Source organism: Chenopodium quinoa, unplaced genomic scaffold (assembly GCF_001683475.1).
Source record: "Chenopodium quinoa cultivar QQ74 unplaced genomic scaffold, ASM168347v1, whole genome shotgun sequence".
NCBI lineage: Eukaryota > Viridiplantae > Streptophyta > Magnoliopsida > Caryophyllales > Amaranthaceae > Chenopodium > Chenopodium quinoa.
In genome coordinates this window covers 1,397,811-1,541,498 of record NW_018745003.1, presented here as the reverse complement: position 1 = coordinate 1,541,498, position 143,688 = coordinate 1,397,811, and the positions used below count along the sequence as shown (strand labels likewise).

The following is a 143,688-nucleotide window of genomic DNA, read 5'->3' as shown; positions in this document are numbered from 1 at the left end:
ATTAGACTATTTTCGACCCTTTTTCTTTAATTCAATTTAGTTTTTTGCTTTATTTTACAATTTGGTTTGTTTTGCTCTCTCCATCTGTGAGAGTCTGTCCCAATTTTCTGGGTTTTCCAATTCTCTGGGATTTTGATTCTCATCCATGGATGAGAATTTTATTTTTAGGGTTCTTGTAATAATTGAGAAGGTGATTTGGATTCCTATGGGTTTGGGGTTTGTCATCAACTTTTCGTTCAAAACATCACCGCAGATCGCGAAGGTCTCTTCTTGGAAAGATGCAAAGACATCGAAAATCATTGCTCGCGTCAAGATTAAAGCGGTGGGGTATGAGATATGCCAAATATGCAAATTAATTATGATTTTGATTGTAAAGTAATGATATTTTCTCTAAATCAGTGATTTACAGATCTTTATTATTATAAATGCGGTATGACTATTATTTAATAATATTATTAATTCCTGTTAAAAAAAAAAAAAGACATAAAACCATATCCAAGCAAACCAACAATGCAACATTCATTCTTTAAATATTGTTATACTGATGAACTGTTCCTCCACTTGTAACCATCTCAAATTAAATATGAGAATGACACCTAAGAAAAATTAGCACAAAAAATTGTCAAATGAAAAAGTGTAATTCAAATCCCTTTAATCTAAAAAGGATCAAATGAGATCATACATTTATTAATTTTAATTCAAACCCTTTTTGCTCTATATGGATTGTAGGGAAAGTAATCTCTGAAAGTCAATTGTGTTATTGTCAAAAGAGAAGTTGATTCCCAACTTTTCATGCTTAAAACAAGTTTCCTTTTCAATGAAAACTATCACACTTTTTAAGTTCAAAAGATGTCCCATAATCTAAAAATATGGATAGTAATTGCAAATATGTCAAAAGTTAAGGAAACATCCAAAGTCATGTTCGTTTAATCTTTTCCAAATCAATTCTTCACCCCTACATTTCCCTCCTTCCTTTTGAACACTATTTTTTTTTTATCTCTCACAACCAAACAAACCATCAAACAGCAACAAGACAGAAAATCCAAAGAGATAAAAATTAAATTAAATAGAAAGACAAAAAAAATATTGTAAGAATATGCAAATAAGATCACACAAATGAACCAAAAAAAAAAGCTCATTGATTACAGTCAATAATCATCATCATAATAATAATAGTTAGTACAAGTACAATACAACACTAATCACTACTAAATCTCACCCTTTTAACATCCTAACAATAAAATTAAAACTTCTTTTGATTTTTTTTTTTTTAAATGGGAATAAATAGTTAAGAGCAATAAGAAAAAAGAGCTTCCCAAATTTCAGTAAAAACTTCAACAATAACCCTATGATGATGAGGAGAATTAAGAGATAAAAAGCAATGCAAAAGTTGCTCCAATTCTTTAGCTCCAAATATTTGCTTCTCAATTATCATTTCCACCATTGATGTTCTAAAATCATTGTAAGGATCACTTGAACTCTTCACCACCGCAAATGTATCCTTCACTTTCCCTTCCAATGGGACCACTCCAACCTCCTCTCCTTCCTCCTCCTTCACCATTGCTCCACTTTCTTTCCTCAGCCTCGAACCCGGCTTTCGCCTTCGTGTTCGAGGCCGAGCCCTAATTCGACTTCGACTAGACTTGTTCATTGGATTATCAGAATCAGAAGATAGAGAAATTGATTTAGATGAAAAAGATACAGACTTTAAAGAAAATAAAGTCTCTGTTTCATCTTCTTCTCTTTCATCATCACTGCTGAACCAATCACCAATGTCTGTCTCATTTGAAGAAGAGTAATATATTTTATCTGGGTTTTCTTTTTTCTTCAAAAGGGTATTTTCATTTTTATAAAATCCCTTGTTTTTCTTCTTGTTTTTCTTTCTTTTCCCCTGTTTTTGTGAAAACAGGGGAGAAGCAGGGGATGCTGGAGGACAACGCCGGCCACCGGAATATTCCACAGCCGGCGATAAAAGTGAGTATTTTCCGGCTATTTTCCGGCGAGGTAAAGGGTTTCCGGCAATGATACAATTCTCTCGAACCATCTGATCAAAAGTTTCAGGGCATCTAGGCTTACAATACATCATTGAGGAAGATGATGAATGTGTTTGTTTGGATTTAATTACAGGGGAATGGAAAGGATAATCATCATCTTCATCTTCTTGAGGAACCTCCATTAATGGAGTTTGAAGAAAAATGGTGTTTTCAGGGGTAAAGATAGGAACTTTATGATCAATTACTTCAGAAAGATCTTGGGTTTTGCATGAAGAAGTAAAGATTCTAGGGATTTTTAGCTTGAATTTGTTCTCTTTCTCCATTTTTGGAAGATGAGAGAGAAAGTTGATGTTTTTTTGGGAAGGAGAGGGGTAGTGGATGGAGGATCTTTGTGGATTAAATAGGAGGAATTATAATTTAAGAATTCAAAATTATTTATTTTAAATTTTTATTTTTTTAGGGGTTTTGCCCCCATTTTAATAAAATAAAAATAAAAAATTTGGGGGTATGTGGAAATGTGGAATATGGTAATTGGAGGTGTGATTTGTTTGCTACTAATTGCCATTGGTTCATTCCCTCGAAAAATAATGAGTAAAGAATAAAATAATTAGAGAGAAAAAATAAAATTAGAATTGGTTCATTTTCATTTTTAAGTCGGCGCGGCTTCCATCACCATCCCAAATAAAATATTTCACAATTTTTTGTTTTATTTTTTGGAATTTATTAATAGGGTTGATGGAGACCTAGTAATAGTATTGTTGTACTTTACTCTAAATATGTATAGACAATTCTACTTATTTGAAATTATATCCAAAATGACAATGCATGTATTGGATTAATTGTTCCTTCAACTTATAATATAGGTACTCGACTAATTGTTGTTTTCAGGATATATATGAAATACGGAGTAAGTTATATGTAGTAGCATAGTATGTAGGAATTGATAAACATATATATCTTGTGATATGATATTTTACATAAAGGAAGTAGTATGAAATATGAATCGTTCTTACAAATTTTCCATAGCATCTGATCCATGACTATACTAGACGAGCAATGTCAGTCCAATTGTATACGGGCTACTATTTCGTTCATTATTGTTAATGTCTTGTATGTGTATTGTTGGTTTATTTCATCAATAAGAAACTAAGAATTGAACATATAGTCGTTTAATATTTTTACTATCATAGTTAAACTTTGTATTTACATTCAAAATAATGAATATATTTTAGAAAAATAAAAGCATTTATTTGGTAATGGGGAGTTTAGAATCAAACCTCTAACTTTTTAATTAGGAGGTAGAAGTTTTATCATTGAGATCATATCTCACATGATTATCTTTAAGACTTTTAAAAGCTAAAAGTAAGGTGCAATAAACAGAAGTCTTATGTAGATTAATTTGGTATAATTCACTGTTATTTGTCCAATAATTATAGCATACCATTTTTCTAAAAGTTTATTTTGGTCAATAATTTAAGAGAAAACTCACTAAATTTGTTTAACCGAAATTCTAAATATCCAAATTTGTTAATTTAAAAAAAAAAATACGGAGTATGAAATTAAATGCATATTGAAATTGTTTCTTCATCGCTTTTTTTTTTTTTTTTGGGATAGAATCCTTCACTGCATTTCATAGGCGCTTGAACTTTAGTTAGGTTTATTACCTCTAATTCGAACATTTAATTTGAATTAGCTTTGTTCTAACCTACTCAAGAATGTATGTCTTTAACCCTAGAATATAGCGGGTACCAACTTTGTTTCCACTACTTTACACAAGTATCATCGTATTTAATTTGTCTTATATTGCCTCACAACCTATTATTAAAATCTATTTTGTACCAAAAAAAAACTAATAAATCCAATATTCAATATGAATAGAATTAAGATGATGTGGAGCTATCACCAAGCACAATGTAGTAATTTCTCGTTTTTTTTTACTTGACCCGCTTTGACTTTTAAACTATTTATCACCTCTTATTTGACCGTCTTTTGTGAATTATATACTTCCTCTGTTTTCTTTTAAATGAAACAAACCTTTTTGACACACTTTTTTAGGAGTTGATTAGAGTAGGCAAATGAACGAATTTAACAAAATAATTTTAACACTATAATTAGAAAAGGGTTAGTTACTACGTGTATAAATTATATTGATTAATTTTTTCGTTTACATTGCTTAATCACTTCCTCAAAGTGCGTGTTTAAGAGGTGTGTTGCATTTAAAAGAAAACAGAGGAAGTATATGTAAAAATATATTCATGTGTGATCTTATTAGATTCGTCTCAATAAGTACTATCATAATATATATTTTCTATAATTTTTACTAAAGGGAATTAAAGTTATCGATTGTTAAAGAACATGAAACATGCCAAGTAAAAAAGAATTAAAGAAGTATATAGGTTTGCCATAAACAACCAACAATTTTAAAAAGGTGCTACATGCAAGCTACGTACTAAAGTAAGCTAAGTATTGGGGACCAGGTATTACGTTTAAGTGACATTCAAAATTTAAACTGTTGTAAACTCTATTTAACTACTACATGAAGACCTATAACAACGATAATACGTATTATATTACCTACAATTATAGGTTATATTATTAATTACTCTAATTTACTACTAATTTGAGATTAAAGCGTGTAGTATATGATGCACAGAGCATGTCTAGTTGGCTTCTAAAGGTCCGTGACATATTATTAATTTAATTCGTAGCTGTAAATCTGCAATAATACCTTTAATTTGTATTGACATACATAAACCTACTTCTAATTGCTATAAACTTTTCATAATGCAAGATTGGGATGGACAACTGACATATAATTTAAGTCGAGACTAATGTCACACATTTATGAAGGAGGACTAGCAAATACGAAGCAGTATGAATGTATGATGCTTTATCTATTAACAATTGGTTTTAAGATGAAATTTTAGCTTGATATTTGCATGGGGTCATCAACCAAACTTTCTTTAGGCTTTTACTTGTGAATATATAACCTATTGAAAATTTATTATGATAAGAAAATTGTTTTATAATTTTATATAATCATACTTCATACATTTATATATGCTACCAGTAATATTATTAGTGATTAAAGCTTGATCTGACAAAGTGTATAAATATACTTGCATTGTATTTTTTGCTTTAAAAAATAAAGTTAATTTGCCCCCACATCATACAAGCACTACGAACTTTACGGAACTATGATTTTACTTGAGCCCGTGACTTATTTGACTAATTAAAAACTTTACACGGTCTTTATTGACTTAATATATGATCATGATTATATAATATCATATAATTAGATAATCTTAATTCTTGAAATGTCGTAATATTAAAACAAAAAATACTGTATGTTCGAATATTTTAATAAATATACTCGATTTAATCATTTTCTAAGTACGTATTAGCGTGTGCAATATGTCATAGTTGTATGGATTTTATCCAAACTTCTACGTTGATGCTTTCACATACACAATGACAACTTAGAAGATGCTAAAATAAACAAAATACTCCTTAATCTTTGTGACTGAAATATTAAATTAATTACATCTTATTATGAATTGTATCTTAGCATGGTAAATATTTTTACAAAAATAATAAATTTTATATATGTGGTCAAATCCATATATATCACCTGTGACTTGTGACGTACTCCTTATCGAAAGGGCAAACTCGTGTGATTAGAAACATGAAAATTACAAAATTTTGATGCATAGCAGTTGTATCTCTTGTATACTTGTGGATAACAATCCAGGAGGTTGATTGGTTTCACCCCTGCAACTTATTTCTTAGACTGTAATTTTACCTCATTTCTGATTAGGGAATTTTGCTCCTACCAATCGGAATGCGCCACGTGGGCCAATCAGGTCCTGCCAAGTGTCCCCCAGATGGAACTATCAGGGCATGCCACGTGGCACACGCTTATTCGTCCACCTTGGACCTGTTATGTCATGACACGTGGCATACTCCATGCCTAATGGAGAAACCGGCCACCCAGGCCCAACTTCCGAGGGAAGCCCAATCAGCCCTAGGTTAACCTAAACCTAGGATTGGCACGTTTCCCAAGGTTATAAATACCTCCCTTAATCCTCATTAAGAGGGATTACAGAAAAAAACACATTGATTACACACAGAGATAATAGGCTGATCACGCTAACGAAGCAGATTACGCTAAAAACTCACATTAAACACTCTCACCTAGAGAGACTCAATCACTTTAATTTCCGCATTAATTACTCCTTAATCAAGTACTAACTTGACCGTTGGAGGCGGAGCTCCCACCACCAGGAGTCTCCGTTGTTTTGCAGGTACAGGCACCCGGTTCCAGTCTCGGAATTGTAACTCTCCCGCAGGACATCAGAAAACCCCGAAACATTTGGCGCCGTCTGTGGGGAGAGTACTTCTGAGATGGCATCCAAGTCTGTACCGACTCCTGAAGAGAGGCGTCCCCTAGACGACCCTCAAGTTCAGTCGGATCACGATACTGAGAGTGAATTTGAAGTTGAAGCTCACACAGCTTCAGACGGGACCCTAAGGGCCCGACGTACCCGTCATACCGAAAGGAGGGAACGGGAACATCTTCAAACTGGAAGTGAGCCAGCAGGCGCACCGCCTGTTCGGCAACAGCCGACTGATGGTTCTGCTCCCATCACAAGGAACGAACTCATGACCTTCATGAGGGACTTCAAGGGAGAGATTCAAGAGTTGATCAACAAGAAGCCGCCTGCTCCAGTCAAGGAGCAGTCGGCTAAGAAACCCTCCACTTCACTGAAGAGGAAGCCAGTTCAAGGGCGAGAGGCGACTCCTCATCCTAAATCTAGGAAGCGGGAGCCACCTGCCCTTGATTTCACAAAATTCCGTTTTCCTACAGGAAATAGGAAACATGTTCGTCATATTCAGGCGGACGGGTCGAAGCAAACATTCACAGACGCTCGGCTACTGCTAGAGCAGAAGAAGAGTGACCGATTGTCAGAGTCGACCTCTACTTCAAACTTCCAAGACAGTCTGCGAAATGCCTCGATGAGGCATACTCAGTCGTATCATGAGAGTCAGTCAGGCGGCACCTCCCGTCAGTCCGGCTTTCATAGCGACCAGGCGGTACCAAACTTACCATTTGTGCCGCAACAACAGTATTTTTTGCAGCCACCTCCGTTTGGTGGACCTACAGCAAAAAACGTCCAACCTATGGACTGGCAGCTACGGTTTCTTAGACTTGGTGAACAGCCGTCGGCCTTCTCCAAGGAAATTACTGAAGCCGCTCAGCCGGCCAAAGTGAAAAATGTATTAGTAGGCGCCTATGACGGCACTACTAACCCAGAAGACCATCTTATGGCCTTCACCAACCTGATGTACCTTCAAAGGTTGGATGATCCCACCTGGTGCAAGTGTTTCCCAGCGACTCTCAAAGGAATCGCACAACAATGGTTCGGCAACCTGCCGACTGGTTGTGTAAATAGCTTCAGGACGCTTGCTTACTTATTCACCTCCAACTTCGCCATGAACATCCCTGCAAAGAAGACGACCCTTGATTTAGGAAAAATTCAGCAGGGCGAGAAGGAGGGGCTTCGTTCTTACATCAGGCGTTTTAACCTGATGAGAATACAGATTCAAGGGTTACCGGATGAGGTAGCCTATACTGACTTTTTCAGAGGTCTCAAGGACGGGTCGACCTTCAAATTTGACTTGGTCCGAAAGAGGGTGGCGACTCTTCAAGAGGCCTTGATTGAAGCGGAAGCCTATATACAGGCGACTGATCTTTGTAGTACGGGAAGACAGTCGGACGGTAAAAGGTCCGACAAAAAAGAAGGACGACAGAAGCAGTCGTCCAACAAAGACGAGAAAAGAAAAGAGGTCTGGGCAGCTGATTCCTCTAAACAGCCGGCCCAGACAAAGAAAAAAGAATTCAAACCATACTCCCCAAAGTATGTGTTTAACAAGGATAACCAGTTTATCCTAAAAGAAATCAAGGGACAGATCTCAATTGAGAAGCCGGTCCCCATGAAGGGTTCTGCAAACAACCGGAACCAAGATAAATTATGTGCTTATCATGAAGATGTTGGTCATCACACCAATGACTGCATCAGTCTCATGCGGTATCTGGACCGTCTGGCTGAGCAAGGTGATCTTGACACTTATATCAAGAAATCTACGGGGAACACTTCCTCAAAAAAGCACTCGGCAAAAAAGAAACAACAGGCCGACAGCTCCGATACAGATGATGCAGTCGTCTACACCATTGCAGGCGGCTTCTCAAGAGGCGGCCCCACTATTCGGGGCAACAAAGACAGCATCAGACGGTTAGATGTAAATTCCGTTCACCAAGAACGACCCTCCAAATATTCATTTCCTGAGATTGTCATCACTGAAGAAGATTTAGGAGGGGTAAGAGGGCCGCATGACGACCCTATCGTCATTGAATGTAAAGTGGCCAACCAGAGAGTTGGCCGAATCCTCATAGATACCGGAAGCTCCTCAGATCTCATCAGTAGCAAATGTCTGTCGAAACTAAAATATCAGACTGATTGCATACATCCGGCCTCCCACCCTTTAGTAGGGTTTGGAGGAGGAGTCGTCCACCCACTGGGACGAGTGGATTTATCCATCCGCCTGGGCGAAAAAGGGGAAGGACGACACATGGTAGTTCGGTTCCTGGTAGTAGAAGAACTCTCGGCCTACAACATGATTCTGGGACGACCAACCCTGAATAATTCCAAGGCTGTTATAATCCCATCTCTTATGTTGCTCAAGTTTGAGAGGGATAATGGAACAGTCGGCTCCCTAAGGGGAGATCAGAGGATGGCCCGAGAGTGCTATCTCTCGGATGTCAAGCCCACTGTTATGGCCACTGGGTCAAGTGGTGAAAAAACAGACCTTGACAATGTCAAGAAGAGTGCGCTTGTTCAAGAAGCAGGCGGCAAGAAGAGAAAGGCATCCCAGACAGGGGCCGCAAGAAAAGAAAGAAAATAGCAATCATTGGCAGAGGAGCGGTCGGATGAGTTCCGCCCTCAGCCGGCTGGTGAGCATACGGACCTGATCTTAGACGACTCACGTCCTGATCGAACAGTCAAAGTTGGGACGACTGCTCTGAGAGACCTTGGTGACGACTTTCACAAACTATTGAAAGAATACAAGGACATCTTTGCATTCGAAGTCCATGAAATGCCAGGCATTAGTCCTGATCTGGCGGTACATAAACTGGCTGTGGATCCAAAAAAGAAGCCGGTACGGCAGAAGAAACGGAACCATGGCGAAGAAAGAAGTCAGGCGGCAGCCGCCGAAGTGAGAAAATTACTTGATGCAGGGTTCATTCGGCAATGTTACTTCCCAGACTGGGTTGCAAATGTGGTGCTTGTTAAAAAGCCGAATGGCACCTGGCGAATGTGTGTAGACTACACAGACTTAAACAAGGCGTGCCCCAAAGACAGTTACCCTCTGCCTAAAATTGATAATCTGGTCGACTCAACAGCCGGCCATGCTTTGATGAGCTTTATGGACGCCTACTCTGGTTTCCATCAAATTCCTTTATGGAAGAAAGATCAAGAGAAGACGGCCTTCGTCACTGATCAGGGGTTATACTGTTATACGGTCATGCCGTTTGGTCTTAAGAATGCTCCGGCTACCTTCCAGCGAATGATAAACACCGTGTTCTTTGATCAGATTGGGAGAAATGTCGAGGCATACATTGATGATATGATTGTCAAGACTAAACTTCAGAAAGATCATTTGTCGGACCTCCGAGAAACTTTCGCCACACTCAGGCGGCACCATGTCATGCTCAATCCCAAGAAATATGTATTTGGGGTTGAGTCTGGGAAATTTCTCGGATTCCTTATCAATCAGAGAGGAATAGAGGCGAACCCTGAGAAGGTGCAGGCAGTCATTGACATGCAGTCGCCTCGTACCATCCGAGAGGTTCAGAAGTTAACAGGTTGTCTGGCGGCCTTGGGAAGATTTCTAAGCCGATCAGGCGACAAATGCCTATACTTTTTCCAGGCAATTAAGAAGAAGGCAAGGTTTGAATGGGGGCTGGATGCTAAGGCCGCCTTCCAGAAATTGAAAGTTCACTTGCATTCCTTGCCGAGGCTGGTCAGCCCTTTGCCCAAAGAAGTACTCTACATGTACCTGGCCGTCTCTGATCATGCGTTAAGCGCTGTTCTTCTTGCTGAAAGAGACGGCTGTCAGCTCCCGGTCTACTTTGTCAGTCATGTACTGAAAAATGCCGAGTTGAGGTATCCCCTAGTGGAGAAATTTGGTCTTGCACTCTTCATGGCTGTTAAAAAATTGAAGCCCTACTTTTTGGCACATGCAGTTGTCGTGTATACAGACCAACCTATCAAGCGGCCACTGACCATCATGGAGTCGTCAGGCCGAATGATCAAATGGGCCATAGAAATACAGAGCCTCGAAGTTACTTTCGAGCCTAGAAAAGAAGTGAAGGGGTAAGCCTTTGCTGACTTTATTGTTGAGATGACTCGTCCTCCTGACTCTCAAGTTCCAGACCAAGTCTGGAAGGTATATGTGAACGGAAGCTCTACTTCAAGTGGTTGTGGAGCAGGCGTCATATGTCAGTCGCCAGAGGGCGACAGGTACGAGTATGCTTTACGCTTCAGTTTTCAGGCCTCAAACAATGAGGCAGAATATGACGCTTTACTAGCCGGGATCCGCATGTGCAAGGCGGCAGGGGCAAGAAAAATAGACGCCTGTTCCGATTCACAATTGATAGTGAGTCAGTACAATGGCGAATACGAAGCAACCCATCCGGCCATGATCAAGTATTTACAGGCGGTCCGACAAGCAGTCGGCTCCCTTGAGGATTTCCATCTGATCCAAGTGCCGAGATCAGAAAACAACCAGGCGGATGCACTGTCAAAATTAGCATCGTCCGCCTCCTCTGATACTCCTCGAACTGTTTTTTGGGAAGTAATGGAGAGGAGAAGCATTGAGGAAGAACCTATTGCAATCCTAGTTAGAAGCTCAACCTGGATGGATCCAATCAGGGCATATCTGGCAAACGGTACCCTGCCGGATGATCATCAACAGGCGGCAGCACTGAAAAAACGAGCAACCTGTTTTGAAATAATAAAGGGAGAACTTCACAAAAGGGGGTACCTTCAACCCTTCTTAAAGTGTGTTACTCCAGAAAAGGGACGAGAGATACTAGACGATCTTCACTCTGGTTACTGTGCTTCCCATATAGGCGGTAGGACGCTTGCTTAACGGGCAAGGCGGCAGGGCTAATTTTGGCCTACCTTAGAAGCAGATGCAATGGAGATGGTGAAAAAATGTGACAAGTGCCAAAGGTTTGGCAAACTAATTCACCGTCCGGCTACTGACCTCACTACCATTCATAGCCCACTACCGTTTGCTAAGTGGGGCATGGACATTCTGGGTCCATATACGCCTGCTACAGGCGGAAGGAGGTACATACTTGTTGCCGTCGGCTACTTCACTAAATGGGTAGAGGCGGAGGCTGTAAAGGGAATCAAGACGAAGGATGTAATTTCATTCATTTGGAAAAATGTCATCACTCGATTCGGGGTTCCCATGTCTATGGTTTTTGATAATGGTCCCCAATTTGAGACGCCTGTTCTCAAAAGCTGGTTGGGTGAACAAGGAATTGCACACTACTTTGCATCTGTCGGCCGTCCACAAGCAAACGGCCAGGTAGAAGCCTTTAATAAAATCATCTCAGACGGTCTCAAGAAAAAGATTGAACGAGCAGGCGGCCTATGGGCGGATGAATTACCACATGTTCTCTGGGCCATTAGGACGACTGAAAAAGGGGCGACTGGAGAAACTCCATTCCTCCTAACTTATGGTGCGGAAGCTGTTCTTCCAATAGAACACTACGAGCCGACTCTTCGAGTAATGCTATATGACGAAGAGGCAAACTGGGAAGCCATGCGCCTGGCATTAGACTCACTTCCTGAAAGGAGGGGCAATGCTGTCTTGCGCCATGAAATCTACCGCCTGAGAATGACTAGATCATACAACAAAAAAGTACACAGGCGTCCACTCAAAGTGGGGGACTTTGTACTTAGAAAAATGGAAGCAGTTGGTAGGGCTAATGAGTTTGGAAAACTAACTCCCAACTGGGAAGGACCCTACCGAATCTGTGAAGAAGTCAGGGACGGTACCTACCGTCTGGAAACACCAGACGGTCGATCGTTGCCTCGAACTTGGAATGTAGACAATCTTAAGAAATATTTCTTTTGAATGATGTAAATAGTCAAGAGATACTTAATAAAAGTTTGCATACTTACTATTCAATTTTGTACTAAGAGGGGCACGCCTACTAACAAATAGTCGGCTATTCTCCATGTTTAATTTTTATTTTTACTTAAGAGGGACATGCCGTCTGTACCTTTACAGTCGGCTACTCTCCATTGAGTATTTTACTCTATCTTCAGAGGGGCATGCCGTCTGTACCTTTACAGTTGGCTACTCTCCATTGAGTATTTTACTCTATCTTCAGAGGGGCATGCCGTCTGTACCTTTACAGCCGGCTACTCTCCATTGAGTATTTTTACTCTCTTCAGAGGGGCATGCCGTCTATACCTTTACAGTCGGCTACTCTCCATTGAGTATTTTACTCTACCTTCAGAGGGGCATGCCGTCTGTACCTTTACAGTCGGCTACTCTCCATTGAGTTTTTCACTCTATCTTCAGAGGGGCATGCAGTCTGTACCTTTACAGACGGCTACTCTCCATTTTCTCACCATATGGGCATGTCGTCTGGACATATAGTCGGCTACTCTCCATAGAAGAGGGCCGACTGGTTCCAAACACACAACCACCCCCTTATACTTAGCTAAAAAGATTAGGGCCTGGCCGACACCGTGCCTAACAGGCGGCTACCCTCCTTTTACTTAGCACCTACGTTCACCAAGAACTTACCAAGGCCACAGGCCGAATGATCAGACCAGGCGCCAAGCCAACTGATCCAATCTTCAAAACTAATACGACCTGTCCCAACATCATAGCAGGCGTCCGGCGGCATCCCTCCGGATGAAATTCGTCGCAGAGAGCAGCTCCCTTTTGGGTGGAACATTGCTCTATAAACTAATTACACGGCACCTATACGACTGTCCCCAAGGGCAACCACGTAGCCGTTTTTGAGACAAGGATAACTCTATCACTAACCAAACCAGTGGTAGCAGTTGACATCTGAGTCAGATGACCGCCTGTATTACTTGGGATAAATGCAGGGGGTACCTCTTGAGTTAATAGCCAACAAACATTGGCGAATCAAGGGGTCTAGCCGGCCTCCGCCGCCTGGTACCTCTACTACTCAAGCAAGAGTGACGGCGACTGAGTAACACCAACGTTAACTCATAGTCACTCCCTCAAACTTGGTATGGAACTTAAAAGGTTTGAGTAGACCGCCTGTTTTTTGGCAAATAGCGGCACTCAAACCCCTATTCCTACTAGGTAACCTCTTGAGTTAATAGCCAACAAACATTGGCGAATCAAGGGGTCTAGCCGGCCTCCGCCGCCTGGTACCTCTACTACTCAAGCAAGAGTGACGGCGACTGAGTAACACCAAAGTTAACTCATAGTCACTCCCTCAAACTTAGTATGGAGCCTAAAAGGTATGAGTCGTCCGCCTGTTTTTTTTTTTTTTGCAAACAGGGGCTCTCAACCACTACTCCTGCTAGGTTAACAACTTATGAGTTAAAAGCCAACAAACATTGGCGAATAAAGGGGAACAACCGGTACCCACCGCTTGATACCTCTACTAAGGTCCTTGGCAACTAACAATCATGTTCACTTGGTCAGACCACTTTCCTACTTGGTTAAATTTACAAATGACAGGACCGCCTGCCTAAAAAGGATCCAGTCTTTAAAATAGTTCGAATACCGATTGGATAAATGGCCGACTGATCGTCTATCCTGGAAACAGACAACCAGTCGTCCAGGGGCATAGGCGGCGTGACTAACTATCCGTACCTGTTTGCAACTATCGGCCATGTAAAACAGTCGGTCTAGTGAACAATTGGATATTAGAATATTCAATACTTAGACAAATTTGAAGCAAAACAAAAATTCATTAAAAAGAAGCCGGTCATTAAAGACCGGCAAAATATTCAAAGCCTCGGCCCCCTGGCCGGGTAAATACAAAACAAACGGCACGCAGGCCGTGGAAAGAATACATAAAGCTTAAGAAGGGGGCAGATCTTCAATATTAGCAGCTGCCGCCTGGTCAGCACTCTTCTTGCTGGACTCGGCTTCAGCTGCATCATTTTTTGATGCATTACCCCCAAGCGGCACAAGCGCCACTACCGGCTCCTCCTCCTCCAACGCCTCTTCCTCAGCAGCCGCCAGGATCTCTTGATTATATGTATCAGAACACTGGCGGTACGTTTTTTCCCATGAGGCAAAGTCGGCATTGGGGAAGAGGCGGCCCCAAGTCATGCGCTGGATTTGAGCGGAGTCTTCCATCATCTCCCGGACCAGCTCTTTCTTCTCTTGCTCGGCCTTTTCCGAGAGCTCCTGAGTAAGACTCTTCTCCTGGGTCACCAGGCGTTCCTTTACGTTGGCCAAGGATTTCTCCAAGGCTTCGTATGAGTACATCTTTAGGCGAAGAGGTTTCAGCTCGGCCTTGAGATTGGTGATGGTCGCCTCCAGCTCGCCATTCCTCTTCTGGGCCGCCTCTAACTGAGCCCGAACAGCGGCGGTAGCCTGCGCCTGATAATAAAGAATATCAATGGTCAGAACTTCATTTTGGGCAATTTGAAACATTGCCTTATCACAGTCAGAGGCGGCCATAGCTTTTGCAGCCTTTACCTCTTTGTTCTTCCGGTCAAGCGGCTTGCGAAGGCCGTTCACTCGGAGCAGGGCCTAAGTACAAAGGAACAGGCGTCAGTTTCCAAACAAAAAGAAAACAGGCGTCCTGGAATTCAAATACTCAAAAATATGCTAAGTATACCTCAGCAAGGACCCCTGCAATCCCGTCTAGGTCAAGGGTGCCGACACCCCTGACCGCCTCCCTTTCAGCTGGAGGAACTGCCCTGATCATAGACTTGGCCACCTCTACCAAGTCAGGCTCCTGAGGGCCGGCTGCATCAAGCATAAACAAACGGATTAGACCTAGTAAAAAAGGGAGCAAGTCTAAAATTTAAAAGGACAACTTCATACTTCTAGGCGGCCCAGTTGGAGTTTTAGAAGAAGTGGCCGGCTGTTTCTCAACCGCCACATGTATCCTGGCAGAACCAGGAGAGCTCGCAACAGTCGTCCTCCGGGCCTTGGGGTCCGGCTGTTGGGAAGATGAAGCTCTTGGAGCACCCGTCTAAAAAAGAAGAAAAAAGTCAGTATATGCATAAACACAACTCCAAAAAGAGGGTGAAAGGTTCGGAGCTCACCAAGGGTGCCCCCTTCTTGGGGGAGTCGGTTGAAGCTTGTTGCATGATGGAGGCCCGCAACATGGCCACTGAAGTCTTGGAGGCGGTGATTTTGCTCATGGCGTCAGCTGCAAAAACAAACAACAAAGTTAATAAAAGTCATAACAAGAAATGTATGGAACAACAGAGTATTCGACAGGCCGACTACCTCTTGAGCACCGACTGCTGAGGCCACAGGCGGCCAAAAAGTACTCGTCGTAGAGCCATTTGAAGCTCGGGACGCAGTGCAGGGGTACTTGCTCTCGTACCCCTGAAGTAGAGTCGACCCTCGACTCTACTTTAAAGAGTCCTTTATCAAGGATCTCTTTCTTAGCCTTGGGGGGAACAGGCGGCATGCTACGGCCGCCTGCAAGAAGGGGCGGATTCCTGTTCCACCTATTGAAGCGCTTGTTCAGCTCAGTGTCTGAACTCTCAATGATGAGGAAGGTGCTCCGCCAGTCCTTCCACTTGTTTGCTTTACCTCTCGTCATGAGGTAGCCCCTGTTGCTTGTCAATTGATACCAGCCGGTACCGCCTGCCTTAGGGGTCCGGCTGAGATAGTTCATATGGGAGAAAGCCTCGAAGCTCGGCTCCACCCCGTGCAGTTCGCACCCGGCCACATAGCCGAGTACTTTGGGGCTAACTGCCATAACCCCAACTCATACCCATCCAAGATCCGCTGAACAGCCGGATGTAATGGGAAGCGCAGCCCAACCTTGATGGCCGCCTCGTAGCAGCCAAAGCAGGCGCTATCATAACTGGTACCAGCCGGCCAGACGACTGTGTCTTCTGGATCCAGCACAAACACTAAAAAGTCGGGGCCCATTGTGTGGTTTGCGATAAAGCTCTCCACTTTCTCTTGCATGACTGTGATCCGGCCCCGAGGTACCGTGCAGTAGTAGGGGGTATTTTGCTCTCGGTAAGAGGCGGATGGCTCCGCCCAATTGTCCCCCTTCTCAACTGCGTGAGAAAGCCTCGCCTCTTGCAGGCGGCTGTTTTTCTCTTCTGTGTCCAGAGAATCATGGCCAGAAGAGCTAGACTCGGAATCGCCCTCTGACGAGTCCGAAGAGGACGACTCCTCCCCTCTCCCGGAGGGGCCCGCCTCCTCTCTTTGAAAAGGAGCAGAATTGTTAACTGTTAAATGGGAAGGGGTCACTATGACTCCTCCCTCAGAATTGCCGGTTTTCAGGCCGCCTTATTTCACTTCCACATCTGGCGCCTGGTCAGATGTTTCACTAATCGGCACCCTGTGGGAGGAGCCGTCTGAATTTGAGATCCTAGCAGTCTTTTTCGTTCTGGCCATCCTGCTCTGCATAGACACAGATACAGTCGGACTTTGTATAAAGGGCAAAGATGGGTCCGGAAAAGGGCAGGCGGCACTCCTAGTCCTAGATTCAGCCGTCCCCGGTGACCGGCTGATCACTAACCTAGGTCGTGTCGTGTGCTTCCGTGGTGCAATTTCAAAAAATAAAAAGAAAATTAAGAGTAAGAGAACCGACAGTTACCTGAACGAGTGACGATTGATGAAGTGCTGAAAATCCTGTGCAGTCGGCTTGTCAGAACAGGCGGTAGGCAGAAAAGGTCCAAAATGTCAGAGCAAGTTCAGGGGTCCGAATGTTCTCTCACAAAGTTCTCAAGTGAAAATGACTCAAGACAACTCTCCCTTATATAGGCGAAGTGAGAAGGCGAAGGGTCACTTTCAGAATTCAAAATTTGGGCGGGGAAATCTCTCGGCCTTTCGCCGACTGACACCTGTAGCAGGCCGTCGCGTGTTACAGTGCGGCACCTGTCACAGGTAACACGTGACCAGTCACGTGCCACCTGTGAGGGGCAAATGATTAGGGGATTTTGCTCCTACCAATCGGAATGCGCCACGTGGGCCAATCAGGTCCTGCCAAGTGTCCCCCAGATGGAACTGTCAGGGCATGCCACGTGGCACACGCTTATTCGTCCACCTTGGACCTGTTATGTCATGACACGTGGCATACTCCATGCCTAATGGAGAAACCGGCCACCCAGGCCCAACTTCCGAGGGAAGCCCAATCAGCCCTAGGTTAACCTAAACCTAGGATGGGCACGTTTCCCAAGGTTATAAATACCTCCCTTAATCCTCATTAAGAGGGATTACAGAAAAAAACACATTGATTACACACAGAGATAATAGGCTGATCACGCTAACGAAGCAGATTACGCTAAAAACTCACATTAAACACTCTCACCTAGAGAGACTCAATCACTTTAATTTCCGCATTAATTACTCCTTAATCAAGTACTAACTTGACCGTTGGAGGCGGAGCTCCCACCACCAGGAGTCTCCGTTGTTTTGCAGGTACAGGCGCCCGGTTCCAGTCTCGGAATTGTAACTCTCCCGCAGGACATCAGAAAACCCCGAAACAATTTCCAAAGTGTAATATCATTCAATCATGTAATTTTACGTACGTTGATTCAAAATTGTTATACTGGAACAGACATCTATCCTTATAAAGCTATTGAGCTGATGAAATGATTGCATGCATGCTTGTGATGAACTGATGATGTAAAAGTTGACAAAAGCAATTGAGCAAGGTATATACTTCCTCTGTTCTTTTAATATCGCATCACTTGCCTTTTAAGGAAGTTTCACAAATATTGTATCACTTCCATTTTATTGACAAAGTATACATCATACTAAGGAAATGATTTTGACACACCCATTGTGAAAGTAATTCATCATATACTGGCATACTGCTATTGTTATAAGTAGGTGTGGGCGAGCACAGAAAGCAATATAATACGGAGTAAACAAAAAGAAATGATTGCATGCATGCTTGTGATGAACTGATGATGTAAAAGTTGACAAAAGCAATTGAGCAAGGTATATACTTCCTCTGTTCTTTTAATATCGCATCACTTTCCTTTTAAGGAAGTTTCACAAATATTGTATCACTTCCATTTTAGGACAAAAAAATCTATGTTCACACTGCAAATACCCAACATACCCTTATTCTCACACTTACTTTTTATTTTATCTTTACATTACATGGACAATTTTGTATTTTTACGTTTCTCTCTCTTACTTATTCCCACTACCAAATTTTGCCTCTAAAACCCGTATGATGCAATAAAAAAAGAACGGAGGAGTATTTTCTTTTTATAAAAAGATGTATATACAGAGTATGAAATAATAAGAAACTAAGGAAGATAAGGTTAATGGGTAGCTTAGTTATTGGCAACTATTTCCTCTTCATAATAACATTGATAATACTACCTCCATTTCATATTAATTGCAACAAAGGGGTATTATTTGTGAGACATAAAAAATTCCTTTGTTACAATTAATATGAAACGGAGGTAGTAAGATAGATAAACTTATTCAAAATGGGGTGTTGGGAGGTTTTATTTGGTGGGTCACTTGTACTAGCACATGTATGATCGTGAGAGGTTATTTTTGAAATATCCTTCGTCAAAATTTTTAAAAAGAAGTGTGTAAATCTCGGAATTATATGAGATTTCTAGAGAGAGAAAATAAAAGAAGAGAATTTTTGTTGAGAGAGAAAGCTGAAAATTGTGGAAATGTTAAGTTGTCCTATTATGAGGTCTAATCAGCCTTTAAATACAACATTATTACAACAATTAACTTCTAACAAACTTCCTAGAAAAACGGGGAGCTCTAACAAACCCTGCCTAGTCAGCAATTATAAACATCTGTACAACAAATATTTTACAGTAATATTTACAACATCTTAACACCCCCCTCTCAAGATGGAGCAGCCATGATCCAATCTTGGATTGGTGGCTATGAAACAATACTAATCTTCAAGATGAGAAATCTACGCTGATCGAAACCTAAAGCTTTAGTCATCAGATCAGCAAGTTGCAAGGCTAATTGAACATGAACAGTTTTAATAAAACCAGATTGAACATTTTCTCTGATGAAATGCACATCCAGCTCTTGTGACTTAGACCTCAAATGCTTTGTTTTCTCATGAAAACAAGGATTTTCTGCAATGTGTTGTGCAGAAACATTGTCACAATATAAAGGAATAGGTGTATAAATACCATATCCCAAATCATGAAGTAGTCTCTCCAACCAAATAACTTCATTTGTTGTATAGCTCATACTTCTATACTCTGCTTCTGTGGAGCTTTTGGATACAACTTTCTGTTTCTTGGTCTTACAAGATACCAAAGCATTACCAAGAAAAATGCAGTAACTAGATAGATCTGCCTGAATCCACACATGTACCCCAATCTGCATCACTATAAGCTGTGATCTTCAAGTCATTATGTCCTGGATAAAACAAACCATAATGGAGAGTACCTGTAGACACCTGTTCTCTCCCAAAAAAAACCAAACCCAGTGATGAGTACCTTTCACGTCTTTGATTATCAAGTTAGGTGAAGAGTTGAAGAGTCTTGTGAAGTTTCCTTTAACCTTAACCATTTCTAACCTCTCCTAAAGTACCCTTAAACCCAAAAATCATTCATTTTGTGTCCTCTTAATAAAATATCCAAACCATATTATTTTGGTCCATAATCCTACTCCAATTATTGATTAGTTGGATGGGGTTTGAAAAGATCTTTCCAACAATATATTATAAGCCCAAATCCGACTTAAAACGAATAAGTTATGGCCAAAATATAAAACCAAGCCCAAACGTGACCTAGGTCCACTACCTACGACCCAATGATCATGTGAGGGTCCAAATGCCTTAATCCAAATCCTAAAACAATTAGGATTCATTAGGAACTTCTAGAAGTCTCTAGAAGGTTCTAATCTATCCTTTCCAAAAGATAAATATCAAAGAGTTTGAAATTGAATAAAACTCCTCTTTTTGAAAATCCTAATCTCGTTCGAATTCAAAGATGTTCAGATATGATTTTCTTGCCTCATAATTTTTATCCAAAATTACATGATTGAATAGCCCTTGAAATTATCTTTCCAATTATATATCATAATCCCAATTCCGAGATATAACGTAAAAGATATGTACGAAATACCAAACTTTATCCAAAACTGAAACTGTTCCACTATTTCGATCATATATTTTATTCTACAAAATATATGACTCTGATTCTAATTGGGTTGGAAAGTAGACTTCATTATCTTTATAACTATATATTATTTATTTTATTTCAATTTTTGGATCAAAAGTTATGATAAAAACAAAAACCGCAAAAACTGCTGTCTGTCGTGTCGCGACAAGACCGGTTTTATTCCGATTCGGATTCCGACTCTTTTCTGATCTTTTGACCCTATTTTTTCTTATAAATAGAGGTCGTTTTCCTCCGTTTTCATTCATCAACAAGCTTGGTCACCAACAATCATCATCAAATCCCCTCTCTAATATTCTTTCTCTATCTTCTTTCTTGATTTCTTAGCCTAGCCTAAACACATCCTAACACACATCCTTAGTACTTTTCCCAAATAAACACCATACCTCCTTCACGAGCCTCGAATACTCCTATCCAATCTCATAGATGCCTTCGACCTCGACTTGAAAAGTTGATAGTTCTGAGGATTTGGTCCCAAATCTATATTTCAATTCATATTTGATTTATTTGTTTGATTTAATCTTTCTTGAAGTTTACTAACGTGTGTATTGTTTTGATAGAAAGAAATACGAGGCATCAAACGCACATGAATATCATAAGAATTAAGTAAAGGCCGATTTAAGGCGGGTTCAATCTCTTTTAGGTTGGATTCGTACCATCATCGCCAAATATCCAGTCATGGTTCCGGACCACTATGGAGTTAGCCATCTCCGTGATCGTGAATGGGGTGTAACCTTCACACCCGTGAATGGTTTACAAGTTCCTAAAACTTGTTGGCGACTCTTTTATCTCTAGCTTCTTTCCCTTTGGACGGCACCATGCTTAAATGCATGATCACAGTGGGGCTTAAAGTTGAGTTTGAAAAATTCCCTACAGTACCCTTAAGATATCTCAACACATGTACTGCAGCAGTGAGATGAGGATCCCTGGCATGAAGGAATCGGCTTAGTTGCTAAACAATATAACTAATGTCTGGCTGAGTGAGATTCAAATAGAGAAGTTTCCCTATTATCTTTCTGTATTTCTCAGGATCATCAAGTAATGTACCTTCATCCTTGCTGAGCTTTAAACCTTTTGGCAGGAAAATTTGTTGTGTGACAGCCTTCCATATGAGCATCTCTCAACATCTCACCAACATATATTTCCTTTGGTTCAAAAGTATCCCTGACTGAGATCTAGAAACCTCTATTCCTAAGAAATATTTGAGACTTCCTAGATCTTTAATAGTAAAACTCTTGTGCATAGCAATCTTCAGACTCTAAATAACAACAACATCAGTACCAGTAATCAATATATCATTCACATAAGCAACTACCACTGTATAAGAAGTGTTATTCTTCATAATGAATAAAGAATAGTCTTGCTGAGACTGTGTAAAACCAAAATCAAGCAAAAACTTTCTTAATTCCTTGTTCCAGCACCTTGAAGCTTGTTTAAGCCCATAAATGGACCTTTTCAACTTACAAACTTGTCCTGGAGCAGCCTTTGAATAACCTTAAGGTAGTTTCATGTAAACCTCTTCATCAAGAAATCCATGTAGGAAAGCATTGCTCACATCAATTTGCTGTATATCCCAACCAAAAGCAGCTGCCAAGGCAATAACAGCTCTCACAGTTGTAAATTTAGCAACTAGGTTGAATGTGTGTTTGTAATATTTTCCCTCAACCTGTTTATCACCTCTTGCAACAATTCTGGCTTCGCACCTTTCCACACTTCCATCAGAATTGAACTTGGTCTTATAGACCCATTTAGAGCCAATAGCTTTCTTTCCAGGAGGTAATTCTGTAATTTCCCAAGTTATAGTTTTCTCCATTGCACCAATCTCTTTCTGCATAGCATCCTCCCATTTTGGATGATCCTTAGCTTGATTATATGTGCTAGGTTCATAAGCAGTGAGAACATTCTCAAGGCTTTGTAAAGATTTTTGTGCCATAAATGCAAGTGCAAGTTTAGAAAATACAGTAAAAAAGGAACCAGTCTGTAAAGAGGGTGGAATATTGAGCTGAAAATCATTAAACCTCTAAGGAATTTGTCTATGCCTTGAATAATGCCTAACAGGATGGGAAGTAGAACCAAAATTTGAAGAGGAATTTGGGGTATCAGAAATGTTCTGATCACCAGAATCAGAACTAGAATCAGTAAAAAAAAGGAGAAGAAGAAGAAGAATCATTATTAAGAATGGGAGGAATAGATGAGGAATCATCAAGAGCAAGATTCACAAGAGGTAAACTTGGAGTAACAGTGATGGGTTTTGGTGACTGAGAAGGAAAGACAGTCTCACAAAATACAACATCCCTGCTTAAAATGATTTTATCAGTGTCTAGATCATAAAGCTTGTATCCTTTTTGTCCATAAGGATAACCAATGAACACACATTTCCTTGCTCTAGGCTCAAATTTGTCACCATTCTTCTGAGCAGCATAACATAAACAACCAAATACTCTGAGATGACTATAATCAGGAAGTTTCCCAAACAACAATTAATAAGGAGTCTTCCATTTGAGCACTGAACTAGGAAGAAGATTAATGAGATATGTTGCAGCCAATAAACATTATCCCCAAAATTTCAAAGGCAAAGAAGCATGAATTATCAAAGTCCTAGCTGTCTCTAACAAATGCCTATGTTTACGTTCAACTCTACCATTTTGCTGAGGATTTCCAGGAACACTTCTCTGATGAACAACACCCTTAGCAGAAAACTAACAACTGAGTACAAGCCTCTTGAATAATCTCTGTCCCATTATCACTTCTAAGAGTTTTAATCCTAACCCCAAACTGATCCTTAACATACTCAAAATAACTTGATAAAACTTCACAAACTTGAGTTTTATCATGTAATAGAAAAGTCCAAGTCAATTTGGTATTATCATCCAAGATTGTAAGAAAATATGTAGCTCCTAACAGAGATGGTCTTCTATATTTTCCCCATAAATCCACATGAAAAAACTCAAATGGAACAGAGGCAATAGAATTAGAAAAATAAGGCAACTTATGATGTTTTCCCAACACACATACTTCACAAGAAAAATCACAGTTATTATTACCAAGAATGGAAACTATTACATACTTTAGTTTCACTACAAGAAAACAGTCAATCAGCGACGGAAGAAATCCGTCTGAAAACCCTGAAATTCCGTCGGAAGGCATTGTCGGAAGACCTTTTGTAGGAAATTTGCGATATTCCGTCGGAAAAGACCTTTCCGACGGAATTTGTTCTGTCGGCACTTTTGTTGACTTTCAGTGTAAATCCGTCGCAAGGTTCCGACGGAAATGTCCGTCGGAGTGGGATATTTTTTCCGACGGAAATTTCCGTCGGTGGGGGAGATGTTCCGACGGAATTTTTCGTCGGAGGCGGGATATTCCGTCGGAAAATAAATATAAAAAAGCCCCACCCCACCCCCACCACCAGCCCACCCCCTGCCCCCCTACCCTCAACCTCAGACCACCACCCACAATACCCCCACAACCCAGATCCCAACCCACGAAACCAAACCCCACCCCCCTACCCTCAACCTCAGACCACCACCCACAAAACCCCCACAACCCAAATCCCGACCCACGAAACCAAAGCCCACCCCCCTACCCTCAACCTCAAACCACCACCCACCAAAACACCCACAACCCAAATCCCCACCCACGAAACCCCCCTAACCCACAACCTACCACCACTACAACCAAATTCAGACAACCACCACCTCCACCCAGAATAAAAAAAAACGAAAATTCAAAAACAAAAAAAAAACGAAAAAAACAAATCTAGTACGCAAATTCAATAATACAAAATTGAATATGCAAAATTAAAATCCAAAAAAAAAAACAAAAAAACAGATCTAATATGAGAACAGAAAAAATGAATATACAAATTAAAAAAACAGATCTAATAAGCAAGTTCAAAATCCAAAAAAAATAAAAAAACACGAAAAAAAAACAAATTATACAAATCTAAATCAAAATCAGAAAAAAAAAACAAAAAAGGCAAAAAAAAAAATTTCAAATGCCGGTTACTCGGTTGTGGGTCTCGATTTTGACGAATCCCGTGAAGCTCTGCCCGCATGTCAGTGGAGAACACTTTTTGGTGGTTGTGTTGATGTCGGTGGAGATAGTTTCGCCGGTGATGATTGATAATTATTCGAATTTTGACGAAAATCCGAACACCCATAGCAAGTTTTTGCGAAAATTGAGGAAAAAAAAAACCAAGATTAATTTGAGATTGAAAATGAAGAGGAAATAGAAGAAGGAGAAAGGTCATTGAGAAAGGAAAGACAAACAAAAAAAAGAAGGAGAAGAGAGGAGAGGGAAGGAGATGAGAGGCGGAGAGGATGAGAGGAGAGAAGAGAGAAATGAGAAATATATTAGGGGAATCCGGGATATCTAGGGTTTTGTTTTTTTTTTGTTTTTAAATCAAAAATCCGTCGGAAGAGCTTTAAATTCTGTCGGAAATTTCCGACGGAATATAAAATCCCTCGAAATTAATAATTTCCGACGGATTTTTTTTTCCCTTGCAATGTACAGCTTTCGACGGAAAATTCAGTCGGAAAAAATTTTTCGAGGGAATATTCCGTCGGAATCTGTAAATTCCGAGGGGAAAAAATTTCGTCGGAATATTTCCGAGGGATTTTCCGTCGTAACGTACCTTTTCCGACGGAATTTTCTGACAGACCCTAATTCCGTTGGAAAGTTCGAAAATTCTGACGGAATTTAGGTCTGTCGGAACAGTTCCGTCGAAAATGACCTATTTCTAGTAGTGTTTGCTGGCAGAAATATGTCCTAACCTAGCATGAACAAGCTCAACACTAGGTTTTACATTTGTGGTAATAGTGTTATTTATAAAAGAAGAAACACTATCATTATTCTCAGAAGAAAACAAAGAAGAAACAAAACTAAATCTATATAAACTAGGCTCTCTTGTCCCAACAGCCTTGATCTGGAGCCATATCAGAAATTCAAGCTTAAGATCAAGAAAATCAGAAGATTGAAGAAAAATTTTGTAATTAAAATTGATTGAAAACACGCAGAAATTAGAACAAAATCAATCGAAAAACGTTCGATCAAATCAAACAGAAGAAGAATATCAGAATCAAGAAGAAAGAAGAAGAAATTGAACAATTCAATCGAGGAATTGCTCTGATACCATGTGAAAATCTCGGAATTATCTGAGATTTCTAGAGAGAGAAAATAGAAGAAGAGAATTTCTGTTGAGAAAGAAAGCTGAAAATTGTGAAAATGTTAAGTTGTCCTATTATGAGGTCTAGTCAGCCTTTAAATACAACATTATTACAACAATTAACTTCTAACAAACTTCCTAGAAAAGCGGGAAGCTCTAACAAACCCTGCCTAGTCAGCAATTATAAAGATCTGTACAACAGATATTTACAGTAATATTTACAACATCTTAACAAGAAGTAAACATGGAAAGATGCTAATCATGAATATTAGTAGAGCTTGCATTTTTTTTTTGATGAATATTACTAGAATAAAATTAATACTTCATATTATTATAGAGATATATTAAGTCCATTAAACACATAATTTTGATTTTGCCATAGTCAAGATCATCTAATTCTTTCCACACCTATCGTATTTTAAAAGGGTTCTCTATTTCTTCAAGCCCATGTTCATGCCACTTAACATAAAGTTGCATCTCAAAATTCCACTTAATTAACCAACTCAATTAGAAAAAAGAAACAGTGTAGATTAATTTAGTCTACTATTCTACAGAACATAGAATAAGACAAATGCAAACGGTTTCTTCCACCTTTTTCCCCACCTATATATAATTTCTAGTAAAAGTTCAAAGTTTCAGGTTTCAAGTTTGAAATCAATCTTTTCAATATTGCCATGTCTTTCGATATATAGTACTTCCTCCGTTTTTTTTATAGTTACAACCCTTTTCTATTTAGGAAATTGTTAATTACTTGCAACACTTTTCATATTTAACATTTCTTTCTCTCTATCTCTTTCCTATCCATATGGGTTCCTTTTATTTTTCTCTCTATCTCTCTCATCTTCAAAAATTGCCTAGGAGACCGTGAAAATAAAAATATTGTAACTAAAAAAAACAGAGGAAGTATGTATTTCTTATATATATAGAGAGAGAAGAAATATAAAAATGTTTGTCTCATTAAGAGGGGAGAAGTTAATTAATTAACATAATTAAACATATTCATGATATATACAAGTGATTTCATTATGGCTTTGTTATCATTTTATCAAAATATAAGGTACTTAGTATTTTTGGTCTCTAGGTGCTTCTCCTCTAAGCTACTTCATATATGCATGCATGCATGCTCCATCTTCAGTCAACATGGCTACACATATTACCTCCTAAAACTTAATTCGATTATCATTGATACAATGGAAGCACGTACGTACTACAGAGTTTATGATATGATAGATAAAGAATGAACATACACAAATTGATAAGATAAAGGATGAACATACACAAATTGATAACACAAGCCATTAACGAGGAAAAACCCATTATCCGAATAAAGGTCCAATTAGTACTTACTAAAAAGGACTTTAAAGATCATATAACAAATTAGCTCTTCTATTTTTTGAGGGTAAGATTAAAAAATTAATTAATAAAAGTTTATTAGGTGTACTAATTATAATCAGTATCTCAAGAATAATTGAAAAGGTATTTAATAGACTAGCTCGATTATAAAATACTGAAAGATAAGTCCTTGAGAGAATAAGACAAATACAAAGTGTTTAATCTCTACCTTTTCCCAACTACTTAAGTATATATTTTTAAATAAATTTTCAAAATTTCAAGTTTCAAGTTTCAAATCAATCTTTATAGTTTTTAAGTAATTAAACAAATAAATTGACTCAATTTTGTCAATTAGCTAATGTCTAAACGAAATATCACAAATATTAGAAGACAAAAAAGTTGAGGCCCAAAAACCAGAACCACCTGCCCACTTTCACATTCCCAACAAAATGGGCCGCGCACAACCCGCCCAAATAACGCTCAAGTGAGGGTGGGCCCAAACTTCAAGGGAAGAGGCCCTAATATTTCGAAGCATCCCAAAGTCATAGAACTTTCCAAAAGCTAACCAACAAAATACTACTAAGTCAGTTAGTTTTCAGTAGCTTTAAAGTCTAAAGTACCAACAAATAGCTAAAATACATTTCTTAATTTTGGCAAAATTCTATAATTTCAAACTTTTTTTGTACATAAAATTGACAAGATGAAGCCCATGACTTATAAGAGTTACAACCTCCCATTTAGATTTCTTTGCCTTTTAATGATTTGACTCTTTGCTTTGGTATGTGTTGTATGCATTATATCTTAGGTTGGGACCAATTTTATTGGCCATGATAAGAAAAATAAGCTTTTGGAATTAGGTTCCTTTCGTATTCGAATATATAAGATCGTGAATAAATAATTCGTATGAGTAACTTGATATTGTTTACTCATAATAACTACTGTATTATTGATTTATCAAAGTCACTTATTAATCTATTATCCGAGAAAAGTAACATAGCAGAATAAAGTATAGTACGTTAATGGTGTTTCAATCTTCCATATGATGAGTAAAAACATTTTTTTTATACAACTTTTATAAAGATACTAACCTCAAATTTTGTATATAATATCATATAAAGTATGAATTGTATAAAGATACTTATCAAATTAAAGATATCATATAATGTATGAATTGTATTTTATGTTGTGTCGTAGTTCCATTTATATTGAAGTACTCAACAAGACTATTAGGGAAAGCAAATGAAGGTATGGAAGTAATCGGAGTACTAAACTTTGTGTATGTCCTTTTGGCGGTAGGAGTCTTTTTTTCAAAGTTTTCATGTGAGGTTGTCTTGAGTTATGGCTTTTGCATGCTACAACCATATTATAAGATTGGGTGAGTACTACATGAAAGTTATTTAATTGATCTTGCTGCTTACGCCTAAGAAACTTGCACATGAATCTAATAGCTTAACTCAAAGATACATAGTCTAGAAGCTAGTGGCGAATCTTGGTCGAAAATATTGAAGGGGCTAATATTTGAACTTTAGTTCTAATTCCTCTTCCTCTCTATTCCTCTAACCACTATTCCACAACATTTTATAAGTAAAATAGCCAAATAGGGTCATTTGATTTTAGTTATTATATCTGCCTAAAATGTTAGTTGATGCTGGATATGACACAAAACAAGTGAAAAGCTCACAAATAATATCTTGATATTTCGATGTAAAGTAAGTTATTAGAGTTGACAATATTTGACACGACAATACGACACGACATGACACAATAAATAACTCGCGTCAATGTTATTGAGAGAAATCCAAAACCAACACCAGACGAGCACAAATCAACCAATTACTATTACCAATCACGAGCAATTATCGTACTATTTACATTATTTGGTGATCAACTCAAAATTGACTTGAAACCAAACACGAGCATGACCCATTTGCCTATTTTACCCATCTCTACATATACTGTACTGTACGATTATCAATGTTATTTGATGAATATACTTTTGGGCTGTTATTTGAAAATGGAATCTTTGGATTAAGCTAGCCATTTAATAACTTGCCTTAAATATGTACAATACGCAAGTAAAAGTATTAAGAGTACATTTCCATAACACCCAATCCATCTCTTAAAAAGTGTGTGCTCGAAATTTCAAGGGATGGGTTCTACTCTACCCTTTTATCGACAATACTGATGAAGCAAAAGCAATGATTAAAATTTGCTTGTGTTTCTGCGGGTAAATGCCATGCTTCGTACGTACTTGGAATTTGGCAACTTGAGCCTTGCATTCTGCCTTTGTTTTGTACTTGTGCATCATTACTTCTACGTGAATCACATCATTGTGAATTTGAAACAGGAAGCATCCAATTTACATAATTCCGAAAGAGTTATATTGCACCATCTTAGGTCGATCTCTTATCCTTCGCATATTGTCAAATAAACACGTCATTTTCAAAACCTAATGATGCAACTACAATGTATATACATTAATACATACATCGTATAACTACTATACCTCTTATAAATCGATTTATATCATGCATCTAGAATAACGGTTTCATATTCTCAATTATGTTTTCTAACGCGCAATATGTGCACATGTGATGCATGCAAAAGTTTTAATGCATGCTCACATAGACTTGAATGACTAATACGAAGTATAATTGTTGAAGTTATGTATTATAATTTTTTTTATTGCTTACCTGATGTGGAGACTTGGAGTAGACAATAATTTAAGTGTGCAAAAGGCCAACGGAGGACACTAATGGAGTGTGCAACACGCGCACCCATCTGATGGCTTAGAACCCAGGAGCATCATGGTTATAGGTACAAAGGCAGAAAACCTATCAAAAGCGAAGATTTACAACCAAGACATAATCACCCTCTAGTTTTTTAGCACTAACTGCTGAAGTAAAAATAGGATTAATTGATGGAAGAGCTTCAGAAAGCATGTTAAGCTTGCCTACATCTTGTGGAGACCATAACTAGTAAGATTGATGACAAAAGACCTTTTCCTTTACGACGGTGCTCTCATGGGGTATAGTCGTATAGGGGAAGATGGTAGGGGTTGTCACGTTAGCCATGGAAGAGAGCACAGTTGTAAATTACCCATAACAGCAGCAGAATAAGTAATAAACACGACGGACAGAAGAATTATTTTAAAAATTCTAGAGACTAAACAAAGCGCCATCAAGTAATAGAAAGAATGTATATATACAATTGGCGACATCACACCAATAACACAAACATAAAGATCCATAAAGGGAGTTTCCCAGGGAAACTACCACCCAAGAAAGATATAACCTGCACAATAACAAACACAACATACTTCACAACAGCAACTTCTTATGTTCATGTGAGAAAGGAAAAGTGAGAGATTGTGAACCTAAAAAGTACAGCCATACTTGTTCATCAACATCAAAAATATAACCGTCTACAAAGTGTAGCCTCAATCTCAGCTGGGCAGTAAGGGCACTTGAAGGTCTTAGTACTGCTCTTTGAGAGTTTTGTGATTGATTGCTTGCAAAGAACATGCCCACAAGACATCAGCATTGGTGGGTTCTCCTCGGTTGCTTGATCCCGAGTTACAGGGCACACAAATATAGTGTGGAATTGAAATTCTTTATCCAACTCAATCGGAACAGGGAGCTGTTTCATAGATTGCCATTCCTGTTTCTTACTTGTCATCACATTCATCAGTTTAAGAAGGGTAGGAAGCCCTTGAACTCCAGCTGCTACACTCACACTCAATGGACTCTCAAAAGATTGTCCCAGGAGATTACAGAATTGCCTTGTAAATTCTTCACCCAACTTTTCCCAATTGATAGGAGCAAGAAGATCAGAATAGGGAGAGGAGTCGAGTTTACCAGCCCATAAAAGACATGCCATCAGCTTCTGGATTCCAGCCATATGGGAGGAAGCAAAAGGAGATAGAAAAGTTCTAGCATATTTTAGGGCATCATCTCTACCTTGATTCTGCAGAATTTCAACGTACTGTAGCCTATGAAGTTTAAGCTCGAGATCTGATCCATTTTGCTTGAGTATCTCGCGGTTGGCAGATGCCCATTTTAGGGCTGGTTCCAAATTATGGGACTTCATGGCTTGTTGGATATGGTACATCTCAATAAAAGGACATTTTAAGGCAGTTGCTTCATGCTCCCCAGCTTCATTGGCAAAGCAGTCTCCCACTTCAAATAGGCCTTCCCTGTACAGATGACTGGCTATGATCTGATTAACTGTGTGGTTATTGAAATCAACGTTTCTGTATGCTTTAGATATATCAGGATTGAAAGATTTTTCGAGCTGCTTTGGGTACTTGCTCAATGGTCCATTCAGCTCTTTTTGGCTGGATTCTAGTTGGCTGCACTGAGTAATCTCCTTCAACTTGGTCTTGAGATCAGCAATTATGGCTTTATGATCTGGGTATGAAGTACTAGCATCAGCTGATTGTAGTTTAATTAAAGCCTGCTCAACTTCCTGGCCTATCTGTTCTACTGCTTCATGGCATTTGGAGGAACACATCTTTTGTTTTTTTGTAACATGGTCAAATGCATCTTTCACACCCTTCAGCTCCATTTTGTTGATCTTAAATTAATTTTCTCAAAGGATCTGTGAAGCGCAAACAAAGCAGATTAAACGCATAAAAGGTGTAGAAATTGGCATAGGAGAACAGCGGTTTTAATAATTTACGTAGCAAAGTCACATCTTCAATGAAAGAAACATTACATTTTACAGAGCAGGGAGAGAAATTTATGGAGTAAAGTATCATTACTATCTATACAGCAAAGATTCAAGTATATTGCAGGAGCACCAAGATAGTATATACAAAGTATATCCATATCAGGAAATAAATTCATTACATAGCACTCAAAAAAAAAGTAAATACAAGCCATTTGCTATAAGAGAAGAATTGATCACATATTAGGATAGGCAATTCAGATAACAGAGAGAACTTTTATGAAAACGACACAGCCTTATAAATGCACAAAACAAAAGGACAATGTCATTAACAGGCTGCAAAGAACAGTTCCCATATAGTTCAGTCTTCAAATGTCATATCCTCATCCAATGTTTTCTTGGTCATCAATGACTTCTCTTTAATTAAATATCATCTGAAAAATAGGAATGTCATACATCAACTTATCTACCGAATCCTCCCTATGTCTTGATCGAGCTAGTGTAGCAAAATCTTTGGCCAAGACATACCCTGGAACTATTGATCAAATCTGTTTTGGAGTTTGGACCAACTATCCAGGCTAAACATAACTTCTTCCCCATGCAATTAGTAGTGCAACCATGAATGTCACCTTGCAATCCAAAAATCCAAAAGCTTATGCAAGATGGTTTGCCCCAAGCAATTTGGGCTAAGAGTCTCCATGTGTATAAGAAGAGTTAGGGATGTGAATTGCCGTTGCTTCATGGCCATAACAATCAATTGAAGCAGTGAAAAGAACAAGAGATGTGCATCTTGTACTTGTCTTTAAATTGCTGTCAATGGCCTCTTGTAGTATTTATGAAACTTTCAGCTACCTATATTCTCAGCTAGGGAATCCCTATCGCCTAGGTACGCCTTCAGCTTTTGGTATCCAAAATGGTCTAGAGTCATGTATGATCCAACATTTATTACAAACTTAGGTTACCTTAGAGGCTACTATGGGGATTAAGACCCTTGAATTTGATATATAGTTGGAATTTCTTTTGACTATTCAATCTTAGGTCATACAGTCAGAGGCTCAGAGCACCGTAAATTCACCACATCCAAGATTTCTAATTATTAGTGTGGTTTCCCAAACTTCAAGGGCTGACTGTTGGTGGAAAACCATCAAGCAGATAGTAAATTGGTAAACTGAGAATTGTATGAAGCTAGAGAAGGGTATTTACTAGTGAAGGACCTTCTGGTTATCAGTAACCTTTTTTAACCCTAGCATAGAAGTATGATACAACACTCTAAATAAGCTCTCTATATCAGCTGCATAAATGACACTAAAATTGATCTTATGCCTCTAGAACTCTCCAATGTGTTACACAATAACTATTGTTTGCATGAAACTACAAACCTCTTAAAAATAAATCAAATTGGTGAATATGATGTTAACCTCTAAAAACTTTCAAGTCCCAACCTCCATTCATATACCAAGGATATAATTCACAAATTTCCTAAATCCAAAAATCAAAGAGAAATATAGAATTATGACCGAGAAAGGCGAGATATTCATCAAAATTACCCCTCAGGCCACAGTGCAAGATACATATTGACTGGTACTAATCCATAGAGGATGTATCACTACTGCAAATTGGGGGAGGGGGCTTCAGATAAAAGCCTACAAATAAGTAAATTAGAGAAACAAAATCAATTATTCATGTGAGCTTGAGGAAAGTCCCCGATGCTGTGTTACAAATGAACAAGAAAATAAAGAATACAATAAGTCCCCGATGGGGTCTTTCAATTAAAAAACCTTAGGTATCCAAAAAACCTTGGACTTACCTAAGAAACATAGCTATCTACAATGAGGAGAACTAATGTTTATACAATCATTTGGGGCTTACGAAAAATAATAGAACCTAAAACTAGACACTGTTGTAACATCCTGCAAAGTTGGAGTATTATTTCTTTGTCAAAAACTCCACTAATTCCAGCTCTAGACTTCTAATAAAGTTAAAGAGGAAGAAGAAACCTTAGACAAAAAGAATAAGTGTGGCGAAAAAAAGTGAGGTAAGCAACACCACGCCCCAGAAGCAAACTTAAAATCCTAGGTCAGAAGAGAACGCTTTGAATATTTAGAATGCCGTAAAATCATTCCACTGCAACTCTCAGCTTTTAATAAGGCCAACTATGATAACAAAAAAACATCTACTAACTAAACAAAAGATACCGTGAAAGAGAAGATGAACCAACTCGATAGAGGCTATGTGTAAATGACACCTGAAACACGATTTTCCAAACCTAGGAAAGAAGAGAACCTCATATAGCTGAGATCCACCCTTTTTGCAACAATCATCTACATTGTTATACACAAGAATGAGTAACATGAATAGAATCTTAACCACATACATGCAAAGTCAATAAGGAAAATTTTTGCAAATAAAAGCCATGAGGAACTTCATAGGCACTACATATTTTCCGAAAAATAACACTGTTAATCTCTTCTTCTTAAAAATAGATTGATGACATTTATATAGAAACACCACATATACATGAAACCAAAGTGTTCCCATCTGTCTATTTCCAATGTCGCTGAAAAGTTATTTGCCAAAATATTTTACTTCTGCTTAAAATACACCAATAAGTGACATAAATTACGTCAAAGTATCAATCAATAGATGGCTTAGGAATCAAGTATATCAAAGAACAAACTCTAAAATTCAACCATTAAGAACACATTCATTTTAAACAAGCCCACATCCCAACCCAACCCCAAAGGAAAAAATCATGCATCCACACACAACTATGAAAAAGAGAGCCTCATGAGACATGTTGAAGAATGGTGTGGGGAGGTAATAAAATCATCATCATCCAGTATACACATGAATACATGATCATGCATATAATTTTGAGTTTTCAGTTGCAACAAGTAAATTGATACAGAGGATAGAGAGAGAGAAAAAAAATGCCAAAACAAACCATGAAACTTCTTAGCTATTTATAAAACAGAAAATTGTATTCACTTAACTAGTACATCAAAGAATACTCTTCTGCAAAGTAAAATACCATAATATCGTCATCGGTGCTATTGTTCTACTCCCTCAAAGATGATTTCCACAACCCTACCACGAAATCACTCTTCATAATAGTTAATTAAATCCCAAGTTCTCCCTGCCATTCAATTAAAGTAGGGGTGTTTTGGAAAATCCAATCGCACATCATTACTATTCTCGGATAGTCAAACAACCCTAAATAGTAAGTGTAAATACAATCAGACCAAAAGGAGTATCGCCGAAACTCCAAATACTGCCAAATCAGAATCTTTATCAAATACCAGAAAGTTAAGCCACAAATTCCCCCACAAATGCAATCAGTGAGCCAATACACATTCCATATGTCTAATATTCACACACAACCAAGTATTAATTGCTAAAATCAACAGCCATCCAACCAAGAAAACTATCAAAAAGGTACGAAAATACCGACAATCACTACGTCTCCCCCTTAGCAATCTTTAAAAGCTGCAAATTTGAATTCATATATGTGATTAACCTACTAATCAGACAAAAGGTCAATTCACCTAATCCACCTCATCTTTTTATCCGCAACTCAAAATCAATCAACAAGAAGAGTAACAAGCTAGGCATACTAAGATTAATAATTAAATGAACAATTTACAATACTCAATTACCCAAACAAGAATTTCTTATTATACAGCTTATAAAAGCTACAAATTTTATTAAAATTGAAGTAAAAGGAATCAAATAATGGATTGAAATTGAAACATGGAAGGAATCCTAACAAAAACCCAACAAAATTAAACCACAAATACCCATTTCCTGACAATACAGAAACCATAAATACCCAGATAAAAAGAATCACCATGAAATTAGGGCAGATCCAAGAACAAGAGGAAACAAGAGAGAGAGAGAAAGAGAGAATTGGAATGAGAATAGAGAAAAAGAACTGACCTTGATGATGGGGAGAAAGGGGGTATGGTGGGTAAATGAGGGATGAGATTGGATTTGGTAGGGAGGAGTCAGATATCAGCAAGGGTTTCTTGCTTCTTCTCTTCTTCTTCTGGGTTATCACTGATACAGAAACAAATATTGTTTTTTTATAGGTTTTTTATTTTTTTATTTTTTTTTATTTTTTTTTTTGTAATTCACACGGGTTATTATGAAATTTTTTAATTTCAATAGTATATTTTGTGTATCATTAGGGATAAGAGAATCCCTCTGTTATCAAGCAAATGTAGTTGGTGGGGCTCGAATTCGTAACGTCAAATCACAAGGTAGATTTCCCACCAATAGTAAAACACTTTGACGTTACATCTTAATGATTTTCCTAAGTTGACATCTTATGCATTTTCTTGGTGACATCTTAAAATACACTTGCTTGATCAATAAATTAAAGTGTTCATAATCAATAAAATGTCATATCGAGGTTTTATGAGCTCATACTTTATTGGTTTGTATTTGCATTTAACTAAGGTCAACGCTTGAGATTATAGGGAGAGTGTAAGGGAATCCTCTACTCCCAAGCGAATATAGATGAGGGGCTCGAACTTATAACTTCAAAGTTATAAGATGAGTTTCCCTCCGTAGTATACTAGTTTAAGGCAAGTTTAACTAGTATATCCGTAGTATACTAGTTTAAGGCAAGTTTAACTACGGTCTACGAAGTACTACTCCGTAGTACTATTTTCGTTCCTGAAAGTTCGACTCACTTTGCAATTATACGGTTTTCAATGAACTTCTTTAACCATGAATAACTCCGGTTGTGTATAAGTGAAGTTTGTAAAAAAATTGATAATTGGATTATTTATAATAAGGGGAATCCAATATGATCTCACATGCTAATTTATTTATATTGTATAGCTCATAAAATATGGTCAAAGTTATTTTATTTTGACTATATAAATAGTAAGTGAGTCGAAATTTTAAAAATGGAGGTAGTATATTATTTGACCTAGGTGTGTAACTATTTCTAAGTACTAGCCTTTAGTTTTCGCGCCTCTTAGCTTCTGCTAAAATACTTGCTTCTATCCCTCCTTATATGCTCTAATTACAATCTTGTTTACATTGTGTTTCTCCCTGATCATCTACTTGTCGTTATAATTTGTAGAATTACGCAATGCTAAATTTCTGAAAATTTGGAGGTAATCTTGTTCTAGGTTTTGCAATTTTCTATCTTTCACTTTGTTATGTTATTTTTTTTTTTTTTTTTTTTTGTGTTCTATCCAGTTAATCCTTTGGGCTAATCCGAATTCGAGGATAAGTTCTGGGTTGTTAGGTTCCAGTCCCCTCCCAATTGTTGTTGCGGGGATGGAACACGCGATCCTCCCTATTAAGTGTAGCCCCGATCACCACTACACCAATAGCTAATTGGTACTTTGTTATGGATGTTTACTTTGATTAAGTATGATTTTAAAGCCTAATTATGATATTATCCTTAACCTTGAATAAGATTGTATTTCTCAATTTATTCTGCATGACTTTTGCAAAGAATTGTATAAAACATAAAATAAAATTAAAAACTTTTCTTTGTGTTGAGCAATACCCATAATTCATTTCTGCAATTTAAGATGTCCGAAAAAACTACCATTTTCTTACAAGCTTTTATTTTTATTAGGAATTTGTTTTTGTTTTTGGTGTATACATAGAGAGCAACATAATGCTTATAATGTGGATGAAATTCAGTCTCAATTCTTAGGTACTACCTCAGGAGGATGTACCACATCGGTCATTTGCTCGTATTTTCTAAGATCGAACAGCGATTTTCTGCATCTTTTACCTGTTTCCAGTCACATACATAGTAAAAGAAGATTGAGTTACATTTTACAGATATTAGTTAGTGTAGTTTGAACAAAGGTTACAACATGACAGAATCAAAATGCTGCTCAAATGAAGATGATATGTCAGTTGATTTGTAGGGATGTACTCATTAGTTTTGTTCTGTAAATAGGTTTCTGAAATTTATGAGAATCTGATATTTAGGCTGCACAAGATGGCTCATATGTTACCGTCCAAGACAGTGAAGAGGCCAGCTGATGAAGTTTCTTCGGAACGCTTGAAGAAACGAAGGGCAGTGGATGAGGAACCTAAGTTTAATGCTGTACTGGATGAGGTACTTAATACCTAACTAATTTTTGTAACACTTAATTTACTCTCAGTGTCTGGAGCTCTTTTTTTTTTTTTTTTTTTTTTTTTTTTTTTTTATCCCCTTCTCATTTTCAATATGGAAGTTGTGATTCTTGTTAAAAAGAATTCTATGTTTTTATTTCCCCTCAATGCTTGAGTAGACGTTAAAGGATCTGATAAGCTGATACTATGATCATTCAGGGAGCTTCGTTCTCTAAACAGCCGTGTCAACCAACTACATCAGAAGACGAGATTCAGTCTCGAATTGAATCCCATCCACAATGCTCTGTGGAGTCCCTTCAGTCAATAGATTACTACGATTCAGAAATGGAGTTTCATGATGTAGATGCAGAACGGTTGGTAACTGTTCAAAAGTTCACCTTCGATCCTGTCCTATCGAGGAAAGAATTGGCCAAAATGATTATACTACATGACTATCCTCTTTCTGTTGTTGAGCAAATAGGGTTTAGGGACTTCTTGCGTAAAGTTAATCCTTCATTTGGGATGCACTCTCAAAACACTGTTGAGAATGACAATGAAAATCTTCAAATTTGAGAGGTGCACGACATTCTGCGATTTAGATGATAATTCGTCCGGTGGAGTTGCTATTACAACAAAAATGTGGACTTCTAATGATGGAAATCAAAGATTTTTGGCCATCACAGGACACATAATTGATGATGAGTGGAAAAGACAATCATATATCTTGAGGTAATTTCAGTTTTCACTTTACATAAAAAGCTGTTTTTATCAAAGCTGTGAATCATATGTGCTGTATGTTTATCTCAGTTGCTACCTTATATTTCTCTGCTTGCTGCAGGTTTGCAAATGTGCCATTACCTTGTACAAATGAGTCAATTAGCAAGGTCATTCTAGATTGTTTCTCATACTTCGATGTGATAAAAAAACTGTCAACTATAACAGTCGATAGTTACACTTCTGATGACAAGCTTGTTGACATTCTAGTGGAAAAGCTTTCAGGAAATAAACTCCTCTTTAGAGTAAAACTATTCCAGTTACCATGTTTTGCTCATACTTTGAGCCTGATGGTGCAAGATGGACTTGATGTGGTTAGGCATGTAATTGAGAAAATACGTAATAGTATCGTGTTTTGGACATCATCACCAGAAAGAGAAATGACATTTAAGAAAGCTGCTTGTGAGTTGGGTGTACGCACTACAACAAAGTTGGTGCTTGATGATGGGTTGAATTGGAGTTCAACATACTTGATGCTGCAAGACTCAATTGTTGTCAAGGATGTATTTTCTCATTTTAGACAGCAGCAATCTCAATATGACTCTTTGCCTACTAAGGAAGAATGGGATTTAGCTATGAAAGTGTGCAATAGGCTGCAATTTCTGTATAATGAGACGAAGTCTTTGGCAGATTGTCCTGCTGCTTGCTTCTATTTTATGCACTTGTGTTTCATTAAAGAGACTTTAACCGAGTGGCTCGATTGTGAGGCTCCAGTGATTAAAAATATGGCCTCAATGATGGTAAAGAAGCTTGATAAGTACGTGTTTGCAACACATGATATACTAGGGGGTTGTGTCTGTGTTTCACCCTAAATATCGATTTTTCTCAGTGGAGCACTTTTTTCCATTAATTTATGGAAATGAAGCTGAAGGTGTAATTGAAAGGGTTCGCCGAATGTTGTATGATTTATTTAATGAGTACAAGAGCTCCCTTCCTGTGGAAAAACCCAGTAATGAGGGCTTAAGCTTGCTAGAGTTGCGGCAAAATCCTGCAGAATTCATGTTCAAGAGGTATCTCAGAGAAATGAAGAAGAAAGAACCCGAACATTACGAGGTTGACTTGTACTTAAAAGAATATTTTGATCCAGAAACAAAAGATTTTGATATCTTGTCTTGGTGGAATAAAAAGAAGTCAAGATATCCTGTCTTGCATAAGATTGCAAAAGAAGTCTTGGCTATTCCAATTTTCTCAGTTGATGTAGAGAATGCATTTGATATTGGTGATAAGATTTTGGGTGCAAATCGTAGCAGACTTCGTCCAACAATGGTTGAGGCATTGATGTGTACTCAGAGTTGGATTAGGAGACGCAAAAACTTGGATTCCTAAGGTAAAGCAACTAAGTTAATGAAAATTAGGAAATCTTACTGTTTAGTGTTTACCACATTGATGTATTAATGCTTTTATATATGGGATAATCACACATTTTATACTTAATATATCTACATGCAGTTTCATGACTTCATCTGCTGCTATAATTTTGCATTCATTAGGTACAATCTTTGATGACGCTAATGTTGATTGTGTAATAATTTTTGAGGTAAAACTCTGTTCTATTCAACCACTCATATAGTCACATTGTTATCATTCCCTTGAACTGGATTTGATCACATAACATTGTCTCTCAGGACAAGACTGCAGAATCTATTGACGAGCCTTCAGAGTCACCTAAATGATTGACAACAGAAAATTGCTCGCTGATAGCTTTTGAATTTGGTTGAAATGTTAGTTCGTTGGTACATGTATGCCTGGTAGGGAGAAAGAGTTGGATTTCTGTAGAAGCTCGTTGCTAACTGCGTAAACTGGTGACGTAGTACAATAGTAGACTTCATACAACAATAGTAGTGTAGGCACTTGTGATGTACAGTATTAAAAATTGGTGTGTTACAAGTTTTTTTTCCCTTGAGATGGGCTCAAAGATGTATACAATGAATCTTTCTCGTTCATTTCCATCTTTCTCTCATTGGATTTTTCTTGGTCCTCTTTTTCTCCCCTGCTCTTTCTGTCTCTAGGATCGTATAGTCGTGGTGGCAGACTGGTAGGGTGGTGAGGTCATGGAGATGCGAAGGTGTTGTGGTGATTTTGAAGGGGTTGGGAATATTACTTCTGGTTGTGGCCTTGTGAGTTGAGTAATGAGTAGTGTTGGCATGGAAGGGTAGAGGGACTTATTGCTAATTGGTGGTGCACTTGTGTTTTTGTATGCTTTTCTCATTAAATGGTGTGTCAAAATTGGTTTTTCAAAGAGCTTAACAAGTTGGGTTTTTTTTTTTTTTTTTTTTTTTTTGTTACAAAAAAAATAATTAATTAATTAATTATTTTTAGTAACAAGTCAAAGTTACTTGATAAAATGGAATAATTATTTGTTTCTGTTTCAAAAAAAGTAATTATTTGTTTAGATTAGGAACGTAAGTTTTATCAAACTTTTTTTTTGTATTTTTTTTTTAATTCAAGTAAAAGTAGTCGTTAAACAATGATACAAAATACTTGATACTGTAGAAAAATACATCAATTTATGTGTGATGTTGTCATGTGTTTTAAGATTAATTCTCATTTCTAAAATTACAATGACGTATGTGTGATCTTGGATTTTATTTACTAAGTTCCATTACTATATATTTTAGAAACCAAGAATAAAAATAGTTTCAAGTCTAAAACATAATGACTAATTTATGCAAAATTAACCGGTATCCGATCACTTAGATGTACGGAGTATAAAATTACTTTACCCAAACCTAATCGAATTCAACCGGTCCAAAATGACTCGATAATCAATGTGAATGTGTAAATTACAATACTTCCTTTCCTTTGTTTCAAGTTAAATGCAATAGTTTGATTGACACACTTATCAATGTACAATTTTGACCATTAGCAACTCTTATTGCGGAATATGAGTATAAATTATACTTGTATTACGGAGTAACACCTGTTTTGTTTTTATATTTTATTCCATAATAAATATTTACGGTCAAAAAGAGACATGTGAATTCTTTATTATATTAAAAAGGTCAACCACTTGCACCGTGAAACAAAAGGGATAGTACCACATATGTTACTGAGTATTTAAATACGCATAACACGTGTGTTACGGAGTATTTAAATATGCATAACGCATATTGACGATAGAATCGAAAATGACTACCGGATCAAAACCAAGAAGTGTCGTCTTTTTCCCGCCTCTTCCTCTTCAGCAGCGCAAATCTCTCTCTCAACTCTCAACTCTCAATTCTCAACACATTCCGAAAGCATTGATGAATTGGGAAGCATGAACTTTTTACAAGGTGAAATTCTGTCTCTTTCTCTTACACCATTTTCTTCCTTCAATTTTACTGCCTAATTATTATTTTCTTCTTACATTGTATTGATATTGTCTTCTCTGTATAAATTCGGTAGAAATTATTGCTTAATTTTCATTAATAATCTGTGCTCTGTATAATTTTGCTCAGGTTAATTTTATTTCTGTGGATTTTTCCTTGATAATACATGGAAAATCTGAGTGATGTTCTCTCATTTTAGGGTTTCTAGGTCAAAAATTCACAAATTGAAAATTCTCTGTTGAAATTACGGAGATTTTGTGAACCACTATCTTTTACATTGCTATCTTTGTGAATTACTAGTAGCAATTAGGGTGGGATGATATGTTTAAAAAAAAAAAAACTTTAAAGGTAGTAAATTACTACTCTCTCCATCCCCAAATGATTTTCCCAGTTAATATTTAGGTCAAACTTTAAAAACTTTGACCATAAATTTCTGTTAATCTATAAGTGATTATATGTTCACGTAAGATCTTGTTGGATTCGACACATTGTATATTTTTATTAATATCAAGTTTTTATAATTTTTACGCGTATGAATATAGAAATTTAGGCATTTTAAGACACGTTTTGAGACCGTAAAAATTTGGGGACGGAAGGAGTACCTTTTAAGTTTTTTTTTTAACAATCATCCCACCCTACCCTCATTGCTACTAGTAATTCACAAAGATAGCAAACTAAAAGATAGTGGTTCACGAAATTTGCTAAAATTATCATGGCATACCATTTACTCCTTTCGTCCCTATTTAATTAACACACTTTGAATGTCACCAGGATGTAAGAGTGTTTGGTTTCTAAAAAATAAATTGGTGAAATTGAATGCTTTTATCACATATTCTTGATAAATGAAATATGTAGGTCAAGGTGCAAATTTGTAACATTTTAGGTAAAACCGCTAACACCATTAGCAGTTTTACCTATGAACATTGCTAATTAAATGATTTCATTATAATCTTGCCACTTGATTTGCATTCCAAGATTATCAAAGGGATGAACTTATATTTTCTCGTTGTTATGTAACCTTGTTACCTTGGTTTGACTACTCACTTGGTTTTGATAGTGAGTGTCAATGAAGAGTCCATATCTGAAACTTTTTTTTTTTTTTTTGATCTATGCTCCATGTTGGTTTGGCGATTATTTTTGTTTCAAATAGCTAGACACTAATGTACCAAGCTTGGATATTTCTCTTGCTGCCGCGTTTGCCTTCTAATTAGTAGCCTTGTGCTAAGACAGTATATATAGTTGGGGGGGGGGGTACAACGGACTCATAGAGTCTTGTAAAAAGGTAGCATCTAGAGAGGAAGTTGCTGAAGTTTTTTTTCGAGACAACGCAAATAGGGGTGAAGGTGTGATCACTGATCAGGGCCTTTTGGGTTCGGCTGAGATCTCACAGATACACTGTATTGATGTTTTTTTTTTTACTTTACGCATATTGATTTTTGTACTGGTACTTGTAGCTTTAATAAACTACTCTGGGACAGCATTATGCTACTATAGTTAAGGACTTTAGGATCATGTCAACGTTCAACACTTGGATTGGAAACTTACTTTCGCTCATCATTTGAAACAAGGTTCATTTGAAACTGTTTATGGTCAATGTTAGTTCCTTATGTTCTATTATTGATTGTTAAACTTCTAACCTGATTCAACATGGTAGGTTTGACATGTCTTCTGGAGGGTTAAGCGCTGAGTCCATAAATAAACCGGTTGCTGGCATTCAATCTCCTGCCCTAGTCAATGATTCAGAACCATCACATGAGGAAGATGGAGTATCTTCTATGCATACTTCTGATTTATATAATATACCTTTGCGTGAACGAGCTGGACGACTTAAAACCATCAATCAGCTTACCTTCTTTCCAATGGGGATAAGGAGAGAATTGGCAAAAGCAATAATTCTACATGACTATCCCCTCTCCATGGTTGATCATACGGGGTTTAGAAAACTCTTTGAAGTTGTTTACCCCTCGGTTTCTCAAATCACACTAAACAGTGATATATCAAAAATCCATGAGTTCAATAGGGACATTTCAATGGGATCGTTCAGTGATAATGAGAGCAAGATTGCCGTTACTGTAGATAAGTGGATTTCATGTGAACAAACTAAGAGATATATTGCTATTACAGGACAGATAATCGATGATAACTGGAAAGTTGAACGTCGCATGATGAGGTACTTTTATACATAAATCTTAATTCCGTGTGTTAACCACCCTTGTTTCTGTGAAATTTGCTTGTTTCTGCTGCCTTCTTATATTTGTAATGTAGTTTGTTTCTGTAAAAATTGACTTTCATATTATTCACATTTTGAAGGTTTGTATATGTGCCTTACACATTTAAAAATGAGTTGATTGCCAAACTCACTGCGGATTGTCTTATTGACTGGGATGTGGCCTCAAAAATCTCTACTATTGCCATTGAATATGCATCTGATGATTCTGATGAGGGACGACTTACTGATATTTTAGCTGATAAGCTTTCAAGTAGCTCTCTTATATTGGGTGGAAAATTGTTGCAAACAAGATGTTTTGCTCGTACTATGAGCTTGATGGTTAAAGAGGGTTTCGATGTAATTGGAAGTGTGATTGAGAAAATTCGTGAGAGTATCCTGTTCTGGACTGCAACACCCCAAAGAGAGGGGGATTTTAAGGAAGCATCGCGTGAGCTAAGCATATCTGATAGTGACAGTAAGTTGAATCTTGATTCTGTCTCCAAGTGGAACACAACCTTTCTGATGTTACAATCAGCTCTTTTGCTTAAACCTGTCTTCTGTCACCTGAAGAAACAGGAGTCTGAATACTTGTGTGTGCCTAGCGAAGAGGAGTGGGAGTTAGCCAAAGAAATTTGTCAAAAGCTGAGACTATTCTATACAGTGATAAATCGTGTCTCTAACTATCGTTGTGCAAACTTTTTTTTCTTAGATTTGTGTACCATCAAAACAGCTATCTCTAAATGGGTTACCTGCACTAATGAGATCGTGAGAAACATGGCTTTGAAAACGCTAGAGATATTTGACAAGTACTGGAACTCAGTACGGGATATTTTTGCTGTTGCTTCAGTATTGGATCATAGATTTAAATTGGTTGGTGTTGAGGAATGTTTCGAAAATATCTATGGAGATGAAAGTCAGATCGAAGTGGAGCACATTCGCCAAATTTTCTTTGATCTCTTCAACGAGTATCAAAGTAAAGTGATCCCGGAGGAGACAAATTGTGATGATCGTTCTTTTTCTGGCCTTGATGATTCAGATACTTGTACATACTTTGAAAAAATGAAGAAGCGTGTAAGGAAGAAGAGAAAAATGGAGCAACTTGATCAGAAACCCGAATTGGATGCTTACTTGGAAGAGGATATCAGTTATGTTGATGAAAGTGTTGGAGATATTGCTGTTTTGGGTTGGTGGAGGTATGCAAACAAGCCTGTCTTGAAGAAAATGGTGAGAGATATTCTGGCTATTCCTATCTTCTCAGTTGCTCCAGAGCACATATTTGATACTGGAGAATACCGAGTTTTGAGTCCACATCGTAGTCGACTTCATCCAACCATGGTGGAGAAGTTGATGTCTACTCAAAGCTGGTTATGGACTGATATCAATGGTGAGATGTAACTTTCTTTTACAGTGCAAATAGTTGAAGCTTACTTGTATGCTTGTGTGATCTAATTCTCTTCTTTTTTTAATATACAGATTCTTATTCGGTAACTAATTCATATTCATGGGGCACAGTTGATAATTATACTGTGGTAGAACAAGAGGCTGCTGAAAAGGTAAATTAAGCAATACCATAATCCTAAAACTCTCTTTTCTAGGATTAGTTTTTACACTATCTCAATATTTTATTAAAAAAAAAAAAAAACTATTATAGTTGTGATATCTGTCCTTTCTCTAACATTTTATTTAAAAAAAAGTCTGTTAGGAAAACCAATCATAAACCAATACTAATTTACTATATGTGATAATTATTTCTAAACTTCAATTAAATGTGTATACCTGGATAGAAAACGTGCTTACAATAGTATTCATATATTTATTTCAGGCCAAACTCGCTCAGCCATGTTAGTCAAATGGCTCCATGTAAATTACTTATCAGAACAGTACATGAAAGTCCAAACTTTCCGTTTTCTGGGGATCAAGGATTGAGAAATGAGAACTGAATGCCAATGTGTATAATTCTATATGCATCATATCCCATTATTAACTTGCTAGCTAGTCAAACGACTATACAATGTAAATGATGTTCTGCAACATGTGAGGTTGTGAACTGACTTACTGACTAGAGTACCTAGTCCTTTTGTTAAGAACAGGAGTTATGGTAATCCCTTGTATAATTCTATATGCATCATATCCCATCATTTTTTCTCTCGTCTCTCACCATAAGACGTTGATTGGGGAACACAATTGTCATTTCTGGCCTGGATGATTTTGTACAACTGGTTACAGTATTTGTGGCTCGTAACCATTCTTTGTCGAAGTGAATAGGCACATTTGAGACTTAATCACTGAAAATGACATCTAAATTATCAACCTGTTGGCTACAGAACTACAAATTTACAATTAGCTTGGACTTGATTCTCTACATATGATGTAGAGGTCTTTAACTACTGATTCGAACTACCTATTACATTTTGATTCAACATTACATTGCTAAAAATTCTCTGATGTAGTCTAAGTACATGGTACATGGATCATTTCGATCAAATATCAAGGTTACTACAGAGTATTTTTACTATATGTTTTTTCAAGCCTCCCTGATTTCTCTTCCTTCATCACTAGTTTTCTTATTCTCAAACAGTTTCCCTATATCCTCCAAATTCTTCCCTTTAGTTTCCGGTATAGTGAAGAAGAAAAACACCATCGCCAACACCATAATTCCGGCCAAAACAAAGAACATACCCCCAAATGTTATCTTTGTTGCTATAGTCAGAAATGTCATTGCCACAACCCCACTGACAAACCTATTTACAGAGACCGCCAAACTCGTCCCTTGGGCCCTAAGCCTCATCGGAAAAATCTCCGACGAGTACACCCAAGTTATAGGGCCAAGCCCGACAGAAAAAAATGACACATCAGCACAGACCGCGATCACACTTACAACAATAGCCCAACTAGGCTTATGGCCTGAAGCCCTAAGAAACATGGACCCAAGGCCCAAAGTTGATAGGGACACAGCCATACCAGCTGAGCTCAATAACAGAAGAGGTCTCCTACCATATTTATCTAAGACAAGAGCTGATATCATAACAAAGGTAGCTTTAGCTGTTCCCATGATCACATTGATGGCAAAGAGCAGCTTCTTCTTCTTGATTCCAGCAGCGCTAAAGACCTCAGGGAGATAGTAAATCACGGCATCATTCCCGGAAGCCTGCATGAAGAAGTTTATCCCGATGGCTGCGATGAGGATCCGGCGAGTCCCTGGTGTTGGCTTCCAAAGTAGCTCCTTCCATACACTTTGCCCAACAAAGTTGCTTGCTTCTGCCAATTAGTTAACATATTTGACATTATGAACTGCACTACTAGAAATGCAAAAAAAAAAAAAAAAAAAAATGTATATATGTCTATGCACCCAAAAAATAGAAGTATAAAGTATTACCATGAAGTTCCCATGCTCTAGTGATCTCTCCAAGTCTAACCTCAGCTTCTTCTTCATTTTCAGACGTTGCAACCAAGACTGTTTTCGCCTCGCTCAACCTCTTCTTCATGACAAGCCACCTAGGCGACTCAGGCATAAAAAACACCCCCAATCCAACACCGATAGAGGGAACAACCGCCAACAGGAGCATCACCCTCCAGTTCCAATTATTAGGTATCCCTGAAAGTGCATAATTGACCACATACCCTAACAATATTCCTACAGTTATGAAAACCTCAGGCAATGAGCTCATGAATCCACGTGTCATTGTTGGTGATATCTCAGCCGTGTAAACGGGTGCAATCATGAGGGAGTAGCCTACTCCTATACCGGCCACCACACGACCTGCCATTAGGTAAGGGTACGACGGGGCCAGCCCCATGAGCAAGGCCCCGGCGAAGAAGGTGCAGGCTGCAAGGACAATGGTGTAGCGCCTGCCAATGAGGTCCGAGGTCTTGCCGGATAATAGAGAGCCAATGAGTGAGCATACGTTAAGGGAACCTACTAAGATTTCTTCTTGGAATTTACTTAGTTTTAGGTCCTCTCTTATGTACAGGATTGCCCCACTTATTACTCCAATATCTGTAAATATTAAAAATATAGATTAGATTGAAAACTATAAGCACTATAACCAAAAATTGAGAGTGGGAAACAAAAAAAAAAAAAAAAAAAAAGCTAGACACTTTGAGAGTGCAGTGGGAAGAAGTGTAAAAGTATATGTTTATCCTAAAATGAAAGTACACGGATTAAAATTTAAAATTATAATTCACTCTTACGAGTATATGTCAATCATTACTTATTAAATCAAATAAGATTATAATTATTTGGTTTTTTTTTTTGGAAACAACCAAATAAAACCCAGACTTTGTGAGAAACTACCTAATAAAAAATGTTGTAAGAAACTACTTAATAAAAGATAAAATGTTGTAAGAAACCATCACATTCATCCCCAAAACCAACACAACTTGCTTGAAATTGCCTCCACCACACCAAAACCACCCTCCAAGGCTCCAACCCCAAAACCACCACCTCTAAGCCCCAAAAAACTACCATCCCGAAGCACAAAACTACCCTCACCAACTCGGAATATCCTCCAACCACTCCGAAAATAACCTTGCCACCTTGAAAACCAACCCACGCGGTGGTTTTGAGGGTATTTTGAGGTGGGTCAATGTTGTAAAATTAAGTCAACGGTGGAAATTCAGTTGGTAGTATCGTACAACATTTTGCCTTTTATTAGGAAATTTCTCACAACATTTTTTTAATTAGATAGTTTTTCACCAATTTTAGGTTTTATTAGCTAGTTTTTGAAAAAAAAAACCTAATTAATTTTTTTTCCATGCAAAAAAATAATGTTTCCAAAGGAACAAAAAATAATGCAATATTGGATATAATATATTCTTACTTAATTTTTTTCATTCTACAAATCTTTCATTTTATATTAGGAATCTCTACTTTCCTAATCTATAATATTATCTTTTATATTCAATTATCTGCCACATCATCATTCATATCCGACACATCATCATGATTTAACTCGGCCTAGGTTAGCACTTAGCAGGCTAGATAATTTGGAAGAGTGGGGGAGGAAAGGTAATGAAATCTTCTCCTCCAAATTATCGGGTTTAAACCTCCAACCTTATGATGATTTGGACTATTAAAGTCAATTCATATACTACTCGTACATGTCTACGCACATTAAACTTCTTATGCGAAGTATTATACTCGTATATATATTTGATGGCTCTTCAATTTGCTGGGCACAGCAGCACAAATGCACAATGTGGCATGAATCTCATTGTATATTCATGATGCAGTTAGTTGGAATCATCCCAAACTTCAATGATTCACCAACTTTTTCTAAGCTAAGAAATTACATGAATCAATTTCTTTAACTACTGCTTTATTATTTTGAAAAAGAAAAAGAAAAAACACAAGTAAACTTTAATTTTTAACCACAAGATACTATCTTAAAATAAAATAATAAATAAAAAAAAAAAAACAAACTTTGCGTTATTCAACAAGAATCATTCTTCTACACTATCAATTTACAAGTGGTAAGAATTAGGCCTTAGCTCATCAAATATAGTACCTTTTATGCATTTAGAAGAAGCCATATATATTTTGTTTTTATTTGAGGCTATCCTTATCCTTGGCACCTTCCAATTTTCTATACCAATCTTCAATTCCTCAATCTATGTCAATTATTTCCTTGTTTATGGATATTCCTTAAACCGACTCGACTCTAAATTTAGGTCTATCATCTTATTGGCATCACTAACGTCGTGGTTCTCCTAGCCTAGTGTAAGTAACACCTAAGAATTCAAATATTTTATTCTATTTTTGTGTACCATATATTTATTAAGAGACCAGTTTGTCAGTCTGTTACTGTTTTATTCAATTTTCAATGTGGACCATCAATAAGTAAATATGATCGTACATGATTGTATGTGTGACCTAAAAGTGAGACAGTGGATCTTAAGTTCGAGTTTCTATACTTGTATATTAAAAGAGAGAAGAATGAATGAACATACCATAGCCAAGCAAAATTGAATTGGTTGAAGCCAAGAGAGCACAAGCAAGAGCATATTTGTTCATCTTAACTTTTGGCTTAACAATGACTTCCTTCGTTTTTGAATGATTTCCAACTTCAATCTCCTCCATTTTAACCCAAAAGACGAGTGCAAGCTCTTGAATGCCTCTCTATAGTTTATTTTACCACTTTTATTTCACTATTATATAGGTAGGTTGGGATAGCAGAGTGCATGCCAAATCAATAATAGGTTTTTTAATGAGATAAGATAAATGACATATAATTTGGAAGAGTGAAGTAAATTTATTTTGTAAAAAAGGAAAGAAAAATTATTATCTTAGAGAGAAGGGAGAAAATGTGTGTGAACACTGTTTATTGTACCAATAATAGACATTTAGTAATTAGCATCACAATAGCATGAAGTAAAAAACAGAAAAATTTGTAATACTTTTAAATTGTGGGATCTGATGCAAAGTGGCAGACTGGCAGTTGCATATATAGCCATGAAATTATTGGCTTTTTTCCAAAGTATCTCACCCCGTATAATTTGATTTTATTTCACTTACTTGAGTAACTTAAAGTTTAAAAGAAATCATATTCTTCCCTCGTTTTTTTCTAAAAATTATATTATGCAGCGGAGAAAGTAATTGATTGTAAAAAAGATAAAAGGCTCCGGATAATGTGGATGGTCCGATTGTGACACAAAGTGGTACTTTTGCATGCTACTTGACTACAAGCACTAGACCTTTTCTTATATGTATTTTTGCAAGATTTTTGGTTCAACTTTAAGTGTTTGTATTTTGTAACTTTTTTAATGTGGGATTTTTAAGTGGTTTTAATTTGATGAAGTGTAAATAAATGGCCAAGTGTATGTGGGGCTTTGTGTGTTATTGAGAATTGTTGCGTAGCTTTTATTTTTCATTCTCTAGAATGCATGGAGGTGTCCCCATATGTTAGTGTGATAAGGTTATATTACCAAGAAGACAAGAACTTAATGGTTTATTAATATGGGTGATGACAGTTTAGATTGTATTTGACTCAATTATGACAATAGTTGAGTATTTGATCAATCAATAGTTGAGTATTTGATTAAATTGTTCCTTTTGGTTTTAAACAAACTTGGGAAAATCATTATTGTTTCTAAGTTGTTTCTCCTTATGTACTTATGGACTCGTTGTCTCGTGATTAATTGAAGTTGTTGAAGCGTTTTCAAAAAAAAAAAAAAATAAATAAATAAATTAGAACCGAACCAAATTGTAATACTCGTAGATTCGAGATGACTTTAAACATGTTTGTTTTTCACTCGTTTAATCTACATTAGGATATGGTGACCTTTGAAATATTAACCAGTTATCGTTTGACATTCAACAAGCACATTATGTAGGAATTTATATTTAGATTAAACTATAATATTGTTTATTTGTTTAAATGATTTTAGGTTTGGAGGGGAGATGATTAGCAAATCAATGTGGAAATTATTTAAATATCTTTCCAGAAACTTTTCTCTCCTTCCTTTCCTTGAATTATTTGTCAAAAACAAATTGTACTACGCTACTACGGAGTATTTAGATTCATAAGTTATTTTCAATGATGGACCATTGTGTTTCCTCATTATAATTTCATTAAGAAAAGGTAAAAGAAAATTTTTACCTCCATTTGTGAAATTTCGACTCACTTACTATTCATGTGGTTAAAATAAAATAATTTTGACCAACTTTTATGATTTATACATAAGAATTAAATTAATTAACATGAGAGATCTTATTAGGTTTATCTTAGTTTATATTTTCCAAATATCAACTTTTTATAATTGTCACTTACACATAGCCAAAGATATAAATGGTCAAAGACGTACATTGGAGACCATGCAAATGTAAAGTGAGTCGAACTTTCAAGAACGAAGGGAATATAATATTTTTACATAGCATGCATGAAATCGCCTTTTTTTTTTAATTTTTAATTTTCGAAAGAAAACACATGAAGTTTCATATTCACTCAACAGCTTCATATTCACTCAACAATAAACTTTTGTAAGGCTTTTGCAACACAGTACTGGATGCTTGATCACCCGGAAGCTTTTCTTCTTCACCAACCCATTTTTTATTCAGATCATGCTGCTATAATTTTACAGGAAAAACCTACTTCCTTCTCTCGCCGACCTTACAGAATTGACTACTGGTGTCTTTTATCAAAGGAAGTGGCGGATATTATATCATTAACTTGGGCTTTGGACTATAAGGGTTCTCCTATGTATGCTATTTCTAGGAAACTGCAGAACTTACGCACCAAGTTGCTTTCATGGTGTATTAATCATAAGAAGTTTTGGGGCATCAACTGGAAGGATTTGCATTCTTCACTATCTCCCCTGGCTCAGAACTTGGAGTCCAAGCTTCACCGTCATTTGTTTCTTTCCTTGCGAGATGACAAAATAGCTCAATCTCAGACCGCTTTTCTTTATTGGAAACAATGGGCTAAAGTTTAGTGGGACGCTTTGGGTGACTGTCATTCCCATCTGCTCTTTTCTTATGTTCAGGCTCGCCGCCGGGAAAACAAAATCCAAGGTCTTTTGGATTCAAATGGAAGTTGGGTTCATGATCACGATGGTGTTCGCAGGATTATTCTGGATTATTATTCACAGCTATTTTGTACTTCTCAGGATTCGGTAAACTTGCCTGCTTTTGATTGGAATGCTCTAGACCTTCCTCATCTTTCGGATTGTCAAAAACTTGAAATTACTCCAATTTCATATGATGAAATCAGGTGAGCTATGTTCAGCATTGATAAATCTAAAACTCCAAGGCCTGATGGCTTCACTTCTGCCTTTTTTAAGTCTCATTGGTTTGATGTCGGCCCCTCGGTTGTATTTGCGGTGCAATATTTCTTTCTGCATGGTCATATGCTTCGGGAATGGAATCGTACCTTTATCATTCTTCTTTCCAAGGTGGACCATCCCGAATAGCCTTCTCAATTCCGACCGATAAGGTTATGCAACGTCCTCTACAAATGCGTTGCTAAATGTATTTCTTTCCAACTCCGGAGAGTTTTACCTTCCCTTGTTTCGGATTTCCAGAATGCATTTGTTCCAGGACGACTCATGTCTGACAACAGTCTCATTCCTCACGAATTATTTTCTTATATGGATCGTTCTCGGGGTTGTACTATGTCTTCTGCTTTGAAGCTGGATATGAACAAAGCCTACGACAGGGTCAATTGGCACTTTCTGTGGCAAGTCCTTCGAGTCTTTGGTTTCCTGTCATATTGGATACACATCATAAAACAGTGCGTCTCTACGGTTTCCTTATCAGATTTGGTCAATGGCAACCCTACAAAAGTTTTTAGGCCGGCTCGTGGGGTTCGTGAAGGGGATCCTTTGTCTTCTTATCTTTTTGTCTTTGTATGGAACTTTTTTCGGCTATGATTCGTAAGGCAAAAAAAGATAACCTCTTTCGGGGCGTTAAGATCTCTAGGCATTCTCCTTCGATCTCTCATTTGTTCTTTGCAGATGACTCCCTTCTTTTCTTTCAGCCTTCTCCTCCAGCTTGTACTGAGGTTCTTCAAGTGATTCAAAGGTTTTGTGACATCTCGGGCCAGATGATAAAATTCATAGAAGTCCTTTGTCCATTTTAGTCCTAATGTTCCGGATGACTACCGAGATTTTTAGCCTTAGCTCTGCAACTTAAGTTTCAACCTTCCCTGAGTTCTTACCTAGGTCTTCCGGTGGATATGGGGCACAGTAAGTGCCAGACTTTCCAACCTCTCATTGACAAGGTGGCTAGTTGTTTGAGTAGGTTTGCTTCCCTCCATCTATCTGCTGCAGCTAATCTTGTGATTATCAACTCCGTTCTGGTGGCTTCTCTTAATCATGTTCTTTCGGTATTCAAGATTCCTTCTACGGTCACTGACAAAATTAATAATCTTTTACTTCGGTTTTGGTGGAAATCGAATTCTCACTCTAAAGGGATAGCTTTTGTTTCGGGTGAAAACAATGGGACCTTGCCGAAGGTCCGCTGAAATGGAGAAGACTGGATTCGGTCCAAGTTGTGTTGGGCCGAAGGTTTCCTGCACAGTAAACACACGTAAACTAGCCTCGGGGGTGTTTCCGAGGAAGGCCCCTCCGAGGCTAAAGTCAGTACAATGTGTAAAAGGAAGACACTATGCAAGAGAGTTTGTAGCTTGAGGCTTTTGTGGAATATATCTCAATGAGGATATGAATATGAACGTGTATCAGAAAAAATATATGAACGTTAATATGATGGCTTTTATACCTCATCATACATGGTGAGGTTGGGCCTTAGCCCAATTGGCATGCTTTGTGGGCTGACCTTTGACTTTTGTGCAATTGGAGAGTTGAACCTTGACCTTGGGCTTTTAATTGGATCATTTAGTGCTTAGGCCCAATTTTGACTAAATTGGACCCAAACAACTTGCCCCCCAGACCCGATTTGGAAGGATGACGGGTCGGGTTTGATTTAATTCAGAAAAGGAGGGAAGTAAATGATTTAATTGATCCAAAAATTTGAATTTAAACCGTAATTAATGAGATAACAACGGTTAATGATTGCGGAAGTTGGACGGATAATGGGCAGTTTAATCACAAGATCATGTGTTTAATGGTTACTTAGTGGGTATTTAAGAGAAATTAAAGCACAGACTCTTCGTATCCCGTACCTGGAGATATAAACAGAGGCGCGTCATTCTCCTCACTTATTCACCAACACAAACCCAGAATTCCTCGAGAGAGAAACCAAGAACCCGCATCAAAACTTCGCAAATTCCCCGAGCATTGAGCTTAGAAACTGAGACTTGCCACTACGAACTCGTAAATCGGCAACTTTCGCTTCAGATTAAGGTAAATTCCTTTGATTTCAGTTTATTTTTCTTCGAATTCGAACTCCTTCCCCTTTTCTTTCGACTTTTCTCTTCGAAATAATCAATGGCAAGAGGAGTTAGAGGTAGAGCCCGTGCTCCAAGAAGAGCAAGGCCGATTCCCGATCCTAGGAACAGGATTGGGACCTGGAATGGTCAAAGGCCGGAGTCTGACCCTGCTGAAGGGATTAGGGCGACTCCCCTTTCCTCGGCTCCTCCTCAAAGAACGGATGAGCCGAGCGCTTCTGGACGGGATGATGAAGTTCCCGCTGTCCTTTGGGATATCCTCCCTGGGTTTTCAGAATGGGAGAATGCCGAAGTCGTTTCGGCCATGATAAAGAACCGCCCCTACTCATGGTGGGTAGAGAACGCCGATCAATATCGATTTGCCGAGCAAATTGAGTTGCATTACGGCATTTTTGAAGCTGATGGATATTGGTGCCGAATGCCCTCAGCATCCGATAGAATCCATCGTCCACCCCCGGGGTATGTGGGGGTGTACACGAGACAGCTTCAGTACGGGCTGAGGTTCCCTTTGGACGTTTTCGTCCGAGACTTGCTGATCCATTACAACATCTCCCTATGTCAGCTAACCCCCACCAGCATCCGAAGGGTGATGACATACTTATGGGTCTGCAAGTTCTTCAAGTACGTGCCGAACCTGCACTGCTTCAAAAAGCTCCATCGGCTAGTGCCAAATATTCAAAGTGGGCACGGAAGCCATGGTTCTGGGTGGTACCGGATTGAGTCCCGGCCCCAATACTTGACCATGTGGCCAAACGACTCTTCAGACAAGGACTGGAGAGGTCAATGGATTTGGGTTAGGGCACCCACAGATCCGGGCCACCCTTGCGTCTTCAGCGCTCCCCGGTACTTAGCTGAGCCTAATCCCGAAATGGGAAGTCTAGGTCCCCCCGCAGATAACGGGGCGGATCCGAACCTGGATCAGCAACATATCTTCGGCAAGCTGCCGAACCCGGGGGGGAGTGGTCGAATGCAGCATATCCCGGAGACTTGGCTCCCCGATACGCATTACGTTTTCCAAGAGAACATGCTAGCAGCTGTTGGCCTCAGCCGAAAGTTTAAGGATGGTAAGCTTCTTCGGCTGGGGCCGAGGCTTTTTAACTACCTCTTTTTCTTCTCTCGCTTTGCTTTTTTTATGCTGTGCCGATCTATCTGAGCTAAACTTTCCCCTTTCCTTTTTTCAGAGCGGGACGAGACCAACGTTGGCATTAACTACGCTCGTCTTGGTGTCAACCAAGAGCGAGTTGTAACTGAACGGGCCCCGTCTATCACTGAGCCGAGGCATAGAGAAGTTCATCTAGACTCTTCCCACTTCCAAATTGAGGCTGTTGCTCTGTATCAGAGGCAGAAGCCTTGGTGGAAGAAGAGAGACCCTTGGTTTCAGCTGCTGAACGAAGAAGCTGAAGCGGCCCGCACAGCCGAAGAGGTTGCACGGGTACTTGAGGCTTGCGAAGGAGGAGAAGGGTCCTCCAGAGCTGCTGAAGCCGAAGCTGCAGCTAGAGCAGCTGAAGAAGACGAGGCTTTGCTGAAGACCTCGGTGAGCTTTCAGACAACTTTTTCTTTTTTCTTTTCTTTTTTCTTTTTTCTTTTCTTTTTTCTTTTTTTTTTTTTTTTTTTTTTTTACTCACATTCTTCTTCCCCCCTGTCTGTTACAGTCTGAAGAGAGTAACAGACACAGAGAAGGCAAAGCTCCTGTTCGTCCCGAAGACCAAATACAAGAGTCTTCAGACTCAGATATGGACGAGCAGCCCCTTCTGAAAAGGCGCCGAAGGATGGCCATCATCGGCCCTCATGACTTTCAGCAGAGGCCGATGACCATCGGCGTCGCAATAAGGGAACCTGAGGAAGGCAACGGATCGCCGAGGGTTCCCCAGCCAACACCCCAATCACCTCAAAAGACCCCTCCGCCACCTCCTGAGATGGAGGTGGATCAGAGAACTCCCGAACCTAAGGGAGGGGTCCAAGAAGAAATCAAGAAGAGTGCTGATGAGCACGAAAATAAGGATGCCGTGATGTCCAGCGCTGAGGGCTTCACGGCAGACATCGCAAGAGAGGTTGAGGCTTTCGTCCTCACCCCTGAAGAAGAGGAGGTCATAGTAATTGACTCCTCTGAGAAGGATGATGCTGAGACAACCAAAGCTAATCAAGCTCCATCGTCATCCTTCCCTTCTTTCCAGACTCTGCATTCTGGAGAAATGGGTTTCTCGGCCCCCCGAATTCCAATCCCAGACCACATCTGGGACCTCATATGGGGTCAAAACCGAGAAGGAGCTGCAGCCTACTTCGGCAATTTTGCTGGCATGTCCGAAGTAGACAGGGCAAGGATCTGGTCGCTGAAGGCCACTGCTGGGATGGGCGAATCCAGCAGATCAGTTCCTGACCCAGCCAGGTCTAACCAACTGCTGATGATGCAGGTAATTTTCCTTGTCTTCATTTCCTCCGAAATTCAGCTTTATATATATATATTTTTTTTTATTATTTATTTATTTTTGTCTTCCTGTTTTCAGTTCGTGCACAATCAGACTCTCACTGTAGAGCTGATAGATACCCTACAAGATAGGGTAGACGCTGCTGTGCACGACAAGAAGGTGGCTGAAGAGGAAGTAAAGCTTGCTAAGCTGAAGCAAGCAGCAGCTGAAGAGAAGCAGCAGGAGGTTGAGGAGTACGGGAAAAAAGCTGCCGAAGCCCTGAAAACCTTCTGCGATGCTATGGAGAAGGAAGTTTTTCCCCCACTGATGGAAGGGGAAAAATTCCTCCAGGAGCATATGGGAGTGGACGTCTCCAAATTCAAGGCTGCTGTTGAGAGCCGAATTCAAGAAGGAACTGCTGCACAAGCTGAAGTGCAGCAGCGTCTAGAGGCTCTTGAAGCCAGCCGAATGGCTGCTGAAGAGTTGCTCCTGGCCAAAGACGTCCAACTCTCAGAGGCTGCTGCTGCTGCTGAAGCCCAAAGAGCTAAATTCCAAGAGGCTGAGGATCAACTGCTGATCCAGAAAGTTGAAGTGGCCCAAGCTCAGACAAAGGCTTTCCAAATTCAGCAAGAGCTGAATGAGCTGAAAGGTTCCTCCTCCAAGCTCGCTGATGAGCTGAAGAAATCCAAGGAAGACTTGGAGGAGACCCAGAAAAAGCTGGCTGATGCTGAGGCTTTACTCAAAGTCCGTGTTTATACCCAAGAGGAATATGAGATGGGTTTCAGAAACGGATTCCGAGTATGCCGAAGAGTCTGCCTTCATGCTGAGCCGAAGCTGGACTGGTCTAAATGTGCTGAGTGGGTCCAGAATCCCGAAGACCCTCACATGAAGTATGCAACTCCAGCCGAAGCTGAAATTCTTAAGGCTGAGGAAACCGAAGAGGAAGCTGAGAGACTGGAGTTGGAAGCTGAGCAGAGGGAAAGGGAGGCTCGGCAAAGTGCAAAGCCCGCTTCTTCTGCTGCTGGGGCTGAGGCCACCATGGGGCTCAACGCTGATCAGTCTGATCCTCAGGCTAAAGCATAGGAACTCGGGCAGTCGTCTTCAGAATCTTGCGGTTCATCATGTGCTTAACTTTAGACTTGCCGCTTTCTGAGTTTTTTGCCTTGTTTTTTGCTTCAGCTTGCCTTGTCGTACAGCAGTTTTATTTTTTTGCTTATGTACGTATTTCGGCAACTGTTATTTTCCGCTTGTGGGCGGCTGCCGATATTGAATTATTGAACTTGTAGCTCAATTTTTGAGCATGAAATATTAATTTGATGCTCTTTTCTTCAGTTGCTTTATTTTGATGCTCTTTTCTTCAGTTGCTTTATTTTTGAATGCTCTTTTCTTCAATTCTGACGAACATACTTGCACTGAGTGCTTCTTGCCCCCCCAGAAATTGAAGTATGACTTCAGCTGAATAAGCAATTTCTTTACTTCTTCAAAATGGGTATCCGAAACACAGGGCCAACTGAAGGCAATGCTTCTGGGATACAAGTCTTACTGAAGATTGACTTTGTCTGAAAGTTGGATATCCGAAACACAGGGCCAACTGAAGGCAATGCTTGGGATATTAGCTTTCTGGGATACAAGGCTCAGTTAAGGCAATATCCCAGAATTGCCCATGGACTAACCTCTTTAGAACAAGTCTTACTGAAGACTGACTTTGTCTGAAAGACCAGTGTTCTTAAAGAAGATGCATATCCGAAACACAGGGCCAACTGAAGGCAATGTTTCGAATAATGGCTTTCTGGGATACAAGGCTCAGTTAAGGCAATATCCCAGAATTGTCCATGGACTAATGTCTTTGGAGAACAGGTCTTACTGAAGTTTGACTTCAGCTGAAGGACCAGTGTTCTTTAAAAAGACGAGTTTTGTAAGCCATCTGAAACCCAGTTACCCGAAGGCGAAGGTTTCAGACGAGGCTGATTTTAAAAATTTTCAACTGTTGCTGTTATCCTTAATTTTCTGTCTATCTTTGAAAAATGGATACCCGAAACACAGGGCCAACTTAAGGCAATGTTTCGGATAATGGCTCTCTGGGATACAAGGCTCAGTTAAGGCTATATCCCAGAATTGTCCATGGACTCATGTCTTTGGAGAACAAGTCTTACTGAAGATTGACTTCAGCTGAAAGACCGGTGTTCTTTAAAAAGACGAGTTTTGTCAGCAATCTGAAACCCAGTTACCCGAAGGCGAAGGTTTCAGACGAGGCTGAATAAAAAACCCTTAAAGAGTAGATAGAACAAAGAAAATTTTGAAAGGATAAAAAGTTGTAAATATTTATATAAATGGCGGCTCCAAGGCCTTTCATTAGTTCAAAATGTACTTACAAAGATTGTTCTGCCCCGAAGGGTTTACACATGATATTTTTTCAGTACATCAGCGTTCCAGTGATTTTCCAACTCAGTTCCATCCAACTGCCGAAGTCGGTATGTCCCTGGCTGAAGCTCATCATAAATTTCATAAGGTCCCTCCCATGTAGCTGAGAGTTTCCCATGGATTCGGCCTTTCTGAACTGCAGCAGCATTCCGAAGGGCAAGATCTCCAATTTTGAGAGGCCTTGCATGGACCCTTATGGGAGATGAGGTCTGAACTTATCCCGGGCATATCAGCTGCCGAGAAAGCAAACACATCTCTGTTATCCCGAAGGAGCTGAATAAGTTCACAACGGGTGTTAGGATCAAGGTCCATCCCGATTGTTACACATTTCTCAGCATCTCCTTCAGCCAACTCAACTGTTTTAGTCTGTTGGCCCATGTCCATTGCCGATGGACTGAACTCTTCAGAATCTGGTCTGCTGCCAATGTCAGCAGGTGTCCCAGTCTTTGTGTTCTCGACTGGCTCTCTGAGTCTTGCGGTTCAGCTGAGGAGTCAGCCTTTTCCCTTTCGGGCCCTTTTTCTCTGGGCACGGATCCTTGGGCCGAAGCACTTAGGCCTTTCGGCTTTTTTGTGCTTGGCTCTCTTTCTTTTCCTTTCCCCTCCTCATCCTTGTCGTCGTCTGGGCGACTACTGGATGGTTTGAGGTAGTTGCACCTTCGGGCGTCCTTTTGGTTGCCCTGTATCCTTTCGGGGAAGCCGGCGTCTGAGACGTAAATCATCAGCTGATGATAAGTTGAGACGACCCCTTGGATCTCGTGAATTATGGGTCTCCCCAGAATCACGTTGTACACTGAAGGAGCGTCGATGACCAAAAATTCAATCATGACGTTCCGGGCTGCCTCATCGCAACCGATGGTGATAGGAAGTGTCACCTTCCCATCTGGATAAGTTGAAGCCCCATTGAACCCGGATACCGGATAGGGCACCGGCGTAAGGTGCTTGGGCTTCAGCTTAATTTGATTATAGGCCTTTCGGAACAGAATGTTTGCTCCACTGCCACCGTCAACAAGGACCTTACTGACGTCGTGGTTGGCCACCGTGGCGATGATCACCAACGGATCCTCATGAGGGAACGTGATCCCCCGGCAGTCGGCGGCTGTGAACGTCATGTTCGGCACCGGCGACTGGGGAGATTGAATGTCAGCGTTGTTCACCTGGTGAGTCAAAGCTCTAAGGTGGCGCTTGTGCTCCCTCCGCGAGTATATTCCTCCCGAGATAACATTGATCGGAGGGAATTTCCCCTCCGGCTTTTTACTGTTTTTCCGGGGGAAATCAAGGTCCTGCCGAGGGTCCTTTGCTGACCTCTCGGATTCTTTTTTCTCGCGGTGATCCGCGATGTATTTTTTCAAGTATCCCTTCCGGACCATGTCCTCTATCTGGTCCTTCAGTTGGATACACTCCTCAGTGTTGTGGCCCGAAGACTCGTGGAACTCACACCACTGATTTTTATTTTTTCGCTGATACCACTCTGGGAGTGGTCGCGGCTTTCGGTAACTCTGCTCTTCCTTCGTCACACTGTAAATTTTGGCGCGTGGAAGAGAGAGCGGAGTGTAGGACTCGTATCTGCCTGTGTATGAGGCTAATCTGTCCTTCTTTAGGTCGTTGGCCAAAGATGGCTCCGGAGCCTTTGATTTTCCCTTTGCCTTATGGCCTTGGCCTTCAGACAAGGGTATTTGCCTCTGTTTCCCTCCCCCGGATTGAGGTTGGGTTTTTGCTTTATTCCATTCTTCGGCTCGGATGAACTTATCCGAAGCACTAAGAGCTTCCTCCAAGGTCTGCGGGGTATGCATGACCATGAAGTCTAGGAATTTTCCTGGCTGAAGGCCATTCTGCATTGCAAAAACAGCTAACCCCTGGTCCAGCTGGGAGACGCTTGATGACTCGTTACTGAAACGGGTCAGGTAGTCTCGGAGGCTTTCGGTTTCCCCTGTTGCAGACTCATGAGCTCTGCGGTAGTCCTCTCTCGGCGGTTTGCCGTGGAAAACTTGCTCCTGAACTTGGAGGACAGATCATCCCAACCTGTTATGGAGCCTTGCCTTACTCCCTTGGAGATCCACGCTTGCGCGACCCCCTTGAGAGTGGTTGGGAAATATTTGCACCAAGTCGCCTCGGATTTGGGGCAAAGATGCATATGAGTCTCATACGAGGCCACGTGGTCCTTCGGATCCGTGGTCCCGTCATATGTGATATGCGACGGTATTTTAACCGTGGGTACGCGCTCTTCCAGTATCCATTGCTCGAATGGTGAACTAGCGGGTAGCATAACGGCCTTGCCCTTGTTCCTGGCCGAAGGGACCGCGCTCCGCCCTCTTAGAGAGGTAGGAGTGGTTTTCGTCCCTGGCTGGGAAGTCTGGGCCTCGGCTGCAGGGTACGAGAGGCGACTACGCACGCTCGGTTCCTGGCCGCCGAGTCGGTCAAGGACGCTTCTGCGAACAGTCTCAGGTTCTCGACGAGTAGATTCTGGCCGAGAAGCTGAGCTGCTGCTCTTATGCGCTTCTGGTCTTGAGGATGAGGATCCTTTAAATAATTGAGGGTTCTTTTTCCTCTGTTTTTCATTTTTCCAAGAATCCTCCTCCCACTCTTCCAGTTCCCGGAAGGAAGGAAGCTTCCCACCGTCATGGTCTAACTTCCTCCGCTGATGCCGGGTATGCGGAGGAGTTCGATCACGAGGCGGTGGCATATTCTGTGCCCTCATTGCCTCCATGAGTACTGCCAGCGCTCTTGCCACCTCTTCCGAACTGGGCCCCGTCAAAGGGGTCCTCGGCCGAGTGTGGGAATGAGGCCGCGCAGCCGATGGTTGGCTTTGGGACACTGAATATGTCCTATGATCAGACTGACCCCTGCTAGACCGAGAGTGGTCCGGCCTATATTGAGAGTCATGCATTACGGGAGATAGGGAATCCTCCTTGCATGATCCTCCCCCCGAGCCGGCACCCTTGGGAGAGTTCCGGTCCGGCGAGGGCGATGGTGTAGGGGTTTTAGGCTTTTCGCCCGCTCCTTGACGGAGGCTTTTGCTCTTGCGGTTCTTAGCCATGGCTGCTAAGTTAATTGCAAGATGATCTTGGTTAGGAATTTGGCTTAAAGATTTTTGAAAGTCTTCCCCACAGACGGCGCCAAATTGTTTCGGGTGAAAACAATGGGACCTTGCCGAAGGTCCGCTGAAATGGAGAAGACTGGATTCGGTCCAAGTTGTGTTGGGCCGAAGGTTTCCTGCACAGTAAACACACGTAAACTAGCCTCGGGGGTGTTTCCGAGGAAGGCCCCTCCGAGGCTAAAGTCAGTACAATGTGTAAAAGGAAGACACTATGCAAGAGAGTTTGTAGCTTGAGGCTTTTGTGGAATATATCTCAATGAGGATATGAATATGAACGTGTATCAGAAAAAATATATGAACGTTAATATGATGGTTTTTATACCTCATCATACATGGTGAGGTTGGGCCTTAGCCCAATTGGCATGCTTTGTGGGCTGACCTTTGACTTTTGTGCAATTGGAGAGTTGAACCTTGACCTTGGGCTTTTAATTGGATCATTTAGTGCTTAGGCCCAATTTTGACTAAATTGGACCCAAACAGCTTTGACTACCTCATCCCTTCTCTACTTGCCTAAAGGGTTAGGTGGTTTGGGTCTCCGACATCAGGGCCTATTTAATACGACTTTGTTAGCTAAACAAGCTTGGCGCATTATGCGACACCCTCAGCTGCTGGTTTCAAAGGTTCTTCGTGCTAAGTACCCTTCCCTTCTACATGTTCATGATCAAAGGCGGATTATAGGCTTTCTTGGGGCTGTAAAGGTTTATCAGAGGGCTTTAGGAGTCTACAGCTGGGTCTCAGTTGGAAGATAGGAAATAATTCTTTGGTTCGTATTCTTCAGGATTCTTGGGTGCCAGGGACGACTGTGCAGTTCAAGGATTTGCCGGCTGGATTGGTTCACCCAACTCTGGTGTCTTCTCTTCTCGATCCATGCACAAATGCATGGGATCCCTCTTTTATTCATGGTTTGTTTCCTCCTTCCACTGCTGTTAAGTTTCTGAGTCTTGAGCGACCGGCGCAGCTCATGAATGACTTTGTGTATTGGAAATTTACAAGGGACGGAGTATTCTCGACTAAATCAGCCTAGGCAAATCTGATCCTCCACTCGAACTGTCTTTCTCATGATGGTTCGCCTGTCCTCCCTTTAGTTATGGGCTTTGCCTATTCTTCCCAAGTGGAAACTTTTTATTTGGAAGCTACTCCGAGATGCGCTTCCTATTGCAAATTGCGGAGAAAGGGTAATCCTATAGACCCTGATTGTTCCTTTTGTCGCCTCAGCCCTGAATCCATAAATCATCTTTTCCTGCATGGTTCCTTTACTCATCATCTTTGGGTTTGTGGTCCTCTGGGCATCCGAGTTCCTACCGACGACCCCCCTTCCTTTTCGCATTGGTTCACCTCCTTGATTTCTTCTGTTCTCCGAACGGGTTTGAACTCCATCATCTCCTTCACCTGGGCCATATGGGTTCTCAGAAATAATATTCGGTTTCAGGGTGCCCAGTGTTCTCCTGAAGCAGTCTTTCAGACAGCCAACAGTGGCATCATCGTAGTTCCTTGGCTACGCAATTTTACCAACTTTCAACCCATCCTCCTAGTTTCAATCTTCCTATCTTGGCCTTTTCCCTTCGAAGTTGTGGCAATGATCAGCCTACTATGAATCTTATAGTCGACAGAGCTTGGGATTCCTCCGATTGTAGGGCAGGAACTGGTTGGTGCTTTTATTCTATGGATAATGCATTTTGTTTCGGAGGCGACGCTCAAGCGTGCTTCGCTCTTTCAGCTTCGCAGGTCGAACTTCTTGCATGTTTGTTTGCTTTACGGATGGCATAATATCGGGTTATACTCATGTGCAGATTCAAACTGATTGTATGGCCACTCTTTTCAGTCTCCGTGCAGAAGGTATCACCAACATTTCGACTGTTTGGGTTCAGCAACAGCTTCGGGACATCCTATCCGCCTTTACAGTCTACTTCATAAAGAAGGTTTCCCGGGATGCTGTTTTGCCAGCTCATCGTCTTGCGACTTCAGCTAGGAAGCGTCGGCTTCTTCGTTACTTTTTCTAGTTTGCTTTCTTTTGAGTGAATCTTTGTCACACACACAAAAAACAAATAAATAAATAAAAAATAAAAAAACTTTTGTATGGTAAGAAAGATATTGATGGTGTATGGTTCAGAGAGCCGACGTTTTTGGTACGTAGAAAGAAATCTCTAACTAGTCCAAACCTCCAAATAATTTTTTTTTTTTTTTTTTTTTTTTGAAAAGGGATTGAAAAAGAGTTGAGGTTTGAGACTTTGAGGTCAACTGTTAAACAAACTGGTCTTGATCAAAAAAGCTTATTATTGTAGGAAGTTAGGAGTTATAAGTTGATCAAATTTACTACTCTTTACCAAAGATTCTCAACTATTTTCCTTGTCGTAAATTATTCCAATATCCCTACTAGTCATTTTACTAAATAAAATTAGTTATCAGCTGAAAATGAAGCATTTACAAAATACTTTACCCAAACAGTCAAACCATTTGATACAACCAACTAAAAACAAACAACTTAAAGCTAATTGCCAAACATAGCCATTAAGATTCAAGGCCTTCATAGTTCATACTCATACAACTGAGCTCCAAATTGCACTTTGTCAGAAGTATCCAATGTAATTATAATGGTTTCTATAATTTGAGAATCAATTATTCATTTTTTAAAAATCCTTTTGGGTATTTAAATTAGTCTAAATCCCTTTCAACCTTTAGAAAAACATTTAAAATAAAGAAAAAGAAAAAAATTGATGTTTTTGGTATACTATTACATGACATTCCACCAAATATTGCTCTTAGGATTGTCACATTTTCTTTTTCTAGTCTTTTTCATAATGGTTTGGCACTTTCTTAAAAGCTTTTATGCTTGATTTTAGACTGATAGAAGTTATGATTCTGGCAATTTATGCCATAGGCTTACAATGTCGTAATTTATTTATTTATTTTTTTAATATTTTTTTTAAGACTATGTATTTCATTAGGAAAATGCTATACATAGTCCTAAAAGAAGAAAGTATTAGGGAAATATCTTCATTAATTACACTGATTTGCGCGTTATTTTGTCATGCATTCCTAAACTAATACCAAATAAAAAAAGATATTTAATGCTTATTTGTAGCCCTAAGGATTACATGTCTACATATAGCATTACCCATTTCATTATTGTTGAATTCATTTTTTGCTTTATAATTTTTCAAATAATATTCTCTAAAGGTTGGATAATTATAGTAGCTTGAATGATCCCATGTGTCTGTATATTATACCCTTTAATTACTTCGTATATATTTCCTCAAATTGAGCCAAACCAAGTTGTATTGACTAGATAATGGGATACAAGTCATAAAACTACACAAATATGAAATATGCATGCAACTTTGTTCGTTCTTTCTAAAAATAAAATAGATTTGTTACTCCAGCAAAGCAAATACTAGGATGATGTTTTTGTTTGAAATTAGTTGTCGAAATTAACTTAAATCCCTCTCAATTAAAAATGCCATTTAATGGTTCACGATGTTTGGGAATGGCTAGTCAAAAGAATTAGTGCAATCGTACTTACTACTTAACTTTTTTTTTTTTTTTTTGACGGAATAAATGATATAATTGTATAATTTGTATTTATACTGTAGCAATCAAACATACATTGCTAAATAATATTCCCTCTGTCCCTAAATTAGTGGCCTATTTCTAATATTTATTCCTAAATATTAAGGTATTCTTTATGTACGGAGGGAGTATTTCCGTATTCTTTTTGTTAATATTAAGGTATGATTATGAATATATTATTCAATAAAAAAATTATTAATATATACTCCCTCCGCCGCGTAATTATCTGCAACATTTACTTAAAATGGGTGCTCTATATTATTTGCAACAAATTTTTTTCTTTCCTTTTTGGGTAATATTTAACTATTAATTACCCACTATTTATCCACTTTTTTGGTTAGTGGTCCCCTCCACCACCTATTACCCACTACCTAAAACCCACTACAAATATTTGTGTTCACACTACAAATACCAAATATACCCTTATTTTTCAACACTTAAATGTTTAGTTTATATATATCATCATATGGGTAATTTTGTATTTTTACCTTTCTCTCTCATTAATTAAACCCACCAAAACTCAATTAATACTCCCCTAAAAGTTTTGCCTAGGAGTCCGAAATATTGTCCTTTGTTGCAGATAACCTCGGGCGGAGGTAGTATTATTAATCACATACATCAAAGAAGAGTATCTATACAATTAAGTTACAAGAAAACTAATTCAAAACCTTTGGAAAAGATATTCCTACATAATAGATATTCCAAAATATCTCCTAACAACATTGCTCTTTTTTTTTTTTTTTTCAAATTATAGAGATTGAATTTACAGACGTGAGATTACTCTCATAATTTTTATTTTATTTTTTGAAACAAGATTACTCTCATAATCTATTTCCAATAGAAACAAAGATTCTAGAGACTTCATTTCTAATCAATTTGTATAAGGAGTTGTACTGTGCTGGTTTTTTTGATTTCCATTGCAATTTGTGGGGGGTACGTGAATAGCAAAGAGTTGCGCGCTTTTGATCAAGAATTCAAATTACAAGGCAAGTCTCTCTATTTTTGCTTAAATTGATATGATGTCTCATAATGTATTAAGGAGTACTTTGATGTAATTTTGTTCATAATGAATGATTTCATATTTTTCACGACTTCAATCTTGAAAATTTACCCTAAGGCAAATGAGCATGTCGAATGCAACTACAACCTGTTTTCTTTTTGAAGCTAGATGAGATACATGATCATTTTGTGAAAATTTGGGGTGGGAAAGAGGAGGTCGGTGGATGTGTTTGAGGAATAGGTATAGGTTAATCTCGAAAATTGACAAAGATTTGTTGAGATCCGCAATTGATGTTCATCACCAAGCAGTATTTGGTGTGCTACGTAGTTGGTAAGAGTTTCACCTTATAACCTTAAAATTATAGGTTTGATCCCCATTAACCTAGATTTAATTTGTAACTTACTTGAGATTGTTGGGAGATGTCACGACTCATGACCAACTGACCTAGTATAGCTGTTCTTCTTACCAAAAAAATCAAAGTTATAGCAATCATGACTATAGGTTAGAAGCCAAAACAAATTTGTTAAACATGAAATATGATCATTGTACAAACATATAGTAAGGAATTTCCATTTTGAAATAAATAATGTCAGTTTATCTAAATAATATAAATAAAATTATGTCAACTAATTTAATCGGCAAAAAAAATTAAATACAATAAAATAAATCAACATGTTTATATCTTTTCCTTTTTGTAATGCAATTATACACCATAGAACATACATCAAATCCTTTTATTGAAGGGTGTCAAAAAAAGAAAAAAGAAAAAAAAAAAAAAAATCCTTTCATTGAAGTGGCCTTAAATGTTGAGTCAAAATTATAGACTAAAGTCACTAAAGTAAAGGTTTATAAATTTTGTGGTGGTAACACCTAAACAGTCCACCTCCAGAGCTTAGCATGACTACAATTGAGCTTTTTCCTTTTTTATATCTTTAAAACCTGAACAGATAGAATATGAGCGCACCAAAACTAAAGACTAAAAAAAGAAACATTTTCAGATGATAGAGATTTACTAATATCCCACAAACCAATTTTCCAGCTTTTCTTTCCCCTTTTATTGATTTGAATCTTGGGTTAAAGCGTAGTTGGTTTATTGATCACTTTACTAGCTAGTGGAGTGGGATGAATAGATTAGATTTGTGCATCTCAACAAACATGATGTTGATTGATTTTGAACTTTCCCTTTCATTGTAATTCCTAGCACTATGCAACATGTTGAGCAACACTTCTCATCTTAAGAATTGTGTTGTTACAAATTAAAGCACAAAATTAGCATAAACGACGTGCTTCTTAAAACACAAGTTAAAACTTACTATGATTACAAAATTCATAAGCACGGGTGAAAACTGAAACTAATTTAGACAAAATGCTTAAGAAAAAAACTTCGAAGACTAGTGAATGGAATCAAATAGCTCATACACCTAGTGCTTTGCCTAAAAATTACTTGATCGTACAATAGTTGCACTACTCACATGGTGCAACACTAGCACTTTCAAATAGGTTACTCTCCTTTGTTTCAGGGGAACGTTGTAAAGAGTTAGCGCGGTTGATCTATGTTGAGTCAAGAGGTATGAGGTAGGACTAACTTTTCTAAATCCTTAAATCCATGTCAAATGTATTTGTTTTAATCAAGGGTCTAAGAGTCGGCATCACTAGTGTAAATATTACTGTGAAATGAACATTTTCATGTATGGCTGTAAAGGGTTATCGTATATTCTAGATAACGAGCTTGGTGTTGATGACGAGCTTGGTGTTGATGTGTTGAAAAAGTCTTCCATTTAAGAAGCATGATTTCAGTGTTGATTGATATGTCAGTCAAAGTAGATAAGATCGATTGGCTAGCCAACGTAAAAAAAATTTATATAGCTCTTTATTCTGTAAGGTTTAACAATCATTTGTAGCCGAAATTTTTTGTTCATGTAGTTGACTCCATCGTTGAAATAGGTTACGATATTGATGTAGGTGGTGGTGGTGGTAATGTAAGAAAATCACCAGTATGAAAACTCATTTGACTATCTACAATACATGAATATACCCCTTAAACAGACTGGTTATAAAGCTCAAACTGTTTAAGCACGATTCTGGACTGTGTTATGCAACTTATCCACTCGATCTTGAAACGAAGTGCTTTACTATATTCCTATATCTGCCACAGTCCTCCGACAGAAGTACTTGTGCCAATTTTCCAAACCAATGGCCTTGCTAAAACAGAAATTGTTAAAATATTGGTAACCTTGATTTATTAGACACTATCAAAAGAATACATGTGAGGTACAATGAGAAAAGTACTCTGTAATTGTACAGGTATTGAAATGAAATTGGCATTCTGCCATAGTTTAGCTCCCATGAGATGAATGGTTGCTTGTTTTTGGTAACGGTCACTGTATCTTACTGCAATATTTACACATGCACATATGGAACCTCCCATATACCAGTCATCGACAAAGCCTTACCCCATCTATCATCAAGCCAAGTCGTCAAATGCCTATATACTGTCCAGCTTCTGCTGCAATTTCAGAAATCCAATTAGCAGCACTGCCAAAGAACAGCTCCCAAAACCAAAGATCCAACGCAAGGACAGAGGAAAAGATAAGGAGTGCTAAGGTTTGATAACGATTTAATGGCCAGCCGGAGATCTCAGCTAAGGTCCTCAAAAAAGAGAAAGAGTTGCTTTGTAAAGCTCGTTTCCTTATGGCCCAGGCAGTTACCCATTGAACTTGAGTAGGTACCAAGTCGAATTCCTCCCTTAATCGCCTCCCTAAATCTGGCATGTGCCCACCGCCATACAGTATGGCTATCTTATTATGGCCCTCATCAATAGCCTTTTGAAGTGCATCTATTGCTGCCTTGTTTCTCTCACCAATGATAACTGATTTTTCTTCCACATCTGCTGTCCCTAGCGTGAACCTTCACATAGGAACATTTTTTCATTAGTTAAATTACTCCTTGGTATGAGAACATACAAGGTAAACCAAAACAAGCAATTATAAGTTTATAACCGAGTAGAATGCTGGTAAGCATCAAAGACTCAACTCAAGTTCGTACTTTCAAGTTGACTAAGTTCCTACTTTCAAGTGGACTAACCTCAAAAAGGATAAAGAAAGAAAGAGCACACAGGAAGAAAAAGGAAAAAAAAAAAAAAAAAAGGTCTGGGAAAAAATTTCAGCATTTAACTGCCTACTATTAAGAGTTTTCCTCTGAATTCTCTCATACTTGACTGGTTAATATCCTTCTCTGATTTGGCAGGTTTCTTTTTCAGCAAGTTATTAAAGACAACAAAATGGTGAATGTAAATGGTGTTCATACCATTCTTGGAATTATTGGCAACTTAACTTCATTCATCCGACTTGCATCACCAATGCCTACAATTTGGAGATTCCTGAAGAAAAATCAGTGGAGGAGTTCACATTTCACCCTTATGTTGCTGGGATAATGAACTGCATCCTGTGGGTTTTTTATTCTATGCCATTTGTACACCCACATAGCATTCCAGTCACAACCATGAACTGCATTGGTCTCTTTATGAATGTTGCTTATGTCATTGTATACTGGATATATACAGTGAATAGTAAAAGGAATGAAATTAAAGTATGTCTTAGTGCTGAGTTGGGGGTTCAACTTTTCTCAGCTAGTGTCACGCTTCTAGCATTCCACAACCAGACAACAAGATCCAACTTTCTGGGAGTATTCTGCAATATCTTTGGGATCGTATTCTACGGAGCACCACTTACTGCTATGTGGAACGTTATCAAGACGAGAAATTCATGCCACTGTCTCTATCCCTAACTGGATTTGCTAATGAAATTGTCTGGAGTGCATATTCTCAGATTTGATCCCTATATTCTGATTAGCAATGCATTTGGAGCAATACTCGGTGCCTTCCAACTTATATTGTATGTTGTCTACTGCAGGTCCAAACCAAAGGATGGCCCCAATCCAACCCCCCAAGTTCAGCTACAACTGGCACAAAAAGTTTAGCTACAGCTGCAGTATGAGACTAACATGGAGCTTTACTAAAATTACTTTCATAACAGCCCTATGTTTTGTGTGACAATGGCTTTAATTATTAATTAATCAAACAGTCGTAACTTTATTTTTGTAAGTGAACAAGGAGGAGAAACAGAGCAAAGAACAATCTTAATTCAATCTTTGTAATAGGGCCCGAACTTAGGATGCCCAAGCTTGCAGAATGAAGACACTCCATAGATCACTTAACAATTAGTTAGACATCATTATTATAGCTCCAAAATTCCTTGTATATTTGTTGCAGAGTAGCAAATGGCACTTAAATCAGACTATTCAGATATCCTGTGATCTTGCATTCTCAGCAATACACACAATCTTCCAATACGTCATGAACTCAATTGTAAAAACTTTGAATTAAATGGGAGAGGTAGTAGTGCACACACTTTTCACTGACTCCACTTGCTCTTCAAAGTTAAGCAGGACCATCTTCAACATTTTAAATATTATTATTATTTTTTTAAATGGCCAGTTCATATTCAACAACAGTTCAAAAAATAGTTGTATATTCATTATTCAAATTAAGAAAAAAAACGCGTGCTGATAATTCATGAAGTGTAGTTGCATATATATAGAAAATCATGCCATATACTTACTCAGATGTGAGACGCTTCGCCAGGAAAACCTTCATTGCAGCACCAAAATCAAGCCGAGACAAAGCATCAAGCTCAGGGTATTCTGATACCTGGCCTCCAACATCAGTACAGATGCCTCCAATAATAAGAAGGCCCACAAGTGGCATAGGAAGTACACGAGATGCCCATAAAAGCTTGGATCTCCAAGGGTCAAGATTTTCAGGAATCTCCGGTTGTATCAAGGCTTTAGTCGATTTGAGGGTCATATCTCTTGCAAAGGTAAATAAACTTTCACCTCTTTCCATCTGAAAGAATTTAAAGATTAAAAAAAATATGTCAAGTTTGAGCCTCTCTTTCTGTCATTTTCAACTGCCAACATTCACGAGCTCAATCATGCCTACCTCCTCTAAGGAGATTGCAAAACCAAAAACCTCATGGCTAAGGCCTAAGAGTCTAGGTTATATCTGAAATTGTTGTTAATCAAGTTCACACAATTACTCGACTGCTTCCAATTTAAATTGTTTAGCATTTTATGGTCTATAATCACATTCAACACAACAAAACATGGGATAACAGACAAACAAAACAAAGTTACAATAGCAGAATGTTCATTACAAGCCCGTAATTCACAGGAATCTTAGAGCAGATATTGTACCTGAAGTGCCCTGAATGTCTCAAAATCTAAGTCAGCATGGTACCAGTTCTCCGCCTGGTAATCAAGACAATCTAACTGGAAATCAAGCATAAGTATTCGAGCCATTTGCCTTTGGATAAATCCAAGAATATTAAAGCCTCGTGAGCGCGAAGATTTAAGCCTCCTTTTCGTCGCCGCATTTCGACGATTTTCTAAACTCTCTCTGCTAGCCACCATCTCATAAAGGACACAGTCATATGGCTCAAGTTCCTTCTGTAAGTTAGTAAAATATCTGCACAGTAACAGACATTGGTATATCAGAATGAGGACCACAGTGAGTATATATCTAAGGACAGTTGCAGGCTAATTGATTGGCAACATGAGCTACATCAACAAACCTACTAAAACAAAAGGGGATAACCTCCCAAGTCCCAGCACCTACCAGAAAAAGGAAAAGAAAAAAGGGGGGAACAATGAATGCAGTGGAGTGCAGCCCACAAACAGAATTATTTTACGATTAGGATAACACAAGTTTCAATCCAATAACTCAGGTTGTAAAATTCAAATACAACTGTAATATTACAATTTAACCACAAATCAACCTCAAGTAACTAGATTCCCTGAGAAAACTATAAAGAATATGTGGCCTCAGTGATAAGTCACCAGCTGTGCATGATCAAGCATTAGAAATTTGCCAATCTGTTGGAATTCCAGTTTAATTTAGCTGACATGTTTTAAACGCAAATCAAACTAGTTGTACATAATATAAATAAATAAATTGAGGAACAAGTACATTATGCTATTAGCAGCTCCAATGAACACTTGACCATCATTTCCTCTTTCTCACTTCAATATTCTTCAATTTCCTTATAAATGACTCAATGATGAACCATTGAAGAATCCAAAATATAATACTTCATATAACACATTCTGAATTCTGCAGTAAGGAGAGTAACAAAACCTAAGAATTTTACAAACAAGTTCTGACTAAAATCGGTGACAAAAAATTAAAAAAAAAATGAGCAACTTGAAATAAAAAACAAAAAATAAAAATAAAATAGAGCTAGTTAAGTAACTGATTTGGGTAAGATGAAATAAACTAACAGTGAGTTTGATTAAAATCATTGAAGGGAAAGAGGGAAAAGAGAAAGTGATGGGAGGGGAGGAAATAATGAGCATCCATTTTCCTTCCAAATTTCTCCAATAATGAAGGGATTTGGTTTACTTTTGGGGAAGGAAAATGAATCCCTCCAATTCATATCCCTTCCTTTTCCTAATGTCACATCCAAAGGGAAACAAACCTCTCACTTACGTTTCCCTCCCTTACCCTCCAAATCTTCATATCCAAAGATACTATAAGAGTAAATTTAATCTATACACTGACGTTACACCTTACACCTCAATCAGGGAATGCCATAGTCCCCATAGAGGGAGGGTGAGCACTGGATAAACCAAAGGCTAATTAAAAGATCTTTTCTTCATGCTACCCTATTGGGTATCCTCTTCATAGAAAGCAAAATGTAGAGCTAATTAGCTAATTTAGTCAATCATAATAATAACATGTCAAGGGCAGAAAGCATAATAATCTCATAGTTCGATTTCCCAAACTCCCCCCTCCCCACTCCCCCTCCTCTGCTTGTGAGGCTAAGGAATAGAAGAGAGGACACAAGAACTCACAAATCTGTTTTTGAAAATAATACGGACAAATTTTCAGGCAAGAATAGTGACACTGAGATAGCTAATAGCTGAAGCAACAGAAACAAATCTTAGTAACTACACAGCAAGAAATACAATGAAAAATCTTTAATTACCAATATGTAAAAATTATAAACATTTGATATTAGAATGATATAAATCGAGACGTATCTAACAAGATTCCACATAATTATATTTTTTCTTAGCTATAAATCATCAATGCAAGTCAGAGTGAAGCAAATAAATAGTGTAAAAGTCAGATTGTTGCAAGTATTAAAAAAAAGGGAGAAAAAACTTTGAATTGAAGTAATAAGACTAATAACAACACAATCCCCACTCTGCAAGGGAGAAAGTCCTGCTCCAAAATCTGTTTTTAGAATATTAACACCACTTGAGCTAATCTCGTGACACACGGAAACTCCAGCTATCGACAGAGGGTCAGAGGCGTTACTGGAAACACCCTATAATACATGTATAGGCGTGTAGCAAGTTAGCAACCTACTCCATTGGATTATTCTATTACTTAATCATTTAATCCTTAAAAAAAATTCACAGCTTCAAACTTTCCACATTAACGCACTAATTCAGTGCTATTGACTAACCCCTCCATTTCACAATTCAGTTAACTAACAAACATTAGTATATATCGCGCTTATATTTGATATATTTAGTATCATATATACTTCAGTTTGCGTTGCAAAACCTCCTCAGTTCAGTCAATTCAACAACAAGGCATAGTTAAAACTCATTTCAATCAAATTGGTAATTCTGAAGCTCCAATTCTTTACCCATTATCACATCAATTTATCTCAAAAACACAGAAAATCGAAGAAAAAATTGACTTAGGTTAAAACTTACTCTTTATCTGCAATGTGGATAGTAGAAACCAAATCAACCTGCAAAATTCAATCCACCCCCAAATTAAAACTTTTAAAAATCAAAAATCAACAAACCTAATCACACTTATATTACAAAAAAGGGGAAATTACCCTGAGAAAAGGGCGAAAAAGGGACCAAGGGAACTTCTTACGGAAACCAACAACAGCAGTCTGCAATTCACCATCACCGCCATCGGAGCTTTTACGAAACCTCATGAAATCAGCGATGGAGTTGTTCTGAAAAAATTGCTCCGGCGAAGACGTCGTGGAATCATCTTCCAGCGGCGGAGACGGCGGTTGCCGGAAAACGGAGAAAGCTCGGGGAGGAGAGAGAAAGTTAGGGTTCAGGCGAGAGAAATTGAAGAAGTGGGTAGGTTGAGGGTAGGAGAGAGAATCGGAGGAAGAAGAAGAGGTGGAAGGGAGAGGAGAGAGAATGGAGAGAGAGTGAGCTACCATTGTTGATGGTTGTGAGAGAAACAGAAAGATGATTCGGTTACTTCATTTTAGTCTGGTTCTCGTTTTTTCTGTTTCTTTCTGTTTTTTTTTTTTTTTTTTTTCCTAATTAAAATAAAATATCTTTATTTTTTCTATTCATTCAATTTGCACTTATTGAAATGACAGTGAACTTATAAATCAAAAAAAAAATGACAGTGAACTTAAACATAAAAAATCCTAGCCGTCTCCTCTTTTTTTTTCTCTCTAGGAATCTTCAGAAAAAAATAAAAAATAAAAAAAGTTTCAAAGGCTGAAAAATCTAAATTTCTCCTTCGACTCTTTTCCATTAGTTTCCTCATGTTTTTGTTATTAAATTCAATAAAACTACACTTTTTGAAGTTTCTAAGTATCCCTGTAGTGGGTTTGAGTGTAGTAAGTGCCCCTATGGTGGGCTTTGTTTTAGTTTTGGTTTTGTTTTTTGAGTTTAGTATGGTACAAGTTGTTTCATGGGTAAAGATTTGTGCGGGATCGAAAAAGAAGTTAATCCTTCGATTACAATCAGATGAATCAGACGAAAAATTTCTTCACGACTACAACAGATCGATAGACCCACTCGTCGAAGAAGGCTGTAAATCACAGCGATATGAAACAGGGTATGAAGAATGTACGATTTGCAACAATGATCGTAGCTCTGCTGAAAGGAAGTTTTTATTTAATTCAATTGTCATGTATTTATTAGATATAAGTCTCTTTGTAAATGTCGTATGACTTTTTATTTATGAATCAATCTAAAAAAAATTACAGCGAACTTATTACCAAATTTTGCAAAGAAAAAAAAATAAAGGAATAAAATATTAGCTTAGCTCTTTAAAATAATCTGTAGATAATATGTATGGAATACAAAATACAAAGTATTTTTTTCAACTTTATTTCATTATATCAAGTTATTTTCAATGGTTTAAAGAATTACAATATTAGCTTGATACACTTATAATGATTATTAACGGGGTACATTGTATGTAGTTTTTTTTATAATTTTTTAATCTGAAAACATATTTTAAAAGGAAAAAGATATATGTAATAAGAAACTAAAAGGGGAAAGAATTGACAATAAATAAACATTTATTACACCGATTTACTCGTGAATTGTCGATAAATTCTTAACTTTGTACTAAAAAGGAAATATATTAAATGCTTATATATAGCCTTTCTTGTATTAAATGCTTATAGGGCTGCATATAACATTATCCATTTTAAAATGACATTATCTCTTAACAAGACTCTGCCACGTGTCATCCTCCTTCCTCGATTAACATGTAGTCACCTCATATTTACAAATGACGTATCATTTAATATCTGATTAGTTAAGTTTCCATATAGCGGGAGATATAACTATCAGCTTACTCATAATGACCAACCTACCAAATCATATTTTCTATTATTACCACCATGAATAGATAACTTAGAACCAAACCTAAGAAAAAAATAATAATAAATAAAAAATTCACCTAATGAGCATCATGAACACTTAATCTTGCACTCCTAATAAAACTCCAATTCACTTACTTGTATTAGTTGTATATCTATGACGTATTGGTTACACTAACTCTCAAAAAAAATCTTTATGATCATGATCACAACAAGAAAAGTCTCTAAAAATTAACACTTTTCTTCTAAATTTTTTATAATGTGACATGAAATGCTAAAGTGAGGTGTTAGGTTTCGATTTTGATCACTTATCGTAGGAGATCTATTCTTATACATTGTGTTGTGAGTTGTGGCTAATAGGCCTATTCACAAATTGGATATCCGATCCGAAATCATATTTTGGATCGGATATATCATAAATTTGATATCCAAATTCGATTCGAAAATTTCCGAAATTTTCAGATCGGATGCTTCGGATATCCATTATCCAATATGAAGTAAAATTGATTGTGATTACTTTTTAAATTTCACTAATTTTACCGCTTTTTTATCGCTAAGTTGTACAACATATTTTAACAAAATAGTAGTGTTTTTGCAATAAAAATCATCATCAAATATATTAAGAATATTATAATAAGTTAATAATACAGGGTGAATTTTATATGAGCAATATAAAATTATATATATATTTCACTATTTCAGCCTTTATATTTCGGATATCCGAATTTCGAAAATCAATATTCAAATCCGCATTTGATATCCGCTTTTTTCGGATCGAATATCCAAAAATTCGGGTCGGTTACGGATCGAATTTTCGAATTCTCAGATAGTTTTGTGCGGGCCTAGTGGCTAAGGTTTCCAAAGATAAATTGCTTGGGAGTTGAGACAATGCAAAAGAATCAATAACTCCTTCATTCATACAGAAACTTGATTCATTACATTATATTAATCTTACAATCAATTATATAGATTTGTACTACATAAATTAAAGATTACAAAATAAAAAATAAAAAAAATAGGAAAAAAAAGAGACAAAAGAATTGCCTTTCCTGCAGCACCAAGGATAGAGGAGTGATGAACAAATCTAACACTCCGTACAAAAGAATTGAGGAAGAAAATTGATGAACGCCGAAAGATTGATCATGACACCTATGCCCTTAAATATTCGTAACTAAAGCTTCTTATAATCCCTTCTTGGTTGGTCCGGACTTCTTACTGTGACAGCTGACAGAGATCGAAGGCCTGCCTCTAAATCCTCTAATGTGATAGTCAGCAACTCATCTGAGTCCATACAATCAAAGCTAAGCCTAAGGTCCAAATTCTCCCGAGCATTAGCCAACATCGGATCAATCAAACCCCCATTCATTTCCTGTCGTTGCGTTACAGTGGTTTCTCTCTCAATCAACGCTGCAATAGCATCCAACGTGCAGAGAGAATGTAACCTAAATCCGTATAATAAGCTACTTTCAACTTGGTTGTTCATCTTTACATGGGTAATGTTGGCAAGATCCTTAGAATTAAAATCATCAAAATAGAAAAACTTGGTCACCCTTCTGCAAAATCCTTCATTGGAACATATTACTCGCTTCATAGGCTCGCTGTATCCAGCGAATATGACAACTATCTTCCCATTGTCCATTATTGACATTATCTCTTCTAAAGCCTCCAATCCATAATCCTTATCATCTGATTTCTGCATCGGTATAAGACGGTAGGCTTCATCCACAAAAAGAATCCCCCCTTCAGCTTCTTTAATCTACGCAATATCCAGAAACAATTTGCTTAGAGTTAGTTATCAACAATCAAGTCTCAAATAATTTGGCTTGTAGGGCAGGGGTAGAAGAGAGAATAAGGATAAGAACAATACCACTCTCCTAGTCTTTGGCCCAGTGTGACCAACGAATTCGCCCACCAAATCTGTCCTCTGCACTTCCGTCACTTTATCAGTTGGCAAAATTCCCACCATATGGAGTAATTTTCCAAGAATTCTGGCCACCATAGTTTTGCCTGTCAAGCAAAATAATAGTCATTGTTATACTGCATCTGATAAACTATCCATATGATGTGGTCTCCTCTATTATAGAAAGACAACAAAAAGTCATTCAAGATAATCTATTTGTAATTTATAAAAATAATTACCATGTGCTTGGCATAATAATACATACTGCTTTACAGAAAATCTATACTTAAATTGCACATCATGTTTTGCTTATAATATTGCACATGCTATCTCTAATCTCATAATCTGTTGACAATTATAGATCACATAATACGAGCAGTCAGCTAATCATCATCCAACAGTGAAATAGTACAAGATAAATAATACCATGGCAATAGGGTTAATCCATTTAAAGTAACAGGTTTTGAATAGCTGCCTATTATGGCAATGACGATAAAATAATCATTCAACTGGTCCCTTCACCCTTCAGGCTTAGTAGTAAGGGCAAGAATAGTAAATAAAAAACCACATTTTTTACAGTCCACAGCCAACCACCCAAGCACTAACCTGTTCCTGGATTGCCAAGAAATGCCATGTGCGGTGGTCTTCGAGCACCCACTTTTAATCCAAGAGCCCTACGCCTTTCATCGAGAAGCATTCCCCTTGCCCATTTCCTCAACTGCAATTTGAGTTCATTTAAACCCACAATGTTTGACAATTCACACTCAAGTTCATCCATCTTAGATTTTGTCTGACTACAAGTTTCAAGGGCTTTGCGCTTCCTCTGCTCCTCAAGATATTGATTTAATATTTGCCGCAATTTCTCACTACCAGGACCTGGTGATAGATGGTTCAGAGGGGTCAGGCCATCCTGCATCAGAAACATCACACAATTGTTGAATATTAGCCAGCTAGCATTTAAAACTTAGAGAGTAGAAAATATGTAAGCATGTTGTCCATTGACTCACATCGTCCTTAGCATTGCAATCAGCATAATACTCAAGCAAGGTATTTACTGTAGAGCAGTCATCTGATCGAAGTGAATGCCAAACAGCAAGATGCAAGGGCGTCATTCCATTCTGCACAGACATAAGTAAGAGGTCTTACAAAGATTCTAGCAGGTTTACCAAGTCATCTGCATTATTTTAATAATCATATAACAAATGGAGAGAGAAAAGGTAAGCTACATTGGCTTTGGCCTCCACAAAAGCACCATGAGAAAGAAGCAGCTTAGCAGCTTCATTGCAGCCATTTTTCGCAGCCATGTGTAACGGAGTCTCCCCATACTGTGAAAAAAAGATTAATATTAGGTGTCGAGATAACGAAAAAGTTTACAACTTGCTGCAATTTTAGCACCCCAGCACGATTCACCAAAGTGCAAAAAGCTGTACCATATTCTTGGCTTCCATTTCAACCTTCTCTAGTCCCTTCCAATTTAGCAAAATTTTAACAATCTCAACATTGTTGTAGCCAGCAGCAACATGAAGAGGAGTTTGCACCATCTGTAATTGTAAGAGGAACAAGTCAGTATCAGCTGAAAGCACAGCTTCAAATGACCGCGACATGAAACAATCACATTCACTTAAAAATCACAGTACACAAGGGCAATTCCCTGATCTTATCTTCTATATGAAACCAATAGTGTGGATGCCGTTATTAAATACCAATCTACTTAATTCTAATGCATCAACTAATCTCTAACTGATGTAAATAGTGGCACATTCCTTTCAAAACCCGAAAGCATCATTCTTTGGTCTTTGATTTGCCTTAGCTAATAACTTTACAGTACACCAGAAAAATGCACCTCAAAGTTTTCCACAAAGAGCAAAGATTCCAAGAAAGAACACTACATGCAAATAACGAATCTTGAACTGACGACCCTAATTTGAAAATCAATTACATGCAAATAACGAATCTTGAACTGACGACCCTAATTTGAAAATCAATTACATGCATATGAAATCTCTAATGGTGGCGATCAAATGACCCACTTCGTTCTCAGATCCAACACAAATGAAAACATATTGCAAAATTCAACTACTAATTTGCTTAAAAATTAATATAATTGAATATACAGATCCAAAATTCTGCACATAAACCAAAATCCCATCCCAAAAATCACATCAAGAACCATAATTTAGCACCGACAAAGCTCAAACAATCATCAAAAACTAACACCCAGAAATCCCCATTTCTCATTTTAAACAAAAACCAAAACCCTAATTCCCAAATTCAACAAAATCAAAACCACATTTCCAAAACTCAATAAAAATCCAACCAGAAATCACATCAAAAACCATAATTTAGCACCGACAAAGCTCACAACATAAATAAATAAAAATAAAAATAAAACAGCAAAAATAACATCCAATTCCCCAAATTCAACACAAAATAAAACCCCATTTCACAAATTCATCAAAAATCAAAACCCCATTTCACAAATTACTAAAGAGAAGAAGAAGAACATACCACAGGATTACGTTCATTAAGAAGAGAAGGGTTTTCTTTTAGCAATCTCTGAAAGCCAACAAGATCACCAGACTGAGCATATCCATGAATGGTGATAGGCTTCAAAGATCTTGGGCGTTGATCCATAGCAGGCGCCATTTTTCTCTTTCTACTAATAAAATGATCAATTTTGTCCCTCTTTCTATTCTCTCTCTCCTTGGTTTAACAGAGAAGAGAGAAAGTAGCAAAAGAAGACGATTATACAGAGGAGGAAGAAGAAGAAAGGCGTTGCGTTTTCTGGGAATTTTCGTGTCGGAGTTAAAAGCGGGACACTGAGGAAGATGACTCGTTTTTATTGGGATTTGGAAGGTCCAAATCTATCAACGCGATGGCTTGCTTTACCACTTACTATACTTACCACCCTACGTACAATATAACTACCATAAACCATATAATTAAATCCCCTCGCTTTCAAGGAATCTTGTTCACTAACTCGGATTGGGTTCAAATATGTGAAGGTATGGCCATATGAGAAAATGGGGTGTCTTCAGCTTACCTTAAAAAAAATGGGGTTTTGTAGAAGTAAAGCATTGTTGTGAAACTTGCTTAGCTTGAATATAAAGCAATTGGTCTTGATTGAAGCCATAATGAGGTTTTAATTAGTGTTGATTGATGCAACTATATTAAATGAGATTCTAAGTTCCTAGCCATCATCATGGTCTTATGTTTGAAAGAGATTGTACTTGGTATCTATAGAGTAATACTAATTGTCGTCCGTCTTTATGTAACAGGTCGTGTATGACTTTAGTGGTCAAAACATATTGACTTTGACGTTGAATTTATTTAAATTTATACTTTATTATATTGAGGAATGATACAAAGTATGCATATAAATTTATAAACAATGATCTTGATCAAGGTACTTATGAGATCGTATTACTCTCAATCAATGTCTACACTACGTGATTCTAACCATTATATAACAAATTGAAGTATTGTCATTTAGCAATTACAGGGTTGGGCAAACTTACTCAAGTGTTATGAATGCAAGCCTACTACGGAGTATTTGGTTTCCAGCTAATATATAATCTATCCAATATTAGTCAATTTTGGAATTTGGATTTGCAATATTAAAATTTAAAAATAATAATAAGAAGAAGAAGAAGAAGAATAAACCATGTAATTCATGTGGACGGTTGTGTAAACTGGATAATAACCTCCAAAAGGCAGGATAATACTACTCCTTAGTTGCAGCCTGCTATAGTACAGCAAATTACTGATAGTGATGTCGATTTCAACAACTAATTTTGCACGTTAAGTTGTTGCATTTATTCAATCAACATGCAAACAATGTTATTAATGTGATGCCAATAATTAGCATACTTGTTTTTCAAAAAAATAAAATAAAATAATTAGCATAGGATCTCATCAACAGTGTTATTAATCCCTGGACTGGATTTCATGAGTCCAATGTTGTTTCATCTTGTAGTAACATTTTATGGGCTTGATTTGGAGCCCACAAAATGGCCTACCAAATAGTCAGTGGTTGTTGGCTTAGAAGTGGTCGGCCTTTGTTTTGATTGGTTTTACTGACCGGATTGAATTTTAATTCGGATCGGATTCGGATCGAATGGAGCTTCATTCGTATCCACCAGCTCACTCCATCAGCTCTGCCCGCTCCACCCGCCACCCGTGTGGAGGCGTTCAAAGTCTTCAATTAATTTGGGTTAGGGCTTCAGAAAATAGGGGACTTTTATATTTTTATGAAATAAATTTTCTTAGAAATATATGTACAGTATACAAGTTTTTAAAAAAAATTTAATAATTTTTTTTTTTATATTTTCGGGTGAAAACGGATGATAAACCGATGACGGATTGGGTGACGGAAATGGAGCTCCACCCGAATCCGACTCGATCCGTCACCCGCCTTTCATCCATTTAACGCGGATTTTCATCCATTTATTTATATTGGGTGGATCGGGTTTTCGGATATCCATTAATAATTGCCATCCCTAATTTTGATCGAATTAATACAGTACTACTCCCTATATCTCGTAATATAGTGTCCATATTCATTTCAATGGAACTAAACTAAGATTGGTCTAATGGGTAGGTTGGGGGTTCAATCCCCATTATGGACACTTTGAAGGTGGGAATCCCTTACTCTCTCCTCACTTTCAAAGGGTCCAACTCGCAAATACAAGACCAGCAAAATTGTGAGGGTTGAGATCGGTCAGGGTCCTTCTCCCTTACCTATTTTACAATATATAAGCCTATTTCACTCTTGTAAATTCATCGAAAATTGGACTTTAAATTTATCGATTACACATTATTTTACGGAACACTTCATGTTATAGATCATTATACTTCCGATGAAGAGATACTTGTTGTTAGAGCTAATAAGTACAAATAAGTGCATTTCATATTTTCATACGAAGAGGTTGTTAAGTACTCCCTCTGTCCCTATTTTTTGCCTTATTTGATTGTGCGCGGTCTAACAAGATCACTCATGACTATATTATCTTTTATAGATTAACGATAAATTATTGTCAAAATTTTCAAAGTTGACCCAAAAAATAACAATGGGGCAAAAATAAAGGGACAGAGGGAGTAGAAATGGAAATAGGTCAACTTACGTGAAGAGAAAGAGGAGGCTAAAGAACATACAAACATTGTTGGCTACGTGGAACCATAAAATTACAAATCCAAGCCTTAAAGAAACTTTGCTTTAACGTGTGGACATCACACTCTCTTCTTCCCCACCACTCCCTCTCTCTCTCCAATCTTCTTCTCCAATTTACCAGGATTTAGATATTTATGCTCTTCCTTTATCTTCCTTCTTCTACCATTTTTTCTGAATTCTGTATATTTACAGATTGTATATACATCTACAACAATTGTTTTAGCAGGATAACCTAAATTTTTAAAAAAGATTCTATCTTTGGCCCAAAAATGGCCACCCTTACAAAAATGGGATCATACCCAGATATCCAATTGCCACTCCGACCGGAAATTCGCCGGAAATTGTCGATTCCGGGAAGTTTTCCGGTACTGGGTCTTTCTAGAAAGAGTAGAAGAAGAAGGTGTTGGAAAGTTTGCAGGGGATTTAAGGAAGAAGGGAGTGAGGGGAGTGAGGAGAGAGAAAGGGGAAAAAGGAATTTGGATTTGGTGTTGAAAATTAAAGGGAATGGAAGGGAGATTTGTAGTTCAATTAAGTCGGGAATTGTGAGATTGTGTAAATTTCCTTCTGGGGATGAGAATAGGGATGCACTGGCTGAGCTTGAGAAGGTTCTTTTCTCGGTATGTTTTCTTTTCTTGAACTCGTAATATTACATACAAATCCATTACTATTACCGCTTAGTCGCTTACGAAACACGGCCGTGTTGAATGATATGCCTATACCATTATAGTGACTGATTTTTTAATTTTTGGATAATTTTCCAGAAGTTGCAAAACAGTTTCTATTAGCATTTCTATCAATGAAGTTATTCATTTAGCATTAGCACCTATCAAGCTAAGCCTGCAAATTTGAGATATGTATATAAGTCTGGCCTCTTTCAGTTGGTAGAATTCTAGGAAATGATAGATTTTTATTTGGATGGTGATTGTGTCTTTCATAGGTTTTCTTGATGCCAATATTAATTGTTTTTTTATATTGGATGTTATGGGAATCTCTTCCAGAAATTTGAAAATATGGAATCTTGTTACAATCACATATTAATTAATTGTGGTACTTGCATGGCCTTTCATTTTGTCTCTAATTGATATTTCTTCCATACACAATGAGTTTGTTATAACGGATGCTAGAAAGATAAATGGAATTAGCAAACAAGCACACATTTTTAACGTGGTTCATTAACAATGCTTTAGCGAAATCCAATAGGCAAAAGTGACGAAGGTTTATTGATCTCAAGGATTAAGGATTAAAAAATTAGGCTAGGTTAAGTGTAAGGGACTATATGATTATATGAACATATGATATTCATCAAGGCTCAAGATAGAAGTTAGATAGGTTTGAAAATAAGCCTAAACAGAAAATCGTAGGTCTGTAGTCCAACGAACATAACAAATACTGGGAGTTTCATGTGTGACCAGCGAGATCCCCTATCACTTGGAGTGCCAGATTCAAGGCATTCCAACATAGATTTTGCTGTCTAAGTTCTTGATTCTCTTTAGTTACTGAAGCTTTTTGTTGCTCTTTATGAATATAGGCTGCTTTACATATTGGGAGATATATTGTAACCATGATGAGCACGGGCGTTGTTCTGCTAACTGGATTTCAATTGTCAGGTTAGCATTGCGTTTACATTTGATGCTTCTTCCTCACATACCTAAATTCTTGTAAATTCACCGGCTGACTGTTGCATTTTCATAATGTAAAGGTGGTGAGATGAATGACTTGATCTGGTATAGTTGGCTTGGAGGGGTTATAATTGGGACTATGGTAGGGGCAAACATGGTTATGGACGAGCATAGCCGAGCTGGTCCAAGGAATGTTGTAATAACTGGGAGGTACTATGCCTGATGCTGATGTTCATTTCCTCTCTATGCTTGACTTGTCCTTGTGAAGATGGTTATTTTTCTTTTCTGCTTAGTCTTACTCCCACATTAATTGGTGCAGTACTAGAGGACTTGGCAAAGCACTTGCTAGAGAGTTTCTTCTTTCTGGAGACCGAGTGGTTGTGACTTCACGCAGGTTGTATTCTGGAAATTAAGGGTCAACTTTCTTCTCTTTCTTCTTTATATCAAACTCACATTTCACTCCCTTGGAGACAGTGCTGATTCAGTGGATGACTCTGTCAAAGAGCTTGAAGAAAATCTAAGGGAATTGGAAGCTGTAAATGGGAAAAGTCAGAGATATGCAAAAGTAGTAGGCATACCATGTGACGTTTGTGACCCTAATGATGTGAGAAAGCTAGCTAATTTCGCTGTAAATGAACTTGGCTCAGTTGACATATGGGTGAGTGATACTCTGTATGCCTTTCCTCCCAAGGTTTTTTTTGCAGCCTATAGCACTTTGTTCTTATCTTCAACCTTAGTATAGCAGATTAACTGTGAATTTCAAGTCAGCTAGACACATTCCGATATTATTGTACAGAGAACATTAATGTACGTTGTCTAAAATGATGTGGTTTGTGGATGCCTTAAAAAAATTTGACTACCTTATGTTGGTCGTTTTATGTCACAGTTTGAAAGGTCTAGCTAAATAGGCAACCATTAAGTCATCTGCCAAGCGAGGCAATTTTGACAACCTAGACTGATTTCAGGTGAGATTCCCCTTATCTGGTTAGGTATTTTCAATCCTGAACCCAGAGAGGATTTCAGCTTAGGAGGGTTCCTTCTAGATGACTTGGGTCTTTGGTAAACAACTCAGTTGATAATTAATATTGTTGCACAATCCTCTACTACTTGACTGTCTAAAACATGTTGTGCAAGATGTAATTATTTGACACGTGGATACTGTTGGACAGCATTAACAAAAAAATAAAAGTTTAAAATTAATATTGTTTCTGAAAATGATATCCTGTGGTAAATGATTAAGCTATTTAGCTGCTGAATTGCTGATACTTGTGAGCGTGAAAGATCAAATGCTTGAGATGTGTATATTAAAAGCACTTTGTTTGGTGACCGCTGACTATACTACTAAACTCTAATTGATGCAAATGTTTTCTGCTTAAAGCATGATAATTAATGTAGTCTCCAACTCTCCATTCTCATTAGGTTGGCATTTCTTTTCACTTCTTAAGATCTTTAGCTCCTTGACACCTATATTTGCTGCTTCACTAGATTGTTGGAGCAGATTGTATCATTCCTAAGGTAATATTGTGTAATTTGAAAGTGTTTCCTTCCCACTCTCCTGCCTTTCTTCAATCCATACTCTTTATCTTGTATTACAAAACCTTAATGTATGACTGCTCAATCTAAAGCCCTACCCCAGCCCAATGTGGATTTGTGAGATATAAACAGAAGGGACAACCAATTTTGTCTCGTGTCACTGTTATATAAACTGGTGACCTTGCTTTGTCTAATATACCTATGTTGTCCTTATTCAAAATTCCTTTTGTGTATACCTGTGGCTTAAAATGAATAAATTACACTTAGCAAGCATCTCTTCATCTCATACATTTTTCATTTTATACGAGTATCTCTATAAGCTATTAATAATACTTGACAGATAAACAATGCGGGAACAAATAAAGGATTCAGACCCTTGTTGCAGTTTACAGACGATGATATAAAGCAGGTGTGCTTCTACTTTTTTATGCATGAATTCTTATAATATGACTGGTCAGTGATCAGTTGGCCGCTAGCAGCTTAGGTTCTCAAAAAAATTCTGTTGAAGTTTATCTTCTAGTTCCTGAGCTGTAATATGGCTAATTTTTCAGTGATCTGAAGCCCAATTTTCAGCTACTGTGTCATTTTCGAAACATAAATTGGCGGCTTACTATGATCGCATCTACTCTTATCGAAGTTTATAGTGTATAAAATAATCAGCTGGGGCCTGTGCTCAATATGTTTGGAATACTTTGAGACATTTAGATGCACCCTATCTTTTGATGAAACGTTTTTGCTTAAATTTTGTCCATACACCTTAATTGTGAATTTGTGAGTGTGCATGTCTTCTAATACTGTTCCTATTTTCTAGAAACATGCTGAAACAGGTGACTACTATTTAAGATCGAAGCTGATCTATTGACACTTTTGGGTTATCTGTAGATTGTATCAACTAACTTAGTTGGGTCTGTAATCTGTACCCGGGAAGCTATGCGGGTAATTACAAGCCAGAAAAAGGGAGGCCACATATTTAACATGGATGGTGCAGGTTCTGGGGGCTCTAGTACCCCTTTGACAGCTGTGTAAGTTGTAATACATATTCCATCCAAGCCTGAAAGGTTGAGTAAAACCTTGCTAAGACTTTTGGAACTGTTATTTTAGCTAAAAAAATTCCTATTTTACTAACAGCTATGGATCAACAAAATGTGGTCTGCGACAGCTTCAATCCTCACTCTTGAAGGAGTGCAGGCGGACCAAGATAGGTGTCCATACAGCGTCGCCTGGCATGGTGCTGACAGAGTTACTGTTGAGGTACATGACTCATATTAAATATCTTTTTCCAGCACCAGTTGCTACCTAAGTGAGCTTGGCCGTGATCAAAATTTAAAGAATTGAACTTCAATTTGAAATCTTGAACTGTACCAACAAATTTTAAAGTGGAAAAACCTCCTCTTTGCTTGAGAAGAGTAAAAAAACCACAAAGTTGCACTATGGGAATCAAGATTTTCAATGATAATTACAAAAGCTCTCAAGACCTTCCTTTTAATGTAACATACATTCATATACGAAGTTAATATTTTCTCCACAGTCCTCAGTCCTCCTATATACTCAACATGCTTGTCTTTTATAGTTTTATGTTTAGTGTTTGTACTCCCTACATTGTTGGACTTTATAGTATCCCTGGTTTTGGTATTGATAACTATATATTCCTGATCTGTTTTGAGACTTGGGAGCACTTACTTCAGTGGTCATGCACTTATTTTTCAACTTATGCATATGACTGTTTGCACCTGCAGTGGCTCCAGTCTGAAGAATAAGCAAATGTTTAACATTATCTGCGAGCTTCCAGAGACTGTTGCTAGATCTTTGGTCCCACGCATGAGGGTGGTGAAAGGCAGCGGAAAGGCTATCAATTACTTGACACCTCCCAGAATTTTGCTTGCTCTGGTCACTTCATGGCTACGACGTGGTCGCTGGTTTGATGATAAGGTATTACTGATTATCGCCTAACCCATGATATGATCCTGACAAACGGCTTTAACCTATTGCATTTGAACCTGAGTGGGCCCTGGCTTTCCATATTTGCACTTGTTTGTAGACTTTTTTGGTGGTTTAATGAACTTTAGATATATGGAAGCAATAAACAATGGGAAATTTTAAGAAACATCTTTCAAGTAATGGATGAGAATAGGATACCAATATCAACTTACTAGTACTCATTTGGGAAGATCTGATGGACTTAAACAGTAGCTGGACACAAAATTAGTCTAACCTACAAACAAATTGTTAATAAAGAAGAGTTGTTTAAGAAGCTACGTTACTTGGACTCTTAATAAAGTACCCGGATCAAGTATGGGCATTTTTTTTTTTTTTTGAATGGAAGTATGGACATTTTTTTTTTTTTTTTGAATGGAAGTATGGGCATTTGGACACTTCATTTGGACCATAATCATGAAAGTTTGCTACCTATTTAGGATTGATTGTCAGTAATACTGGTATCATCTACTGCATGTATTTCAGGGAAGGGCGTTGTATGCAGCTGAAGCTGATCGAATTAGGAATTGGGCAGAGAATCGTACCCGTTTTTCTTTCACTGATGCAATGGAAATGTACACAGAAAACACCTGGGTTTCTGTTTTCTCCCTCTCTGTAGTCTGTGCATTTATCATTCTCTCAAGCACAGGCAGTTCATACCCAGGCACCTGAACAACAGAAGCTTAGTCTGAAAGAAGCATCTAAGCAAGCAGGGTAATGCTAGGTTCCCTTAGACAGCTGACAATTATACTAAATACTCTGTGAATAAGCTGTGCTCGATTACAGAACATTCAACATTAACGAATGTATTGAGCTCTCCATTGAAAGGATTGGATTTGTATAGAAGTGGAGTGCAGGCTTGATTCAATATATGTTAAATTCTTTGTAAGTTAAATGTTAGGACATTTTACATGTATAGATAAATTACACTCTATTTTCGATGATTATTCTCGAAATGTAAAATATAATGTACTCTTGGTCTCTTGCCAATGTACGAAGTATTTCGGATTATTGTATCAATACTCTCAATATTTTGTTCATAATATTCCTTATTTTCTTGGGCTTCTTTTGCATCATTGCCTTTAAACATATTACTCCCTCTAGTCCAAAATAAATGCATCATTTTTACCCTAGACCGCAGGGCAATATACTGCTCTACTAGCTCAATCTCATCGTGATTCGCTGTGTTGTAATTTGGACTTACGAGCAGTGGATTGTGATTACACACCATTTATTTAATAATCGTAATCTAAGAGCATAATATATAATGTAAGCTCGCTTTTAATGGGATCGCTTCTTTCAAAATTCCAAAATCGAATCTACCAAAGAAGATTATCTAATAATTTGGGACAAATATTCTACCATTAACGATTTCAACGCAAATGGGAAGGGAGGAAGGTACAGCTAATTTGCCGTCGATAACTAACATGTGCAAGACTATACATATCGAGCTTTGATTTCAGCACATGTAACACCGGCTAATCCCAATAAATATTTCGTATGTGGTATGTTTTTATTTATTGGCATATGCCCATATTCCAATTATTCTTTACTCGTTTAGGGTTCGTTTGACATTGTCTTTTGTTTTTTTTTTTTTGTTTTTTTTTTTTTTTTAAAACAAAAAACCAAAAACAAGATGTTTTTATTTTTCTATTGTCAATTTTTATAATTATCATGTTTTTAATAAGTTTGACTAATTTTTAATTCATTATATAATATATATCATATGATTTTGAAAAAACAAAAAACCAAAAAAAACAGAAAACCACAACGATGCTAAACAAACCCTTAATTTGTGGTTTTGATTTATACACCTCCAACTAAGGTACTACTCGTATAGTCATACTAGCTAGTAGCTAATAATAACTTCTATAAACATAAATGTTATGGGGGTACGAAGTATTAGAACAATCCCTAAAATCAATGTAATTAGTGCTTACTAAATCTTTTAAGTACAACAATAATTTACGATTAAACATGCCATTGTATATAATTGATTCAACTATTCATAAATGGCTTATTCATACAATTATATCTCTACCTTTTAAAAAGTATGAGAAAACACTTATGAATAATGTGAGGACGATTTTATATCCCTAAAATATTTGTTTAACTATATGCCCCTAAAATGTGTGTTTACTTATTTGACCTCATTATTGTTGATTTTTTTTTTTTTTTTGAAACCTTTAAAAATAGTGTGCAAATATTTATACTCTTAAAAAAGCTTTTTAAACATAACTAGATATGACGCACGTTAGCCCCCTAGTTATACCCATAAATATTAGAAGTGGGTAACCGTTATAAATTCGGAACAAAAAGAGTTAGATCTAATTTCTCAAAGCAACACATATGACATATCAAACACACCAACGAGGCGATTATAACATAAACACGAGATGGGCCAAAAGTTCAATCAAGGAACCCTTTAGTCCTTTACGATGGGGTCGCCGATGACTAATCCTGGGCACCGTGCCGTGCCGGGCCGCCGCGGGCCGTGCCTGGCGGGCCACGGGCTGGTTCGTGCCGTGCCGGTCGTGCCGGCGGGCCCAGGATTTCGTGCCGTGCCGTGCCGGCCATTTTCACAGGCCAGCCCACAGCACGGCACGGCCCTCGTGCCTGGCCTGCGCGGGCTGGTGCAGTTTTTTTTTTTTTTTTTTTTTTTTTTTTTTTTTTTTTTTTTAATGACAATATTATAAATTAATAAGTTTATAATGTATATAAGTTATAAAATTATAATTATAAGTTTTATAAGGTAACTTATAAGTTTATAACTTATAAGTTATAAGTTATTAAGTTATGAATTTTATAATTATAAGTTGAATATTTATGTTTTATAATTTGTATATTTAATATTTATATTTATATATTTACTTTATACTATTACTTTAAAATTTAATGTTTATGATTTATTAGTAATTGGTATAATTTTATTTTATTTTAATATGAATTTACAAATTGTAACAAAACGGGGAAAAAAGGCAAATTGGACTTTGGATGTGAATAATGCGTACTTTATATTATTATTACTTGAGTTGAGAAAATTGTACAATGATAACAATGATAAAAATCATACAATGATGGTATTAAACAAAAATTGGAAAATGATAAAATTGATATTTTTAAAATCGTACAATATACAATAATTGTCTATTCTTCTTCTCCTTCTTCTTGCTCGTCTTCGTCTTCGTCTTCGTCTTCGTCTTCGCCTTCGCCTTCAAGGTCATCGGCTAGTTGCATAGATTGGGAACTAGCCGAACCCGAACCGGAAGCGGAGGTTCCTTCTTCGTTGTCGTTGTGGTCGTAAGAACGGTCTTGTGAGCGATTTTCCGCATCCAACCAATCTTTGAAACACACGCACATTTCTAGTGTTTCGGGTTTTAGACTTGTTCTTCTATCGTCTAAAACCCTTCCGGATGCGCTGAAAGCTCGTTCGGAGGCGACGGAGGAAACTTGGATAGCAAGAATGTCTCGTGCCATTGCCGCCAAAGTTGGATGCTTCGAGCTTTGTTGTTTCCACCATGCAAGGAGGTCGAGGCTGTTTATCTCATCGTCGTCCATGCCTTTGGTGAAGTCGTAACTCAGGTACATCTGCAACTCCGAGACGTCGCTTTGCGTTCTCCTGATTGATGAATCACCTGAAAACCTTGAAATCAAGTTAGTAGCTTGTGAAAATAAATGTTTGGCCTTCTTACTTACGTTTTTGGATGGTTGGGAAGGCCCTGAGCGAGGAACGGTGCCATATTTGGCTTCATAGACTCTATATAAAGCAAAAAACTAATCCTTCACATTAGTCTTATAGTTTTCTACATCATCGTCAAGAAACATGCATTGAAAGTAAATGTCAACTAACATAAATGTGTTTTCATACTTTTTCCTAGGATCTAATATGGAAGCAAAAATATAAATCAAAGGAATCTCACTATAATATTTACGCCACTTTTTTTCCATTGCTGGAAGATACTGATCATAATCACTTTGATCGCGATGATCAGCGAAAAGTTGGGCGAGTAAGCATGCATTAGAAAGAAAGTTTTGAGCACAAGGATTGTAAACAGTAGAAAAACAATACGTCATGTTATATAATAACTGTAAAAATTGCATATATCTTTCACAGTTTTTCCAATCATCATCATACAAAGCATTTTGTGGAAATTTTTGGTTGTAAAATAATGTTAACGGGCCCTTGTACTCAATTGCCTTTGTTAACATGTCATAGGTGGAATTCCACCTAGTTGGGCAATCGGTTCTAATTTTTATTACCCTTATCTTTTGTTGTTTTAGAAAACTCTTCCATTCTTGGTATCTCGTGTTAGAGCTATTAATAGACATAATAGCATCTCTGATTTTGCTGTAGTATGGGCCAATTGCCCGAACTCCATCCTGTACACATAAGTTAAGTACATGGCAAACACATCTACTATGAAGAGCTTCACCGTCTAATAGTACATCGGTTAAGTTTTGTTTGATAAGATTAGCTGTGTATGTCATAGAGGTTGCATTATCAAAAGTCATAGACATCATTTTATCTCGAAGGTTGTATTCGTCTATTGCTTACATTAAATGGTGAGCAATGTTAATGCCGGTGTGTGGGTATTCCAGCATTTTGAAATGTATTATTCTTTTTTGTAACATCCATTGATCATCTACCCAATGGCAAGTCACACATAAATAGTGATATTTATAACCACTATCCCAAGAATCGGCTGTTAAAGATACTCTACAGTTAAGGTTACTCAATTCGGCTTGTAACCGGACTTTGTACTCTAGGAAATTTTTCATTGCGGCGGAACGAACGGTTTTCCTAGAGATTCTTTTATGTTGGGGTTGTAGTGCTTTGTTAATGTAGGTGTTGAATGCGTCACTTTCCGAGAAAAGAAAAGGTTGTTCGGCGTGTACTATCATTTTTCCTAGTTCATCCCTATCCCTCTCATAGTTGTATGTAAAGCCGTATGGATGGAATTGGGAAATTTTGGGCTGGGTTGGATCACTAGCTGGTTTTGCACAAGCTTTCATGTGTCTAGATAAGTGTCCCGTCCCGTTTTTGGTAACTGCCGTGAATACACTATTACATGTTTTACATTTTGCCCATTGTTCACCATCTTTACTTAGGACAAAATAACGCCATACCTCACTCCTTCGGTTTTTCAAAAGTAGCATCTCAGTTTCGGTTAACCATTCATGATGTGTGTGATGGTTAGTAGTGGGACTAGTGGGAGTGGCAGTAGAAGGGGTAGAACCGGAGGGAATTCGGGTACTTTCTTGGCTACCTTGGCTAGAACAATAGTTTTGTTGATTACCGATATAATTAGGTGGAAATTGGTATGGTGGTAGTGGAAATTGGTTTAGTGGTGGTGCTGGAAATCCCGACGTATTATATGGCTCATAGCCCCGGGGGAAGTAAATGGGGTCATTGGTTTGACTCGTAATTTGGGGGCTCGTTGTATTTGGTGGTTCCCTAGAACTACTACTACGGATAAGTCGGCCTTTCCCCCTAGACCTAGATGATGGGTTGTTCGATGCCATAATTAACAATTAATTTTTTAATAAAAAGTGGTTAACTATAATAATAATAATTAATAACAACAATTTTAACAATAAAAATATCAATAATATTAATTAATAACAACAACTATAACAATAACAATAACAACAAAAATAAATAATAACAACAATTGTAACAATAATAATAATTAATAACAACAATTATAACAACAACAATAACAATTAACAACAATAATAATTAAACAAGATTATTCTAATAATAACAATAAAACAATAATAAATTTAAGATTAGTTTAGATCTTACAACCGTGCTTCAACGCTCCACTAATTACGATTACGAACTTTTTAATTTTTTCCGATATTAGGAAAATAATTAGAGAATTTAAGAGAATAATTAGAGAATTTAAGAAAATAAGGATTATTAGAGATTTAGAGAATATAAGAGATAAGAAGAAGAGATTGTGATTTTGTGATTTGGGAATGAAATGGAGGTGAGTATTTATAGAATTTTTGGCAAAAAACTAGCCGTTTTATAGCCGTTGGCCCGCGGGCCGTGCCTGCGGGCCATGCCTGCGGGCCAGCACGGCGGGCCATGCCCGTGCTCGTGTCGGGCCGTGCCTGGGAATTCTCAACCGTGTCCGTGGCACGGCCCGTGGCACGTAAGTTGAACTTCGTGCCGTGCCGTGCTTGACTTCGGGCCGTGCCGGGCTGCGCCGAACGGCGGGCCGTGCCGGGCGGCACGCGGGCCAACCCGGCCCGTGCCCAGGTTTACCGATGACTGCGCATAAACAAAAATCGTGCATAAGAAGCAAGAAATTGACCCAAAACCAAAAACCACGTAGTTTAAGATAAAGATATTTTTGTTGCATTGATGAGAAGTCATAATTGAAGGCTTACTATGTGGAACTTGAGTGCATGTGTTTATTCCCTCCAACTTGGTAATTTGGTCTTGACCATTTCACAATTTGTTTCTTGTATTGCTTATTTGCTTAGGCTTATCCATGTTTCATTGGACATATTCTTTATTACCCATGTCGTACTCCACTCCACTCCATAATCTTTATCATTTAATGATGTAACTTTTACACTGTGTAGATAGAAACATGCATGTCAAAATGTGATTGACAACAAGTGTACTAAGTGCTGAATTATAATTTAGTTCAGACTTTAAGTATATATTCTATTTATATTTAGCAATTAATGACAGTAGTCAACAATCAAGGTTGTGAACAAATAGTTTAGGTGTAATGTTTTGAGGTGTTAGTATCATATAAGTACATAAAATAATAATAATAATAATAATAATAATTTACCGCATTTAAGAAGTACTTGTATGTGTTAAATTTTCAAGCTACGTAGTATTAATTTAAGCTCACTAAAACTTTTAGTTTACAGTTTAGTAATTGAATGGAATTTGTATTAAAATTATTGGTTAATTGCATACAATGCTATCTTATGGAGATTGTTTTATAGGATGATGATACTCATTTGTGTCTTAATATATAGTATCAATAGAAAGATTAGTACCAAGATTCACGTGAGTCAGCAAACCCTTCATGGTATATTCAAATGTAATTTTACACCCGGCCTCCAGAGATTGTTTTATACAATGTTACTCATTTACGTCTTAATAGTATCAGTAGAAAGATGAGTACAGCAAAACCTCCATAATTTATCCAAGTATAATTTTACATTTTACTAATTCCCCTAACATTTATTGTGGCAATAGAAACATAATACAGTATATAAAAGTAATAATAAAACCAAGATTTGTTTTAAGATTGCAACAATAATAATAAATTAAATTCTTCTTGAATAGTGGATAAGAGTAAGAGTTCTGAATTCTGATACATACCCTATATCATTATTTTATATTAATTAGATTAAATTAATATCCTCAAAAAAATAAATATAAAATTGATTAATTAAAATAAAATAATAGACCTTTCCCAAAATTATTCACAATTTTTATTTTGCATGGCTCTTCGATTTGGTCTAACCATTTGTAGTTTCCAGTTGAAATTTTCTCCATTCATCTTATGCACATTATAAGGACTATAATTAAATAATGCATGCATGGCTAATTGGGACCAAAGTAAATACTTGTATAAGTAATATTGACCATAACAATTAACAAGGGAAGGCATGCATATGCTATTCTTCACTACGTATCTCTTATTGAAATGACTTGAATTTCTCAACTACTTACTTACTTAGCAATGGGTATGTTAAATACATATGAGATATACTCAGTTTCGTAATATATTAAATAAAATATGTATATTATTTTGAAGCTGAATTAACTATTTGTTACGAATTTACGATAGTATGTAGTTGGTAACTTGGTACGGAATATAAGACTTGCAAAAGTATGTGCCAACTAACTATCAATTTTTTTGGGTTAATTGTGCTCAAATTAAACCATCAACTATTAGCCTAATTTTGCACATATTACATTATTATTACTAAATTAGTATGCCTATTTAGTACACCATTTTAAGTCACCCTCATGCAGCTCGTATATAATAACATGTTTACAAAGTAAAATTTTATGTAATTTATGATTAATTCTTAACATTTAATATAACAGCACACTGGTTTTACCCAAGTAGGAGAAAATATTGAAATACACGTTTTGACTTTAACACTATTCACACACTCTCCTTTGACCATGTTTTGAGCTTTATACGTAATGAAAAATATAGTCGTGTGGGATCTTATTAGGATTCGTCACGATATATATTTTCAAAATATCAAATTTTAATAATTTTTACTTATCGATAATTAAAGATATTAATAGTTGAATTTTTGCATTGAGAAACGTGACTAAAAAAACGTGTCAATTAAAAAGAAGCGGAGGAGGTATTATGATAATGTAATAGTGTTGTACTACAAAACACTTAGCACTAGGCACACGTCAAATTAGCTAGGAAGTACTAGCATTTAAGATCTAATATAAGTAATCCGTACTTAATATTAAATAAAATCAAATTAGAAATATGAAGTATGTTTAGTGATTTTTAGATGCATAAAAAGCTGCTCTTCAATTCTAAAAAGCTTGACCAAACACTTTACGCACCAAAATGTATAGGATTAATTAGCTGTTTATTTATCCAGCTGTTAGTTGCCGGATCTTGGCTTTGCTTTACTTAACCACCACAGCTAGACTAGCTAACAATAAGCCAGCCATAGCCAACGGTAACATGAATTGCTAATTTATATTTTATAGCCCATAAATTAATTATAACCTTTAGTTTTTTTTTTTTTTTTTCTTCTATTTTTCCAACCTAACTTTTGACCTTAATTTACTAAATAAATAATGTTACTAAGCGTTACTTTCATAGAACAATATATGTCTTGTATCATCATGTTCGTCTTCTAGCGAAAGATCCATGACATCCATGATCCATCCACTCCCTAGCTAGGTAACACCGCAATTTTTGCAACTTATTGGTTTTGAAATTCTTTGCATTGTTTAGTTGAATTGTAATGTACAAATGTGTACCATTTCCATTGGTTTTCTTAGTAGAGTGATCGAGCAATTAGAAATGTTTCAATGTAGACCAAGTAGAAAAATATTTTATAGAATAAATAGACTATATTGTTATTTAAGTCGTGCCAAAATAGTATATAATGTCTATATACACCCAATTTAAAGAATATATACTCGTATATAAAATTACACTTCTAGTATCTATGCAACATAACAAAATAGCGGCTAGTATTTATATAATAACTAGGTTAGGTCCCGTGTCATGCATGGTAATTTTCAATAACTACTCTATAGTTATTAACATTATATTTAATTATGAAAAAAAATCTATTTGAGTTACTACTTTGTGAAATGAATTAATTATGAAAGAGTCTATTATTAGCAAAATAGATAATTTAAAATACACATATATGTATATATATATATTTCACTAACTAATTTATATCATTTCTTCTTTTAGCCAAATGAATATCTTACAACTATGTATCTAATTCGTAAATAGATTTACTTTTTAGTTTTTACACACTATTAATCCATTCCCTCTTACGCGGTATTTATTTTTCTTCTCAATAATCAACGGGCTTAGAAAAAAATTCATATCTTTCCTAGCAAGCTTTTCAAACATAATTAAATACACAAATATTTTAAAAAAAAATAATCCTTGTTGTAAAAATGGTAAGAGTAGTATATAGCACTATATATGTAACAAGTTAGGTTAAGAATTTGATTTTCATTTTTTTAACTTTAGCTTATGGTATCAATATATATAGTGCAAGGATACATTAAATCTTTTTAATATTCTATTTATATATAAAATTTGTTTCCTAAATATTTTTTTTTTAACACACCAGAAAATGACACGTGTCATTGCTTGTGTGTCTTTTAGTATATAGTTATTATTTCATTTATAACTTTTGTGGTTGTGATATTTTCAAAAGGAAATAAATATGAGGCTTTATAGTGTATGCATAGATTATGCTAGGAATAGTATAAATGTGTATGTAGGAGTATCCAAATTATAATTTGACAAATTGTTTATGTACGTTGAATTTAAATGAATCCTACTTGAAGCTTTTGTTGTCGTTCATATTTGGCATATGTGCTACAACTCTACAAGTATATATCTTGCTAGCTATCAGCATACTTTAAGGAGGAATGAAGGGTTAAGCTATGATAGCATCAACCTCCATTTACATGCCCACTTCGAGGAAAAAAGTGTTTTATCTTTTTTGTATAGGATTCCAAGCGATTTAGCATTATTATGTACTGTTCTTGCTACTAAGCAACCATGGTAAAAGTGTTGGCACAAATTATAAGATTTTAGAAAAAAGTTTAGGTTGGAATTTAAATTAGTAAAATAAAATTTTGATAAATTCAGATAAGATAAGATAAGACGATAAAAGTTATTACGTTTTATCAAATTAAAGTCTAATAAAGTTCGATTGATAAGTTTAATGAGATAAGATAAAGACTGAGATCAAATAAACTCAAAACTAATATAATATATGATCAGTTAAAAACACAAAGCCTAAATTAGATAAAATCATATTTTTGGATTTAATGAACTTACATGTTATAGCATGATTAAAAGTCACTAAATAAATAACAATCACAAGTTTCCCAACACAATGCTTTTTTCTTTCTCATCCAAGATTTCTAAACTCATTTCGTAACTTATGATACATATGAAAGAATTGAAAATACCATAACAAGCAATACGAGCACTTGATCTTTCATCATTAATGAAAAGCGTACTTCTATTCGTTAGTGATCTCTAAGTTCATGACATAATGCAAATGAATTATGCGCCAACACAAAACAATTACTTCGAACTCGTAAGAGTTGCACACGCATGATGTACGCACCAACACCATTATGAATTTAAGGATGGCTTAATTACAATTGATTGATAACAATAGAATGCACCAAATAAGTTTCAACTTAGACCGTGTTTAATTCATCTTATTTTTGCTTATTTGAACTTATCTAATTTGTAAGGAAAAAATATACCAAGTGGGATCTTGTTAGATTCGTAATAATGTGTATTTCATTAATATGTAATTTTCATAATTTTTTTCATTACGAAATTAAAGATATTTAACAATAAAAAATTGTACAAAAAACAATTATATAATATGATCTGAAGTTATTTTTTCTGAAAAAATAAAAATAAGTTGAACTAAAATAGGCCTTAATTACAACTAACATACAACATCACCAATATTTCTATAGTATGAAATGGATCCATCAATTATAACACCGGATAAGATAACAAAATAAATCAAAGAAAGAAAAGATCATCAAATCAATAAAATGAAAATTTCCGCTTAAACGCGTTGAACAATGAGAAAACAAAAAAACACGGCAGTGTAAGTTGTACAACTATTATTACCACATCTATAATCAACAAAGAAATTAGGCTAAACTATATTACTAGAGTGAAAACCGGAAAATATATGCGTGGGCCACCGTGTGGGTCCCACATTTTATTTATTTCCTCTCTCCTCAGTCCTCCCATGTGCAGTGTGAAAAACCCTCCCCACCCTCTCTCTCCTCTGTAAAAGCAACACACTCAGCAACTTAAACTCAAATTCTCATTTTCTCTCTCTTCTTCCACTTTTCTCTCTCTCTACTAAACTCTTCTTCTACAATGTCGTCGCCGGCGCCGGCGACGTCTCCTCCCGTCACTAACACCACCACTCCTCCGCCGGCACCTTCCACTACTCCGCCACCAACCGCCGCTCCTCCTCCTACTACTACGCCTACCCCTTCTCCTCCTGCTCCTCCGCCGTCTACTCCGGCGACTTCTCCTCCTCCGTCGTCGTCAACTCCGGCGACTTCTCCACCTCCGACGTCGCCGACTTCTCCTCCTCCTACGACGTCGTCTCCTGCTCCCCCTACTGATACCCCTTCACCCCCTGCTCCCCCCGGTGAAACCCCTTCTCCTCCTTCACCTCCTTCCGGCGGTGGCGGTGGCAGGTCGTCTCCTACTTCGCCTTCTGGTGGTGGGTCACCTTCACCTCCTTCGCGGTCTTCTACATCGGGATCAACTCCTTCTTCGGGCTCATCACCGGGCTCAAGTTCGGGTTCGGGTTCGGATTCTGGTGGGGGTAATGGGATATCGACGGGGACGGTAGTAGGGATAGCAATTGCAGGAGTGGTGGTACTGGTGATTTTGAGTATAATTTGTGTGTGTTGTGCTAAAAAGAAGAAGAAGAGAAGAAGAGATGAATATGGTGGTGAAGGTTATTATATTCCTCCTCCACCTCCTCATGCTCCCATTGGTCCTAAAGGTATTATTTCTTTGATTTCTTGGTTTGTTTTGTTTAATTTGATTTAATTTGGGTTGTATTTGGTTGAATTCTTTGATTGGATCTTTTGACGAACATTTCTATTTTGGGTGTAGTTTGAGTTTAATTCATTTGATTTTGAAGGGTGTTTATTTGGTTTTTGATTTGGGGAATATGGTAATGTTTGTAGATTGGATTGGATTAGATCTGGATGTATTGATTTTGAGTGTTTGTATGTAAATGCATGTTTATTGTTTTTTCCTAGATTAAGTTTTATGATTTGGTATGATCTTTAGGTGCATTTATGGTGTTGTTTTTTTATTGTGATGTTGTGTTGTTAATGTTAGATGGTCCATATGCTGTTCAAGCACAGCAGTGGCAGCAGAATTATCCTCCACCAGTTGAGCATTATCAGGTGCCGAAACCCCCTCCACCGCCTGCGGCCCCGCAACGGCCGCCTAGACCTCCTTCTCCCCAACCCCCACCGCCACCGCCACCGCCTGCACCGTTTATGAGTAGTGGTGGAGGTTCAGGATCCAGCTTCGGGTCTGAATACCCACTTCCACCGCCTTCCCCTGGACTTTCACTCGGGTTTGTAAAGAGTCCCTTCTCTTATGAGGAGTTGGCAATGGCTACTAATGGGTTCTCCGAGGACAACCTCCTGGGTCAAGGTGGTTTTGGGTATGTCCACAAGGGTATCCTTCCTAATGGTAAGGAGGTTGCTGTTAAGTCTCTTAAAGCTGGTAGTGGACAGGGAGAGCGCGAATTCCAGGCAGAAGTTGAAATCATCAGCCGAGTCCATCACAAACATCTTGTTTCTTTGGTTGGATATTGCATTACTGGTGCACATAGGTTGCTGGTTTACGAGTTCGTACCAAACGGTACCATGGAGTTCCATCTTCATGGTAAGCTTATTTCCTTTAGTTCTCTGCTTTAATGTGTCTGCATTGTCTCTCTTTAATTGTACTCACTGCCAGCATTGGTATAACACTTCTTTTGGCTTCTATGCTTATAATTAATGATTGGCATTGATCTGATTGAAATTTCAAATTGTCTCATTGCAGGTAAAGGACAGCCTACCATGGAATGGCCTACAAGACTGAGGATTGCCCTTGGAGCTGCAAAGGGGTTGGCATATTTGCACGAGGATTGTGAGTTATCTTGTATCAATAGCTTTTTCCTTGTGTACCAGTGCTGACAGTCAACTACAAAGTTTATTGATTCTATGCTGTCTGTTTCTGTAGGCCATCCGAAAATTATTCATCGGGATATTAAAGCTGCTAATATTCTTCTGGATAACAAGTTCGAGGCAATGGTGAGTTTGCATTATTAATAATTCAATTTGGCCATTGGGTTGATTTTCCACTTGACCAATACTCTCTTCTCCGAGCATTAGCATACCTGTAGTCACTACTCCAGAGCTCACTCGATTTTTCCCTGCTCGGAAAAACTTCTGCAATTTAATCACAAATTGTTATTTAAATTTTTGTTATCATGAATTTTACTTACTATGCTCTATCTTTCATTTATTCAGGTTGCAGATTTTGGACTGGCAAAGTTATCTTCAGATGTTAATACTCATATATCCACTCGTGTGATGGGAACCTTTGGGTATGTTATACTTACATCCTTGCATCTTCTGCTCTTTGTAGATACCACTGCTAGTAAATTATTTAAGGATGGAATATTGCATTGCACAATTCCTTTCATATCCTTGTGTATGCATGTACTAAATGTTGAATTCTCTGACTCGTCATTGCATCAAGTTGGAACAAGTGCTTACTGGGCTTCGTGTATGTATGTCATTTTCAGATACCTGGCCCCTGAGTACGCTTCAAGTGGGAAACTTACAGATAAATCTGATGTTTTCTCCTTTGGAGTAATGCTTCTGGAATTGATTACTGGGCGACGGCCTGTTGACCCTACAAATGCTTACATGGATGACAGTTTAGTTGATTGGGTATGCAGTTTCTCCATACATTGAGCTTCTTACTGGATTCATCTTGTTACCTATGAAACTGTTGTTGCCTATGAAATTGATGAGATAGATCAGAGAAGTAATAAGCCTTATCTGTTGTCTGCAGGCAAGACCTTTGCTGACAAGAGCTCTGGAAGAAAATAACTTTGATTCTCTTGTTGATCCGCATCTGCAAAACAATTATAACCCCAATGAAATGGCCCGCATGGTCGCCTGTGCTGCTGCTTCTGTCCGTCACTCGGCACGACGCCGACCTCGAATGAGCCAGGTAAACAGATAATACTCTTCAACGGAAGGCAACTAAATTTTACATGCAAAGTTTTGAGAAGCCGTGCATTTTATATAGAAAGACTTGTTAAAAAAATTGGAACTAAGGCAATTAATGAGCTTGATGAGACTGCTGAATTGGTGACCTAATCTTCAATTCAAATTGTTTAGGAGATGATTTCTATTTAGAGTTTTATGTTAGACTATTTGTTAAACTATTTAGGAGATGAATCCTTATTGACCTAATCTAGGAACATATCTCAGATCCATCGTTTAATTTATTATTACCCACATCTTGCGACCTGGTATTGCTGCCAAGTGCTGACATGCAATACTTTACGCCTTTGCATTAGTTATTGATTAATCTGGCAATGAAAATTTTAAAATTCACAAATTCTGTGAACTTGACATTTGGGCAAGATTATGGATACTTAGTATTCTAGACAGGCAGACAGCAGCTCTCCACCTTACCAAAAGGGGATAATAACATGAGTAATCCTCAAGGACAAAGACTTCTAGAGTGCATTTGATGATTTGGTAGACTTTTCGCATTACTTAATGTATGTGGATTGTGAGTATGAATGATTCATGACAGTTGCTTGTAGAGTTTGTACTGAATGGGCTTGAAAGCAAATTGTAAGCAAGTGGGAAACATAACTTGACATTATCAAACTGTAATTGTTGAGTTCCTCTGTTGACATAATTAATTGGCATTTTGTAAGCAATACCATACATTTGCTGGGCTTCTTGTTTTATACACATAATTCTATCGTAATTTTTTTTTCAAAAGATAAAATAAAAATTGAGCTCGTTCTTTGTCCTCATAAAAAGTAGGGCATGATGATTCTGATTAATAATTTTTACCTGACATGAGCAGGTTGTTAGAGCTTTGGAAGGAGAAGTGTCTCTATCAGATCTAAATGAAGGAATAAGACCTGGACACAGTTCAATCTACAGCTCCTACGGAAGCTCAGATTATGATACCTCCCAATACAAGGATGACATGAAGAAATTCAGACAGATGGCTCTTCAAAGCACCGAGTATGGCAGCAGCGAGTATGGTGGGACAACCAGCGAGTATGGCATGTACCCATCTGGTTCAAGTAGTGAAGCCCAAAGTCGCCAAACGACCCGAGAGATGAAAGGAGATAGTAAAGGTTTCAGCGAAGGTCAAAGCCGCCCAACTACTCGAGAGATGGAGATGGGAAAGATGAAAGGAGATAGTAGAGGTTTTAGTGGAAGCTCTTGATGCAAAGATTCTTGCATCATTTCTTCCTGTAAAGAAAAACCCTGATGTGAAAAGGAAAATTAATTGTTTTATATATTAGATTGCGAGTGACGTGATTCTAACACAATTTTTTCGTTTTTTTTTGGCATTCTTTTACCTTGCAGTGGAATTATTGGTTTTCACCTCAATGTATTTACTATTGCTTTTACAGAGAGAGAACATACTACATATTGGGCAATTCTTTTGTATAATGATTTTGGTTTCGTTGAGCTCAATTGTGAATATTACTATGACATCTTCATATGACATTGTTTTCAGTGGCCATTGTAACGATCATGAACACCATGAGAAGTTTCATTAAAGGTAAATAATACAAGCGGACTTTGATTTCAAATTTTGAATACCATCCAAAACGGACCTAAGCTTTGACCAACTATCTAATTTGACATCCACATGCAAACAAGACCCCTTGAGGCCATTAACACGGTTACATTCACATTGAGTCGTATTCTCATAGAAATTTGATGCCTTAGCCTTAACATTGATATTGTGATTCGTATGCAACTGTTTTAGTTGCAACAGTTTGACTAATGGAGGAAGTAATTGATAAACCAAAAAGACTATGTAGACATGTACTCGGCAAATTCCTTCAAGTATGGTTACAACTTTAATAGCCCATACGGCCACACTCCTTAAATCATTGAACCAAAGCCCATACTTCAGTCTTATAAACATTAATAATGGTGGTTTTCTAGTCTAGAGTTCTAGACTTCTAGGCCATGGGGTTTTCTGAGCGATTGCCTAAGCCCTAAATGGCAGTTGTTTTAATTAGCCCATCAATTTCAATTAAACATACCTCATTAAGTCATTACTCATTAGTCATTATCTTGACTATTAAGGGCTTGAATTTATTTATTTTTGGACAATAACTATTGTTGGAGTGACTTACTCTTTGAACAACACCTTTTCACACACGATTATAAATCGATCTTATTCAAGACTTGTTCTCTTATTGCGTTTATTAGAACATGTACAATTAATTAAGTAGATGTAGTTGAATGTACTTGGTAAAAAGTCTCATCTTTCTCAATTTGCACTTGTTTAAGTTATGTCTATAATTATTGATGTATGTAGTTTTGTTTGGATAAGTAGGTAACAACTATGCAAGTGCTTTAAAAGCAATGAATTGAGAAGTGACAATATAATATTGAACTAAGCAACTAACCTAAGTGCATTCAAACTAATCAGGATTAATCAAAGCTAATAAACTCAATTAAGGTGTAAGCAAATGATGAAATTAAGGCTAAACGAGTAGGGATGTCAATGGGGTGAATCAGTAGGGCGGAGATGGGTCCTAATTTGGCGGGTGGTGGGGCGAAAATGGGGATAAAAACTTATAAATGACCAAATAGCAGGACACTAACCAAACTCACCGCAACACTATACCGTTGATGTTGCAACTAGCCAACTTCCACACTTTCCCTCTTCTTTCTGGAAAAAAACCGCCAAATTTCCTCGACAATTTTCTCTCTCCTACTCTGCTACATCAACATGAACATCACCTTAATAGAATCACCAGATGAAATCACCGATTCCGATGGAGCGAGCAATTGGCATTGCGAGGAGAGAGAGATTCAATTAGGGATTGACCGCTTGAGGCAGCAATTGAAGAAGGTAAGCTGGTATAATTTAAACCTAGAATTGATTGATTATGCTTGCACATTTACGCTATTTTTTTTTTCCTTCATATATTATATGCTTCGATTTAATATCATTGTTTATTTTAAGCTATTTCAATATGAATTTGGGGTGGTATGATAATAATAATAATAATCAGATTCCGCAATTTGAATTTGTCAGGCATTTATTTGATTTCTATACGATTATTCGAATTTAAGTTATTCCAACATGAATTAGGGTTGGTATAGTCATGGGAGTCACTATTGATATACTGGAGGGCACGAATATATGATATAGTTTTGATTTCTTAATTTTATTACTTGTATGAATTTGAGTTGGTAATGATTATAGAAGAGAGAGAGATGAAGAAGAAATCATAAAAAATGGGGAGTTGAATTGATATTCTAGTTGACTTCCGAGTTGCCAGACTAATTATTTCAGGAGTTTAGTAAACATCCAGAATAATTGTGATTTATTCAATTTATGATCTGGGGTTTTTGGTTTTATTATTGTATATTTACATGTGTATGAATAAATAAAACTCGGCCGTTCGAAGACGGTGGCTTGATCGGGTGACTTGGTCTTGAATGTTAATTGAAGGTGTGGAAACAGCTTTATCTAGCTAGCTAATTCATGACATGCAAGGATGTTTTGAGGTTTTTATTTGTTTAATGATATGGGTAAGACACTAGGACTTGTTCAGATATAACATAGTGAGCACGTTTTGGTTACTGAGATGGTATGTCTAAGTAAATAGTTGATTAATTTATACAATAAGTGTCTGGGAATTGGAAAATAAGGGGGAAGCCTGCATAATGATGCTGATGTTTGAAAAAACTGTAAGAGAATCAAATTGATTCATTGTTCTCTATTCAAGAGGAAGGCAAAGGTGTTTCATTCTCTTCTCTTCTTTTTCCTGTTTGACATTGCTGGAACAAGATAGTTTTGATTAGATTAAGAAATGTCATCGCCAACACCAGCTATTATCGAAGCCCCGCCAACACCTCCACCTGTTGACCCACCACCCCCGCCTGTAGATGTTCCGGACGTCCCACCACCAGTTCCGGACGTCCCACCACCAGTTCCGGACGTCCCACCACCAGTTCCGGACGTCCCACCACCAGTTCCGGACGTCCCACCACCAGTTCCGGACGTCCAACCACCAGTTGCTCCGGAGGTCCCTCCAACTCCAATTCCATCCCCTCCTCTTCCAACCCCACCACAAACTCCGCCTCCTACACCTCCTACCCCAGCTCCCCAGCCTCCACCTCCAAGTCCATCACCTCCACCTCCAACTCCAAGCCCGTCACCTCCACCTCCAACTCCTAGTCCGTCACCTCCACCTCCAACTCCTAGTCCGTCACCTCCACCTCCAACTCCTAGTCCATCACCTCCACCTCCAACTCCAACTCCAACTCCAAGCCCGTCACCTCCAACTCCAAGTCCGTCACCTCCACCACCAGCTCTAACTCCAAGCCCGTCACCTCCACCTCCAAGCCCTTCTCCTCCCCCTCCCCCACCTACAAGCACTGCACCTTCCCCAATTACACCACCAACTCCAATTTTTAGCCCACCTCCATCATCAACACCTGAAACTCCATCCCTGTCTCCCCCAATTATATCTCAAAGCCCTCCATCTCCTAGTTTGAATCCATCAAAGCCTCCACCGTCTTCACCAGCTATTCCTCCTCCACCTAGCTCATCAACCCATAGACAAACTGGTCTTATTGTAGGTGTCGCAATAGGGGGTGTGATAGTACTGGCTGTGTTTGGCCTGCTGTGGATGCTCTTTGCTAGGAGGAAGAAAAGGCAGGATTCACATGGAGGAGAGGGATATTACTTACCTACAGGTTTGTGTCTATATTATATGGTTACAAATCTTACAGTACGCCTTATTCCTCTTTCGAATCTTGATAATTCCTAATAATATTTATTGGATTGTCGATTCTTATGGTTTGTCATTGGCTAAGGTCGTCCTTGCTGTTTTATTATTATTGGGGGTGAAATTCTGAATTGAGACTTTAGTTAAGCATTTGAACTAGAGTAATGAAAATTCTGCAATATCATATGAGCTCCATGACAAAGGTTTCAAAATAGTATAGAATGTTTCAAAAATGTATATATCGATTGTATCCTATCTTTTCAGTTCTATATGAGTTCTGCAGTTCATTTTAATAATACGCAATTATTTTGATTGGAATTTTTTTTATCCCAACAGAAACTTAAGTAGGTCTTCTGCAGTTCCTTAATATAGATAAAAGAAACCTCTTTTCGTATTTAATAGCTTAAGATCATTTATTCTTTTGTAGGCCTTTACAATGTAAGAGTGATTTTTCCTCCTATTTACTGCTAAATTTGAAGAAAAAAAAAAAGTTGATTAATCTCAATGAGTTAAAAAGTTTTGTATTTCACATGCTATTATTCCATCTTCATGATATTACAAAATAAGTTGTAGGATTGGGGTGTTAAAAAATAGTATGGGAAAAAAGCCAACATATAGTTAAAATGGCATGTTTCTCTTGATTCACTTACGTCTTGATTAACTTTACAATAATTTACTACTTGTTGGAAAGATTGTTGTACGTTTCTTAGCAACCATTTACTTCTTTTTCTCACATCAATAGTTGCATTGAAACCTATGCTTATACTCTTCCAGGAAGAGGATTAAGACTGAAAATTTTATTGTGCTACTCTTGCTGATTTTATTGTATATTATACATATATATTTGATAGATGGATTTTATCAAGGGCCAGCACAACCTGGGCAACATAGTAATCCCCAGTCAACTGAACATTATTCGATGTCCAAGCCATCTTCTATAACACTGGCTGCTGTACCATCGAGATCGAATTCTTCAACAGCTCAACCAATTTCTACAAACGGCAGTGGATCTTTCTGGTCTCCCAGTTCTGGGCCTGAGAACTCAATTCCACCATCTTCGCAGGGCATGGTGTTAGGAAATTCATCGAGTTCCTTTTCTTATGAAGAGCTTTCTGTTGCTACCGATGGCTTTGCGAGCAAAAATCTCCTTGGACAAGGTGGTTTTGGATATGTCCATAAAGGAATCCTTCCAAATGGGAAAATAGTAGCTGTCAAATCACTCAAAGCTGATAGTGGGCAGGGAGAGCGTGAATTTCAGGCTGAAGTGGAGACTATTAGCCGAGTGCACCACAAACATCTTGTGTCATTGGTTGGATACTGTGTCACTGGTCCCCAGAAATTGCTGGTTTATGAATTTCTTCCAAATAAAACCATGGAGTTCCATTTGCATGGTTAGTTTGTCACTCTTTCTGACACTTTACTACCTCTGAAGACCCTTATATGGATGCTTGGTCACAATGATTTGAATATTATCCTTTTTGGGCTTCCCTTTTAAACATATGTAATCATCAACAATATATGACACTCAAGTAGTTTTTTAGGTCCTTTTTCTCAAGAGCAGTTCTTCAATCTAATAAGTAATATTGTATTGCAGGAAAGGGACAACCTGTTATGGATTGGCCTACAAGGCTGAAGATTGCTATTGGTTCTGCAAAAGGATTGGCATATCTGCACGAGGACTGTAAGCCTTTCTTCTTACCAACCCCTGGCTGTACCCATTAATTATCTGATTTTTTTTGAACTACTATCTGAATATGTGCTTACATCTGCAGGTCATCCTAAAATAATTCATAGGGATATTAAAGCAGCTAATATCCTTCTGGATTTCAAGTTTGAGGCATTGGTAAGCTTATAATTGGTTACTAGGGTTTAGTCTTCACTCCATGTTAATTTTTTATTTTCTTGCCTTAGATGATGTTGTTCCTTTATTTTAGAAGGGCAAGAAGGTTTTGCCAATGACTCAATGTCATTGCCTTAATGATAAATAGACCTTGACTTGTTTCTGTATAAGATAAAACTGACTTCATTCTAAAGCTAGTCAGCTACTCAGGCTCCTCTTAGATTTATTGATTTTTTTTTTTCCCCTCATTCAGGTTGCTGATTTTGGACTGGCAAAGTTTACTTCTGATGCTAATACTCATGTATCCACCCGAGTTATGGGAACTTTTGGGTAATGGCTAACGTTTTATCAATTTTTGTATAATTTCTTTGTCTGATTGTTATCTAGTTGATATAAGTGATTTGTTGGTCTTTTATTACCTAATGTTAATTTACTGAGGTTGGGTTTAGGTGACTTGATCATATCATTCTAATGTTTACTTGAGTGTGATCTTTTTGTACATTGTTTGATTAGAGTGAACAGTGTAACAATAGGAGGAACCTAACATAGTGGCTTCATTTTCTTTTCTCTTTAATACGTGTAGGTACCTGGCTCCAGAGTATGCTAACTCAGGAAAGCTCACTGAGAAGAGTGATGTTTTCTCTTTCGGAGTATTGCTCTTGGAATTAATTACAGGTCGCCGCCCAGTTGACTACTCATCAAATTCTGAGATGGAGGACAGCTTGGTGGACTGGGTAATATTCAATATACATATCTGGAAACAGATTCATCATACCTAGCAACATGATCATTAGAAAGCTAAACTCATTTTATTTCCATTACAGTCTAGACCACTACTTTCAAAAGCTGTGCAAGATGGAAACTTTGATCCATTAGTTGATTCACGGCTAGGAAACAATTATGACTATGAAGAAATGGGCTCCATGATTACTTGTGCTGCTTCTTGTGTACGTCATTCTGCAAAACGCAGACCACGAATGAGCCAGGTAACATTTTACTATGTAACTCTAGGATATTCTCAACAAATGTAAATAGGCTATTCGGTTTACTTTGAAGTCCAATTAAAGGTGCTTTAATGGATTAGATTAACAGTATCCAACTGAATTAAAAGAGATGAAATAATTAACCATGTATCTAATTATTTGTGTGCTTGATATTTTATGGATTTGACTTGTGAGCAAAAGAGAGACAATATATAGAAGCAACATTACTCCAAATAATTGTTTTTCAAAGACTGTCCTGAAGAAGGGATATCTTGATACTAGAGTGACTTCTATTATGTGAGATGATGGGGAGGGATGCTAGCTGAGAGACTCTCACCTCCATAAAACTGTGTTGCCATTTGAAGTAGACCTCTATGTTCTGTCATAATTTGACGGTTTCATATATTTCTTTTGAGAACAATATGCTTTAAGGTGCAATTAAAAACGTTGGCGCAGAACAATGATTGTTTTGATAGTGTAGATAGCGGGCACCAATAATTTAAAAAAAATAAGGAATTTGCTTTCCTGAATTTGAAGTCGGTGGAAGGTTTATATATATTAATCATTCCAACGCTATTGTATAATAAGTCAGTTTAACAAAGATGTTTTCAAGGCCATGTTCCTTTCACCGGAAATTTTCACAAATACTCTTTAACTTATTGAACTTACTGGTTTCATCAGCAGTCATCAATTATGTTCAAAATTTTCCTAAAAATAAGTAATATAATAAAGTATACTTCACTTGAACAAAAGTCTAATCGTCATGAAGTGCAACTTTCTTGAATCAACTGAATTTGAGTGCTCTTAATATGTATAAAGCAATCACTACTCCCAAGTTCCAAGATTTGATCAACTTCTGCGAACCACATTGGAGTTTTGTCTTTCATATTGCCACATTAATTGGAGCTTTCTCTTTCATATTGCCACATTGGAGTTTTTCTCTTACCAGAAATGCACTCCTCATTTTGCTAACTTTAATAGGTATGCTGTTCCTCATGCTGCCTTATCAATAGATTCTCATGGTGTTCATTATGTCATTTTTGAACAGGTTGTTCGAGCACTTGAAGGAAATCTCTCACTATCTGATCTCAATGACGGTGTTAAGCCAGGATTTAGCTCATCTCTTGATTCTGCTGACATGGATAGTGGAGTAGAAGATGATAAGAAGTTCAGGAAGCTGGTATATCTAAGTGAAGAGTATGGTACTAACGAGTTTAATAGGACACGAAGTGAGTTCAGTGATGGTGGAATATCAAGCAGTGAGATGCAGCGTCATTCAAAAAGACATGCCTGAATGGAGGTTACTGACCACTTTTATCCTGAGAGATTTTTTTTAACATGATTTTGATTCGAATACGAGTATATATATTTTTTTTCCAACTTGCCCCATTGGCCATTGATGTATCTATCTATTTGTTTATTTATTCAACCTGTAATTTGTACTTACTATTGCCCACCATGAAAATTCATGGACAATGCCGGGCAGCTTCTGTTTAGTGATGAATTTAACATGAATTTGGAGTCCCAAGATTTTACTAAATGAAATTACCCTAATCTCATAGTTTGAGTTTGTATTAATGAGTGTGAAATACCATATGTAGATCCTGATTTGGTAAATTCACAGTCCAGTATTAAGCCCCTATTTCGTTCCAGAGTTGATTCCTAACTTTGTTTATTCTTTGAAATGATCATTTCATTCATGCCTTGATACTAATTAATCAATCTAACAAGAACTAAAGGTTTAAAGATGAATTACTAACCAAAAAAAAGCTGGAGTATTAGTCAGTTCAAGTAGAACCTAATTACCCAATATCTAAACTAAGAAATAAATTTAAATTATAACTACTTCATCCTCCTCGTACATTACGAGTCACCTTCAATAGCTTCAAATCCCGAGTACTATACTTCCGAATGTATCATATATTCATCTTTGCCAAATAAGCGAATGACAATGAATATACCTCGGAATTTCGACTCTTGCATTACTTCCTATGATCAATCAAACAAATTAGTGAACTTCCTAAGAAATTCTTATATTCGATTGACTTGAGCTTGATTGTTAGGTAAGGGCCCACATCAGTAGAAGGAGGGTTTTTCGACTCTGATGGATTGGTAAAAAGTTGAAAGGATCAAGCAGCCATAGAAGCAAATTGACAAAACTGTAAGGCAGTCAAATTAATTGGAAGGTAAGTTTTATTTGTTCTGTTTTCAATCATCTTAACAAATACGGAGTACTATCTAATATCCTAGAGCTCACTATGAAATTTGATTATTTTGTTAATGCTTTTCATCGATTATGATATTGGTAGATAGGTGTAAATAAATTAAACTTCCACATTTTGGATATAGTAGGAAAACATGTATGATTTGCAATCATATATAATTCATATTAACTTGGAATGTCAGAAAAAACTTTAGTAGTAATCATGATTATGATGGGTTTAGGCAATGTGACAATTAAAATATGATTGCAATCATATTTCAATGTGGGTATCTCTATGAGTCTATTCAACTATTCAAGTCCCTTGGCAATAACCTCTCACTTACCAATTGAGGAATGTTCAATGGCCCTAGTTGTTGTTGTTGTCGTCGTCTTCGTCGTCGTTCTGGTTAGTTGTTGCTTTATAATATTAGTAAATCGTCTAGTTGATGAACATAGTTAGTGCTTTAATAATGCATCTTGTATTGTTTAATAAGTCAAACTGCCCTATGGCAAATAGAATCTTTACTTAATCAACTCTATACCAGATTGAAAAGGGGTATTTGTAATCTTTCTGAATTAATTTATGCTGTTGGTAGAGGTTGATTATGTTGCTTTGACATATTGTACGGAGTACAAGATATGAAATGCATGAATGGAGAGTTGGAGACCACGAATTCCGGATATCACATAGCTGACGAGTAACACATTGTCCTTTCCTCAATACATGATGTTTTGACTTTTTGCAGTTCATATACTCTGTACTACATTAAAATTGATTGCTTTATTTTACTATATACTTTGTATTGATAATTGATGTTATGTATATATGCTGTTTGATTAATCTCAATTGTATTCTCAAAATTTATAAATTTTTTGTACTTCATGTATAATGTAATGATATTAATAGCCAAAGTAATGCATTAGAAAACGTGAAAGTTAAAACATTACATGTATGAACAACAGAGGAAGTACTCCGTATATAGCAAGTTGAATAACTGATTTCTTTTCACTTCCTCTGAACATTATACTTTGTATATGCTTTTTAGCCAGAATACACAGTTGAATAATTTGACTTGATTGTACAGCTGATGGTTGGAAAAAGACCAAGTACACCATACCTCCAGATCATTAACAGCAATTAGCCGAAGTAAACCATCAACTTGCTCCTAATTAATTCGTAGGATGATGATATTTTATAATGAGTTTGAGTTTGGATTAGTGAATTTTGCCTATAGTTTGTTTACTTGTGATTGTGCACCTATAAAAACTGAATTTTTGATGTCTATTTTAAGATTATTTACATTGACTTCTTCATTCCTTGCATACATGACTTGCTATTAGTGTGTCGACTACTTGGTCTTGGTTTGACATTCAAAGTTTTGCATTACATCATAGCCAAACATGCCCTCATTATACCATTCAAGGCAACAACGGTTGAATCTCATCATCTTTGAGCACATCTATCTGAAGTTAAACCTACAAAATTGAATTATCCACACATTCTATTCTTAGCCTCTATTTCTTCTGTTCTGGTTCTCGATTTTCAGATTATTGCTCTGTTACATTAGGATTAGAGACGATCAGGCTATACTTTCTCTATAGATTTAAAGTTTTGCTTCTTTAGAGGTCATTATGAGCATTAACATTCTAGGAGCAAATATATCTACTGTAGTTGTAGCATGTATTGCTGTAGGACTTTTAATAGTACTGATACTCTTGATTTGGTTGTGCTGCGTGCTCTGTCGGGGAAAAGGTGGAGATAGGAGGAGGAGACCGACTCACAGTATCTCTGTAGAAAATCCTCCTGGAGCTATTAGAGGTATATATAACCCTATCCTGCAGAATTTAGTATTTTGTTTTATCTTGGTGTTTGTATATATGATCCTGCCCTTGTTTTTTTTTACATAAATGAATGGGTTTTATGCTTTTATCTGAATGATGATTTGGATAATTTATGCTTAGGAATTAAGTAAAATGAATACAAGTGCTTAAGAAATGCCACAGTTTCTTAGAATTTACACATTCATGGTATTTAGGAATTCCATTAGATATGATGATATTTAGTCAATATATATGAAGTGAAAAAAACCATTTAAATCTTTTACTCTCTGTCTTCTGTGTTTATCATTTTACCAAAACATGTAATAATCCTTTTGTCATTAGATTTTGTAAAAGCCTAAATAGATGAAATGCTTGTTAGGTAACCAGCAGCATGTTGAACCAGCTCAACAACGGCAGCAACACCATAATCCACCTAGAAGGGCTGAACATCATAAGGATTTATATACTCCTCCCGCTTCAGCTGTATCACATATCCCTTCACAGTCTTCTATGGGAAGCAATGGCAACAACCCATTGCCTCCACAACCATCTCGGCGTTCTCCAGCAGCTCAAGTTCCAGCTTACTCGAACTCAGGGCAGTCCAATTTATCTGGCAGTGGAAGCTTAATCCCACCTCCATCTCCAGCTTTATCATATGCCTCTTCACAGACCATGTTTACTTACAATGATCTTGCAATGGCAACAAATAGCTTCTCAGAAGATAATTACTTGGGAGAAGGTGGTTTTGGGTCTGTTCACAAAGGACTTCTTCCTACTGGGAAAGCAATTGCTGTTAAGTCTCTTAGATCTAATAGTGGTCAAGGAGAGCGTGAATTCGCGGCAGAAGTTGAAATCATTAGCCGAGTGCATCACAGGCATCTTGTTAACTTAGTGGGTTTCTGCATCACTGGCTCGAAAAGATTTCTTGTTTATGAATTTGTTACGAACAAGACTCTGGAGTTCCACCTTCATGGTTAGATCATGTTTACCTTTACTTAATCATTGTTTTAATTTTGTTAATTTTTCAAGAATGTATCTATTCTGGTTCCATCTGATGGAATAATCATGTTGCAGGTAAGGATCAGCCTACAATGGATTGGCCCACGAGACTAAAGGTAGCTGTGGGGGCTGCAAAAGGATTAGCATATCTGCATGAAGATTGTAAGTACTCTTTAACTGCTGTCATTATGACTTCAAGGCCAGGAACCAATTTTGGTGATTTCCTGATACATGTGTATGGGTGTGAATCTAATGCATGTTCCGGTCACTATAATGTAGGCCAACCAAGAATTATACATCGTGATATTAAAGCTGCTAATATACTCATAGACAACAAATATCAAGCCAAGGTGACTTTCTGATCATGTTTGATTATTGTTGCTATTGATTTATTGATTTGTTCATAGTATTCATCATTTTTCTCCCTTCCCAACTCTTTAATATCTATTGGAGTATATGAGATCTTTTAATATGTTAGAAATCATTTTCTACAATGTAAATGTCAAGCTTGTGTTTTGCAGGTTGCAGATTTTGGACTTGCAAAGCTTACACCTGAAGAATATACACATGTTACCACTCGAGTTATGGGAACCTTGGGGTAAAAAAATCTGATCCCTTCTTCATGGTCTATTGTACTATATGTATTTCATCCAAAGATATATTCAAATCTAATAAACTAATAAAGTATTAATTTAACACTCATTATGCTGATGTTTCACTCTATATCATGCTTACAGATACTTGGCTCCAGAGTATGCTTCATCTGGGAGACTCACGGAGAAGTCTGATGTTTATTCCTTCGGTGTCATGCTTCTGGAATTGATTACTGGACGTAGACCAGTTGACAAAACACAAAAGCAGTATAATCTAGTGGAATGGGTAAAGTTTTTTTCTTTCACGGTTCCACCTCTTATCTATATACTGTATGATTTTATACAACTTCAAGAAATCATAATAGTTCTAGATTATACATTTGGATTCAATCAAGCTGAGAAGCTACAGCTTAAAAGATTCTCAGAAAAGTAAATAAATTAGCATTCTGCTGGCTTTTTGCAGGCGAGACCTTTACTCACAACTGCTATGGAGGATGAGAACTTCAATCAACTTGTTGATCCACGCTTGCAATTTAGTTACAAGCATAGTGAGATGGCTCGTATGTTGACTTGTGCTGGTACATGTGTTCGAAAGTCAGCACGTAGTAGACCACTGATGAGTCAGGTACTCAACTCACATGCATGATTGAAAATGTATAAAATCAGAAGGCAATCTGAAGCTCATTCTTCTTATCTAACTGAACAGATAATAATAGGATATTAGTTCCCCTGTCAATCTGTTTCAATGAGCACATTCTTCATATTTTACTGATCAGATAATAAGAAGGCATACTATGGGCTTATGCATCTGTTTTCCCTTTGATTACAAATATGCCAACTTATCTGTCTTGTTTTTCTGATGCTGTTCTTGAACTATGGAAATGAGCAGGTAGTTCGCGCTCTTGAAGGGAATTTGTCCCTTACTGATTTAACTGAAGGAATAACACCTGGCCGTAGTATGCTCCATAGATATGAAACTGCTTCAGAAAATAGTGGTAGTCAATACAAGAAAGGTTCCAAAGGGGACTCAACAGAATTTGTTAGCAGTGAGTATGATGGAACAACAAGCGAGTATGGATTGTATGTGACTGGTTCAAGTAGCGAAGAACAGACTACTCGAGAATTGGATACTGAAGAGGAGCAGAGAAATAAGGCACATGTTAAGTAACTCCGTATTATTGATCTTAAATTCCTCGAGCTGATTCTAGCTTGCAAATCAATTACTACAAAGGATGACTTAAAGAAATCAATTTTGCAGTCGCGTTATTAAGTTCACTGATGGTATGTTCAGGTGCTGTTGAAGAAATTTTCCAAGTATTCACATTTTATTAAGTTGCATATGCTGGATTGAGAGAGATGAGGCTGGTTATGTTAAGAAAAAAAGAAAAAAAGATCCTATTACCCGATGTCTAATACAATTTCATGCTAGCCATACTCATCATGTGTGAGTTGGACTGCTGACCATTTCATATTCTTTAATTGTAAAAAAATGTTTTCCCCAATTGTAACTATTTTTGTTCATTGAGAATTATTATAGAAAATTGATTTTATTTTTTTTCCTTGTTGATTTGTTTTATTGTTAATATGAATATTCTAAGTAAATGTTGGAGTTTTTGCTTTATAATATTTAAATTAGGAAATTGATTTTGAACTTCAAATATGGATAGAGGAAGTTTTGCATTTATTACATTTGGAAAAAATATTGATAAAGACTTTACATGTGGACACAGAAAGCATGAATACAAGAATAAGACATAAAGACAACTTATCTGTATAAACATCTATTTTTGACAATTAAGGGTCAGGTCTTGGTTTGACAGAGGGTAAAGGGAAGGGAAGGGTTACTTCAGGCAACAAGGCCTCGCCAAGGCAACACAAAGGCAAAGGCATCTTAAGACATGATAACGAGAGGTGGCCCAATGCATTAATGAGATGGTTTTGGGTACCAATTAGGCATCTCGTGGCTTTTGGACCCCACGAGTCTTTGAGAGGCCATTTGGGTGGTTGAAATCATTTACTCCGCCTTTAAAATGTCATATACTTTGTAATTAGTTACATATGTTCCTCCTTCTATCAACTCAAAGCCACTATGTGACCAACTAGTGGTTGTACATGGTTTCAAACAAACATTTTATGAGTAATATGACCCTAGTAATGTATACTTTTGGTGCTGAAAAACTATAAAAGCTATGCTTTAGTCCAATTGATTACCTTCATTTAATTATAGTTTTTTAATATTATGGTTCATTTGAAAAAACTTTAATGACAATTAGTAATTGTATATAAATATTAAATAAATAAAAAGTCAAAGTATATTAAATGGAGAGTACGCCAAAAAAATAGAGAAAATGTACTGTAGTAATATAAAGGCTATGCGTTAGTCCATTTGATTTAATCTAGTTTGAATAAACTTAAGAAATGATAATCTCATGTCTTAGATACCAAATTACCAATCCCAAACTTTAATTCTTGTACACTAATCTATAAAATAAAATATCATCTGGGTACTCGAAAACAATATAGTCCATTCTAATCATTTCTGAAATAAGCAAATACGAGTACAAGTATGTATTAGACTTTTAAATACGGATTTAAACATGTACTCCGTAAAAAGACTAGTCGCTAAGCAGCAAAATTACAGCTGCAAATTGCAATAGTTCCTGTAACAAGACAACGAATCCCTTAGCTTGCATATTCCTTTTCTTCGTCTACTTCCTTCTTCCTCAATACCCCCAATTTCCCCTTTTTTCTCTCTCCTCCTTTCTAACAGAAAATCAAAAAGGGGTTCACTCAAATCCAAGGTCAATGGCATCGCGTCGTCGAAAGCTCCTCAAAATCATCATCCTTGGTGATAGTGGGTAATTTTAATTCTCTTTCTCTGTCCTTGATTTTTACTTACTTTTGGAATTTGATGAATTTTCATGGATTGATTTTAAATTTTTAATCTTTTTGAATGTTTGATGATGATTTTACAGAGTTGGGAAGACTTCACTTATGAATCAGTATCCTTTGAATTGAAATATGCTTTCCTCAATTTTTTTTTTTTTTTTTTTTTTTACCATTTTTTTTTGTGCCATTTTTTGCAAATTCTAGTGATTACCCTTTTTGATTTGGTTTTATTGCATGCCCCATTTTCTAAATTTAATGCTGACCTTTCTTAATCAATTTTGTGGCATGTGTTTTTAATGTATAATAGTTGGAATTGGAAATTTGGGGTTTTGCCTTAAATTTGATAAAATTCAGATTTGTTAATAAGAAGTTCAGTAATCAGTATAAAGCAACAATTGGAGCTGATTTCTTGACTAAAGAACTCCAATTTGAAGATAGGCTTTTCACATTGCAGGTATGAATTTATGATCGTGTTTATGACTCTTCCTTTACCCGGTTTGCATTCGTTAATTACTTCGATTATGCTAGTGAATTTGCCTTTAATTGCTGTGGTAGGTTAAATGCATGTTTAGTGTTGAGATCCCTTAGAATTTGGGAATTTGGTTAGATTCTATCAGAAGAAGTGTCATTATATGAAGCCGGAAGCTTTATAATCTGCTCCTCACTCGCCTGACTTTGTAGATTATTTCAAATTTTAGGGATACATGATGCATGTTTCAAAGCACGGGGGTACCTTGTGCATTTTTCGGTACCTTTTCTTCCTAAATAAAAAAAATAAATTTAAATTGAGGAAGTTTCCTTGCCTTCAATTCAGAGTGCAAAGATGATAAGTTTATGCAGCTTGTTTATTGATGTATGAGCATGTCTGCCTCCATTGGCATGAAGAAGTTGGGACTTAGGGTATCCCAAAATCATGTTATGTGTTCGATTCTACAGAAATCTGAATACATTCTGAAGGATGTGAGCCAATGGCTCGAATACTAATTATTCAACAGACTGCATCTGTGGTCTTTATGTTGTCATCCGTCTTTCATTTCTGTCTCGTGGACCTAGAGTAGACACTTGTTCTCCTAACCCCACTCATATGGTGATGGAAACAAGTTACTGCATCCCTCATAACCATTGTGTTGGGTTTTTATGATAAGCTACATTTGGAGGGAATGATTGTGTTGTGCTTACTAAGTTTCACCCATCAAATGTAGCTTTATAGCTGTGCAGAAACCTCCTTTTGGATCATTTAGATATTTAAAATAAGAGATTCTCTCTATGCTTTTTCTCGTTCTTATATCTAGATATTGATCCAATGATCCTTTTCTTATCATATTGGTGAATTGTGATCACTTTGTTCTACCTATGGCATTGAGCAAGATAAAAATGACCTTACACTGTCACCCTGTATCCATGGATTGAATGTACTAAAGGGGTTTAGAGCTCTGATTAGCATATTTATGATGCGGCTTCTGCTAAATAGGATGAGATAATGAAATTTAACTTAAAACAGTTGACGGTAGAGACTTTGTTGTTGATATATATTTTTTTCAGACGCATAACGCCATAACGGTAGCTTACCTATCAGCAAGCTTGTGATGTACCCTCTGTAAAACAAAGAACATATGGAAAATGGTAGAGAAAGATGGTCTAAAAATGTTGTAATTCATGTATCCTGTGTATCCATCTCATCAGAGTCTGCTTACAACAGCTGTTTGCTTGTTGTCTGTTCTATACTGAAAAATTTGTCCCGCGATACTCTAAACTAAGGTGAATGTTGTTTGGCCGAATTGCAGATTTGGGATACAGCTGGACAGGAAAGGTTTCAGAGTCTAGGTGTTGCTTTTTACCGTGGTGCAGATTGTTGTGTTCTTACTTATGATGTTAATGTCACGAAGTCTTTTGAGAACCTCAATCGGTGGAGGGAGGAGTTTTTATTGCAGGTAAGTGTTCTTTCAAGTTTTTCCTAAATACTTGAATACTTCAAGGGAGGTAACTACACTGAGTTTTACTCTTTTTGTGTGATAGGCAAGCCCAAGTGATCCAGATAACTTCCCATTTATTTTGCTGGGGAACAAGATAGATGTTGATGGTGGAAGCGGCAGAGTGGTAAATTTTCTTAAATCTTAAAAATAAATGGCTTTTCTGCAATTTGAGATTTTGGACATTATAATGAATCATTTCTTATGATGATAATGTACATCAAGTTGAACTAGTCTAAAGTCTTTGGGTCAATGCAAAAGGAGTTAATACTTGTTTCTTGTATGCTGTTCCTACCCTTATTTTTTTTGGTCACTAAATAAATTGCTGTCTTCATTGCCATTAATCATATGAGCTCGTGTATATCTCCAAATAAAACAGGTCTCAGAAAAGAAGGCAAAAGCTTGGTGCATGAGCAAGGGGAATATTCCTTATTTCGAAACCTCAGCCAAAGATGGTACAAATGTTGAAGAGGCTTTCATGTGCATAGCTAAAAATGCCATAAAGAATGAACCTGAAGAAGAAATGTGAGTTTCCATTAAATGATTTTCCTTTTGGCTTGTATTGTCTGATTATGGTTTTTTTTTTTTTTTTTTTTTTTTTTCCTTTTTCTTTTGACATAATGTCTGATTATGTTTGAGCATGGAAACGGACCACTCCCTTCGTCCCTATATGGATTTCTTTTATGGGTGTCCTTGAAAGAATGCTCCATTTCCTTGATAGCCATGTGACCCCATCTACTTACTCTTATCAATGGTATATGGTTCCACTAATTTACCTTTTTATCAGCTCCACCCAACCAAACCATGTTAAATGTATTTGGAGCATATATTTTATCGATGGAGGGAGCATTTATTCAGTTCCACACTCCATTTTGATGAACCCTTGAACATCTTTAAATTTATTTCTTTCCATTGTTACACCTATATATTACTTCAAAGGGATTCTAATTGTTTGATCCATTAATCATGTTATAGGTATGTTCCCGACACCATTGATATGACGAACAGAGCACAATCTCAAAGTTCTTCAGCCTGTGAATGTTAAGAATCTGTTGCCGTGTAAAAGAACTGCCTTAAATCCTTAATTGTTCCATTGTTTTACAATATTGACAAGTTTGCCTGTGAATGTACACACATCATAATGGAGAATCAAGGAGGAATTGGATGATCAACGTGTACCTGTTTTCTCATTATAACTAATAATTCTTTGTCGTTTGATGTTAATTGTGGAGATATATCCTGGTTGCATTGGGATCATGTTTATGTTCACACCAAAGTTATTCCAACTGCAAACAATGGCAAAGTCTTGATCTAAGGTCTTAATTTTTCTACTCCGTATAATATAATTGTACAGAGTTTCCTTAATTTACTTGCTTTCCTTGATTCTTGTTAAGGCATGAAGAGGTTTATAGCAAAAAGTTTCTGGTGATACTAGGAGTACTACTTACTCACCTATTCAAAATCCATATTCCTTGAATCAATGTAGCCTGCACGGCTGCGCGCACCATATATTACATTAATATCTGGCGAAATCGAGCAACTGCATACAAATTTAACTAGTTGCTGACAATTACAGTTGGACAAAAATACATTCTAACTCGCGTTTTTTTAGAGAGCCTACAATGTACGATGTACCATAAGTTGAATCTTTATATGTGACTGCAGATACTGAGTTACTGTGTAGAAACTTAACTACCAACATACAGTAACAGTACAACAAAGATCTTTTTACTTGTGTAATCTTTGCAGCCTACAATGTATTTAAGTTGGATCTACCCAAAAGCTTTAAGAGTAAGAAAAAGACTAATCTAAATTTCAGTTTCAAATACAGATCCTAAAAACTAATTCTGCTTCAATCTTAAGAACTACGATCTTTGCTACAAAACTTTTCCGCCAATTATATTACACATTTGGATATCTACCAGAGCTTGAACCTTTCCTCCGTCGCCGCCGCTTTTGTCGGATTCGCCAAAAGCTCAAAAATAGCAAAAATCCTACCAAAAACACATAAATAATAAGACGTCCACAGGTTGTAATTAAATTTAGGGTTGAAAACTAGACATGCAAGATTCAATCAGATGTAAAAACCTCGAACATGTTGACTACTGGATGAGACCACAAAACCATATCGCAAAATAACTAAATAAAGTTGGAAGGAGATTAGGGTGGCAAAATTAGAATAATGTTTTCAGAGATGAATAAATTATCATGACATAAAAGAAATTTCATCAAGAATACAATACTAACCAGAAGTGGCGATTATTGCAGGTACAAGCCAATGACTAGCAACCAGCACAGGCATGTCAAGCTGTATGAATTATCAAAAAAATCATATATGAGGTACTAAATAGCTTATGTAACAGCATATAATTTGCAGCATCAGTTCCTTACCTCATCCGTGTAAAAGAGGCCAAAATACTTGTTACTTAATGAATCGCCAGTTTTCTGGGGAACTATACGATGAATTTTCAGACCTGAGCCCTCAAAACTGGAATTTGAACTTCTGCCCATATCAACAGCATGGTAACCGGGAAGTATTCTGTTTCTTCCCCTAACTTGCATATTGTAACCTTTCGTTCCTACCACTTCAAACCTGGAGTCAGTCCGGCACATCAATTCCTTCCCCATGACAGCGGAATAGGCTGAGAAATTCACGTCAGTCCTTCGTGACGGCAACTGCTTATCATCTATATACAAGGATGCACCCTGTCTAACAGAATCTGAGAAAAGAATTGGATCCCTGATATTACTACTGGTGAACTCTACTATTTTTTTAAGCAGCCAAAAGCAATTAGTAACCATATGGCTACTGTCAAGACAATTTGAATCTCCATAAACTGATATCCGGCCTTCACCAGCCTCCAGAAAACCAAGAATAGGTGAATTTTCCTACAAGAATCAAGATAAAGAAGTTAGCAAGATAGACCTAATTGACATGTCAAAGGAGCTTAAACTATTAGCAAGTGAACCCAGTCAACCAGCCAGCAAACGAGAAAATCATCCCACTCACCAAAATGGGAAAATATAAAAGGATCGTTTGATTTAGGCATTTCCATATATTTTTTTTCTTGAAAGGAAAGACTAAAAGGTCAATGTTAAATTTTGAATGATAAAGAATGTGGGCACTGGGCAGTCTTTCCCAACCCCTGATCCATTGGCAAAATAAAAACTACTCCAATAAATAAAAATAAGCTATCAACATGACAACATCTAAGCATATATTATTAGCGGTTTCTTGGGAAAAAAAAAATTAACTAGTTGAATGATTATAAAAAATAGGATTTCGATTACCTTCATCAGACCGGATGATAGCACATTCTGAGTAGCTCCCCCATCTGACCTATCTATGAAAGGAAAACTGTGAACATATCCGCCAGCTGGAAACTTTAGTATGTTGGTTCCTGATGCATACCGACTTTGTTCACCATTAATCGAAAAATCACCATTAAGGATCTTATCACCAAATGCAATCCCAAATGGGGCCAAAAGGTCATTCAGTGCAGGAACATTTGCACCACCAGTAACAGGGGTCCACCAGCTCCTTGTGTTATCATCAAAAAATCTCATTTTAACCATTGTCTCAACATTATACCACTCAGCAAACACAGCCAAGCCCAATCCAGTGTTCAGAATATCTTCCCTCAACTTAATTATCTCTTCTTCAAAGTATTCATCTTCAAGATCAACAAGCAGGAGGGTCCCATACTGGCGAGCATCAAAACATGTAAGTGGAGAACCAAGGGTCTCAACATAGTATCCTGCATCACTCAACATGTTGAACATAGTATGGAAATTTGTGTGGGGGTGATCCCCATGCCAATCTAGGATATCATTGCGGACATCCAACGAATCTCTAGGTATATAGCCAGGTGGATATTTGATGTTGTGAAATTGATCCCACAGGATCCTTTTGGATCTTGCAGGAGTTGGAACAACTTTCAATCTCAACCTGAGAACACATATGCTAGTTCGTACTTCTTTCTCACCTTGAACAGGTGGACTTCGGATCTTAACAGTCACGTTACCTTCAATCACTCCATGAAACTGTGCACCTTCTTCCTTAATCTGGACATGGAGAGCCAAATAGCCAGTCCATGGCCATACAACCTCTGAATATGTAAAATGGATGCTAAGCAGATTGCCTTCCTCGTTAAATGGATGCCAGTTTGGTGACTCATAAACATAGCCAATCACTCCCATACCATTCAAAATAGTAGCATTAAATATAACAGGCATAGCACCAGCATAGAGAGGTTGACGACAAAAAGGCCATGAATAAGGGCAATCCATAAAGTCCAGCACACTAGGAAAGATGCTTGCCCGTGGTTTGTAATTCTTTAAGATTTCATATGATTCTAACCTGACACCATAATCAGCAATTGATTGCAATTGTACAAAGAAAGGAGTCAGCATTTGTGAAAACAAAGTTAGTGTATTTGTTAGACCGTGAATTGAGAAGTATGCACAAATTAACTCACAGGTCAACTCTCCCAGCACCTTGTTCATACATATTAGGACCAGAGAGCCTCGCAGCTCCTTCAACCAGTGCTTGCTTCATGCTAGCAGGATTCAGGGTGCGTTTTCTGTTGCTCTCTGGAATGATACTGACTAGCAAGCACACCACTCCAGCAACCACGGGACTTGCAACACTTGTGCCTGACAAAGGTTTGCACCCTGTACTGATTTTTGATCCCAGGATGTCACGTCCATAAGCGACAACATCTGGCTTCACACGGCCATATCTGAGCAAAAATGATCACATATGAATCCACAACTCAATATAGAATATCAAGTACACTGTATGCACAATTTGCTGAAAAGATGATTAAGGTCTCTTCCATTGCTATTAACTATATAGCTGCATAGCTAAACATTACAAAGATGTACTTATATTATAAGAAAAAAATTATACAATAATCAATAAAACTATTACCCATGTGGAATCTCCCATGTGCTCATGCCACGTGAAGAAAATGATGCAATGTGATCAGTATAGTCTATACCACCAACTCCAATGACATCACTTTGATCAGCTGGGTTGTTCAGTGTACCATAGAGTGGTCCATCATTTCCAATTGCAGACACCATGATTATGTTGTTAGCTGTTAGTTCCCAAACCTAAACAATATGAAAAAGTTTCCAAAGCCTCAGTTATCTTCCAACAGTATACAAGAACCACTTAGCATCAAAACATGTATGAAGTAAGGGTTACAAGAAACATTCATCAAAACCTAAACACTATAATTAAATAATACATTCATTCTCAGGTTCTTCCCTTTCCCCCACCCCCATTCCTTCACTTGTGAATTTTACCCATAGTTGTTTATATAGTAGTATCTTCCTTTTTATTAAAATGATAACTCTACACTGTGTACATGTTATATAATGAATCAACCAAATCAACATTCACGGACCTTAAGGAAAATATATCATTTTTAGGCGAGTAAGCCATAGGAAGCCTTATGATCACTATACAACAGACATGAAGCTTTTTAAAGGGAAGGCATCAGATAAAATAGCCTACTTTCCAGCATTACTATGAGACTATCAATTGTCTCCGCGATAGAGATGTTATCAACGATTCTAGTCCAATCAAAGCAAAGATATAACCAATAGTAGCACTGGAAAGGGTTATTAAGCATCATGTAAAAGAACTAATTTAAATATGCCACCACTTAACCATCAGCAATTGAGATGCTAATATGCTATAATAAGGTACATAAATTAAATTTAGACACCTTAAATAACAAGGGCATATAGAAGCAAGTAAAAAATAATGGTGTATCAAATCAATTTTCCAATTGTGAAAGCTAAAAGGAAATGTTGTATCATGTAAGTCGCAACATAAAAAGTAATATATATACACTAAAAATGGGAGGTGAAAATTTGAATCACTTAGTAACAACCCCCCCCCCCCCCCCAAAACAAAACTCCTGTTCTGTAGACGAATATGCACTTATATATAAGATTTTGATACTGCAATAAGATACCACAATTTATGTGAAAAAAATCCGTCAACCAACATACCTTCTCCACAAATGGAAGGTCCAAGTGATCAGGACCACCAATACTCAAATTTAGCACATCCATATTAGTTGCAATGGCATAGTTGAATGCATCAAGGAACCATGATGTGTATGACACCTGCAATAAGCTGAATAAAAGATTATCACAAAATTGCTGATAACATGCTACTTGAAGTGAACATTCCAGAGGGGAAGAATATAAAAAGAGAGATGTAATTAGTATGATTTTAAAAAAGTTCCATCTTTAGTCAGCTTATTATCAATTGACTCAAAAAAAATATGTGGCCAATGCAGAGAATCAATATGTGGCCAATGCAGAGAATTAATCCAGGTCCCCAACCCCCTAACAATATGCAAGGAGGAGGCAAGTGGGAATGGGAAAAAAATTCTCCTGAGTTTGTGACAAGGGAAATTATGGAAACAAGAAAGAAGTTAGTTACAGCTTTAGAGTAGTGAGGAAGCCACACTAATTTTGGTAGCAATATAAGGAATAGAGGAATGTACGCATAGGCTAGGGAGTAGGAATGCTCAGACAAGTGGTGATTGATTTGTAGGGAAGGAGAGTGTCAACTTCTTGAGAGTTAGTTAGCTTTTACACCTTGATTATGGCTACATACAATCATACCTTACCTTGATCAGTTTACATTTTTCTTCTTATTTTCTATGTTCTGTGTTCATGTGAGTATGGCTAAGGATCAGTATTCTTAGAAGCCTATCAAATAAAACTTTCATCACATCCACAAAAACTTTGTATCTAGCTCAAACCAATCAAAGATTTAAGACTAAATAAATATTCTCCACTCCCATAGTCCCATGTAATCTCATAGGCTATACCAACTCCTTTGAAAATAGTATTGTACACCCGGGTGCACCATGCCCGGAAGGCGGAAAGAACATACTGTTATTTGACAAAGAACATATCGTGTATGACAAAGAACATGTTTATGTTTGACAAAGAACATACCTATATATATTTGATAATATGTTCTTCTATACTTATGTTCTTTAACATATGTTGATTAAACATGTTTTTTGGGTTTCAATAATACAAAATATGTTCTTTGAATTTGGCTCGTATGTGCTCGTATGTTCTTTGAGGTAATGAGTTCTTTAACGTATGATCTTTAACGTATGTTCTTTAACGTATGTTCTTTAACTTATTTTCTTTTAACATATGTTCTTTTAACATATGTTATTTTGAATTTTGAAATTAAAAATTTAATTTGAAAATGAAATCTTGAATTATTTTTAGTTGAAAATAATTTTAGAGAGAGAAAACTAAAATTATTATGGAAAGTTGAATTTTTGGAGAGAGAGACTACTTTTGAGGAAATGAGATCTTTGGTAGAAAAAATTTCCGTCAATGTGTAATTTTTCATGAAATTTTAATAAATTTTTTATCATGTTCTTTTTGTAATGTCTTTATGTTCTTTAGTAATACATGTTCTTTGTTAAAAACAAACATGTTCTTTTTCAAACACCTAAATGTTTTTTTTCAAACTCCTAATGTTCTTTCCGCCTTTATTTTTTGTTTAACCAGGTGGGTGCACAGACCATGCATTATTCTTTACCAGGGCAAAGGACTAGGAAGAGTTAAGTAAAAAAAACCTGGAACTGTCTAAAAAGGAAAAATGCCAATTCCCTAAACTAAGAAATGTCATTGTTAAAGATGACCAAATTTGTTGATTGCTATAGCTTCTCCTCTGTATACATTTTATTCTCCTTTGTTAAAGCTCTTTCCGTCACCGCAGCCAAGCACAATATAATTTTTCCTCTAATTGATGCTGATGATAAAATGATCCATTTAATGAGAAAGCACAAGCATCACAACACCTTTTAAGATTTACGGCATTTACTATTGAATCAATATACTTTGTATTAGGAAAAAGTCCAAGAACAAGAGAACAGTATAATGCATAAACTATAGGAAAAATTGCATTAAATAATACCACCTTTCACCCATCCGCTAAAAACAAGTCGACCTTTTGATTATCTCTGAATAATACCACCTTTTGGGGGTGTCCGCTTTAAACAAGTTATTTTACCTACAACCTGAATAACCGATTAAATTTTTTTATTTTTTTTAATAAATTCATTTAACAATGTAATTAACTCTTAATAACAACTTTAATTATGTTTAATTAACAATTAAATCAAAAAACAAATAAAAAAACAATTAAAAAAACAAACAAAAAATCAGCCCCCTCCTTCCCCCACCTCCGCCTGAACCAGCCCCCATTACCCCCGGTACCCCTTGTAGCCACCTCTTCCCCGTTGGAGCAAGCCCCCCTTCCCCCTTGGCTAACCGATCCCCACTCCACTTGCTTTCTCGCCGCCGTCCTTTCCTTTCCACCATTGAAAGCGGTTTGGTTTTGGGGTTTGGTTTTGGGTTCTAGGTTCGGTTTTAGGGTGAGGTTTGTGGTCATGCCGTCATGGTGAAGATGAGGCGTGAATTTGATGCTGTTGCTGTTGTTGTAGGTAGGGTCAGAGATGTGGGACAAGGGTGGCGAGGAGGGCGAGCTAGTTTGTTCGCGGTCAGCACGAATTGTTGTTGTAAGTGGTGGCCGGAGATGTGGGAGAAGGGTGAGTGGTGGTCGTGGTATGTGGATGCGGCTGCGAGGAAGCTGCTGGTGTTTAAGGGTTAGGGGTGGCTGTGTTGGTTGGGGGAAGGGGAGGGGGGTCGATTCAGGGTGGGGGGAGGGAAGAGGGCCGATTCCGGTGGGAATTTTGGTGTGGATTTCAGCGGTGGGGGTGGTGGATTCGGTGGGGATTTCGGGGGTGAAGGTGGAGGGGATGGTGATTTCGGTGGTGGGGGAGGTATTGACGGTGGCCGACGGGGCAAGCGGCAAGGAGGGGGCTAGCTGTGGTGGGGAACGATGGCCGGGTTTCGTTGGTGGGGATTGTCGAGATTCATGGAGGGGGAAGGGCAGGAAAGAGGAAAGGGGAGGGACAGGGATGGCAGAATGGGAACGGGGATGGGAGGGATGACTGAACGGGAAAGGGGAAAGGGAACGGGAAAGGGAGGGGAATTACAGGATTGGGGTTTTTTTATTAATTTTTTTAAATAAAAAAATTATATTTTTAGACCAATAAAATGATGACACGTGTCCACATAACCTATTAATCAGGTTATCAACAGGTTATAACTTGTTTAAAGCGGACACCCCCAAAGGTGGTATTATTCAGAGATAATCAAAAGGTCGACTTGTTTTTAGCGGACGGGTGAAAGGTGATATTATTTAATGCAATTTTTCCTAAACTATATAGGTTAAAAATTCCAATTATATACAAATTTTTAACTTGAGGGAAGAAGAAGGCTTGCAAGTCTAGCATTAGTAGTAAAACATGGATTACCTGTAGATCAGTAAATACACGAAAAGCATAAATTTCAGTTTCTGGAGCAAATCCAGGGCACTCTGACTCTTGGCCAGCTATAACTCCAGCAACAAATGTCCCATGTCCAAGATTGTCATTTAAAGTGTTTTCGTTTGTCCAATTAGTCCGCTCCTGCAAACCACTAAAAACATCAGACTACTGATTTACAATATTCAGTATTCAAATTTCATTCTTTAGGTATTAACAATTTCACCTCCATGACTAAAATAACATTTTATACTGACAATCCATCTACATAGGAATATAGTATACCTTAATATTGCGAAAATGAGGGTGATTTGCCCTGATTCCAGTATCAAAGATTGCCATTTTTACTTTAGCACCTGTGTAGCCCTTAGCCCATAAAACATCAGCACCGAAGAGAGAAGTTACTTGAGAACTCTGCATCAAAAATAGAACAAAAACAATAAGCAACCAAATCACAAATACAATACAAACAATCTCCATGTTTATATCTTGTACAAAAAGGTATTTAGTTCTTTCACGGGCACAAAGAACAAACTTAAGATATCTACGGCTCTGCTTAAGAAAAGAGCACAAACTGCCAAAACCAGTTTCCAACAATATTTCAAATCAACCAATATTTCAATATATTTCTCAAGATAATCATGACATACTGACATAAACTCAATTGACACATTTCCAAATATCAGAAAATATGATATAATTTATCCATATATTGCCATTGATTTTAATGACTTTCATAATCGAACCACTCAAGTTTAATGCCAGCCCTACTATTGCAAGAAATTTCCATTAGATTTACTCTCACAAGCTCAGTAAAATTCCATCAAGTTCAGAAAAACTCACAATTTTCAGACAAAGAGAGCAAAGCATTAGCCTTCATTGATATCAAAATCAAAGTAAGATGCCAATACATATATTTCGAGTTCATATTAATACCATCAATCCATCATTGATAAGATTATCCATCAACATTCACATACTAGATAATTTCAATGTGCAAATTGATAAAATATACAGAATTCCTAATCAATCGAAAATAATTGCAAACTTATTATCATCAGCTAACCTTTTCGAGAAGATTCCGGCGCCTCCAATTGATCGTCTGGTTGCTTAGCGAGCTCCACTGACCTCCAACACCTTCTTCCTCGGCCTCAAAGGACATTTTGGTAAATATCTTCCCAGGCCGCTTCTTCACATCGCAAAAAACACTCTCTCTCTCTCCAATTTCTCCTCCTCAAGCAAGCTCCTCGAGTAGCTAAAATCCACTGATACATCCTTCACCCTATTCAAACCCTCAATTTCTCCGATCACCGCCATTTTCACCGATTCTTCAATCGAAACGACACCGAAATCAGTCGGAAACTTCGCCGCAGGATTCCGGCGCTCGATCCAGTCCCAGCCGTCGGATTTGATGCTACGACGGAGGTAACTTCGGTGAACATCGGCGTCCTTGTAAGTGAAGAATCGGACGATGTAGCTTCTTCGTGAATTTGAGGAATCCGGCTTAGGACGGTGAATTAGGGTTAGGGTTCCGTCATCGAGAAAGGGGGAATGAAGAGAAGAGGAGAAGAGGATGAGGAGAGAGAAAAGGAAAGAAGCGGAACTTTGAGGTTTGATCATGGCGGATTTGGAGATGGAGAATGGTGTTGCTATGGAGGAATTATTTGGCGGGAAAGTTCCACCATTGAAGAATGAAGAGAGAGAAATGAAAGGAGGAAGAGATAAAGATGAGATGTTTACTTTGATCTATGGATTACTGGGTTAGGAACTGCCGAACTAAGCAGCGAAGATTGCGTTCTACGAGTACTTACGAATCAGGAAAGTTTTTTCAGCCTTCACCGGTTAAACAAAACCAATACTCCAATAGGCACTAGCCCACAGTATACTCAGGTATAGGCGTATAGGGTATTCCTTTCGTCCCTAAATTTCTGCCCCATTACCAATATTTATTGGATTCGTTTCATAACACGTCATATATTTTATTAATATCGATACATTTTATGACATGCAAAACGAGGTTGTTATGTTATTTTTTGTCAATTTCGAGCTCAATTTGAATTCTAAAGGCTTGAAATGACCCCCAAAATCTTAACGGAACATTTTCTACACACAAAACAAGAAAAAAAATAATTAGCCAACCACTAACAAAACTCTGACCGAAACCGTTAAGTGGTACCAAAAGCTATACTTTTAGAATTTGATAGGTAGTAAAATAAAAATAAATTTTAGATAGGTACCAAAAATCAAAGTAGGGTCTTTTGGTAGTACAAAAAGTCAAATTATTCTAAAGTAAATATTGTGACTAATTCAACAAACATTTATGTATTTAATAAATATAAAATAATAAAGTCAGAAATAACATATGAATCGTGTAAAATCCCAAGTGGTGCAGTGAGTTTTTTTTTTTAATTTATTCGTATGAGTAACCTCGTCTATTAATCATAATAACCTCATTTTGTCCATACAAGTAATTACATACCCAAACTCATTATAAGAGTAAAGTCAAATAATAATAATAATGTCTTTAGGATGTTACTTTGATGGTCTCCAATTTGGTGTTGGAGTTTCTTCGGGAGGTGAGGCGATTATTCATGCTGTGATTCGATTGATTGAGGATCGTAGTTCCGATGTTGGTCTTTCTATGTTGTTGGTGGATTTCCAAAATGCCTTCAATCTAGTTGATCGTGCGGTCATGTTACGTGAAGTGCGTCGTCGTTGTGCAGGCCTTTCGCGATGGGTTGAATTCTGCTATTCTAATCCCGCCAGATTGTATTACGGGTACCACACCTTATGGTCGTCTCAGGGGGTGCAGCAGGGTGATCCCCTTGGTCCTCTTCTTTTTGCTTTGGTTTTACAACCCCTGGTGTGTAAAATCAGAGACACTTTTGATGTATGTCTTCATGCTTGATATTTGGATGACGGCACTATTATTGGTGACACGTTGGTGGTGGGGAAGGCTTTGCAGTTGATTATGGAGGAAGGGCCTCGTTTTGGGTTACATCTTAACGTGGAGAAAACTGAAGTTTTCTGGCCTACCGAAGACCCGCGAAGCAGGCTTGTGGGTGTCTTTCCACCTAATATTGCTCGACCTTTGCGTGGTGTTAAGTTGCTTGGGGGTCCTACTAGTTCTGATTCCGGTTTTGGTGGTGAGCTTGTGATGTAGAGGGTGACCAAGACCATTGCGCTTATGGATAAGGTTGCTATGCTTGATGATCCTCAGTGTGAGCTATTGTTACTTAGGGCATGTACCGGAGTTTCTAAACTCTACTTTGCATTGCGTACTTGTCCTCCTAGTACTTTTGAGACGGCTCAGCGCACATTCGACAGGGCTCTTCGATCTTCCTTGGAGCGTATTGTTACTGCTTTGGGGCCTGGGTTTGGCGATTGGCAATGGCGACTTGCCACCTTACCATTTGCGTTTGGAGGGCTTGGGGTATATTCAGCAGGTGATGTTCGTCATTATGCTTTTCTTGCTTCTCGGTTACAGTCTGCTGGGTTGCAGACACAACTTTTACGGCATGCTGGCATTGTTGGTCTTGGACGAGCCTATGGAGATGCGTTGAGTCTGTTTAATGGAATAGTGGAGTCTGACATTGTGAGTAATCCTAGTGAGATCGCTCCCCCTAAACTCATGAAGAAATTGGCAGATATATATTTCACAAAGGTTATCGCTTTTGCAGAATCCGCCTATTCTTTGTCTCCCCGACAATCAGCACTGTGGAAATCGTAGCAGGGAGATCACACCTCTGCTTGGCTTCGGGCAGTCCCTATTTCTGGGTTGGGTCAAACGATGAACGCCAAGACCTACCGATGTGTGTTGTGCTACAAGATGGGTATTCCATTGTTCTCTATCTCGACGCCATGCTCTACTTGTTCTCGAGTTTTTACTGGGGATATTTTCGGTGATCACGCGGTGTCGTGTGCTGGTATTGTGGGTATTAAACATCGGCATAATGTTGTCCGGGATACCCTTTTTGATATCTGCTACAGATCTGGGATTTCAGCAAGAAAGGAGGTTGACATAGGGTTGTCCGGAGGGAATGACGGGGCCCTCAGACCTGCTGATGTGTTACTTTATTCCTGGGATCGTGGTCGCGATGTCTGTGTGGACCTAACTGGGTCTTCTCCCTTGACACAGACAGGGCTATCTGACTTTGTTCCTGGACGGGTTGTGGCTGATGCGGCTCATCGTAAGCGGGTGAAGTATGAAGCTAGTTGTCGGCAAATTGGATATGGTTTCATTCCCTTCTCCTTTTCTTCGCTTGGGGAATTAGAGAAGGAGGCTGTTGCGTTGTTGAAGAGGGTTCAGAGGTTCTCGGCGATGCAAGACATTGGGGCGCGTGCTGCAGCTTATATCTTTACTAGGGTAGGCTTTGCTATAGCTAGAGGAGTGGGGGCCCAGATTGTATCTCGGCTTCCCACTAATTTATTGTAGGTTGTATGACTTTAACTGTTTTTGAGATAATAATAATAATAATAATAATAATAATAATAATAATAATAATAATAATAAATAAAAAAAAAAGTAACCTCATTTGCGCATTCACATTATTTTTTTGTCAATTTTAAGCTCAATTTAGATATTTACGGTTTCATATGATCCCCAAAACCTTAATCGAATAAATTTCTTGGATAAAATATATCAGTAGGCGGCTAGTTAATTGGTCATTATCAAAAGTAGAGATGATTGGATTAACCAAGGGATAGAAATATTTCTATAATAGTTATAATCTATTCTTTCATCACAGGCCCCACATATTCTCCAAATCCAATCTTTATATAATTGCTGGGAAAAGTTGCCACAACAAATTCCGAGTCAACGTCGCGCTCATTTGGTTTCTTCCTTTAAAGATATCTATTTTTTCACTAGGGCCCTTTTCCATTCCACTCTTTGTCTTTTGTGGCTACGTAGCTTAGGGCCCACATATTTTCCATTCCATTCTTTCTCTTTTGTGGCTATGTAGCTTTTACCCACACGTTTATAAAAGACTGCATCAGAAGAAGGAACCAAATAAACTTAATTCTTTATCCAAACACAAATACTATATCCAGAGTAAAAGATCTCCCGTCTCCATAAGTTATCAGTGCGAGATAAGATGGATTATGGCAATTCTGATCAACTTGTTTGTTCGACCTGAATTCCATCTATTTTTCTCATATTACACTTCTTTTTATTTCCCTTTCCAAACCCATTCTGCTTCTCATGGTTGCGGTTTTCTACCTCTCAACACCTTTCGTAGCTTCCTTCTCCGCCGCTGATATCAACCACGGCCTCAGCTTCCGCTTACTCATTTGTCATCGAGGCGGCTGATCTATGCCCGTAACTTGTTCCTTCATATTCTCTCTACTAACTTGTTCCTTCATATTCTCTCTACTTTGTCCTACCTTGTTTTCATGTTCACTTACCCATTCATCCTCCTATTACTCTCTCTCATAGGGAGCTAAGTTCAAGGCAACGGGGTCAATTGACCCCACTTAATTTTTGTTATAAAAATGTTACTAACATTAAAAAAAAGGTTACTAATTAAATTGAACTACTTAATATGGGAAATACAATATCAAAATTCGAAAAAATTTATCAATGTAAAACACACATATTTGTATGTGTATATATGTGCAATATATAATATATAATATAAATTTGTTTTTAAGAATTTTCATTCATTATGATTTATGAAAGTCTTACTAATAATTTAGGGTCCGTTCAAAAAAAAATATTAGGATAATAAATTCATTTACTTTTGGTTAAAAATTATTTAAAATTGATTTGAACCCACTTGTTGGAAAACTTGCTCCACCACTACTCTATCTCCTCCATTTTTATCAACTCACCTTTTTCCCCTCTTTCTCCTCCAATGGTCTTCCCATTATCAACTCATCTCCTTTCACTCTTTCACCTAATAACCAACAATCTTCTTTTTATGAAATGAGATGGTTCAATTCTTTTTATCGTCCATTAATTGTCTCTTAAGACCTTATTTTGGTCAATTATTTTCCAAGACTTACCCACAAAACCCACTTACACCTTTCTTGCTGATTACCCTGACATTGCTCATAATTCTGTTTATTTCCTTCAAAATGAGGCTTGGAATTGTAGCAGAGGACTATGATAGTGTTCTATTGATTCTATTACGAATTGATTATCGAAATGGTTGTTCGTGTGTTCTGACGGACGCTCTAATATCCTCACTCCTCTGTCCGACCCCTGTTTACCAGTACCTCTATCCCAGCATTGTTGTCATTTCACTATGGCCTCACTTCTTCCACAAACTTTATATTCGGCTTTTTGTCTGCCTTTATCTTGTTTCAATTGCCCTTTTAACCTTCATTGGGCCCATCAACGCTCTGCAATTTGACGATAACGATGCATACGAAGATGTTTCTGTTGCTATCTAGCAACATCCAACATCAGACAACTTTATCCAACTTTATTTTCCAAATATGGTAGTTTTCTTTACTTGTTTATTGTTGTTCATTTTAGACTTTGTACGGAGTACGAATTAGTATATTTTTATTTTTTTGAGGTAATCATTGTCTCATTTTTTTTAGCTTCATGTAAATGTTAGATTTATTCCACTCGATTTTGTTTGTTTGTTTTTTTAAAAAAAAATAAAGATTACTAATTTTTTTGAGGAAAAAAAATAAAATAAATAAAAAACGCTACACATTATTTGTAACAATTGTTTTCATTCCTTTTTAGGCTGTTATTTTTGTATGATATTAATTATGATTATATTTTTATTTTGTAAATCATTTTTTTTTTTGGTGTTGTAAATCATCATTTATGTGTATATATATGTTTTTATTAATGTTCATATGATTAATACGGTAACTCTAATATATTTATATAATATATATATATACTGAATTTAAACTTGTGTAATCAATCAATACTATTGTTGAAATTATATTAATTAAAATAAGTAATATTAAAATTATTTATACATAAACAAAATTACTTGAAATTATTTATAAAATAACAAATTACGTGTAACTATGTAAATATTATATTGCACATAGTTAACTCATATAATTATGTGTATTGATACATTATTTAAAATTTGCATATTATTGTTCTTATATTAAATAATTCAATGCTAGATAAATAATTATTTCTAAATTTTATAAATATTTTTAAAAATAATTTTTAATTAAAAACATGTGGGGTCAATTGCCCCCGTTGCTTTGAAATTAGATCCGCCCCTGGTCTCCATGAGTTATCATTGCGAGTTAAGATGGATTATGGCAATTCTGAACAACTTGTTTGTTCGACTTGAATTCCATCTATTCTTCTCAGATTACACTTCTTTTACTTCCCAGTCTAAACCCATTCCGCTTCTCATGGTTGCGGTTTTCTACCTCTCAACATTTTTCGTAGCTTCCTTCTTCGCCGCTGATATCACTTGCGGCCTCAGCTTTCGCTTACTCATTTGTCATCGAGGCGGCTGGTCTATGTCCGTAACTTGTTCCTTCATATTCTCTCTACTTTGTCGTACCCCTGTTTTCATGTTCACTTACCCCTTCATCCTCTTACTACTCTCTCTCAGGGGAGCTAAGTTCAAGGCAACGGGGTCAATTGACCCCACTTTATTTTTGTAATAAAAATCTTAGTACCATTAAAAAAAGTTACTAATTAAATTGATTGAATTACTTAATATGGGAAATATGATATTAAAATTCGAAAAAATTTATCAATGTAAAACACACCTATTTGTATGTATTTATATGTGCAATATATAATATACAATATAAATTTGTTTTTAGGATTTTTCAGTCATTATGAAAGTTCTTATTAATAATTTAGGATAATAAATTCATTTACTTTTGGTTAAAAATTAGTTTCAATTGATTTGAACCCATTTGTTTGAAAACTTGCTCCGCCACTACTCTTTTTCTCCTCCATTTTTATCAGCTCACCTTTTTCCCCTCTTTCTCCTCCAATGTTCTTCCCTTTTTCAACTCATCTCCTTTCACTCTTTCACCAAATAACCAACAATCTTCTTTTTTATGAAATGAGATGGTTATGTTTATCGTTCATTAATTGTCTCTTAAAACCTTATTTTGGTCAATTATTTTCCAACAATTATCCACAAAAACCCACCTACACCTTTCTTGCTGATTACCCTAACATGGCTCATAATTCTATTTAATTCCTTCAAAATGAGGCATGCAGTTGTAGCAGAGGACTATGATAGTGTTCCCTTGATTCTATTACGAACTGATTATTGAAATGGTTGTTCATGTCTTCTGACGGGTGCTTTAATATTCTCATTCCGAACCTCTGTCCAACCTCTGTTTACTAGTACCTCCATCCAAGCACGCACCGTCATCTTATCACTATGGCCTCACTTCTTCCGCAACTTTATATTCAGCCTTCTTGTCCGCCTTCATCTTGTTTCAACTACCCTTTTAGCCTTCATTGCGCTCATCAACTCTCTGCAATTTGACGACGACGATGCATATACGAAGATGTTCGTGCTGCTGTCTAGCAACATCCAAAATCAGACAACTTTACTTGTTTACTACGGTTCATTTTAGACTTTGTACGGAGTACGGACTACTATATTTTTATTTTTTTGAGGTAATCGTTGTCTCATTTTTTAGCTTCATGTAATGGTTAGATTTATTCCACTCGATTTTGTTTATTTGTTTTTTTAAAAAAAGAAGGATTACTAATTTTTTTATTAATGTTATTATTATGTTGTTTGACTTTTCGACAAACTATTTTTTTTTTTAATATAACGACTACGTTAACAAATAAAAAACCTTAAGTAATTTGAAATGTACAATGGGAAAAAATGTTGTTTGTCTTTTCTACTACCCTTGATTCACTAAAAAACAATGCCTATCTTTGATCCAAAACCACCACCAGCCTATTAGCGAAGAGATATACTCCACTCAATCACTAGACTTCCCTGTCTTCGTTGGGGTGCGTACCCCAATTAGCAGATCTAGGGTTTAATTTGTCGAATATAAACCCTAAATCTTAAAATTCTTCAACAATGGAGAAGATAAGGAAAATTACACTTCCTACCTCAATTACTAGTCACCTACCACTGGAATTAGAATCAAATATCCTTTTAAGGCTACTAATGGGCGCTCGAATGTTCTCACTCCTCTGTCCAACCCTTGTTTACATGTACCTCCATCCCAGCATCGTCGTTCTCTCACTATGGCCTAACTTCTTCCGCAACTTTATTTTTGGCTTTTTTGTCCGCCTTTATCTTGTTTTAACTGCCCTTTTAGCCTTCATCACGCCAATCAACGCTCTGCAAATTGACAATGACCATAAATTTGACGATGATCATGCTGCTGTTTAGTAAGGTCCAACACCCCTTCTCTAAAGATGGTAGTTTGCTTCGCTAGTTTACTGGTGTTCGTCTAGAGGTGGTTCGAATTTTCTAGGCAATTCTGCCTTAGATTTTGGAAAAAAGGACGTTTCAGCCCATACCAGAAAAAAACACACCCTTGTCTCCGACGACTGTATCGACGATGGTCTTCCCTTGTCCCTCCTTGGTAAATTGCAGTAAATCTAAGATTAATGGTGGTAAAAGGGATGTTTTTGGAGGTGGTGGTGGTTTAGAGAGAGAAACGAGAGTGAGTGGTGATGGTGGTGCAGTGGTGCTTTAGAGAGAGAAGAGAGTGGATGAGTGGTGGTAAAATACTAAAATGATTATGTGGTAGTGATTTCTTGTTTATAGGGTAGATTAGTAAAATATATTATATTTCTCGAGCGTTACTTCTTAGAATTTGATGGCAACATTTAGCGTATCACTTAATTTTTTTTTTGACACCCACGGAAAAATAATTTTATAAATCAAGTTCCGCCCAAATTTGAAAACTTTGGGAGAATAAGCTCATATATATCCGTTCATTATTACCACCCAGATCCCATCTAGCAGCATAATGAACCACAATATTTCCCGCCCTTCTAACATGTTTACAAGTAAATAAAAAAAAGCAACTTGACATTCTATCAATATCCTCATACAATAGGAAGATATGGGATGCACCCTCTTGCTTGCATTTGATAGCTCTGACATCATTTATGGCATCACCCTCCAAAATCACCTTCTCATTATATTATTATTATTATTATTATTATTATTATTAGGACTAACCATCCCTTCATTTCTTATGTCCTTTATTAATTTTACTTTTAGACTAACTAAACTTGCGCTAAATTCTTTATTAAGTCAATGGTGGACAAAATGTGGGTTTACCGTAGGCCCAATATGACAAAGGCTTCACATCTCATATTTTCATATTTCAAAAAAAATAAAAAAATGATCTGAAAATTGAAGGATTTAACATATTGATAATAAAGGATTTAACATTTAGGCCAAAACTTAGGTGAGTTAAATGACCTGGAAGTTAGCTCTAATGTCAAAAAGAAAAAAGAAGTTAAATCTAGAACCTTAAATTAAAGGTGAAAAAAAAGGGATCGGATGTTTGGTGAAAAATACTGAGATTTATAGTTTATATACAAGTAGTACTTAACTCTAAGCAGTGGTGGATCCAGGGGGATACACAGAGGTACAATTGTACCCCCATTATCCCAAAAAAAAAAAAAAAACTGATATAAAAGAGACCGCCTGTATCATAAAACAGGCCTCTTTGGGTCCGCCCAAGCCAGTGCGCGCATTACTTTTTATAAAAAACAAAGAGACCACTCATTCAAAGGCTTGGTCTCTTAGGATATGTTATACACTAACGAACCCACCAAACCAGCACACGCATTACTTTTTGTTCAAACAAAGAGACCACTTTTAGAAGGCCTGGTCTCTAGATACTGTAATATTCATATGGTTTCATGGTTTGTATTGTTTCGCCTGCTATTCAGTTTTTTCGAGCAAAGAGAGCGGTTATCACAAATATCAGATCATTTAGGACAATTCTTTTTTCAGACAAATATTCTTCTTTTATAGTGACCTTATTTATACATGATAGACGTGTCGCGTACCTAACAAAAATAACTTAACTATTCCTCTAACTATGTAGTAGGGCAAGTCAGGGTCGATCCCACAGAGACTATGGTTCACCTAAAATTATCTAGACTCAAGTTATTACTAAGCAAGGATCAACAATGGTGGAATAATCTGAAACTAAAGTATGGAAAACTAGAACAAATTGAACGAGTATGATAAATCAAATAACTAAAACATCCAAGATCAAGTATCACCACAATTACAATCGATGCAATTATATTTCTACCCCTAACATACGATTCCAATCGAATGGGGAAAAGTAAACCCTTATCAATACCAAAGACCTCTCTCGAGTATCAATGGCTTCCCTGACATACAATCAAGCCTATTCTCATGGTATCATGCAAATTAGAGACATTAAACACATTACTCTAACTTCCCAATTATCAACCCAACTATTCTCATGTTGAATCTCAAACCCTAAATTGATCTACCCAATTCCGATTAAACCCAACTCTCGTTGTGATAGAAACAGTGGAATAATAACAATACTAATTATCTCTAATCTAGTATTAGCATAATCACAATCAATTTAGCATAAGCAATTACAAAATTCATTAGAGAATTTAAAGATTTAATTCATGCATCAATCATAATTGGGCTACCCTAGATCTTGGAATAAGAAATCTACTCACTCATAATGGAATAAACAATAACAAAAATAATTAAAGAAAACATAATTAAGAAATAAGAGATGAAAAGAAAATACCAGATCTTGAATTAAATGGAAAACGGAAAGTAGAAATCTTGAATCTTGAATTAAAAAAGCAAAGAAAATAAATGGAGAGAACTAGTTCTTAACAACGTAAAACTAAAGGCTAAAATAAAACTTAATGAAGAAATAAAACGTTACTTAATATATATATAGCCCTAGAAAGATAATAAGATAAGTAAGTTGCTTGGCGCATAATCCTCTCAGGAGGCACGGACGTGCCCCTCAATAGGCACGGACGTGCCTCTATGGCAGAAACTTTGGATTAATTCTTTCGCGATGAGGCACGGACGTGCTTTAATGGGGCACGGACGTGCCTCCTCTGCTGCGCGTATCACTCATCATAAATCAGTCATAACTTCATATCCGGAGCTCCGTTTGAGGCGTGTAATATATCGTTGGAAAGTTCTTCAAGTCTACTTTCCAATGCAATTTGAATCACTCCATTATCATTTTTATATCAAAAGTTATGAGCATAATAGTGAACAGGTGTCATATTTGTCAAGTATTTCATCAACGTTTTGCTTCATTTTCCCTCAAGTTCGTCTCGAACACATGTTTTGATATTCTTAAGCAACATGTTTTCATACTCCATGATTATTATACTCAATATTAGCCAACCATACTCCATTTGCATATAAATCACCTGAAATTCATCAAGACACACAAACGAAGAGTAGTAGAGCACAACTTAAGCAAATAATGCAAATATGCACCAAAGATCTCTAATTTTGTAATCAAATGAGCTTAGATACCCACCTAAAACATGTGCAAAATAGGACCTATCAATACACATTCTTGCCGGAGAACTCATGCATCGTGTACACAAAAACTAAT

The 143,688-nt window shown here is 37.3% G+C and overlaps 12 protein-coding genes and 1 pseudogene across 13 annotated transcripts; 7 read left to right on the top strand and 6 right to left on the bottom strand.

Moving 5' to 3' along the window:
- Nucleotides 1-755: 755 nt before the first annotated feature.
- On the bottom strand, nt 756-2,698 carry LOC110707793 (transcription repressor OFP8-like). The gene has a single exon (XM_021885841.1). The coding sequence runs from the start codon at nt 2,315-2,317 to the stop codon at nt 1,289-1,291; it is 1,029 nt and encodes a 342-aa protein (XP_021741533.1). The 5' UTR covers nt 2,318-2,698; the 3' UTR covers nt 756-1,288.
- Nucleotides 2,699-30,044: 27,346 nt separating this feature from the next.
- LOC110707792 (lisH domain-containing protein C29A3.03c-like) lies at nt 30,045-35,915 on the bottom strand. Its single transcript, XM_021885840.1, has 2 exons — nt 35,505-35,915; nt 30,045-31,499 (listed from the first exon to the last, which is right to left on the bottom strand). Exon 2 carries the CDS (start codon nt 31,464-31,466, stop codon nt 30,309-30,311), a length of 1,158 nt encoding a protein of 385 aa, XP_021741532.1. The 5' UTR covers nt 31,467-31,499; nt 35,505-35,915; the 3' UTR covers nt 30,045-30,308.
- Nucleotides 35,916-38,295: 2,380 nt separating this feature from the next.
- LOC110708118 (zinc finger BED domain-containing protein RICESLEEPER 2-like) lies at nt 38,296-39,758 on the top strand. Its single transcript, XM_021886227.1, has 3 exons — nt 38,296-38,387; nt 38,497-39,172; nt 39,219-39,758. The coding sequence occupies exons 1-3, from the start codon at nt 38,296-38,298 to the stop codon at nt 39,756-39,758; spliced, it is 1,308 nt and encodes a 435-aa protein (XP_021741919.1).
- A 6,485-nt stretch (nt 39,759-46,243) lies between these two features.
- Nucleotides 46,244-50,484, bottom strand: LOC110707791 (polyol transporter 5-like). The gene is made up of 3 exons (XM_021885839.1): nt 49,902-50,484; nt 47,329-47,949; nt 46,244-47,210 (listed from the first exon to the last, which is right to left on the bottom strand). The coding sequence occupies exons 1-3, from the start codon at nt 50,029-50,031 to the stop codon at nt 46,477-46,479; spliced, it is 1,485 nt and encodes a 494-aa protein (XP_021741531.1). The 5' UTR covers nt 50,032-50,484; the 3' UTR covers nt 46,244-46,476.
- A 19,010-nt stretch (nt 50,485-69,494) lies between these two features.
- LOC110707789 lies at nt 69,495-75,938 on the bottom strand. Its single transcript, XM_021885838.1, has 5 exons — nt 75,197-75,938; nt 75,066-75,103; nt 72,534-72,804; nt 71,900-72,183; nt 69,495-70,187 (listed from the first exon to the last, which is right to left on the bottom strand). Exons 1-5 carry the CDS (start codon nt 75,539-75,541, stop codon nt 69,758-69,760), a joined length of 1,368 nt encoding a protein of 455 aa, XP_021741530.1. The 5' UTR covers nt 75,542-75,938; the 3' UTR covers nt 69,495-69,757.
- LOC110707790 lies at nt 70,195-71,889 on the top strand (annotated as a pseudogene).
- Nucleotides 75,939-77,841: 1,903 nt separating the features above from the next.
- Nucleotides 77,842-81,930, bottom strand: LOC110707788 (protein CbxX, chromosomal-like). Its single transcript, XM_021885836.1, has 7 exons — nt 81,357-81,930; nt 80,279-80,389; nt 80,075-80,173; nt 79,856-79,966; nt 79,455-79,758; nt 78,816-78,955; nt 77,842-78,704 (listed from the first exon to the last, which is right to left on the bottom strand). Exons 1-7 carry the CDS (start codon nt 81,492-81,494, stop codon nt 78,120-78,122), a joined length of 1,488 nt encoding a protein of 495 aa, XP_021741528.1. The 5' UTR covers nt 81,495-81,930; the 3' UTR covers nt 77,842-78,119.
- Nucleotides 81,931-84,051: 2,121 nt separating this feature from the next.
- Nucleotides 84,052-90,196, top strand: LOC110707787 (probable chlorophyll(ide) b reductase NYC1, chloroplastic). Of its 2 annotated transcripts, XM_021885834.1 has the most exons (10): nt 84,052-84,635; nt 85,547-85,625; nt 85,718-85,847; nt 85,957-86,031; nt 86,112-86,295; nt 87,511-87,579; nt 88,053-88,192; nt 88,299-88,421; nt 88,907-89,099; nt 89,631-90,196. In XM_021885834.1, exons 1-10 carry the CDS (start codon nt 84,288-84,290, stop codon nt 89,814-89,816), a joined length of 1,527 nt encoding a protein of 508 aa, XP_021741526.1. In that variant the 5' UTR covers nt 84,052-84,287; the 3' UTR covers nt 89,817-90,196. The 2 variants fall into 2 exon arrangements, with proteins under 2 accessions (XP_021741526.1, XP_021741527.1); XM_021885835.1 differs by lacking the exon at nt 87,511-87,579.
- Nucleotides 90,197-100,587: 10,391 nt separating this feature from the next.
- Nucleotides 100,588-105,195, top strand: LOC110707785 (proline-rich receptor-like protein kinase PERK1). Its single transcript, XM_021885833.1, has 8 exons — nt 100,588-101,432; nt 101,777-102,334; nt 102,494-102,580; nt 102,674-102,744; nt 102,964-103,040; nt 103,242-103,389; nt 103,514-103,675; nt 104,552-105,195. The coding sequence occupies exons 1-8, from the start codon at nt 100,790-100,792 to the stop codon at nt 104,921-104,923; spliced, it is 2,118 nt and encodes a 705-aa protein (XP_021741525.1). The 5' UTR covers nt 100,588-100,789; the 3' UTR covers nt 104,924-105,195.
- A 1,036-nt stretch (nt 105,196-106,231) lies between these two features.
- LOC110707784 (proline-rich receptor-like protein kinase PERK1) lies at nt 106,232-112,846 on the top strand. The gene is made up of 8 exons (XM_021885832.1): nt 106,232-108,432; nt 109,316-109,855; nt 110,059-110,145; nt 110,237-110,307; nt 110,558-110,634; nt 110,888-111,038; nt 111,129-111,290; nt 112,336-112,846. The coding sequence occupies exons 1-8, from the start codon at nt 107,544-107,546 to the stop codon at nt 112,579-112,581; spliced, it is 2,223 nt and encodes a 740-aa protein (XP_021741524.1). The 5' UTR covers nt 106,232-107,543; the 3' UTR covers nt 112,582-112,846.
- A 2,043-nt stretch (nt 112,847-114,889) lies between these two features.
- On the top strand, nt 114,890-118,169 carry LOC110707783 (proline-rich receptor-like protein kinase PERK1). The gene is made up of 8 exons (XM_021885831.1): nt 114,890-115,309; nt 115,691-116,284; nt 116,386-116,472; nt 116,590-116,660; nt 116,832-116,908; nt 117,048-117,189; nt 117,367-117,528; nt 117,793-118,169. Exons 1-8 carry the CDS (start codon nt 115,123-115,125, stop codon nt 118,069-118,071), a joined length of 1,599 nt encoding a protein of 532 aa, XP_021741523.1. The 5' UTR covers nt 114,890-115,122; the 3' UTR covers nt 118,072-118,169.
- A 1,368-nt stretch (nt 118,170-119,537) lies between these two features.
- On the top strand, nt 119,538-123,058 carry LOC110707782 (ras-related protein Rab7A). The gene is made up of 7 exons (XM_021885830.1): nt 119,538-119,761; nt 119,879-119,905; nt 120,147-120,246; nt 121,577-121,723; nt 121,809-121,889; nt 122,142-122,287; nt 122,738-123,058. The coding sequence occupies exons 1-7, from the start codon at nt 119,709-119,711 to the stop codon at nt 122,805-122,807; spliced, it is 624 nt and encodes a 207-aa protein (XP_021741522.1). The 5' UTR covers nt 119,538-119,708; the 3' UTR covers nt 122,808-123,058.
- A 336-nt stretch (nt 123,059-123,394) lies between these two features.
- LOC110707781 (subtilisin-like protease SBT6.1) lies at nt 123,395-133,018 on the bottom strand. The gene is given in 11 exon segments (XM_021885829.1): nt 123,395-123,756; nt 124,010-124,070; nt 124,154-124,651; nt 125,054-126,122; nt 126,241-126,504; nt 126,696-126,880; nt 127,790-127,906; nt 131,143-131,295; nt 131,437-131,565; nt 132,218-132,385; nt 132,388-133,018. Coding segments are annotated over 11 exon segments (3,120 nt in total). The 5' UTR covers nt 132,772-133,018; the 3' UTR covers nt 123,395-123,664.
- Nucleotides 133,019-143,688: the final 10,670 nt, after the last annotated feature.

Excerpts from the sequence above, each read along its gene's own strand:
- LOC110707782 (XM_021885830.1), top strand. The coding sequence starts at position 119,709 with ATGGCATCGCGTCGTCGAAAGCTCCTCAAAATCATCATCCTTGGTGAT. Across the intron at positions 119,762-119,878 it reads ATCATCCTTGGTGATAGTGG|AGTTGGGAAGACTTCACTTA; the intron begins GTAATTTTAATT and ends ATGATTTTACAG. Across the intron at positions 121,724-121,808 it reads GGGAGGAGTTTTTATTGCAG|GCAAGCCCAAGTGATCCAGA; the intron begins GTAAGTGTTCTT and ends TTTGTGTGATAG.
- LOC110708118 (XM_021886227.1), top strand. The coding sequence starts at position 38,296 with ATGTGGACTTCTAATGATGGAAATCAAAGATTTTTGGCCATCACAGGA. Across the intron at positions 38,388-38,496 it reads AGACAATCATATATCTTGAG|GTTTGCAAATGTGCCATTAC; the intron begins GTAATTTCAGTT and ends TGCTTGCTGCAG. Across the intron at positions 39,173-39,218 it reads AAAATATGGCCTCAATGATG|GGGGTTGTGTCTGTGTTTCA; the intron begins GTAAAGAAGCTT and ends ATGATATACTAG.
- LOC110707785 (XM_021885833.1), top strand. The coding sequence starts at position 100,790 with ATGTCGTCGCCGGCGCCGGCGACGTCTCCTCCCGTCACTAACACCACC. Across the intron at positions 102,581-102,673 it reads GGCATATTTGCACGAGGATT|GCCATCCGAAAATTATTCAT; the intron begins GTGAGTTATCTT and ends CTGTTTCTGTAG. Across the intron at positions 103,676-104,551 it reads GCCGACCTCGAATGAGCCAG|GTTGTTAGAGCTTTGGAAGG; the intron begins GTAAACAGATAA and ends TGACATGAGCAG.
- LOC110707784 (XM_021885832.1), top strand. The coding sequence starts at position 107,544 with ATGTCATCGCCAACACCAGCTATTATCGAAGCCCCGCCAACACCTCCA. Across the intron at positions 111,039-111,128 it reads AGGACAGCTTGGTGGACTGG|TCTAGACCACTACTTTCAAA; the intron begins GTAATATTCAAT and ends TTTCCATTACAG. Across the intron at positions 111,291-112,335 it reads GCAGACCACGAATGAGCCAG|GTTGTTCGAGCACTTGAAGG; the intron begins GTAACATTTTAC and ends ATTTTTGAACAG.
- LOC110707791 (XM_021885839.1), bottom strand. The coding sequence starts at position 50,031 with ATGGAGGAGATTGAAGTTGGAAATCATTCAAAAACGAAGGAAGTCATT. Across the intron at positions 47,950-49,901 it reads TTCAATTTTGCTTGGCTATG|ATATTGGAGTAATAAGTGGG; the intron begins GTATGTTCATTC and ends TAATATTTACAG. Across the intron at positions 47,211-47,328 it reads TAGAGCATGGGAACTTCATG|AAGCAAGCAACTTTGTTGGG; the intron begins GTAATACTTTAT and ends ACTAATTGGCAG.
- LOC110707792 (XM_021885840.1), bottom strand. The coding sequence starts at position 31,466 with ATGGAGCTGAAGGGTGTGAAAGATGCATTTGACCATGTTACAAAAAAA.
- LOC110707789 (XM_021885838.1), bottom strand. The coding sequence starts at position 75,541 with ATGGTAGCTCACTCTCTCTCCATTCTCTCTCCTCTCCCTTCCACCTCT. Across the intron at positions 75,104-75,196 it reads TTTTTCGCCCTTTTCTCAGG|GTTGATTTGGTTTCTACTAT; the intron begins GTAATTTCCCCT and ends TGAATTTTGCAG. Across the intron at positions 70,188-71,899 it reads GCGAAGCGTCTCACATCTGA|GTTCACGCTAGGGACAGCAG; the intron begins GTAAGTATATGG and ends TCCTATGTGAAG.
- LOC110707783 (XM_021885831.1), top strand. The coding sequence starts at position 115,123 with ATGAGCATTAACATTCTAGGAGCAAATATATCTACTGTAGTTGTAGCA. Across the intron at positions 115,310-115,690 it reads TCCTCCTGGAGCTATTAGAG|GTAACCAGCAGCATGTTGAA; the intron begins GTATATATAACC and ends AATGCTTGTTAG. Across the intron at positions 116,473-116,589 it reads AGCATATCTGCATGAAGATT|GCCAACCAAGAATTATACAT; the intron begins GTAAGTACTCTT and ends ACTATAATGTAG.
- LOC110707788 (XM_021885836.1), bottom strand. The coding sequence starts at position 81,494 with ATGGCGCCTGCTATGGATCAACGCCCAAGATCTTTGAAGCCTATCACC. Across the intron at positions 80,174-80,278 it reads AAATGGAAGCCAAGAATATG|TATGGGGAGACTCCGTTACA; the intron begins GTACAGCTTTTT and ends TTTTTTTCACAG. Across the intron at positions 79,759-79,855 it reads ATTGCAATGCTAAGGACGAT|GATGGCCTGACCCCTCTGAA; the intron begins GTGAGTCAATGG and ends TTTCTGATGCAG.
- LOC110707787 (XM_021885834.1), top strand. The coding sequence starts at position 84,288 with ATGGCCACCCTTACAAAAATGGGATCATACCCAGATATCCAATTGCCA. Across the intron at positions 85,626-85,717 it reads AACTGGATTTCAATTGTCAG|GTGGTGAGATGAATGACTTG; the intron begins GTTAGCATTGCG and ends CATAATGTAAAG. Across the intron at positions 88,193-88,298 it reads AGTACCCCTTTGACAGCTGT|CTATGGATCAACAAAATGTG; the intron begins GTAAGTTGTAAT and ends TTTTACTAACAG.
- LOC110707793 (XM_021885841.1), bottom strand. The coding sequence starts at position 2,317 with ATGGAGAAAGAGAACAAATTCAAGCTAAAAATCCCTAGAATCTTTACT.